This window comes from Buteo buteo, chromosome 23 (assembly GCF_964188355.1).
Source record: "Buteo buteo chromosome 23, bButBut1.hap1.1, whole genome shotgun sequence".
NCBI classification, from domain to species: Eukaryota; Metazoa; Chordata; class Aves; order Accipitriformes; family Accipitridae; genus Buteo; species Buteo buteo.
The window spans coordinates 12,640,039-12,771,662 of record NC_134193.1 but is presented as its reverse complement, the minus strand read 5'-3'; the positions used below and the strand labels follow the sequence as shown (position 1 = coordinate 12,771,662).

Sequence of the window (131,624 nt, the reverse complement as noted above, 5' to 3'; positions counted from 1 at the left end):
ATTTTCTCCATTACACTCCTGAGGCATCATCAGTCCAACTTGGAGTGAGCCAGAGGGTGAATAATGCGCCTAATGAAAGCGGCTGCGTTTATAACTCCCATGGCATGTCTCTGCAGGGAGCAGCATTGGTGCCCCTTGTGTCAAAGTGAGGGGAAGTGGTGCCAGCTCCTACATTTGGTGGAGAGTCGAAAAGCTGTGGCAGAGCTTGCTGTTACACTGTGGGAGTGCAGATCTCTGCTAGCAAGGTTATGAAAGGTCTTCTTATGGCTGCCTTGGAAAAAAATACTGAGCAGCTCTGTGTCTGCTCTGGATGAGCATGGGGATGGGGGGTCAGAAGAGTGTTCATGTTGTAGGATTGGGGAAACACAGCAAGAGGTTCCCCTTTAGGAGCATCTTTGGAATGCTGCATCTCACAGTGTGCCTTGTCCCGTAGGATGCTTCTATAGTACTTAATTAAGCTGCTCCTGGGGATGCTGCTGGGTACAGGAATGCGATCATAGGTAATGACAAACTGCCAGAACAGTCCCTGGCCTGGGTTTGGGGTATTGCATCCATCACACTCCCCAGGGACTGTTTTCAGGCAGGGAACATGGTGGGAATGTCCCAGGGGCTGCTCCCAGTACACACCTGGATGCTCTTTTCTGAGAGATTTTACCAGCAGGGATTTGTCCTGGAGCAAAGGACTCTGTGCCCAGCAGCAGGTCTGGGGGCGTCTGGGGCACCAGGAAGAGATGACCTGGGCTGAGATGGCCCAAGCAGACTTGGATAAAAAAAGAGGTTGGAGGGAAGGGTGGTATGAGGAAAGAAGGGGCTGGGGCTGTAGCATGGATCTGGAAGGCTCTGGAGTAGGCAGAGCAGGAAACTGGGAGCTCTGGGAGAGGAAGGAGTGATACACAGGCTCTGGCCCAGGGACTTCAGGTTGAGGGTGGAGGCCTCTGGGGCAACAGAGCTGAGGTGCAAGGGACCCACCTGCAGAAAAGGCAGCTACTAGCAGGAGCCACAAGCCCTGTGTGGGACTGGAAATTCAAGTGCAGGGCTGGGTCCTGGCATGTCCCAGCTACAGAGCCTGTCTGGATATGCTGCTCTGCCAACTGCGGTATAGCGCAGACATGTTATCCCTCCGGGGCACCACAGGGTTCCCAAAGCTGTCCTGCCAGGCTGCCTCATCCTCTGTGAGCTCAGCCAGAGCTGGTGCACGTGCCTCCAAACTGCCCTGGCGATGCACAGGCCTGGGAGTAGCTACAACAAGGCTGGGTGAGGGTTGGCTGGGTGACAGCACTCACAGCACCGTGCTGTGGAGCAGGGATGTGTCCTCCTAGCAGCGTCCTTCACTCCTGCCCTTGGCCAGAGCTGGTCCTGTCCATGCTACATCCTGCCAAAAGCAACTGTTGCAGCAAACAGGAACGTAACAGATAGGAGTAGGGGCTGACCATGACTGAAACACTAGACTTCATGCAACATACCGATTGTAACGGTCCTTTTTGTATTTAGCTCATTCACCGGGTCTGAAATGAATTTTCAGTGGTTGCATTGGTTTAGTCTGTCAATGTCTGGCTTGAATGTTGGCCTGTGTTACAGCTGCATTACCATATACCTCAGCTTGCTGTCCTATGCCGTATGAACAATAAAACTTCTCACCTGTAAGAGTTAGTGATGGGTGGGTTTTTTTATATTGAAGGCATGTCTGTATACATTTTGCTGAGTTATGCCCCAGCACGCTAGTTTGTTTTGATAGATTCTGTTTTCCCACCACATCAGCTCTCTGCAAGGTACTGACAGCATCCTCAGCAATTTCTTGCATATGCACCATTGCGGTTTCGTATTGGGCGTCTGAAACACTGCAGGCCACTGCCTTCTGGGTCCTGCTCAGATTCTGTCTCTGCTGCCCTCTGGTGATAACTTTGGGCTATGCTGCGCTTTGGGAAAGTCCTTGATCTCCAAGTTTACAATCAATCAACTGACAGATTTCAACACCAACGCCACCATTGTGGAAAGATCTTTTTATTGTCAAGGATCTTTACAATTCCAGAGTTTTCCAAAACTCCACATTCAGTCATTCCTTGTGATTGCATGTCTTCCCCTGCCCACACAAGGGATGTAGAGCCCCTCTGAAGGGCTTATCCTGGACCACCGCTCACAGAAGTCATATCCCAGCTGCTCCTTACTCCAGACAGTTCCCTGGCTGCACACAGACAGGTTGCTCATTTTTTTTCAGTAGAAATTAAGTAGCTAAATTCTGTTAACGATTCAGCTTTTTCAGCTACATTTTTTTTCGAGATATAAGCAAGTCTTTGTAATTGCCGCGGGCTGCAGCTCCCCGCTCTTCTCTGTTGTGGCCTGCAGTGCTGCACTTGGCTTTTCCACACCTCTTCTGCAATCACAGCATGTGCGATCCAGCTTCCTTCCATCCCTGGGTCATGTGCGGCTGCTCTAGGTCATTACGAAACATCTGAGTTCTGCGCTTATCAGAGCCTGAGGAAATAATTGCTGTTGCCGCGAAAAGACCTGCTTTCTGAGACACATTGCTCAGTGAACAGCTGTGTGAGGCACACCAGCTGACTGTCATGATGTGGCATGGAAAAGATCTGGAGTCCCAGGCAAATGTAAGAAGTTGGCCAAGGAGGTGGTAAAATCTCCACTCTTGGAAATTTTAAAAGTTGGGCTGGACACAGCCCTGAGCAACCCAGCAAAAGTTTGAAGTTGTTCTGCAGAGTGGAAGGTTGGACTGGAGACCTGAAGGGCAAAGCTGGGGGCTGCAAAAGCATAGCGTGGCCTTTTGGGACTGACCCTCATGGGGGGAGTCCTGATACATGACATACATGAGGCCAGAACACAGGCCATAGCTTGGAGAAGGTTTTCCAGGTGACCTTTCCCCAGACCTGGGCTCCCAGGCACGCTCTTCATGGAGTGCTGGGGAAATCCTGGGCAGACTTACTCAGGCTTTCCTCAGGATACCTAAATTAGGGCAGCTGAATCCCAGCCTCAGGGACTAGGTGAAAAAACAGCCCAGGAAATTCAGTAAACTCAAAATATCATCCACTGAAAATCCTGGACTCTGCATTTCCAGCAAGGAGCCATGAGTGGCTCTTTGCAATAAGCCCCATGGCTGGACAAGGAGCAAAAAGCAGGTCCTGAGCCAGATTTCTTTATTCCTAACTCGGGCAGCCTTCTTGTGTCTGGGAAGCAGCAGCCCCACTCTGAGCTGCACGTTGCTATGTAGCCCCGAGACACCATCACACATTCACTCTGTTCAAAAAAACCTACAAAAATACTGCTTTGGACCAGTGGCTAATCCCATATTTTATGCACAGAACCACAAAGTGGTGCTAAACTCCCAGTAACCCCTGATAAACACAGCAAGAGTAGAAGTGTTGGTTAGAACCGACTACTTGTGATCTCTAGTTCAGCCTCCCCCCTTGACCAACCCTCTTTCCCAGCATGTGCCCAGGTTTCTTTTAGGGGCCTCCCAGCTTTTTTCCAAGAAGATATCTTAGCCCAGTGCTGTGGCTCATGTTGTGTCCCATCCCATGCCTGACCCAGGTCTGTGAACTCTCTCCCCATGCTGGGCTCCAGCGTGTCGGTGTCCGGGTCCTGCTGTGGCTCTGACCCCACTATTCTTGCTGGTTGGACAGTTTTATTTCTCCAAGATGGTCAGCACTTTTCAGCATGCAGCAGAGCAGCAAACCTTAATTTTAAAATGTCAGATGAAACACATTGTGAAAGTCTGATCTTAGCAGTTTTATTCTTACAGTGTTACAGAGAAAGAAAAACGCACAGGACCTTTGCACTCTCTTTGGTTCGAAAGCTGAGCTACTTCTAATTTGTGAGAACTGACAGTAAATTACAACATGCAAACGGAGGCACTGAAAAAAGTTATGCAACAGTGCAGGTAGGTTAGCACAGTACAAACCCAACCCAGGAGCGTAAATCTAATTCCTTCAGCCTTTTGTTACAGTTCTTGGAAACCCAATCTCTAATCACAGTCACAAATGAATCAGCACTGTTCTTGCTGCAGCCCTGGGCTTTCTTCAATACTTCTTCTGGCCACCACGGGCCCCATGACCATCCAGAGTCCTCGCGTCCCCTCAGAGGGGTGCAGGAGTTTGCAGACCACCTCTGCTGCTGCTGATGCTCCAGCAGCTGATGTCCAAGAGCAGGAGTAGGAGGACAGCTTCTCACACACAGTTTAGCGCTCTGCATGAGAGAAACTGGTCAAGCATTGCCTGCAGAAGATGTGTGGTTGTCTCCTTGCTTGTTGTGGCACATCTGCTGTGGTTTGCCTGAGAGGCTGGTGCCCATAAGCTGATGAGAAAATGATTGCTGGGGCCTCTGAAATAGCTCTGTCTTCTCTGGAGCTGTTCCCTGCAGCCCCGAGCCGTGCAGCCGTCAGTGATGCTGGTGCACAGAGCGGCTGCTCTCTAAGGCTTTCTCCCCTATCCAGTCTCTCTTGCTCAGGATCCTCAGTTAAGACCTGCATGAGGATGATGCCAGCAAAGAAGAGCAGCCACCGCTTGACTGGGTCTTTCTCCTGACGTGGCAAGTATTTTCTCACCTGGGCTGGGTACAGCACCTTCCTGACTTTCCTGCTTCTCTTTGTTGGAAGGCCTGGAGGTCTCCTGACAGTTCGGACAGCAAACATCGGCCTGGACAGATTTTCTGAATTGTTTTTCAGCAGATCTGTGCTGGAGAAAATATTTTCTCTGGTGTAAGACAGCATGTCCTTAGCAGCCTGCCGGGGTAGCTCTGAAAGCTGTGAGAACTCTATGGAAATATCTCTGTGCTCAAAGATGGGTTTAATTCAAAAAGCAGACCGATGAAATAATATTAAGAAATATTAATAATAACGACAGGGTTTTTATTTATTCTCATTAAATGCAGCACCCCAGAGCTGAACTCTTGGAGTGATTTATGAATCTTTCTGGGAAGCTCTTTGATTTCTCTCCCTACTCCTACCTGTGCTATAAATACTTGCTTTGATGAGTGAAGTTGTGATGGGAGGAGCTCGGCTGACTCACAAACTGCTCTGGAATGTCTCTACCCCCAGCACCATGTATCTGCCCACGGGCACTCGCTGCTAACAGCAGTGTAAGAGCATGCTCCAAGTTTTCTCCTCCCCAGTTCTGGTCTCCTTTATTACAGCTGTCTATCACAAGACTTTGCCTCGAGACATTTCAGTGCTTTTGAGAGTGTATCCTTCATTAAAACTCACCTATCTGCTATAAAGAACAGAAACGGAATCTGAGGACAAGCATGCTCTCACCCTCCTCCCCTGCCTTCCCATTCCATCTGCCAGAATCTCTGACCTTAAGCTGGAGGGATGGAGGTGGGAGACCCCAGTTTCTGTTATGACACTGTGCAATCTCAGCACTATGCCCCAGAAAACGAGCAACCTCAGCACTTGCTCTGGCAAGCTCAATCTCAGATATGCCCAGAAAAGGAAAAAAAGTAACACTCACATTCAAATTCTTTGTGCCTTATGATGACTAAACAGAGCCTGAAAGGGCTGAGTGCCCACAAACCTGCTGGAGAGGTCTCCAGCTCTCTGGGATCTTTGTCATGAACTTAGAAGATTTAGCTGCAAACTTCATGTATCTTTGTGTCCTGGTTTTGGCTGGAATAGAGCTAATTTTCTTTCTAGTCGCTGGTATAGTGTTATGTTTCGGATTCAGTATGAGAAGAATGTTGATAACACACTGATGTTTTCAGTTGTTGCTAAGTCGTGTTTATACCAAGTCAAGGATTTTTCAGCTTCTCATGTCCAGCCATCAGGAAGGGTGGAGGGGCATGAGAAGTTGGGAGGGGGGACAGCTGACCCAAACTGGCCAAAGGTGTATTCCATACCAGGTGATGTCATGCCCAGTATATAAACTGGGGGGAGCTGGCCGGGGGGGTGGATGACTGCTCAGAAGCTAACTGGGCATCGGTTGGTGAGTGGTGAGCAATTGCATTGTGCATCACTTGTTTTGTATATTCCAATTCTATTGTTGTTGTTGTTGTTATTATTATTCTCTTCCTTTCTGTCCTATTAAACTGTCTTTATCTCAACCCATGAGTGTTACTTTTTTCTTCCCAGTTCTCTCCCCCATCCCACTGCAGGAGGCGGGGGGAGAGCAAGCAGCTGCTTGGTGCTTAGTTGCTGGCTGGGGTTAAACCACAACGCTTTGTCAGTATGGGGCACCAAGCAGGTGGGAATGAAAGATGGACTTCTGTAAAAAGGCCTTGGGCAACCAGCTTTGGGTGGCTAATGTAAAATCAAATCTAACTTGATCCCTCCTAAGTCTTCTCAGACAGCCTTTAGCCATCACAAAGCAGCAAAGGGCAAAAATTAAAATTTTAAAACTTTTCTTTGACATCTTCTCTTGCCCTTTGGGCTCCCTAACACTGCTTGCTTTCTGCTTCTTGGAAGAACAAAATGATGTTGGCTTTAAGTCACAAGGCATCAAACTCCTGTGCTTTCAGCATCGTAAAACCTGCTGTCATGATATGAAAACTCTCAGTCACCAGGCTTATTCCACTGGAAACTAAGTCTTGGGCAAAACCAAAACATAGCTACTAACACAGTGACTATAATACATGGAGTCCCATTTCTAGGTATGTATCACCCAGTACCTCCAAGGTCATTAATTCCATGTGGCAATTCTGCTTGTGGCTTTTGCAATCGTCCCTAATCCCCATTTAAACCAAGTGCTGGAGCCAGTGGCTCACCTCAAGACACTTGCTGCTGAAAAACACCTTCCAGGGCAGTCTCTTATGCTGCCCAGATGAGTACTTAAACCTGAGTACTAAAACCAGGGCTTGAAGACAGAACTTTAGTGGTCTTCGGTCATCTCCCACCCCCCCCCCCCAAGACAAAGTCCAGAGGGCTGGGAGACAAATTGCTGCTTCCAAAATCATATATTCATTGGCAACTCATGGCAAGGTAACTCCTAAGACGTAAGGAATTGGCTCAAGCAACCTCTTCAGTCACTCTCTCTCCTGGAAGCTGGTCAGAGTGGGGTAAAATGGCTTGTCTCTTAACTCTGCTAGCTAAAGCTGTGCTCAGGGACAGCGTCCTAGCTGCACTCCCTGCCGGGCATCCTCCTCCCACAACTGGTGCAATATTGTCAGGCAGCACCTAAATCATATAAGTGGCTTAAAAGAAGCACACGATAAGAAAATAATTCATGTGGATTTCTGCTGCTTTGCCCTGTGGTGTCTGAGCCCTCAGACCTGCCCTGGTCCCAACACGCGAATGAGTCAGGTTGGGATTAGTAATGAATCCTCCCACTCCTAGCCATGGGTTTCAGGCCGTCTCAGCTCAGTTCAGAGGAGAAAGGGCCACCAGCAGCTGCCTGAACTGGACACCAAATACAACTGAATGTTGAGTGAACAGTGGATGTTAAAGGCCAAAAATCAAACCTTCAGTATTACATTCAACTATCCCCTTTATTTCAGCCAGGATCATATCCAAGGAGAGAGACAGATCAGTTTAGTTTCTTCCAGCTGTCCCATCATATGAGCTTTGTTTATCTCAGCGCAGTTAACGGGTAGCTCCTGATGGACAGGAATGCAGCCTGTCCAGAAGTTGACTCCAGCTCTGGCACCGATGGCATCACCTGTGTTAGTCACGTAGAGGTTTCTTAATGAAGTTCCACATCTTGCACCTCTCATGTGCCTAATCCGTCTCATCAGCATTGCCCAACACCCAGCTGTAGAGAGGCAAATAATAACCCAACCTCAAAACAAGCCCCATGAAGAGGGGTGTCTACCTGTAGGGACAAATCCTGTTCTTATTGGCAATCATCATTACACATTAGCTTATTGTCATGTGAGTATTACACAGGGATGTATTTATAACTCACAGGTGAGCTTGTCCAAGCAGGTCACTGGATCTTCCTCAAGCGAGAAGAACTAAGATGAATCAGCACTGCAAGAAGCAAATCTTCTGCCCACCAGGTGCAAGGAGAGGAAAAACAATTTCTGTTGAGCTGGATCCAAAGAATTGAATTTCATCAACCCCCTTTAACCTAGAGACTTCAGTGCGTTTCACCAATGGATCACCAAAGCCAAAAACTGAGCCTTGGATGCATCAGGAACAGCTAGAGTTAGAGGTAGAGGTGCTGGATCTTTGGCATAAGGGTGCAACCTAAAAAGCCTTGGCATGGGTCATGGGAGTAAAAGAACCAGTGGCTTTTGCAGCTCAAGATGACAGAGGCCATAGCACTGGTGGAACTGAGGACACGGGGTCGCATCAGGCCAAAGTGCTCTGCAACACTCAGCACCGTGTTCTGACCTCAAGACATCCAAGAATCACAATGCTGTTTGTGCTAAAGTCTGCAGGGAGGGGCAGAAATGCTCATTACATCACCTGAAATAGTTGGAGCAAACTCAAGGCACACAAGACCTTTTTCACATTGGAGAGAGAAGCAACAACCTTGAAGCCAAGGACCAGCTTATGCTCAAAGCAAAAGCTCAGAACTGACTTCCCAAGGCCCCTGCAGCACCCAGAGAGATGGCAGGACCTCACTGAAGGCAAAGCAAGCCTGTGACTCAGAAACTTTGATCCCACAGGGGGAATATATGAACTCATCTCAGGAAGAACTGGGCTGCTTGCTGTGATATATCGGAAACAGTGCGCGATAGTAATGCCAAATTGTGCCAGCTAAGAGGGATACATACCTCTTCAGTTGCAGCCTTGGAAAAGCTACCGGAAAACTGAGAGCCGTGTTGTGAAAGTGTGGAAGCTGGGGAGGGCTGGGTGGGAACACAGCACCAGATTCCCTGATTTCAGTCATGCCTGCAACTCATAGAATAGAATCATAGACTCCTTTAGGTTGGAAAAGACCTTCAAGATCATCGAGTCCAACCATCAACCATGCCCACTAAACCATGTCCTGAAGTACCCCGTCTACTCGCTTTTTGAATACCTCCAGGGATGGTGACTCAACCACTTCCCTGGGCAGCCTTTTCCAATGTCTGACAAACTCCTTTTGTACCTGCACACAGCTTGTGGGCAGCTCAGAGAGTTTAAAGGGAAATCATAAGTTCTGGGAATATCTTTCTCCAGGATTTTGAAATAATATTTTTTTTTTCCTTGGAAGAAGATGCAAGATACCACATGGGTCTGGTTTGAGTGAGAGCATTTGGATAGTGCAGCACATTATAGAAGGAGGAGAGCAGCAAAGGCACAGGTGAAAACAGAGGTTTTGGCTGCAGTTAGTGCTTTACTTTCTTACTGGCCAGAAAAACATACACATATCTCATGGGGGTCAGCTGCTAGGATCTGATGAAGGATGAGCTCCTTGGGACTGGATCCTTTATGCCCTTCTGGGGAAGCTGGGGCTGATGCCAAAACTTAACAAAAACCACAGGGAGCTGGTGAGGTGCTCCAGGGTGGAGCATCTAGGCTGGGAACTGGGAATGGGGACAACATGGTGGTCCCTCCTGGCACATTCCCAGGGTAAAGCCCCAGCAGGGAGATGCACCATTAGCAATAAAAGCCAAGCAAGATACACCCACAAAGATGGCCTGTAGCTCAGGGCAGCAGAGTGATTGCTTCCACAGCTGTAGTAGCAAACTAAGCAGCATCTGGCCCACAACCGCTGCTTAGCATGAGTTTGGCCTGCAGGAACTCACCCTGTCCTAGATGGAAGATGTTGGGTGAGGTTGGCTGGGTAGCCAGGGGTGGGATGCAGTGGGGGTAACTTCCATCAGCAGCATGCTGTTGCATCAAGGAGTACAGAGCTGCAATGGGCTGGAATAATCTGGGGGCTGCATGGGCACCACATGGCCTTGGGTGTCCGATCCTGCCCATGGAGCCCAGAGCATGAGCTGTGGCTCAGGGAAGGTTTTCCAGGTGGCCTTTTCCCAGGCCTGGATTCCTGGGCAGACTCTTTCCAGGAAGCAGGGATGGGGAAATCCCAGGCAGATTTACTCAGACTTCCTCAAGATGCCGAAATTCAGGCAGCTGAATCCCAGCCCGAGGGATCAGTTGATAAAACAGCACAGGAAGCACAGCGTCAGTAAACTCAAAATAGCATCCACAGAAGATCCTGGACTGTGTATATCCTGCACAGAGCCATGAGTAGCTCTTTGCAGTGATTTCCACAGCTGGAGGCAGAGCAGGAGCCAATGCCAAGTCCCATGCTGCAGAGCTCTGCTCCTGCACAGTGACACAGGGAGCCACTGACCAGCTCCACATCTGTAAACAGAGAATATCAAACCCTGCTGGGGAGGTCTGCCCCTTCTGCAGGTGCTTCCCGGAGATGGCTGCAAGTCCTTTGAGGTAGCTCTAGATGAAGACCCTAAAATCATCTCTAATATCTATTAATAAACTGAATCGATAAGGGAAAAGTGTCAAGGAGAAGTAAACAGGATTCTAGATTAGTTTAGTTATATGATTAACTGTTCTGCATACTCTAGTTTCAATGCTGGCTGATTCCCTTGTCCTTCTAACTCATCCCACCTGGGAAATCATAGAATGGTTGGGGTTGGAAGGGACTTTAAAGACCATCTAGTTCCAACCCCCCTGCCATGGGCAGGGACACCTTCCACCAAATCAGGTTGCTCAAAGCCCCATTCAACTTGGCCTTGAACGCTTCCAGGGATGGGGCACCCACAACCTCTCTGGGCAACCTGTTCCGGTGCCTCAATACCCTATCAATCAATCTGTTTGGTGAGTTACTTGCTGATCTCACCACACTTCTCCAGGCTGACAGTTTTCAGGTGCAGGTGCCTGAAAATTTTGCACCTAAATCTAGGTATTTTAGTAACTAAACAAATCCATTACAGAGGAGTAATGTTAAATTGGTGTGATATCTGTGAAGTCTAAGCACTGCAAGTAAGACCAGCTGTGTGCTGGGCAGGAGAAAGTTACAGCTGAACCTGTGACAGGGACCAAGGGGTGACAGAAAACAGGCAAAGTGGGACCTCGTGAGACCACTGAGGGAGAGTCCTGCAGCTCTGGCTAAACCATCCTCCTCTGTCCCAAGGTTCAGTGGCAGCAATTCTGCAGCCACTATAATCAATCCATTTTGGTGCTTCACTTCTGCAGCTACAGCAATTTTCTTTAAGTTTAACCTAAATCTCACCCTCTGGAGCCAACTCCACACCCTGGCCAAGGAGGACTAGGTAAACCAAGCACCGCTGCCTCCTTTCTGCCAGTCTTTTGCATATTTGAAACTTCTTATCATGCTTCACCTGAAACTTTTCCCCGGGCTGCATCAACTCCCTCGCTCGCTCCCCTCCTGCAGCTCAGTTTTGCAGGAGGGATGGCTGGTGCAGCACAGCGCTGAGGGCTCCCTCCCCAGGAGGGTGCCCAAATATGGCCACAGCGCTCCAGCGAGGCACCGTGCGTGGCCCCGCATTACTTCATCCCTTGTATATGCAACACACCTATTTATACTTTTTAATGGGATGTTTGCCTTTCTCGCAACCCCTGTGGTATTATTCCTCGTGTGGAGCGTGATCTCTGCGATCCCCCCCAGGCTATTTTTCCTTCCAGCCCTTGCCCTCCCCCTCCTGGAACGTGCATTTGCTCATTCCCACCCTCCTCTGCAGCACATTCTTTCAGATCTTTCCTCCAATTTACACTTTTCATCCCAAGTCTGCCTTCTTGCATGCCTCTCGGGTCCCCATCCCGTCCAAATTCAATGGGCAGACAAACTCCCACCTCTGTCCTCCCCACCGTTTGGGGAATATTGAAATTCTCCAGCTCTGGAAAACTCTTTCCAGTTCATCCCAGTAACTGTTAACAGCTATTCTTTGAATATTCTGTCAGAAAAGGAAATTAGACTCCATGGTCACAACTTAGCTTGGAAAATGTTGGATGTTATTTCTCCCATCTCTTCTCTATGCTCACAGGTAATGCATTTGCTCTCCTATCTGCCTGTGCCTTCCTCCTCCTTCTCAAGGAGAGGGGGTGCTTGTCCTCCCTCCACCTTTTGGAGACTCAGCCCATCGCTGTGCAGTCTCAAAAGCCATTGCAGACAGTTCCCTCTGCAGCCTCGAATGAATTGCATCATTCACAGCTATTGGGAAAGCTCTAACTTGGCTGAGCTGTCCTTGCTTTTTTCTCCCCTGCTGCAGCCTGCGATCTTCCCCTGCCATCACTGATGTTAAGCTTTGCTTTCTTAGTTGCAGCTCATCTGTTTAGCGAAGACCACAGCAAGTTGGAAAGAAAGTAGCAAAGCACTTAACCTTCTAGGGATCATCAGTAGCTTTTCCTTGCCCTGTGTGTAAGGGCATATCATTAGTGTATGTGATGGGCTTACTGTCACCCCCCGCAAGTGGTACCTCGATTTGCATCTATTTGCAAACATCGTTCAGGTGCCCTTAGCCAACATCATGCATCTTCTACGGGTCTTGGTAGGGCAGACATGGCCAGAGGCACTGGCCAGTGAGGACAAGGTCCTGCCGGGTGGGCACACTGCAGTAGGAGCAGCTCCAGCAGCTCAGGGACCAGGAAAGCCCAGCAAGGCTGGCACGATGCTGTGGTGCGTAACAGAGCAGCTCTGGTCCAGTACTGTGCCATCACCGGACCACCTTCCCATGGTGGAAAGAAGTCCCAGGGAGGACTCAGCCTCGCAGCCAGGCTGGCCACATCAGCCAGCATCCACCTCTGGAGGTGGCTTTAGACAGGCTTGCTTGACAGCTCCTTTTTAGGAACATTTAAATACAAACCTCTTTTCCTGGAGGCAGCTGAAGTTAGTCAGAGCTCATGTAGAACATGTGCATGCACCTGCCTTCCTCTGACTGGAGCCAGGCCATGTCCACGGAGAAACACAGGGCACCTCTCATTCATACTCTCACAGCCCCAGACCACGCAGAGGAGGCAGCCACATCCCTGGTACAGGAGTTCCCTGGCAACCCCAGCCACAGCATTCTTGCCTGGAGTGCTCCAAGCCCACAAGCTTGGTGAAAGCAGTTCATTACCTCTGTTTGTATAAAAGAAAACCTCCCAACTCACATGTAGGAACAATTTGAGGGTCAACTGGTCTCCAGCTTTCAGCCCTTTCTCAGGAACAACTAAGGATCCTCCTGCAACTGGAAAATGGGAGACCCTGGCTGGGAGACTGTCCCTGATGACGCTCCTACAGGCAACCAGGGCTGTAGGCACCAAGCGGAGCCAGGACACTGCCCCAGCAGCTGACTGCAAAATGATGGAGTCCTGCAGCTGAGCAGGGACTTGGGCAACACCCATGGGCGTCCAGAGAGACACCAGCAAAGGCATCGTGTGCATCACTGCCAATCCCAGCAGGGAGGAGTTTGCTGTTTCTGTATCTCGGCAGCCTGCACTTCGTCCAGGCATCAGGGTTCCCGCACATGGCATCCGACCTCAGCACCTTCAGGCATGATCCCCCAGTGCCACCCACTGCCAGTTGATGTGGTAGGGACAAGCACCTGCCTGGTGCTCCCTGGGGCTGGGTAGGAGGGAGCAGCTTCAGTCCATGCATGGGCACAAAGTGCAGTGGTGGTTTATCTGTCAGGAACCATGCATGGCTCAGGGCAGGGGGGATCTCCAAGACCAGCGTGGAAAAGAGATGACATTGGGATAGATCATGGGCCAGGCAGCCGGGGATGGGTCTGCAGCGGCATGCTGGGGTGCACACCCACCCCAGGGTACACCACAGGTGACACCTTCGCCATCCAGGTTGCTCACATATTGCACCACCCCAGGCTGCTCCCTTCCCTGGGCAGCCCCAGCAACTTGTCCTGCAACCCAAAGCAAAGCTTCTTTGGCAGGGAAGGGCGTACAGATATTGGGAACCAGTCTTCTCCCAGCTCAGGGGGCTCTTCTGATGCCATAGGGGGGTTCTACCAACATGGGTCACACCCCGGACACAGCTGGCACCAAAAGGCGATATGTCACCTCCCACTCTAGCTTTAGGCACCCATAGGGAGAAGGTAATTTGTGCCTTGGCCACAAGGCCCCCTTCAGTGTTCCCCACCAGCTGCACACTTGGCCTCATGGCCTTTCCTGGTCCCCCACCCCAAGGTGTCCCCATATCAGGGGGCAGCAAGAGCAGGGCTGCTCCCTCAGGGAGGAGGGAGTAAGTGGGACCCCAGGTCCAGCAGGGCACATCCCACAGTACCTGCATGGCAGACTGGGGCAGGTCTGAGACAGCGCCTAGGTCCAACCAAGAGTCCAAAGCAACCCAAAAGTCCAGATCCAGCAACACCATGGTGATGAGATGGGCCAGCGTGAAGCCAGGAAGACAAGCCACAGATCAGGGCCAGGTCCAGCAATGGCCAGGCAAGTCCATGGTAATGGCACAAGACAAAATGTCAGGCTTACAGGCTGAGGTCTTGGATCAGCAGAGCCCGTAGTCCAGGCACAGATGGAGCTAAGCTGGATACCAGCACTCCTCCAACACAGCTCCCACAGGGAGTGGTGGCTCCAGCTGAGCTTAAATAGGGTTCCTGAGCATGCTTAGAAAATTCTTCCCATGCAGGGAAGGCTTCTGGCTGTGGGGTGCTGTCAGGTAAGGCTGCTATGGGGAAGACTAATTAGCGCCTTCAGAGCTGGCACTAATTGGTGTGTCTTCTGTATTGGGAGGTGCTCCTCGAGGTGGCACAGCTGCTCTGTCAAGGTCTGACAGCACCGCATGTGATGGGAATGCAGCTCATGCCCATGGGCCCTCTGACCTGAGCCTGGCCCTGGGAAAGCCGTCAGCACAAACTATACCAGTGTGACCACAATCTCCATCCTGTGCAAGACACACACTATTTCATACTTACTCTTACCCTCCTTTATAATTGCTATGCTCTCGTGGGCAGTAACAGCAGCTGTTCCCACATCCTTACTGTAGACCTCTTTGGAATCACTCTGCACCTTCCCCAGGGTAAATGCAAAAGGAATTTGACCCAAACACCACTCTGACTTTGGGATGCAGTTGCAGGGTACAGAGTACCTGCTGGTCTCCCCATGAGCCCCCGCCACTCCGTGATGGGGAATGGTCATCCGAGTGCTGCTTTAATTACTGAACCAGCCATGTGTTGCTCGAGGCCAAAGGCAGTGCCACACCTGCAGCGGCGTGGGAGCTGCTTTCCATAAATCACTGCTCCAAGCACAACAGGAAGGTGTGCCTGACAGGAAGAGCTCTTGCCAACCAAGAAAGCCTTCCCAGTGCCACCTACAGCCATCACTATAGCAGATATATGTGACAACTCCTGCACGTCAGGCAGCCCCTATTCACCTGGGGGATCCAGAGGAGCTGAATAAAGGCACAGGACAGACGTGCAGCCACAGCAATTCTTTTTACCCCTAGCAATACCTCCTACAAAGTCATATTTCCAGATCTGTTGATTACAGAGAAGCTATTAAGAGTAAAGAAGGGCTGAAGAGGTCCCTTATAGATGGATGAGGCTATGGACAACACAGCATGGTACCCCTCTGCAGTCCCCCTACTCTGTCAGGTGTTGTACCCACTCCTGAGTGCATGGTGCATTAGGAAGCAAGAGCTGGGAACAGGACGGTGACCCACCCTCATGACTTGGACCCGTGGGACCAGGTGTCCCAGCATCCTGTGACACCCATGGCCCAGCACTACTGGAAGAAAATGAGCCCTTCACCGGGTGAAGGGAGCTGACAGCGCAGGGGAGGCGTGTGGGATGCTTTCAAAGTGAGGGTGTCTGGGCTGTCTACCAGCCCTTCAATTCACAGCTCAGCTGTGCAGGAGAAGAACCAGATCACCAGTTCAAGTGCCCCAGCCCTGGGGTTTCTCTCTATCCTTCAGCTTCAGTCCCATCCCTCCAGCTCGACCAGCATTTTCCCTGGAAAATGCAATTGGATAAAGAAATCCATGTCAGGCTAAGGAGGACAAAGTCTATGGTGAAAGCACATCACCACGCACCTGGCATCTCAGTCATACCCATTGGGTAAAAGCTCTCCAGGAGAGCCTTGAGTCCCATGCCACTGTGCTCTTTGTGCTTTGGTCCCCACATTCCAGCCTTGGATGTGCTGCAGGAGGAGCTGTTTACATCTCAAGCCAGGCTCATCACCCCAGCACTTCAGCAGGCGTGCCACGGTGTGGCCTTGGCCAGGGATGTGTGGGAGTAGCTATGATGATGAGCAACTCCTTGGAGAGGTTCTCCTGGCTCTGAGGCAGTATAAGATTTCTCCTGTGCCGAGCAAAGGTGGAGAACCTCAGCAGTCCTGGCACAGCCATTATGGGAGACTCTGATGTTTAAGTCTCTTTAGCTGTTCCTTTCCCGTAGACTAGCTTCCTTTGCACACAGCATTGAGAAATGAGCCAGTGGGCTCCTGGTGCTCGGCACTGTGGATCGCCCATGTGCCAGCTTCACTGCCTTAAAAGTGCCTGGCAGGGCTGGTGGCTTGGCAGAGGATCTCAGGGCGGCCTGGGGCCAGGGACAGTATGGACAGATGCCTAAGCTGGGATCTTGGGGGAGACTGGGGTTGGGGACAATCTGAAGAGCCATTTGAGCTGGGACCTGAGTCCTGGGGGCAAGTTGGGACTGGGGACAACCTGGCGAGACATCCTTATCTTCTGGCGGGGAAAGTCCTCTCTGTGGCCTGGAGGTTCCTGTGCTTTCTGATGAAGGTCTGCAGAGGTACCAGCTGCTGTGCAGGCTGGGAGCATGTGGAGGCCTGGCACATATGCAGGCAGCACTGGCCAGATTGTCACGTCCAGCACTGGCCAAGGGATGAGGTGGTCTTCATGCAGCAGAAGGCTGAGCCCCACTTCTTAGCACTGAGAGGAGCTCTGTGGGAGGCAAAGACCTTGACAGGTCTTCATGGAGCACAGGGCACCTGCGCACCCCATGCCTTTTGTAAAATAGTCAGGACAGCTTTGCTTTGGGAGGAAGTTGATGTGCAGAAATTAGGTGAGAGAGAGGGGGAGGCAAGACAGCACAATGTGTTCCCAATCATCCTGAGCAGAGGCATGAGGGGCCCCACGCTGCTGAGCCTAAGGGTGCTGAGCTGCTCCCAGTGAGCCCAGAGCCACCAAGCATGCAGCTCGTGGGGGATACAAAGGCATGGGCTGGTGCCTCAGCAAAACTCAGGCAGCTCACTTGGGGCAGGGTTGGGACCCCTGGTTTAGGGCAGGTGAATCTTAGAGGGATGAAAAGAAGCTCTGCAGATGCTCAGCTCCACTCAAAGTCACCCTCCTCTCTCACATGGGGCGATGGTTTGTGCAGAGGCACCCAGGGACCTCTGGCACAACTAAACACCCTGTGGGTGGACTGCAAGTGCAGACATCCAAAACTAAGTCTAAATCCCCTCCAAAACAACTCAGGCATCCCCACAGTACCTACAGCCCCTTGCATAGTCCTTGGAAGCCTGAATTCCTCCCTTGTGAAGGCAGCACTGCCATCAGCGCTGCTGCCTGTCCTGATGCCACGACAAAAGCCATCTGCAGTCCAACACCCGTGGGTGCCTGCTTTGGCAGCACCCCTGCAGCCCAGCACTATAGACCCTGATGGCATTTTCAGCTTCCAAGCCAGGGCAGTGTGGGTGATGCTTACCTCTCCTGTCATGCTCTTGGGCTTTGAACTCCTCTCCCAGGCACAAGAGACCTTGGTAGAAGAAACCAGAAATAGCCTCTGTCCCTCTGCCAGCTGGAAGAGGAGTGGAATCCTGGTTCCTGAGTTGTTTCTGTTTCTTATCCAGGATAAAAACATATTAACTGTCCTGGTAGTAAAGTCTCACTAAGTTATGGAAACCAGCTCACACATGTCACTTTTTGTGGACGCTTGCATCTAGAAGGTAGCTTAGCTTCATTCAGAGCCCTTCCCCTAAGCCACGCAAGCAGCCCTTCCTGCTCTCTGCCCAGCTGCTCTCACGCTGCAGGGCTATTCTGCAGGAGAAAAAGGCTCCTCCACTGGATAATTTCAAGAGGAGAAACCATGGACAGGCAGTCCAGCCCAGCACCATCTCAGCCAAGGCCACACTTCCCCAATCGCCAGCCTAGGCCCCCCAGGCAGCTCTGGGGGATGGAGAAGCTGTACAACTCACAGCTTTTGGCACTGCTGCACTGTGTGGGGTTTGGATCTGGCTTACCATGAGTGTACCTCAAAGAGCTGTGCACACAAGCTGCGTCGAGGTGGTCTGCAAAAAACATGCAGCAAAACTGTAGCCCTTGCTCCCAATCCGAGTCACCGGGAAGCACAGGCATGGCAGTGCAGCTACATCGGTCCAGAAAAGAAATCTGGGAGGAAAACCACATTTCAGTCAAAGGAAGGAAATGTACTTTGAATGATTTTATTCAGGATAGTTTGGATTTATTCCTGACAATAGCTCTGGAAGCAGGAGTTTGTGATGGAAGTCTTTGGAGACCAACAATTAGAAAGAGGAAATCAAACAACCAGTGCAAACATCCACAGGATTATGTGTATGATAATTCACAGCAAATTGTAGAAGGGGATTTAGGCACAAAACCAAAACAGCAATGTCATAAATACCTGCTCAGTTTGCCTGCTCAAAACAAGGACATGTGCTTTTCCTGAGGTGCTTCCAGGCAGCATGCTCTCTCCAGGGTCTCAATGGCAAAGAACCTCTCCTTGGCCTCGCAGGACTGGGAACAAGCTGAGGACTCCCACTGCACTCGGCCCAGCCAGCCTAAACTGCCTTTGCCAGTGTGTGTTGCTTAATATATGCCAGCTGCTATTTTGTGCTGTCTAGATAATGAGTGTGGTGAAGTGTACCCAGAAGCAAAAAGCAGAAGAGCTCGCAGGAGGAGTTGCCACCACCAGACCTGAAACAATCCAGCGGTTATTTCTGCACTGGCTGGCACAGCTGAGCAGTCTTCAAGACGAGCCCAAACAGACTTGCAGGGCAGAAATCTCACTGGAGGTGCCAAAGGTGAGCTCAGGTATGAGCTCAGAAGAGCAAGAACTCAGGAATGGGTCCAAAAAGCAGTCTCCAGAGCGCGTGGTCACGTAGGAGATGGAGAAGTCGGAGTTCTGACTGCCCGTGCATTTGGGGGATGAGGAGCCACAAATTCTCTCAATTCTCCCAGGCGTCCAGCATGGCTTCTGCTCTGCACATCACCAGCCAGGACCAAGAAAAGCAAAGAGTTGAAGACTGCAAAGAGTGAGCCTGAAGAAAGAGTGAGACATGGCTACGTGTACTGCAGGGACAGTAACCCAATAACTATTTCTCCTCTTGTTTATATCCCGCAGCGTCTGTCCTCATCTCACAACTCCTTAATGACAAAGTATCCCAAATGAGCATGTGAGGAACAAAGCATCTCACAATTAATGGCTGGTTGCTTGGGCTTTGTTGCCTGCGCCTTATTCACAGAACATTAGGAACATGTGAAGCATCTGGAGGAGAACAGAGACCATGTTGCAGAGCAGCCCCAGCTGCCATCCCTCCACCTTGACTAGGACAGAGTAAGTGCAGGCCTGAGAAAGAACACCTTGACCACAGCCTGCTGTAACGTACTCCTCCATAAGCCCAGAATTTTGCAAATCCTGAAAGCAGGAATTGGCCTCTGCAGTAAGTCACTACAGCAGGTTGACTTTGGCCACAACCTGCTTGCAGCCCATCCTGGAGTACTGCTTGTCGCCTGTAGTGTAGTAACTGAGCTGACTTGCTAAATTTTCAATATGCTTCTGGTCAGGATACAGCCCTTCCCTCCTCATCTCCTCTAGGAAGCAGTTTATGACGTGACTTTTCTCCAGAAGAACAAATGGGATGATGTCCGCAGATTTCCAGAGGGGGTGGACATCAATCAGTACAGGCTGGATGATGCTCAGCAGTTCTTCAAGTCCCCTTTGCTGATGCAGAAGCTCAGCAGATGCATTCTGGATAACAAACTTGGTTATTTCACCACCTCCTATGTTGCTTATTAAAATGTAGATAGCGTTGAGGAACTCGTTGGTTTGATTGGGTTCAAAGAATCGGCTGAGAGTATCCAGCAGGACTGGAGACATGAGTTCAACCTCATCCAGAATAAACAATGGTATCTTCTCTTCTATTTCAGCTCTTGTAACCATGTCAGAAATCTTCTTAGACAAATCTATTTCACAAGTAAGAGGAGCCACCTCGTTGGGGCAGTGATGCATAACAAAGTACTGAAGCACAAAGTCGTTGTCCATGACGGAACGAAAATGTTTAGCCAGCAGCCAGCCAACATGACTCTTCCCAACTCCTGTCGGGCCATTTAAAGAGATTACTAGAGGCTTGTTGTGTATGTGGGTAGCCAGATAGTCTTTCAGTAATTCCATAATACTTTCCACAGCAACCTTCTGCCCAAATACTTCCCGGTGCATTGTTTTCTCCAAACCATCTAGGTCATATTTTTGGAGGTTATCATCCAGGTTCTCTATTGCATTGAGAATCTGAAAGAAGATAATGACAATGAGCAAGAGGAGGCAGCGTTTTGCTTTGCTCTTCTCCTCTGTTGGAAGGTATCTTTTTGTTTTGTCTGGATACAGGACTATCCTAGATTTCCTTCGATTCTTTTTCCGCCTGCATTTTTTCATAGAACACTGCTCCACAGATGTGTCAAAGGTGAAGTACTGTGAAGTTTCAAAGCTGGTCTGATTAAAGAAGGACATGGAAGGGCCATACAGGCTAGTTCGGTTCAGGGAAAGCTGCCTTTGAAGCAGCCTTCTATGGACAAGCTCTGAAGACTTTTCTCGAGGGACCTCTAAATGCAGGCGGCTTTTCTTTTGCACCCGGTATTGTCGTCGCAGGCGGATGATTGCCCTCAACGGAGAAGAAATAGAAGACATTTTCTTTGAAACAGCAGGGATTTCAGTATCTGGTACTTCTTCCCCATCACTCTCATAGCAAGATGCCTCTCCTTTTGTGTCACTCTCAGCACAGGGCATTTCCCCTTCCTCATCGCTGTCAGTGCCGGGCATGTCTCCTTCCACGCTGCTCTCAGCACAAGGTGCCTCTTCTTTTGTGTTGGTCTCCGCACAGGGCACCTCTCCTCCCAGATCTTCTGTGGCAGAGGACACTTCTCCATCCACCTCAGTGCAGGGCAGCTCTCCATCCATCTCGTCTGGTTCTTACAACCCATTCACATCATCTTCTTTCTAAAAAGAAAAAGAATAATGTAAAAGCAATCTTTGTAAGATCAGGAAGTGACTAATAACAGTCAAATTATTAGACAGATATCCCACTTTCTAATGGGCAGAACGGTTACCTGTAGCAATCAGCAATGGCAAGGTGGCAGAGAGACTTTTGGACCTAAACTAACTTTCTGGAAGATGCTCTAGACATGCAAAACTACAGATGAAATTCAGTGTAAATAAATGCAAATCGATGCTATCATAAAACCAACCCTGCCTTCACATACAGAAGGAAAGCTTGAAGCTGGCTGGAGCCAAAGCCAGGGGCTCTACTACGTGCTGTCACGAGCAAGAGATGGGGCACTGGGCATACAGATCCGTGCTGTGGACCAGAGCTGTCCCGTCCTATTTCCTTACAGCTGCTAAATTTAAGCAAGACACAAAACCACACCTCTGCACCAGCATACGCACACACACACATACACACCCCTATAGGAAAGAGTCACTCGTACAACCACAGAGACCTTCCGGGGTGTGGGAGCGTGCACGGGAGCAAATTGCTGTGGAAAGGCTCTTGCCACTCAGGTTGTGGTGGCACAGCATCTCCCTGGGGGAGGATTTTTCCTGGCTGTGCCGACGGGTATGCCAGGCAGCGCTGGTCACTGCCGGCAGGGAGAAGAGGTGAAGGTGGCATCCAGCCAGCACTCAGCCCTCGGCCCACAGCTCCCCGGGCTGCCCCTGCATGGGGAGGACTCAGGTTGCAGAGAACTGATGTGGTTGTGACTAAGCCTGCTAGCAGCACGTGGCTATGGGGAGGGGAGAGGAGCGGGGCTGCCCCACAGCACCCCAACCCCTCGGTCCTTCCCTGCCCCGTCTGCCCACACACTTGCACCCCCGGACATGTGGCGGCCACTGTGTCCTTCCCACACGAGTCCCTGGAGCTGCGCAGGAGAGCATCCCTGGGAATAACCGTCTGCGGGGGGATGCATAGACAAGCCTTGGTCAGCGAACAAGGAGGAAGAGGAGAGGCCGTGCTCCGGCTGCAGGACGTGATGACAAGAGGCACGGACCTGATGGGGAAGCCCCAGGGAAAAAACAGCTCTCCAGGCCTGGATGCAGCCATGCGGCACAGGACCCCGTGCACACACGGCCACCTCCACGTGCTGCAGCACCAGGCATGGCTCTGTCCCTGCCCGGCATGAAGCCGGTGGCGGCAGAAGCTGTGTCACGGTGGGAGGGCATTTCCCTGCTGCCTCTGGACCGCAGCAGCAGTGACGCAAGGGACGGTTTGCCGCTGTGATATTACCAACCCTGAGAGCAGGAAGCTGGTACAGGCAGGCTGAGGAAAGCCGCTTTCATCAGCCACCCAGAAAAATCTTCCCTAGGTCTTGCCAAAAGCATCACTTCTTTGGAGAGGAGGAGGAGGTCCCTGAAGGGTTTGTTATTAACTCACTTCAGCTCAGCAGGAAGTTATCAACCTGCAAAATGTCACGGTCTGGCGAAGGTTTTACTTCCCTCACCATGAGGCTGACGCAGGCGGGCGCCCGCCGGCATGCAGCGAGCAAAAGGGTGGCTGGGGAAATGCTCTCGTCCGCCTCCTCGCTTCATCCCGCTCCTTTCCCAGCTCCTTGGAAATGCCAGGACATGCCGAGCGAAGGCTTCACCCCCGCCCCAGGGACAAGTTGATTTCTGGACCATGTGCCAGCAGCCGGCTCATTGTGGGAACCAAGCCTGAGCAAGCGGCTCCCCCAATACTAATCACTGGACGAGCTATTGCTGTGCAGCAATTAGCCCCGAGTGCTAATTGCTGACCATGTGCAGGATTTGGCCGTGCCCACAGCAAAACCAGCCAGAGGAGGTTGCTGCAAGCAGGTGCAGAGGCGGAATCAGGCAGGAGGGCTGGGGACCACTGCCACCTGGGATGCCACCACCAGGGATGCCACTGGGAATCCTGGGCTGTCCCCATGCCACCCTGGGGTCACAACCTTACTTCTCTCCATCTTGCACATTTTGCCTTGCTCACACAGCGCCTGAAGGTCCCCAAAGGGACAGCCGTCCCCACAGCTGCTGGCAAGCAGCCCCTGTGGCACAGACCAGCACAGGCCATGGTCCCCAGGGAGCGGGGACACCGCAGAGCTCAGCCTGGGGCCAGAACAACCCTCCGGGCCATAACACACATCAACACAAACACAAAGTGAAGCTTTCTCAGCCCCAAACCCATGCAGGTGTAGAGGGGATTGATTAAATGCCAGGGGAGAGCTGTAGGACTTTATGGGAAAAGGTTTAGGGAGCAGAAGGATGCTGGCAGGGAAACATGAGACATCCCAAACACTCCCCACGGATGCTGCTGGGTGCCCACCCCACCCTGCCCCTGCCCATAGCCCCAGCCGAAGCATGAAGCGGTTTGGCTCCTCGCAGCCTGGAGCCAACTCTCCTACCACTGCTGTGTCCACGCGGGGAGCCCTAGGCCAATGTGAGGACGATGGAAAACAGCGAGGACTGAGTGCTCACTAGCCGGGAGATGCTCAGGACCCTCTTTCCCAAAAGCTGAGAGCCCAAACAGCACATCCATCCCAGCAGCATAGGATGCCCAACCCTCCAGATGAGCCGAGTGAGGCAGGGTGGAGGGACCAAATCCCATCCTCAGCAAGAAATCTGTCCAGTCACGCATATAATAATCCTATTAATACCATGACTCAGTCCCTAATACCTGCTGGTATTTACATAGGACTCGAATTTTGTAAGAGCAGCCCCCGCATGCTCAACATCAGATCAGCGCCGGGGCAGGTGGCTGTGCCAGCCCAGCAGTGCTGCCAACCTGCAAAGATGCACTTTTGGCAGCTTAATTAGATGTTTGGTGAAAACTATAGGAAAAAGAACCTGGCAATTAGGTCCACAGAATCACAAGTGCTCATGTAAACACTGTTAGCCACTGCTCTGCACCGAGTCCAGCCGCACCGCGGGAAGACTTGCATTTAGCTCTTGGAAATGCTCCTGAGAAACCTCCAGCTTTCCTCCTTTAACTCTTCCCCTAACATCTGCATTCGTGTGTCACCCTGCTCCTGCCAGAACAAGGTTTCCACAACAGAGGAGCCTGCGTGGGCAGACAGAAGCAGTCAGGCCAGGAGCAGGATGGGGGCAGCCTCCGGGCAGATGGCATTAGCGGGTAGAAAGTGCCTGGTTTGCAGGAGACATCAGCCCAATGCCAGCCGGAGAAACGTGTCCCCGGTTAAAGTGCCGGCTGCTGAATCCTGAGGACAGCATTGGAGAGGAGAGAGCTGCACCCCAGACTTGGGCCCTTTGGCTTAGCCAAAGCTGCTAGGAAAAGGGAATGGCTAGAAAATGAGCAAAATGGCCCCTTGCAGTGCGGGCTGCAGATTAAAGGGCGTCAGTGGCCGGGAGTGGAATTCCTGGATGCTGGCAGAGGCCAGCATGGCTCCGGCACAGGGCACAGCCCCAGCACCCAACTTGCAGCTCCCTGGGGGCACCACTTGGAAATAAGCTGAGAAACATGGTTTGCTTTGTGGCTCAATCCTGGGGCATGCAGGCACTCACCCTCCCCAAAAACACAGCACGAGGGTGATGTACAATGCAAAACCCACCCATACCGCCCCAAAAGCCTGCTTGCCACCAAATCCCACCAGCCCCGCTCCCAGCCCAAATTTTTTGCCAAGCCCCAAAGACAGAGACCAACGGGAAGGGCAGCAAGCGGAGGGGAAGAGCTCAGAGCATCCGAAACCAGCGGGAACAGGAGGGTCCCTGCAAAACTGGGGCGGTTTTTGGTGGAAAGGGGCCATTGGGGATGAGCAGGAGGCAGTGGTGGGGACAGAGCTCAAAGTGGCCGAGGCCAAGGGGTGCCCCGGTGACCCTCTGTGGGGTGGGGAGCGGGACAGGGAAGCCGAACCAAGCGCAGTTACCGGCAGCGTCTCCCTCGGGGCCAGCCGCCGGTGCTCCACTTCGGCCGCTGAGCCCAGCCTCTGGCCTCGGACGGGCCGGCTGCTCCTCTGCCCCCCCTTCTCTCATCCGTATAAAAAACCCCGACTGTAGAGAGGAAATGGCGAGGAGGAGTGGCCCGTGGCTGCACTTCCTTCTCCCCATGGCGTGGGACGGCTGATGGTGGCCGGTTTTCTCTCCCTCCTCTTGCTTAAAGCCCTCCTCAGCGGCTGCCGTCAGACGGCATCGTGCGAAGAAACACGAATCCTGGGCAGCCGCGGCGGGACTGGGTTGGGGCAGCGGGATGAGCTCATCATCCATGCAGCCTTGAAAACCCCAGGTTTGGGCAAAACATCCCCACCCTATGGGGTGTAATTAGCCCTGAGCCTGTCACCGGTGAAGGTCAAAGCGATGATGCTGCAAGGAGAGGTTATTGGGGCTAACCCAGCACCGTTGTAGCTCAGGGACGAGGTTTCATGCCAAGCAGGGAAAACAGGGAGGGCAGAAAATAGAGCGAATCTGGGAAAAAAAAATAGTGAGTCCATAAAAAAATAGTGAGTCTGGAAAAAAATAGCAAGTCTAGAGTAGTTGAATTGTCTGTCCCGGGGCAGGCTCCTGCACCACAGCAGCTCCTGCTCTGCTGTCCCCAGCCACCCCGACCTGCTGAGGCTTTTGGCCCCCTTGCAGCCCCCAGCCCCATGGCAGAGGGACGGGGGGACAGCCAGGCCAGGCTGCATGGCCGCTGCAGAACTGACCTCTGGAAGAGATGGTGTGGGCACTCCAAGCCCTCGCTGCACAAAAACTCCCTGGGGAAGAACCGCTTCCTCCACCAGCTGCATTAAGAGAGAGAAGAAGGAAACAGTGGGGGTTTTTTCCATAGCCAGCAGTGCAAAAGCTCATCACAGAAGTTCCTCCTCACCTCCACCTGCAGCTCAACTTTCCTTTAGCCCTAACCAACCTGCTCCAACCCCTGCCCCACCTCTCACCTGCACTTGCACAACCTGGCCAAGGCTTTTCCCCAAAAAACAAGCCCGTTTGGCAAAGCCAGAGCAGCCCCAGTGTGACCCCTTGCCGGTCTTTCAAGCTCCTATTTTTGGATCAGCTCCCAGCTGGAACCTGCTCCCTGTGAGAGTGGCTGCCCAGGACCAAAAACAGGGGAAAAAAACCCCCAATTTGAAGTGTTTTGGAGCATCACAGCACAGATCCCACCCTGGCTGCAATGCACATGAAGGACCCCGCATCTCCATGGGGTGGGGATGCTCTGAGCAGGGTCCCCCAGCCCAGACCTGCAAAGTCTCCCCAGCTCCGTGCCAGACGCCCAGACATGCCTCTGCTGTGGCCTGGGCGGGATTTGCCTAACAAATCCTTGCAAATGTGGGGATTTCTGTGTCACGAAGGTGCAGGAGCTCAGCTGGAGGACAGCCACTGGCATGGAGTGGCTGGGAGCTGCTCTCCAGGTCAGGAATCCCGGCAGGGCTGACCCCAAGCTGGAGATCCCCTCTGGAGAAGCTCAGGCAGACATTTCAGGAACAGCCATGAAAAGCGATGTTTTTCTGGCTAATTTAGATTTTTGCAAAGGAAGAGCTTCTCCCAAGCAATATAGTTGAAAACCATTAAAAATAAAAAAGCAATGCTCCCCCCAAACCCTAAAAGAAGTAATTAGAGGAGCAAGAGGCTCCCAGCCACCACCTGAGGGCTGTTAGCATACCTCAATAGCCCAGAAAAAAATGTATTGCTGTAAGTGGGAAGGAGTATGAGCTGTCCCCAGTGCCCTGTGGGCAGCCGGGGGGGTGTGGGGGGCAGGAAGCCTCCAAAAAGCAGCAGGAAACCAAGGGAAGGTGGAAGCAGGGCTTGAAGCGCACTTGTGAGGGATGCTTGCCCGGCCGGGACACCAGGAGATGCTGGGGCCATGGCCAGAGCAGCGGGTGATGAGCTCCCTGTTATGGTGAGGACATGGGACCAACCTGCGTGGGACCCCCACGGTGCTGGAGGAGCTCGATGGTGCGTGGGGACGGGGACCCAAGCGGGGCAGCATGGCCACCACCGGCCCATGCCCGAGCTGGGGGGCCCAAGCATGGCCGTGGGGTGCCCATGCAGGTGACGTGGTGATGCACGCAGGGTGATGCAGGGCTGGCCCTTGCAGGTGGGGACACGGTCCCAGTGTCGATGCCAACCAGCCTCCAAAATCATCGGCTCAGTCTGGGGCGGCTACCAAAAAAAGCCAGGGGAATGCCTTGGGGGGAGCAGGAGGACGGGGCAGGGGCATCGCTGGCACCAAGAGGTGTCCCACGTGGGGACGTCCCTCCGGCGTGGCCCATCGGGCAGGTGGGGACAAGGGGACAGGACCGTGGAAAATGGTCCCTGCTCATGTTCACAGCTGAAATACCACCTCATGCTGCTGCTGCCCCTGCCACGGCCCCGGGGTGGGGACTGCGTCACCCCTGTGGGCCTTTAGGGACCTCCAGCACCCCAAAGTGGGGGGAGCAAGCTGCCATGCTGCTGGGTGCCATGGGGAGGGGACATCGGGGGGGGGGCACATGCAGGCAGTGGGGCAATGCAACTGGGGCGAGCTGTTTGTGGGGGGCAATGCAATAGGGTGGGGGCTGCGGGGGGGGCAGAGCAATGGGGGGCTGCTTGCAGGCCGGGGGGGCAGTGCGTTGGGGGGCCCCCATGTGCAATGGGGTGGGCTGTGTACACGGGGGGGCTGTGCAATGGGGGGGCACGCGTGGGCATTGGGGCAGTGCAATGGAGAGGGGGAGACACTGCATTGGGGGGACCCTGTGTGAGCAGGGCAGCTGTGGGCAGGGGGGCAGTGCAGCTGCGGGGGGGCCATGCCTGTGCATTGGGCCAGTGCACCAGGGGTGCTGTACGCATGCAATGGGGCAGTGCAATGGGATGGGGGCCATATGCACGCGGGGGGAGGGGGTGTCTAATGAAGGGGTAGGAGGGGTGTGCATTGGGGCCAGCCGTCTCTCCCCCCAAACCCCAGTTCCCCCACTCACCTGGGGCCCACGAGCCCTGTGCCCTGTGTCCCTGCCGGTGCTGAGGCCGGGCCCCCCCCAGCCGGGCCCCAAGTGAGGAGGAAGCGGCGGCTGGAGCGGGACTGGGGACAAGCAGCCGTGGGTGCCACGGCCCTTCCTGCAGAGCCACAAATGCAAATCCTGTGCAAACACGGCCTCTCCCACAGCTCTGCCCGGCCGTGGGGCACTCCAGCAGAAAAGGGGCAAGAAAGCCCTGGGGAAAGGGAGACGGCGACCTCCGAGCCAAGATATTGGTACCAGTCACTGACCAGTACCCACTGGTTTGGGTACCTGCAGGTGATGGGCAGCCCCTGACTTTGGTACTCACCAGAAACCATCGTTGGAGGTCAGGGCAGCCGCACGGCCCCCTGCTGCTGGGCACCAATTTATATGACAATTTTAGGTTTTTCCTCCATTTTTTGGCATGTCGCCTGTTTACCCCAAATACCTCCAGGGCTGATTAGCAGCAGCTGCATCCAGACATGTGCAAATGCCCCGGCCTCTCTGCTCCCCCAGAACACCAGAATAAGGTGAATGAATCCCCCAGGGCCAGTGGGTCCCTTTGGGAGGGCTGTGGGTGCCCAGAGCCCAGAACGGGTCCAGGACGGAAGGTCCCATACCCACAGCACTGGGCTTACCTGGAAAAACTCTGCAAAAAAGGAGGAAATCTGTCAAAAAAGAAGCTGAAGGCAGCTGAAAAGGTCATGGGCTTGAAGTCACCAGGAAAATGGATGTAGAGATCAGAAATATGCCCCACAGATGCAAAGCTTGGAGCAGGCAGGGAGCCCCGAAACTGAGAGCCTGCAAGTGGAGAAGGGGAAATGGTGCCCGGGGGGGGTTCTACAGAAACCCTCCAGCAGCCCTGCCGGCCCCAACCTCAGAGCCAGCCCCTCCTGCTGCCCCAAAAAGGGAAGAATAGAAGTATATAATAAAATAATCCGATCCATGGTAGGCAGCAGCTTCCCTGGCGTGGGACTGCCCAAGCAGATGGGCGGGAGCAGCCCCTGACAGGCATCGCATGCAGGATCCAGCCCCGCGGGGTCATTTCCAGACCCAGAGGACTTTTTTCCGAGCATCGAGCTGCCCTTTTTGCAGTGTGACCACCCACTCTCCAGCTCCATGGCCACAGTAGCGATGGCTTGGGCTATTGGGTGGGGTTTTTTTTCCTTTCATACCACCCACCTTGTGTTGATCTGCCCTGAATTTCTGCTGCTGCTCCAGCCCCTCACTTCCATGGGGTCCCTCTGCACCGTCAGCCCTCCTGCATCCTAAACTTGGTGTATCAGCAAGAAGCAGAACAGCAGCAAGCTTGGTGCAAAACCAGCAGCAGATCAGCGATTCCCCAGGCGGGATGCAGTCCCAGGGCCATTGAGCCAGACCCCACACTCTTCCCAATCTCACTCTTAGCAAAAATTTCCAACCTTTGTAAGCAGCCCTGCTTTAACACACCCTAAATAACCCAAACAGTTTATCTGTGGGCCGGGGAACATCCCCTGTAAGGACACCACATCCTGCTTGGATTATCATGGCCCTTCTAAACAGTTTATAAATAGACCAAGGTAAATGAGGGCAGTCGCTCTTTTTGAAGGAAAGTGAAGACTTTTATCCAATTTCTTTTTGTAAAGCCATTCAGGGAGCACTGGTCCAGATGACCACTTCTAAACCCCAATTTTAATACGCTGCTTCTTTCTCCTCCAGCTGAGCTCCATCCCTGACTCACTAAACAATAAAAAAAAAAAAGAAAAAAAACAAAGAAAAAAGGGTTTGGCAGCTTCACCCCCTCACGCGCTGGCCTCAGCGGCGTCGCGGGGCTGCCGGGAAGGTCGTGGTTGCGCCGTGAGGCGCCGGCTGGGCTCGGCACCAGGGCGGCAATGGGGTGGGTGCTGGGGCCAGCAATGGGAGAGGGCAGGGACCTGCGGGATGCTTCAGGGTCACACTGCTTTTTACTTTGGAAAAAAAGCAGAAAATTGGGGTGAAAAATGGAAAATTTGGGAAATAATTTGGAGAAGATGGAGAGCAGCGAGTGTCCACAGCCGCTCCTCCTGCAGCAGGTGGGACAGTCACCTACACAGTGTCCTGCCGTCAGCATCCCCCAATTCCAAAAATATCAACTAATTTCACAAGGAGTGATCAGAGAAAATGATCTTAACGCTTTCCTGTGTAAATGTCTGTTCACAGAAAGGGGTTATGTTGTGCAACAAGGGCATCTGTAAAACACTCTGCAGGAACTGAACCCATTTCCAAGAATCTAAGGAGTGAAGAAATTGTATTTTACGTGCATTTCTGAGCTATAAATACTTTTTCTTTCCTCTAAAAGTGGAAGCAATTTGCAAAAGCAAGGGACCTGGGACAGGGCTTCACCTTGGCCAGCAGATGCAGCTCCAGCCTGAAGCAACGTGGCTGCATGGCAAACGGCGCAGGGAAGAGCCCGTAGCTCTTTTTTTTTTTTTTCCCAGCTTCCTCCATTCAGGCTGAAAAATTGCATTTCCAGCTGGTTTCAATTAATTTTAAGACTTTTACATTCCACAAAAGCTGAAGCGCTCATTAAACCAGAGTTTTTCCTATTGTAACACTTTGAAACGACCACACTACAACTCAGACGGTGGCTCAGGCTCAGCCGCGCCAGGACCTCCCGCGGGGAGAGAAGCAGCTCTGGGTCCCATCAGTGGCAGCAACACTCACCTTCCGGCTCAGGATGGACAAACTCATCGCACCCCATGGGTCCATCCCATGGGGCAGCATCAGGGCAGCTGGGAAAAGGCAGGGCAGGAAAGATGCTTGTCCCGTGCCCTTCCGCGACCTGACATCGCGGCACTGCCACAGCTTTGGGCATGGCAGGGAGGGCAAGATGTGCCCCTCATCTCATCACGGGGGGGCTGGGAGCGCTGCTGGGAATGGGGTACGGCTAGGGCATGCTCACTGCCCTGCAGCACCCTGCCTCGGGGGGTGAGGAAGCACCGCAGGAAGAATATATCCACTTGCACCCATACATAAATCGTAGAATCATAGAATGGTTTGGGTTGGAAGGGACCTTAAAGATCACCTACTTCCAACACCCCCCCACTGTGGGCAGGGACACCTTCCACTAGACCAGGTTGCTCAAAGCCCCATCCAACCTGGCCCTGAACACTGCCAGGGATGGGGCACCCACAACTTCTCCGGGCAGCCTGTTCCAGTGCCTCACCACCCTCACAGTGAAGAACTTCCTTACATCTCATCTAAATCTACTCTCTTTCAGTTTAAAGCCATTACCCCTTCTCCTATTTTTGCACCTCTAAGCAAAGCAGAACCAGCCAGGGCCCTGCAGTCACTCACAGCCACGCTCCTTGCCCCAGCAGCCGGCCCTGGCTCCATCGGTGGCCGCTGACAGACCTGGCTGCCAGCAGCCCCACTGCAAAGCTGATGGTTTCTTTGATCTCGAAAGATCAAAAAGAGACGTTTCCCCGCCCTGTCGCAGCCACAGCGTGCCCAGACATTTGTCAGTCAGCCACGAAGCGCGGAGCAGGACGTGGCAGCTCCAGCTCCCACGGCCGGCAGACACTGAGCCTGCCGTCCCGCGGCTGCCTGCCTTTCCAGATGCTTCTATGTGCTCAAACAGTTTTCCTTCCTGAGAAAACAAAACAAAACAAAACAAGAGAAGCTGTGAAACGCAGCAGGAAAGAGGTATCCTCTAGGGATGTCTGCACAACCTGCCCACATGTTGCTCCCTCTCGCCCTCCCAGGGCATGTAGGTTTTGGATGGAGCCCAGGCACCTGTGGGCTGCTTTGGTTTATTCAGTGGTGGGCGAACATCTAAGCAAGAGCTGAGCAAGGGCACGCGGAGCTGAGCAGCCTTTGAGGGAATGTGGAGAAGTCCCCAGGAGTTGTTTTCTGCAAGGAAAAAACCCACCAGGACCTGCTGCAGGAGCACCGAGCGGGCAGCAGAGACCTCTGCCTGGGGTTAAATGAGTTGCAGTTCGACAAGATTTTGTGTCTTGTGCCCTCGACACGTGGGTCCCAGGTGTGGGTCCCAGGCATGTCCCCAGTCACATCCCATGCTGGGCACAGCGACGACAAGTCCAGCGCCGTGTCTTGGCCAGCCCATCCAACCTCAAACAACCGATCCAGCTGGGTATCCTACCAGGGTCTGGTGGGGCTCCTCACACGTTCAGGCATAGATTTCCCTCCCCTGCCTGCTGTGTTTTGGGATTAGCCACTGTTCATCTTCCTTGGCTTTACCTGGAGTAATATCCTACACGTTCACAGACTGGGGTTTATTTAGTTATTGCCAGAGCCCCTACAGCACAAGGAATATTTTAAGCTTCACAATAGGACACACCAACCAGTTCTAGTGCCACACCACCACCAGCTTTGAGCAAAGCGCTGCAAGAAAACAAGAACATATGCTCTCATACACAGAGGAAAAAACGTAAATTTGCCCAAGGGGAAGATAAGTGCCGTACCCCACTGCCTGTGGCTGCACAAGGGATGCCCACAGTGTGGGACCTGCAGGCCTTTAGGCACTGAAAAACAAGGTTAAATGTTAAATACAGGTTGGTTTCTATGTTCCACATGCCTCTCATGCACCTGGATGCACAGCAGCACAGCCAGGGTTACCGGCTGCTCCAGTGTTTTGAGCGTGGCCCTTTGGTATCTCAGTTCCAGCTGCTGCAGTGCCCACAGGCTGGGACAGAATACTCAGCAGAGGAGGGGAAAGACTCCTTAGGCTGTGGAAACTCATTCCTTGCTTCACAGAAAGCAAATTTTTAGTAAAAGCCTGATTTCCCCAGCATATTCCTCTTGATGAGCAAAACCCACCCAGAAAGCAGGACTAAGGCACCCTGAATGCAGAATACAATCCTGAAACCCATTGCTCGATACCCAGGTTGGGGGGCATGATGTTTAACCAACAGAGTTCAGGGATTATCCCATCCAACTGCCTCGTTGATCTCAGTGGTGCCAATAACTCCAAAGCACACCAAGACGATGCACCCTCGAGGGCAGCCACCGTGGTGTCGGGAGATGTGTATTTGTGCCATAGTAAAGCAATCCTACCAGTGCCTGGTTAATCCACTTATCCTGCAGGACTAAACAACTTGCCTTGAAGAACTGCTACATCTCATCCATCTAAAGCATTCTTCATCCCACAATAAAATTATTCCACAAAATTTAAGAGTCCCAAACAAGGGCAAGCAGACCCTGGAGTCTTCCTCCCACATAAGCCAAAGGAGACAGTGTGAACACTTGCTTTTGTGTAGGGTCTTGCTCATCACAGCCAGCTGCAAGACGCTGCTTTAGCCACAAAAAGAGACCCAGACAGCAACTGGAGCCAACAGTCCCCCTCCCAAAACCTCCCAGGGCTACAGATGGAGACCCAAGAAAAGGGAGCCAGTGCCTGGCAGACTGGGGAGTTTCCTGCCTGCCCTTTCAGCATAGGAAAGCTGATGCCAACAGTGCTCTGCCAAGAGGAAACAAAGGAGTTGGTACCATCTGAAAAAGGAGACTGCTGCTTTTTATTAAACAGTGAAGTGGGCCCAGACACTCACGTATGGGAGGAAAAGCAATGTGGGGAGCAGGCCCAGACCCAGCAGTTGTGGGGTGCATGGCCCAGGCTGCTGATGAGCTGTCTCCATGTGGAAAAGGACACCCTTTTGGGGAAGAGGGCACAGCAAACCCCCAGAGCAGAGAACTACCCAGCAGGATGCAGAGAGCTGGGCAGCACCTTGGAGCTGAGCACAGGCATGGAGAAGTGACAAAGAGGGGAAAGCAGGGACACTAGCAGACTAGTTGCAGTTCTTGGGCAGGCGATAGACACCTCCAGAGTAGATGAGTTGCTGGTCCCGGACTTTTTTCTGGAGAAAACCCTGCAGCTCTTGTATATCGATTTCTGTAACCACTGGGCCTGTCATCACAAACATCTTCAGCATGCTGTGAATCCTCTCCAAGGACAGGCTCTCCAGGTTTGTCAGCATAGCCTGGATGTATGTCCAGAACAGCTGCAGAGGGGGACACACAAGCAACAGTAAACCATACTGACATCTAGACCATGAAGAAAAAGGGCACTTTAGCATCCTGTATCCCAAAAGCAGAGCAAGGCTGTGGCTGGCAGTAAGTTCTGCTCTCAGCCATGAGCATGTAGTCTTTAAACAGGAAATACCCAAGAACAGCACCAGGTGTTGGGAAACACAGCTAGAAAGCAGGATTTGACATGCAGTACGTGCATGACCCTCAGTGGATAAACACCAGTATGACACCTCCGTGTTGCACAGTAGCACAACACACACACACAACATGACAAATGGGTAGAAAAAGCACTGGAAGTATCCAGGAACCACAACACAGGGAAGGCAAAAGTCCAGCTGTAAGTGCTAGGTAAGCCTTTTTGGCAGTCTAGAGTGCCAAAAAGCACTGCTTGGGTGAATCCAAATAAGTTATGACTATTTTCAAACATGAAATCATGTCTCAGACTTTTTCTTTTTTAAAACTGAAAAAACACATTTAAGAGATGTCCAAATGGTTGCCTGGCTCAGCAGTCGGGCACTTTTCTGGAGGAAAGGCTGCAATCCAGCACCTGCACCAGTGAGCATTAATCAAGAGATACCCGTTTCAAAAAACTCTCATGCTGGACTTAGCCACTTGCAGTGGAAAACGCAAATCCAAAATGCAAATTGAATCCATCATCTTAATCAGATTCCCCAAAACCAACAGCATGGGATGTTTGCACCATCCTGCTGGCTTCACAAGCAGCAGAGACACACAGATGGGTACCTGCAGCTCTTCCTCTTTCTGGTCAGCCTGTGACGCCATGGCGGAGTCTCCCTCCTCATCGCTGTCTATCAGAACGACCTTCTCCACCTGGTCCTTCTGCTCCTCCTCAATCACAGTGAAGGTGCCTTGGGGCTCTTCACGCAGGACACCCTGCTGCAGCCACAGCGTCATCTTACGCTTCAGTGATGTCACCGGCACCTTGAGCACTTCACTTAGCTCTGTCAGTGTCCACGTACCTGCGGAGACCATGGATATGGGAGAAGAGAACAGGATACCTGCCCACCTCCCAGCATGCCAGGACTTAGTAAGAGGATGGGGAAGGCTGGGGAGCAAGCCAGGAGCAAGCAGCTGCGTGCAGTGACTGCCTGAAAGCAGACCGGGTGCTGAGCTGTGGCCCTGCTGGGTGCTGACTCCTACGAGAGCTGGAGACCTGGCTGAGTCCTGTGGTAGATCCAAGCCCACGAACCAGGTCTTGGTCCTGCTGCCAGAGCTCTCAGAGCCTTCAGCCACCTGAGTAACACAGCCTTCCCACTCACCCACGGGAAGCACAAAGACATGGGTGGTAACACTGAGTCTCTGCCACAGCACTCACTCTTGGTCTGGAAGTGCAGGATGATGGCGGCATGCACAGGAGAGACGGACAGGGAGAGGGTGCGATCTGCCAGCTCCACGTCCAAGCTCACCAGGCCCAGGTGGTACTTCCAGTTCAGGGTCCTCATGGCCTGGAAAAGGGAGAAGCAGCCACTCGCAGCAGATCTTCTAATGGGAACTATGAAGCACTGCGTTATTGCAAATGTCCCTCTACCACCAGGGCCAGCTGCACTCCATACCCCTCTGCCAGACATGAAAGCTGCTCCCCTCCTCATGAGTCAACCAGCACTGCCACCACCCAGCCATCCCCTACCCCCTCATGGGAAACATCCTCCTCAGCACAAGTTGTTGTTCAGCCCTTGCCCAAGACCAATACCTAAAAAGTCACTCAGCTCTCTGGTAGGGTAAGCATAGGTTGAGGAAGACCAGCTGAGCCACTCAGGACAAACTCCTACCGGAAAATAAATACTCATCTGGGGCAGGATTTCCTCAGAAGAGAAGCAATTTCTTCTGATACTGATGTGAAAAGAACACTGCTTGCTTTGAAGGCTGAGGATGCTCAAGGAGGCTGCTTCCTCCTTGCATCTCCTCCTGCATCCTCCCCTAACTAATTTTTTGCAGGCACAGAAATCAGGTGGCACCCACATCTGGTACGTAGCTACAGCAGAAAAGACAGGATCTAGAAGTATGAGCTTCCCAGCCTCATGGCATGTATCACCTGGTGTATAATAACAAGTTCAAGAAAGGATAAGAAAACCAAGCCTGAAGTGGAGTCAGAGCACAAGTGGACAGGCAAAGGGGAACATTTGCATGAGACACCAAGTTGCATTCAGGTTGGCTGCAAGGAACCATCTGTGTGCACACAGACACTACACTGGCATGACAGCTAGATCTGACTCATCCATGCTCCAGATGTGTGCTCTACACTATACCAGGTAAGAAGATGCAAGATGAGAAAGCCAAGACCACAGCTCTGGATGTCACCTAGATCTCTCCTTGACTTCCAGACAGGTGCTCCTGCTTCCAACTTGTTCTGCATGTGCAGAGCAAGATGCACCTCAGCCTTCTCTATTTGACTAATTGCCATGATCAAGTGCCTGGAGAACAGAAGAATACTGCATGGTTGGTTACATTTGCTCTGTATGCCTCTCCTCCACCCTTCTATGCTGTTTAAAAAGGCATGGATTCAGACTTTGTCTGAGCCACAATCAAACTGACCAAAAATGCTTGCACCTAAACTGTCTTAACACAGAGTTCAGGTGTTATAGTAACCCGCAGAATTAACTCATAAGATTGGCAAAACTTAACAAATTTTTAAATAGTTGGTAAGAAGAAATACATTACCTTGGAGACACTGCTAGGTGATCATGTAAACTTAAGATAAACAGAGTTAGAATATGTGCAGTATATATAACCAAGAACATATTATTCATTAGGCACAGATAAAGGCAGATTAGTCAATGCTGGATGGGAATCAAGTAAAAGACTCTGTCCTTGCCTTACCTTGCTTAATTTTAATACTAAAATCAACACCCACTTGTGCATAATGAGTATGTAAATGTGAGACCACCTCAGTATAATGAGCTGGACAAGAGCATGACGTGCTCAAAAGATCTTTTCATTGTATAAGTTTGTGTAGCCTATCACAATTTTTATTGTATGTGTCTCCTTGTAACAAAATTGTATAAAAACCTCAACATTTCTTTCTAAAGGTGTGCAGGTATTTGGAGACCTGGCACCCTATACTGCAGTATAACAATAAAGACAAGTATCTCAACTCGATGTGTTGATTGGCTTACAGCACACTGGGTGAAAAAACAACAGATTTTGAGACAACACAGGGACCCTCCAGAAGTGAACGAAACAATCCAGGAGAGGCCACAGACAGAAGAGGAAGCAACATTCACCTAACTCTAGACTAACGGTGAACCTTAAAATGAGACCATGTTAAAAGAGCTTCTTTTCAAGAGGACAAACAGGGGAGGAGAGTGCCAGGGTCCTGAAGAGAGGCCCAACAAGGACAGGATGTCACTTACTACTATAGAACTTAGGCCAACAACCTTAGACCAGACTTAAGATGCCTAAAAACTTCCACCTCAGTATCCATTTAACTAACAAACAATGGCATATTTTAGAAAAGTCTCTTCCTTAACTGTCATCACTATAACAACTCAGACACCCCATAAAGAGATAAACCCTTCTTTTGGCAATAGCTAAGCTAGCGCAGCTTCTAACCCCAATTCAAAGCTGAAGGACTTTAGGATTCCACCGTAACAGCGTGGGTGTCCTAGCAGCTAAAATTTAAGGGATGTTAAAAACCATGCTATGTAACAAAGTCTGAACAGCACACAGCTTTTTTGAGGAGCATTAAGGTTGCCTCACCTTTAATTTCTCATATTTCTTGGAATAGGCTTCCATGGCTTCCTTGACCTGCTCTGGAAGCTCTAGCTTCTCCTCTTTCAGCGGTGGCCAGAACTCACTTGACAGGATAACGGCAACAAGGCTGAATGGTGGCCTCTCCTCTTCTGGGAGCTTTTCTTCCTCATCACGAATGTTAGCATTAATGCGTCGCGAGTCAGCCATATCCTGGAAAAGGCAGAGGAAGCTAAGGCAGCTCCTTCTCTTCCAAGTCAGTGCTAACCCTTAGTAAAGGAGACGATTAAACAAGGTGACTAGCATTGTCTCCAAATGATGATAGGGACATTGGAAAGAACATGATCATGTGTATCTACTAGAAAGTCTGCTATGTACTCAGAAACATTTGTGGGGAGGTTGAGGAAGGGCTTACAGCTCAACGCTAGCCTACACTGCAGTCCCTCCAGACCTGTGTTTGTCGTAGTTTAACCCCAGCCAGCAACTAAGAACTACGCAGCTGCTCGCTCTCCTCCCGCCCCGTGCCGTGGGATGCTGGACAAAATCGGGAAAAGAACTAAAACTTGTGGGTCGAGATAAGAATGGTTTAATAGAACAGAAAAGAAGAAACTAATAATGATAATGATTACACTAATAAAACGACAACAGTAATAATAAAAGAATTGGAATGTACAAGTGATGCACAGTGCAATTGCTCACCACCTGCTGATTGATGCCCAGTTAATCCCCGAGCAGCAATCCCCTGCCCCTACTCCTCCCAGTTTATATACTAGACATGATGTCCCATGGTATGGAATACCCCGTTGGCCACTTTGGGTCAGCTGCCCTGGCTGTGTCCCATCCCAACTTCTTGTGTCCCTCCAGCTTTCTCACTGACTGAGCACTAGAAGCTGAAAAATCCTTGACTTTAGACTAAACATTACTTAGCAACAACTGAAAACATCAGTGTGTTACCAACATTCTTCTCACACTATACTCAAAACATAGCACTGTACCAGCTACTAGGAAGACAATTAACTCTCTCCCAGCTGAAACCAGGACAGTGTTCTTCCCACAGTGCTCAAAGTGAATTAAACTCCAGAGTCCCAACCCTAGAGGAGCTGGAAGAGCCCAGCTCTTCAACGCCAGACTACTGTACTGCAGGAAGGGCAGGAGCGACAACAGCACCAGAGCAACCATCTCCCAGAGTTGATAACCTGACCCACAGGACTTAAAAAACAGAGATGATTTTGAATGCACTTCTGCCTGTCACAAATCAGCCCCCTCACTGGGATTTTGGGAAGCCCACTTTCCTAAAAGACCCTTTTTGGGTCGCTCCTCAAGTCTCTCCCCTTCCCCAATGAGCTCAAACAACCAGGACTTGAATTTAAAGAAAAAAAAACCCAAAAGTTACTTTTAACATGACTTCACAATAGTGCATCTGAGCTTCACCAAACCGCAGCTTCAGCAGCTCCACATTGCGGATTTCCCTGGTAAGAGAAACAATAGATCAGACACAGGTCCCTCAGACAGATGAGCCTGGCTCGGCCTCCACCCCTTGCAACACAGCCAAGAATGCAGTCCCTGGCACAAGGGTGATCTTCCTAGGAAGCCTCGCAAAGCACATTAGCTGAACAGGATGCCTCCTAGCATCTAAGTGAGGAACGGTCACTTTCTCTGTAGGCCAGCAGCTTTTTGAAGACCTTCCCATCCCTTTCACCTGGACGAGCACAGCACCTAGCCACCCCCCTTAACAATACAGTGCAACCTCAGCATTTGGCAAGCCACTTGCCTGAGACTGCCTATCCCAGCCGTGGTCGCACTAGCTGCATTTCACAGAAGGGAAAACCACTGCAACTGTTGAATCAAGAGACATAGTTGGGTTGCAACTGAGGTTTCCTGACAGTTCATCCCTTTTTCTTACTTTGACACTTCCTGCTGACCCTAAGCAACCTGTGCAGGTTGTGAGGGCCACCAGAACATGTGGGATGGAGCTAAGAGGGTGTCAGTGCCTCCAATTTCCTACCTGCTGCCCTACTAGTGCAAGCCAAGGGAAGGACTGAGCAGGAAGCAGCTGAGACGAGGTGAGTGCATGAAATTCTAGATGCAAACCCAAAGCTGCAGAGGAAATGGCCAAAGACATTCCTGACTCCAGAAACAGCTGTTTATAGGACTGAGTCTGAAGCACACCTTTATCAGGTGATTTTACCATGGAAAGCCCTGGAGTTGGGCACTTGGACCTCACCTCTCAGCACTGTAGTTGAACTGATGTAGCAGCCGGTCAGCCAGAAGCGTGCGGTATTCGTTGATAAACAGGTCCTTGCTGCCATAGATGCTCACCAGCAGGCTGATGATGTCCGAGGACCGACGCTTGGAACTTGATTTTCCTAGTGAAATCCAGCAGACAACAGCACGAGATTAACAGAGACCTGCCCCAGCCCAGCTCAGCTCTAGAGGACTAGCAGATGAGCTGCTCAAGACTACAGCCCACTGGGGAAAACAGCGGGCTGTCAGGACTTCTGGTCTTGGGATCTAACCTGGATCTGCATCAACCGGGTCAGGAACCCAGTCCCCTGGTTCTGAGATGTCATCGTCACTCTCCTGGCCGTTCTCCAGGGTCACCGGGTCAGCTTTCGAGAGCTCGTTTGCAAGATCACCAGAGCCCTCAGCATCCCCCGTGAGACCAGCCACAATCTGCCGCACCGTGTCTTCCCGAGTCCTGCCAACAGGGAAGAGAAACAGAGCAAGTGAAAGGGAAGCGAGGGAAAGGGGATGTGTAAGACTGCCCTGAAAGCCTCTTACCTCAGATACTTCCTGATGGGTTCACAGGCGACCTCGAGGATAACCATGGAAGGGTCAAGCTCCCGCAAGGCCTTGATGGCCGAGATATACAGAGTGATGATATCAGATGTGTTGACTCCTACAGGAGAGGGGTAGAGGGAGTCAAGAGTCCCAGAGCACAGACTAATGGCTTGGACACAAGGAACTTGGATGCTCTAAGCCCCCTGTTCGATCCATGGAGTCGGAGGCGAAGGGCTTGCTGCCCTACTGCCCCAGCCAAAGGGAGAGATCGGATCCGTATGTCTGAGAAACCAGTTCCAATCATGAACACAGGCTCAGAGACTACTACAAACCAGATGAGCCCAGATTGTGCATTAGGAGCTCAGACCACACTCAGCAGAGAAGACTTTACCCACCTGGACCAAAGCTAAACTTCTAGCTCAGGTCCTCACCATACTGCAGAAATGAGGCAAGAAGGGGCTGGGATATAATCAGCTACTGCTGCCCATGCACACTCAAACACAGGGAGCACGCGATGGGCACAGCCTGGCTGCCTCTCACTCATCAAACACAAAATCAGATGATGGTTCCCAGTAGATCCCCACTCATGCCCAGGCTCCTTACAGTGTTACGATATATGAGGGGATGTAAAACCCACCAGGATGCAGAAGTCGCATTTCCAGAGCACTTTTCAGGGAGCTGAGCAGCTGCTGCCTCTGATTAGTTCTTTCCAGGCAGAACTTGAGGTCCTCCACAGCAGGCTTTGACTCCGGGAAATCTACAAACTAAGCAGTGATTAGAAACAATGCCATGCTCTTGTGGGAAGGCAAGAGGAGACAGCATGGCACATCAGGAGATGAAGACAGATCTACCATTCATCCAAACCAAGTCCAATGCACACTGAATGGGTCCCACCTACCTCGAATAATGCTGAAGAGCTCTTCAATGCGCATGCTGGCATAGATGCGGTAGAAGAACCTTTGGACGTGGCACCGCCAGCGCCTCAAGGTGCTGCTAGCTTCTGGAGAGGAGCGTGCCAAGGGACCATCTTGCAGAAAAACCCTGCTGAGCCAGCCAATCACTTTCTCAATCCACTGCGAAAGGAGAGGGGGGGTACAGAGATGGTGAATACCACAGCTGGATGCACAACCACATCCCACACTTACCCCATCACCAGGGCAGCTACCACAGCAAGCAGAAATGAGCAGCTAGCCAAGGACAGCATTACCTCCAGCTGCTCTCCAAATGCACCCTGGCCTGGGTTATAGCCAGGGAAAGCCTAGCTGAAAGAATGTGAACTCTAACTAAAGATAAAGGATATGGACTATGCAGATGTGTATGAGAAGATAAAGGGTGACTGAGGACTGTGCATACGTGCTGGGCTCCAAAAAGGATAGGGTATATTAAAAAACTTGCAGACTATTCTATTTTTGCAGAATTCCGTTCCATTCTATACTTGCAGAACTATTCTCTTTATGAGAATATGAGCAAATTGCTCATCACATCATCCTTGGCCCAAAATTTCTATGACTCCTGAAATCAATGAAGAGCAAGCAAGCCATCCCAAGGACTCACAGACATACTCTTACCAACCAAACTCAGGCACTTGAAACCAAGACCTCAACCACCAGCCTAGTCACTGAATAATAAAATAAAAACCTGAACAGAGAGCATCAGAGGGTAATTTTCTATATTTGAGATCTAGTTTTCTACAGAGAAATGTGTAATTGTCAAATTTCAAATGTACTCAACTACAATATCCAGATATTAAAAAGAAATGCTTTTTTTAAATTTTATTTTTACTTTAAGGTGGCAAATGTGTAGCACTTCCTGGGATAATATCTGAGTATTAATAGCTAGTAAATATTAATCTTTTTTGATAACTGGATTTGGACAGCCTGAAACAAAAATGCTAAGTTCAGATCTGGTTTGATTATGTTAATTTTTAATTACCTACTCAACTGAGGAAACACTGAAGGAATGCATGAGTTCTGCTAATTACAAAGCAGGACAAACCTGAGAACTACAGAACATCTGGGCAAAACTGTGGAAAAGCTGATAAAGAATTCTCCTAAAGAACAAAAGGAAAGGACTAACTGATGCAAAGCAACTCAATTTTAAGGAATACAATTATTATCAAACCAACCCATTTTTCCCCACGGGTTTATCTTCTCCGAGTGCTCCTGCTATAGCCTGATTAGCGGCTGATGCTCCAGACTGCTGCTGATGTGTCTGAAAAGGGGGTTTGCTGTCAGCCCTTTGTACTTTCAGGAAGCTGTTTCTCAGACTTCTATTTTACCTCTAGCTTGCCAGGCTTGTGCTTTTTGTCTTTTTTTGAAATAGCTTCCCAATTTGGATACACTTCTAATGTTGGTGTTTTTTTTTTTTAAATCGTCTCTTCCTACTTCTGACATGCTCCAATATTCTGCAGCCAAACACGCTGGCCTTTCTGAAGCAGTGGGAGCAAGAGGACCTTCTGCAACGTCTGACAAACAGAATGCAGTTGCATTTTCTCTGGTGCCCTTAAAATGTCCTTAAACAATCTCCAGGTCATCCAGAAGCATTTCACACTAAGTCCAATAAAGTGTTGCACAGCAACTAAAGGGAAGTAAATATAAAATGACTGCTGATATTTGCGGACAAAAAAAACGGCCGGCACGGCAAACAGCAAGGCAACTAGGGCAACCATAGAGAGCAGTCTGGTTTGCATGGCAACCTCACTTCACGCATTGTTCTTCAACACAGGAAAAGGCAAGGTCATGCATCAAGGAACAAAGAGCGCAAGGCAAGCCTGCAGAGCCAGGACTGTACCCTGGAAAAGCCATAACCCAGAGAAGAATTTTATTTTAAGGTCACACTGGGTAAACAGCCCTACGCAAACTCGGTTTAAGGTAGCAGGAAAACAACGGGTAGGTGCAAGGAAGGACTTTAATTCTGTATGTGGCCCACTGGTGAGATCAATGCCAGAGCATCACCTCCCAGCTTCGCTTCCTATTTTAAAGGGATGCTGAAAAATTGAGAAGAAGAAACAAAACAACCACACAAATTCAAATTATGACCCCACCTACACAGAGGGAGGGTTCTCTGCAGGCTAGGTGGCACTACATGTTCTTGTAGTTTGCAAAACAGAACACAGAAATTCCCTCATTACTAGGGACATCACCAGGTGAAATATAATGGTCCATTATGCACAGGTCAGAGCAAACCTTCCGCTCCAGCATTAAATCAAAATCACCCCTTTTGCTAGGGATGGTGGGAGTCATAGCTCTGAACCAGGTGTTTTTGTGGAATCCACTTTTAGCCTGAGCTGCTAAAGCAGTAAAAGACCAGCTGCGTATCTCCAAAGGAAGGGCCCTCACTGCCCGCATGCCTTCCTTACCTCCTGGAACTCATTCAGGAAGGAGTGCTCGTACTCCCCCCTGCACCTTTGCTCCATCCTCTCCTCTATCATCCTGTGCAAGATGGTCGTGACGGCATCGGCGCTCACTCTCTCCAGCAAATTCAGCCGGCGGCTACAGACACAGACAGCGACCCGATTCAGAGCATATGGAAGCAAAGGTACAAGCAAATAAAGAAAAATCTAACTACCTGAAGGCACCTTCCTCCCTGTAAGCTCCACAGATGCAGGCCTAGCTCTTAGTTTAAATGCTCTGATAGCCCGCACAGATGCACTACATATATAACACATGACACTACTGCTATCCCATTTTCCTTAGAAACATTATTTTCTAGCCATCAAAAGCTTTTTCATTTAGAAGAATTCGCTTCCTTGTGGACAGAAGGCCTTAGAGCAAGAGGAAGATATTCTCATATCCACGGAGATGAACTTTCTGTCTAAAAAGCTGCTCTAGTTCAACCACCACATGGCAACCGGTTGCAGAAACCCTGTGTCAAGTTCTCTACCCAGTACCATGATACAGCCTGACCTCACACGTAACTCCTACTGTTTTCAGGTATCAAGCAAACCTGCTGGTGCTCCCCATCCAGACCATCTGCTTGTTCTGAGTGACAGCCACCACCCCGAAACCTACGTACAGAATGTCATTGAGCTGCTGAAACTGCTCCATGGCTTTGGGGCACCAGCACTGCTCTCTCTTGGTGCTGCAGCCTGCACACAGCAGGCTCTCTGCTCCACCCTCCTCCGTATCACTCTCCTGCTCGGTCTCACTCATGCTGCTCTCACACTCGTTCGATCCATCTTCTCCTTTCTTCCACTGCCGCATATATATCCTAAAAGTGCGGCTGTAGAACTGCTGGATCATTTCCTGGAAGGATTTGGTAGTGGAGAAGAAAAGGATAGCTTTGAACATGGTGTAGACCTTTTCTTGCAGCATCTGAGCACCTGTCCCCAGGAGCAAGCCGGCCTTGGTCCACCTCTCCAGAAGTTCCAGACTGTTAAGGTAGGGGTCCAGGCGGCACTTGAGAAGACAAAACGCGTCCAGAAGGAGCGAGGAGCACTGGGGCTCGTCAGCCGTGTTTTCATACTGGCCGATGCAGTTCCAGAACTCAGGAGCTATATTTGCCTGAAGGTCGGTCTGCAGCACCTCGATGAACCACTCCTCCACGATCGAGTGCAAGTCGTAACACCGCAGCACGTCCAGGGCTGCCCGCAGGTCGGCATCCTTCAGCGGCCCCACAGCATCGGACCTCGGTGCTGCCTGAAAAGCGGAGGGGATACCGACTTAAGCGTGCATAAAGACTTCTCCCGGAGGATCTGTGGCAGAAGAGACCGCTCATCTCAAAGAGCGGGGACCAAATGCACACGGACTCTGCTGTCAGACAGCACCAGGCGGGTGCCGATCCTCCGTGGACCCCTGCTGGGGTCTCAGCCCGCTGCCTGCAGCCAAGTGCCCACCTCCCAGGCCTGACACCCAACGCCCTCCATCGCGGTCCCTGTCGGCGGCTGCTGCAGGACACATGTGCTGGCCGGAGTGCCGCGACCCACCCTCGGGTCCCCGAAAAGCCGGGCTCTGGGGCAAAACCTCCCGTGGCCGACCTCAGCTCGCTCGGGGAGCAGAGCCGCAGCGCGGACGGGGGAAGCAGCACCTCTCTTTGGCATGGCCGCTTTCCTGGCCGGCGCGATGGGGGAAGCGGGGTTCGGCCGGGCCCCCGCGGCCTTTCCCCGACAGCCCCCCGAACAAATACAAGCCGCCGCACCGCCGGATCCCCCCTTCCCCTCTTCCCAAGCCGGCAGCTCCAGCCGTTCCTCCCCCCAGCTCCCACCTGCCCGGCGGCAGCACCGAAAACCGGACCCAGGAGTGGAGGGGACCGGCTGGGGCCACCTCAGCCACCCCGGGGGGGCGGCGGAGCGGCAGACCGGCGGGCTCGGGGCCTGCCCTGGGCCCCACAGGGCCCGGAGACCCGCGGGCGGCGGCGTGAGGCGAGCGGGGAGCGCCGCGTCCTCCCCCGGGCCCGGGCCCGGGCCCGGGCCCGGGCCCCCGCCCGCCCCCGCGGCGGGCCCAGCGTGGCCGCAGCCCCCCCCTCCCCGCGCCTCCCGGCCCGGCCGCCGCCGCTCACCAGCCCCAGGGCGGCGGGCGGCACCAGGGCGGTGCTGAGCGTGTGCCAGGCGGCCGAGAGCTCCGCGCCCGCCGGCGGCTCCATGCGGGCCGCGCCGCAGGAAGAGGCGGAGCGCGGCGGGACGTTGGGCAGGGCCGGGCCGGGGCGATGAGCGGGCCGGCGGCCGCGCTGCGGGGGTACAACGCGGAGCTGCGGGAGGGTGAGCGGCGCCGGAGCCGGGGCCGGAGCCGGGGCCGGGGCCGGAACCGGGGCTGACGGGTCCGTGCCGCGCAGGGCTGGCGGAGCTGCGCGCCCGGCGGGAGGAGCTGAGCGGGCGGATCCGGGAGGAGGAGGCGGAGCGGAGCCGGCTGCAGGGCCGGATCGGGGCGCTGACCGAGCGGCTGGCCCGCACCAGCGAGAGCCTGGCGCGGCACCTGGCCGCCCGCGGCGAGCTCGACAGGACCATCGCCGAGACCGAGGCGGCCTACGGCAAGGTACCCGCCGCCCGGGGCTCCCCGCCCGGCCCCGGGGCGACGCGTCCTGCCGCTGCCCGGGGCCGGGCGGGACGGAGCTCCCGGCACAGGCGGTCCCCCTTAACGGGGAGGCTGGGGTTGGGCTGGGTGCCGCGCTGCTGGAGCTCGGGGAAGCGACGCCCGACGGTGCCGAAGGGCGCGGGCATCGCCTTCAGCTGCCCCCGAGGGCCCACCGCAGACGGTGGCAGAGGGAGGCGCACCAGGGCCTTAGAGCTGGGGGAGCAAAACTGGAGGTTAAGCTAAAGTGTATTGTCAAAATACGTCAAAATGTTCCTTGGAATGGGCCCCCCCAAAAAGAGCACCTCACGAACCATCACTGGGGTGACGGGGAAGGAGGAAACCAGAGACCAGACACTGACCCAGAAGGCCGTGAATTCACACAGGTAACAACAAACCGGCGACAGAGCTGTTGGCCTACTAGACGCTTTTTGCCCAACTCTTCCTGTAATTTCCCCCATCTTTAATGGAGTAATATGACGATAACATCATTAAAGAAAGAAGTAGAAATGTTGGATCAGTAAAGGAGTAGGAAGGAGGGGAATAGTGCAAGGGCTGTTATTTCAGTTACTGGGATGGCTCAGCCCCTTCACCTTTCCTCTATTTTAAACTCTGCCAGGCAGGGACAGCTTCATCTTGCATATAGGAGAACAGCTGAATTCACTTTTGAATTACACACCACTCAGCTTTTTAAAAAAATAAAAGGATCTTTCCAGCCCACTTTCTGATAAGTAATAATCTTCCCTCTATTGGTAACAAGGAGCTGTTCAGTTCAAGAGCACCCCTTCCCCTACTAGCTGCTGTCTACATTCTCCTTTTCCCATTTGTTTTTTTTTAATGTGGTCACTACTCTGTATCAGACCCTCCTCATCTCCCAAAGTCAGTACTTTCTGGTGACAACTATTTTTCAGATGAGGCTGGAGCCGTTTTCTAAGCCTACTTCAAGAAGTGATGGTTTGGGGTAAAGGGGAGAACTTGCATAAAGAGTTAACAACTTTGAAACTGTGTTGTAAAGCTACATGAACAAACAGCACCTTTTAAAAGAAACTTTCCCTGAGATACAAGTCACAACCCCCCAGCCTACAAATGAATTCACGTTTATTGAAATTAAAAGGCAGTCACGGTAAGTAAAAAGCAGAGGTGGTTAGGAGAGGAAATGCAGACAGGCTGTGAACAGAAACCAGTAACAAAGTTCCTTTCCTGTGGATGTATGTCTCTTGTCTGTAATCGCACTCCTTGCCTTTCCCCAGCCCATGACAGTTGCAGGACTCCACCTTCTTCCACAGACAAGATGGCAAGATCCCACCAACATGTTCTACCGGTGTCTCATCCTGCAGGGCACCTACCTTCATCTCTTCTCTGACCACTTAGTGATTTCCACAGGTTCACAGGAACATAAATCATCTTTGGGACTACAACCCTGCCATCATATTGTTGCAATTGTCCATCATGTTAAAAGTTTAAAATGGCAAGATAGACAGGCAGCAAGATCTCCTAAACCTGTTGTAGCCTTGCTTCCTAGAGCATAATAAAAGGGAATGTTATGTTACACACAATATAAGCTAAAAATGGGAGAAAATGAATAAGAGGAAAGATTTAGTCTGACTTAAGGTCATTGTGGAGTTGAATTAGTCTTGGAGCAAGGAACCTAAAGCATGCAGTTTTAACAGTGGAAGACAGTTGAAACTGGGTCAGCTGAGCACAATTTAATACTGATCTAAAAAGCCCAGGTATCAACATCTCCCTTAAAAAAAAAAAAAAACAAACAAAAACCAAACAAACAAAACCCCACAACCCAAAAGTTCACCCCACAGCCTGCTTCAGGAAGTTCTCTGCCTCGTGCTCCAAGACAGATAAATTGGTTAAGCTGTTTCATATTCAGAATATGGGCACGAACCAGAGAAATTCCTCCACAGATATTCCTGCAGTGAGATAGGACAATACATCACCAAGAATTAGATATTGTAAGCGCTGGAGAACCCCTCTTGCTGCAAGGTAGATCAGCTGAATTTGAAGGGAACTCATAAGAGAAACAGTTAGTTTATGTAAAAATAAGCTATTTTTATTTATTTATTTCCCAGATACTGGAGAGTTCTCAGACATTGCTAGATGTCCTGAAGGGAGAAATCGGGAATGCTGGTAAAGCCAGTGAGCCACAAAGTACTTCAAAGGAGAAAGAAAAACAAGTACATGGACAAAAGCATTCCTAAACTTGTTCTTCAACCTGGAAAGTCCTGTTGGTCTGGGACAGCTGCTGTTCTGGTACAAGGATGCTGCATTTAATAAAAGTCTTTGTCTTGCAAAAGTAAATTTTCCTTTCAGATGCACTTTGGTATTAGAGGTCTACTAAAGTTAATCCTCAAATGCTAGAAATTAGGGTAGACATCTACAAAAAAAAAAAAACCACCTTTATTTTGAGCACAGTGATATGGAAGCATATCCCAGGAGATGACTTACCAGCTAATGCTTCTGCCCTCGAAACAGCTTTCACCTTCCTCTGCCAAAAGCAAGCTAAGAGTGCATCCGGTACAGACAGGTATTAAGAGTACAAAGCTAGGAAGTACAAAGGCAGCACCCAGGGAGGTGCAAATCACAGCTACAAGGTAGAGCAGGCAAACTGGAAAAAGTCAGCAGTACACCAAGGCAGCACCTGCTCCTCTTGAGAAGCACACTCTGCACTCCCACACCTCCACTGAGCCTGTCCTAAGTTGTAGGCACAGAGCTAATTCACTGAGAACAGCACGCAGAATACCAGAGCAGCATTTCAGCTGGCTGAAGTCAGTGGAACAACCTGCAGGATATTGTTGGCTTTAGCATTCCTCACTGATCCACAGCAGAACAAAGTCAGGACTAGTTCAGACACCTTGTCCCTAAGTTTAATTGCAAGCAGCTTTTGCTTCACCACCTGCAGTTTTTTTAAGTTGCAAATCTAGAGATAGAGCTGCCTTAAACTGGCCTAAGCTTTTCCACAGTGCAACGTGCTCACTGAGACCTTTTCTGCTAGAAAACCTGTGCATAACCTTTTCTTCAAACACAGTCCCTGATCTCCTTTGGCTGTGTGCACAGCTATGTTTAACTCCACATATCTGATAACTTACTCATCCCTTAAATCTAGCAGTTACTAGCAGGCCTGCATTTTTCATCATTCTACCCCAGTCTCAGCATCTTGTCCTGAAGTATTTCATTAATGGGAGAAGCCTCAGCACATGGGATTCACTGCTCTTTCCACTGGACTTCTGTCATGTCACAGGCAGATGTACTGCCAGCCACACACTGCTCCTGGGAGGTCACACAGGGAGATCTCAAGTTAGCTTGAAAAGGACAAGCCTTAGATGTACAAGGAGGTGGAAAGTCTTCCTTTGTGGCCTCTCCAGCCAACATCTAACAAGCTGCTGAGCATGGTTTGGTTTTTTTTTTGCATTATCTTTCCAGAAATATTTAGGCACCCAGGGCAGAAGATGAGGACAACTAGAAGAAGGTATGTCCTAACATTTAGTCCTGACCATATTTTTCAGCAGAACAACCTTCCTCCTGCTACTACAGTGTACGCCAAAACAAGTGCAAGGTATGCAGAGCATTTTCAGTTCATAGACCAGTGTCAACCTGACTAGACATTCATCATCTATATATAACAGACAAACCAGTAAAAGTATCACATTTAATCAAAGATACCAGCCTGTTCCTTTGGATAGAGCCACACACTGGGCTACCACTCATTTCATAAAGCCCAAAGAGGCTGTATCTATTCCAACTGCATCTGTTTTAATCCCAGAAGTACAAATCACATTAGCAGCAGTATTCCATCTTTTCCAGAGTGCAATTTTGACCCTGAGTTTACAGTAGTAGAAAACTTAAAATGGAAGAGTCTAGCAGATTCCTTTGCATATTGGCTGCATTAAACAATTACAATAGAACTATAAAAAAATCCTAGAAAAAAATACCATATTCCTTGTTCAAGTTCTGCAGAAGAAAGGAGTGAAATTGCCCTCCTGTGCTTTGCATTAGAGGAGCAGGGCAAGCATGGCTAGAAAGAAGCCTTCCTGCCAACCAAGACAGATAAATCTTGGGCCTGGCCCCATTAGATGCTAGAACAAAGCAACAAGAGGAACTGGCAAAATGAAGCACAATTAGCAGTTAGGAGAGACTGGACCCCAGAGCTGGGTATGGACAGATCAAAGCTATGGCCAATGTTTGGGAATCTTTAAGAGGCTCAAGCCAGTCTGGACACTTCTTTACAGATCAGTGCAAAAATGACACAAGCATTTATTCCCCTTCCCATCCCTCACACTGTGTTCAGCTTCTTTCACAACAACATAACTGGCACATTAATTCCACGATGGTTCAGTGAAGCTACACCCAGAAACATGCTGAGAACTGACACCCAATCTAGCTGTCAAATCACAACCACTTCTGTGAATCCAGCTAACTGCCCAGATACTCCCAGTGCTCCAACTCCAGAACCGCTCTTCACTGGGGCCTCTGATGGGACAAGTGTTACAAAAGCTGCCCAGGCCCCATACAGTACCTGGATGTGTGGACTCAGATAAGCACTGAGAGAATCTACATCCATCCCGGGATTACAGATCTTAAGATGCTTGCCTTATCGGCAGCTGATCTTGAACAAGGAATACGCAAGGCCACAGGTAAAATAAATCATACGCCCTAAAAGTAGTAGTTAGGTCCCACAATCCAGTGCAAATATTCTCCGAAGATGCCCGATAGCATCTAGCCCACCCTTGGCATCAGGCTCCAACGAAAACTGTGGTGAGGGAGGGACCCAGAAGCTCATTTCCGTGGTGCTTGCATGGACATTCGGAAGGTGCACTGACACGTTTTGACCAGCAGCCGCTGCTGCAGGCTAGAAGATGAAGCAATCAAAAATACAGAGCAGGCTCGCTGCTGAAATCGGAGAGTCCGCCCTTCTCTGCTGGGGTGAGCTGTGGAGAAAGCAGAGTTGACATGGAAGTGTCATCAAATCCAAAGCAAATGAGTACCCACACCTTTAGACGGTGAAGGCTGCATTGGCACCTTGCCCGGGGCTAACGAGCACATTTAATTCCCCCCTCCAAACATGCCCTGGAGTACAAAGTGTGCCAGCTGCCTAAAGTCTCCTTTACACATTTACAGGGAGTCTCCTTTACAGGGAGAGTCAGGTCTGCTAGTGGCAGTGGGACCTTGTGTTGATCCCTTTGTGAGCGGTGGCACGCCTCCCTGGGCAGGAAACACACACAGGCGTTCAGTGGAAGCCACATCCCGTCCCATCCACTGTCCAGACCAATCCGAGCACCGGATAAGAGCACAGCAGGACAAAGCCAAGATTTGCTTATTTAAAGTCTCACCATGACTTGATTCCCATGGGAATCAGCTTCCTTCGGGAGGGGTCCCTCTGCAGCAGGCATCTCCTCATACTTCTGCTCCTGCCACTCACTGAACTTCACAGAGTGCTTTGGGGTGTAGCTGGATAAATCTGCTGGAAGGACAAAGCTGACGTAAATATTTCTCACCACCCCAAAAGGAAGTGGGATCAGGATCCTGGCAGGGACAGCATGGAAGCTGCCCATCTGCAGTTCCCTGTTCTAGCTCAAGCCCTGTCGCCACTAAGCTCCGATTCTGCCATCAGCTGGCAGAAGTCATCTCCATTAGCATTTCTACCTGTGTGGAGCCCCACAAGGGTCTGTAGGAAACATGGACGCTATCAGGTACCACCAGTAACCCCACAGTGCCAATACAGTGCCTCACTCACCTGAGTTAGGTGTATTGGGATGCAAAGTGCTATTTGGGCGTGGAATGTAAAAGGTGCGAGATTTGTCCTCCTCTGTTTCAGAAGCATGTCCTTCCTCTTCCTCCTCCTCTTCTGCCAGTGAGCTCTCTGATGGGTACTCAAACATAGTCTGCAAACTTGTCTCATTGAAAGAGATCTTCATCTAGACAACAGCAAAGGAGAATTATTAGAAAGCAGCACAAGAAACCATAGATCCCAACACATGCTCTGACAAAGGCCACCTCCCACACCAGGCCTTCACCCTAGTGTAAAGGAGCCATTGCATATCCCCCCACCTTTCCCCACGTGCCTTGCCAAATCTCTTACCACACTGAGAGAAACCACAAAGGCAGATAGCCAAACAAACGGGTTGGAGGCAGGTGGCTGAGAGGTCCAGAGTACCTCTGGCTTTTTGCCCTGGCACAGAATTTGCCATCACCTAACACTGATGTGCAGCAGCCAGGAGGAGCTGCTGGCGTGTCCCTCGAGGGATTGGTGTTGCCAAGGAGGAAAGGAAAGCATCCATATGTTGAAAAGGCGACACTGCTAATGCCAGCCAACTCGTTTGTGTACTCATACTCTAGACAACAGAAACATCAGTGATCAGGACTACATTTTTGGGAGGACATTCCGGCAAAAAGCTATTTAAGCTAGGTTAAAAACAGGGCTTAATACCAAACATGAGGAGATAGAAGCAGCTAAAGGAAAGACATTAACAGGTGGTAGTAGAGGGGGAAAATACTGGACAAGTGGGAGGCCCTTTAAAGGTTCTGTTTTGAAACCAATTTTATTTAATATTCTCACTAATGACTTTTGCACAAAAACGGCAAGACTGAGAAATTAAGATGACTCAAACATGGGAGTTCATCAAGGGAAAACCAGAATTTTATGGGTCATGAAGAAAACTGGAGAGCAAGAACACTAGAAATGGGATGATGTTTAAGACCGACCCTTGCTCTAAGAGAAGTTCAGCACCTGTGAATAACTGAGAAAGAACATTTTAGATTGGCTACAGGACTGTAACTACCATTAGGATGCTGCTTAAATAAACTGGAAATAAGGACTGCCTGGCTCCATCCTCCCTGTAACACCCAGCAGGTAGTGGAAGGCAGCAATTGGACTTCCCCCTTCTCTCCTGTAGGCTGAACAAACCAGCCCCCTCAGCTTCTCCTCATATGCCATTTTTTCCAGCCCCAGGAGTACCTTGGTAGCCTCTGCTGGACTTGCTCCAGTTTTTCTGCATCCATACTGCAGCAGGACGCACAAATCCAGATACAGTAACTCCAGATGTCCTCTTCCAAGTTGAAAGGAAAAGCTGAGCGAAGGGATTGTTCCCCTGCAGCCTTACATGTCCTAATCATTATCTACCATTCTGCTTAGAAGATCTGGTTACAAGTCATCTCAACAGGTGGAGAGGAGATTCAGCCTGCTCACACTAGCAAAAACGAAGGTTGAGAAAAAGCATAACAGCTCTTTGTAAGTACACCAAGAAAATAAACACCAAGGAGCAGAGAAGAACTGCTGATGCCAGCATACAACAGACAAACAAGGAGGATAAGCTTGCCAGGAATAAATTCATGCCAAAAGTAGGGAAGTATCTAGCCAATGCGGATCAAGGTTCAGGAGCAGCTGCCTAAGAGGGTGTTGTGATCCCTTTACTTCTAACTACAATTAAAATTGAGCTAATAGGGTTATGAACAGAATTAAAAGGACGTGGTTGCTTGTGACAGGCAGTAGGAGCTGGGTGGTTCAAGAGAGCTCTTCTGATGCTGTGTAATAACTTGCAAGAAGAAAGCACAGCACATTTGCCCCATGTGCCATATTTGCAGTTTCCCTCATAAACAAAAAACCCCACAGGCTGAGAAACGGCACGTGGCCCCAAAGCAGCTATCAAGCAACCACACGTGCTGCCCAGATGCATGTATTTCTTGCAACAGCAGCAGCCGCCTCTCTGCATCTCTCCTGCACATGGAGCCCTGGTGCGATGCTGCTGCTGCTGCCAACAGGGTCTGCTGAAGCCGAACCTACAGCTGCACAGGGGCCAGAGCCTGCAAACCAGCAGTGAGCTGGAGCCAGCCTGCTACTGTGTTATCCTGCGCTGCCCACAGACAGATATGGTGGAGCTATGTGGGTGATAAGGGTTTTTAAGGCAAGACAGTAAGCATTTCATTGCTGCTTTTCAGAAAAGCAATGAGGGGAGCTTAAATCAAATCTGGGTAACAGAGTGAGTACCTAATGCCTCCTCTGCGCTGCAAATACACACGTCAGAGCTGTGTGCTACTCTGCCTGAGTCTGAGATGTACCTCAGACACAGGCTGGCTCCCTTCCCCATGCTCCCAGAAGGCAGGATGGAAATAGCAGAGAGGGCAACCAGCTGCCTTTCCCCATTCCCTGCCCCAGCCCTGGCCAAAGCCCTCTGACCTTCTCCAGATAACACATGAGGAGAGGAGTGATTATATTTCAGAGAAAAGGGGTTAGAATAAAATGGCCCTGAAGATCAGAGCATCCCAGTTGCTGTTCCCTGAATTTCTCACCCCTGCTACTGACCTAGATGCTCCCTGATCCGAGCCAGGCAGCAGAGTGGGCAGTGACTGCTCACAATGTGGCGTCTGTACTGCGGGGACGAGCCACACTGCCAGGCACAAAGGCCACAAGGGTGGAGGTGCCCAGGGCTTCTGGAAACTCAGAAGCTATCCCAGAACCAGACACTGCACGCAGGCCGCTTACCAGTGCTGGCAACTGCGCCGAAGGGCAAGAAGTACTTGACTAAACATGGAAAATAAAGGGGACAGGAGAGATGTGCCTTGGGTTTAGAATTTAAGTTTGGGAGATGGAACTAAGTTTTCCTGGGTTTCTGCTATCAGGAGGAAATCTCTAAGAAAAACTACTTTGAGTCCAATTTGGACCAAAGCTGCATGTAGTGCAGGAGGAGAAAACAGCCCCACCAGAGAGTAAAACCAAAGAGTAGAAAGCAGCAGAAATGACCAGGAGTCAACCCCCATGCAGTGCCCAGAAGCAACACACCAACAGCTCAGCCTAATCCCTGAACTAAAGCAGCTCCCACTTGCCCACAGCCAATTTGACTCGGGCCATGCTCGCTCCCTGGAGTCAGGCTGGGTGTCCTGCGGAACGCTCTGCCACCAGGGTCTCTCGGGTACCTGCTGCAGAGAGGCCACAACGCTGTAGGAGTCAATGTTGAAGCTATTCAGAAAGAGCAATTATTAACAGCAGTACCAGCCCCACACACCCAGGGCCCCAGCCTGGGGGAGAGCTCATAACAAGATAATTTGCTGCTTCAGCAACACCGCCAGCTGGGCCAGTGCAGCCTACGCAAAGGCTGACACCAGGCTGTCTTGCTTGGCCTGAGTGCACCCCGGCACAAGGCCCCCCCCTCCTAAAACTGTGTTGACTTTGTCTTTGGTAGCATCCCACTGCCCCACACCCAGTGCACTGCTACCAAGAAGCAGGAAGAGCCCTACAAAACAACTGTGCTCTGCAATAAAGCACCCCAACGCACCCAGGCAAAGCAAACACTGGAGGAACAACCAGGCACTGGCACAGGGTTGGACTCCGGCAAACAGGCTCTGCGCAAGCGGCCACCTTCCCTGCACCTGCACACCCCCCTGGGGCACTCTGTCGACCTTGCCCATATAGAGCAAAAGCCCCAAAACTCAAAGAGATAAACCTGCTGTGGCATCACCTGCGTTCCCCCTGCAAGCTCCCCTCCCCAAGCATGAGGTGGTTTCAAGGGAAGCACAAAGCAGCTCTGCTTGATCCAACAGAATACGAAGGACAACTTATTCAGGCAAAACTAGGGAACACATGGGTCAGCATAGCTGCATTAAGAAACCCCCCGAGCAGCTAATGAGCAGAACTGAGCACTGCACGCAGGAAACACAGGCAGATTCCGTCCCAGGAACCATCTAAAAAAGAAAAATCAAGAGCCCAGTAATGGCACAGACAATAGGTTTGCACAGCCAGCAGCCCCTTGCCAGACCATCTAGACTTTTATGGAAACACAAAAGGCGACAGGGGTCATTTTCTTCAGAAGAAAAACATATCCCAGAAGAGCCAAGCACACTCAAGCCCAGCCAGAGAACTCTGCTCATCTTGTCTCAGCAGCGGTTACCCCATTTCTGCCTCAGCAGCAGCTGCCAGTTGTGGAAAGGAAGAATTCTGCACCCTTCAGCTGTGGATGTTTGCAGGGATTTGTCACTATTTGCCCAGCTGAATACTTCATCCGGAACTGTGTCACAAAACCAGGGTCAAACCCAAACTCATATATCTCTATATTAATACTCTGCCCAGCAATCAGAGTCACACTAGGAAGAATAAGGCAGGCTTTTTGTGGAATATTGTGCTGTTCAGCCACCAGATTCTTGTTGCCATAGCAAAAATCATGTATTTATTTGCTAGAATTTGAACAGTAATGAGCAATGGAGTACCCAGGAAAGAGAAGCCAGGGTAAACATTGCCCAACAAGCCTAGATCTGAGCAGTCATACAGGGCTCACTTAGAAAAGAAAAAAGTCAACCTTGTTCCAGGAGATGCAGGCTGTCAGGACTCAGTCTGCACTCAGACCAACAATGAAAGAGCCCCCATGTACAGAGACATATTAGAAATAAAAATAACCAGTTTAGAGAAACCAGCCTGTGACATAAACAACGAAAGTCAGCAGACACCTCACCTCCAAAAGCTGAGGTGGGAAAGTCTGTAAGACTCTGGGGTTAATGGAAGAGCAAACACTCAATGGCTTCTCACAAACCATGGGTATCTCTGTAAGTCTCAGGAGAAAACCATGGGGTTAACCTGCATCAACTCCAGAAGCAATCTCTTTAGTGTGGCTTTTCTCTTCACCCATTATCACGTTTGCTTCTTGGCAGATGTGGCAAAGCCAAAGTGATAATGTAGGGCACGGTGTTTTACACCTTTTGAACAGAAACCCTCTTTGGCAATCCAAATCCTCACTTTATAATAGTAAGGGGAAAAAAAATTGTTCTAGGCATTAAAAGAAAAAAAAGAGAAAAAAATCACCCTTTAACTATATTCCAGCAAGGAGAGTCAGAGTCAGCATATTGATCCCCATTGTAGCAGCCTACAATGGGACTGGAAACAACTGAGCCCATTTCCCCTTCCCCACAGAGCAATTGCTGTCTCCCAAACCAGTGGCTCTTGCAGGAGGCTGCAAGGGGCACTGCTGCCATCCCTGCTCAGTATGCAGAGAAGCCAGATGGGATGACAAGTCGTGAAGCACAAGCTGGAGTTTATTCCTGCCCCCGATAGCATCACACAGTACCTCCAGCATGTCCAAACACACCGCACTGCTGTTGCAGACTAGATGAGAAGGCAATGGCTGCTGCATGGCGAAAAGAGGGACATAGCAATTTTTCAGTAAAGTGGTTATGCCACCCAAGTACTTCACAAGATCCAAACAGCTGAGCAGCACTAGGGATCAAGGTTTGCCCTTTTCAGGTACTAGTTTTCCTCTAATCATCCTCTCTCCCCAAGGAATATAATCCTGAAGTGACAAAATCAGGCACTGCACTGACTCCCTAGGATATGCATGGGCTGCTGGGTGTGATTTAAAGCAGCTTTTCACACCTGGTCAATCAAATGCCGCCTCCTTTCTCAGCAACAGCAGCAGGAGGGTTTTGGCTGATAATCTGCAGGAAGGGTGGACAACAATTCAACATGAATACAATAGCTCAGGAGCCCTGTGAAGAAGTGGGTCTCAACACAGAGCAACCTCCCACCTCACAGCCCCACGCTGCCATGGGGTGAAAGGAAAGGTCCCTGCACAAACAAATCACTGCTTATGGGACTGGGAACAGAGGGCAGATGCAGGTATTTTATGGTGGACAAAGATCCCCAAAGGGTTTACCTGGTCCTTCCATCTGACCCAGTCTGACCATTCTCACAGATCAGCAGATTTAGTAAAAGGAGGTGGAGGAGCCGTTCATAAACTGCATACCTCTGAGGGACCTTCACTTTTTCCATCTGCAGTCAATGATCTAGAAAACTCCCTGCGATGCAGTTTTCTCTGAAACCTTTAGGTAAAGGATTTTTGGGAAAATGAGCCATTTCATAGGAGTTAGCAATGAGCTTATCTACATGCCTGTACTTGTCCTGAAAACATGGTCACGTGTCAGCCCAAATTATTGAATAACTCCAGGCACAGTCTCTATGTGTCGCAGGCTGGAATAGTACCCTGGAGGCTGCAGTAGCATCAGCATATTACCAAGGCATTTGCTATCATCTGGGAGAAGATAAGGAGCTTTTGTACCTCTAAAGCCCTTCCTTGACACAGGAAGAAAGGGGTTTTCCCTGACAGGTATCCCTAGGAATGGAGAGGACTTGAGGCTTGGTTCCTGTATCATATTAACCCCGAACTGCTACGGCTGAAGCAGCCTAAGTGTGTCCAGAAGACTGCAGATGGCACTTCAGAAATGTACTTTTCTGTCATTCTGTACAAAAACAAGAGTTTTGGGGCACAGGAGCTGGCTGCTCCACCATAGGCTCACTTGATCATGCTTTTCCAAGAAGCATTTTTCCCAAGAGTAACACTGAGTTTTGCTCAACTATTAACTGCATCACAGAGTTAGTTACTGAATAGAGCTAGCGGCACTAAAGATTTACAGTAGTAGCATGTCAAGGAAGCACTACGTTGCTGGCAAAGGAGACGTTGCCTCCAGGATCACATCCCAGCTCCCAAGCCACAAGGCAAAACAAGAAAGTCTCCATTTACAAGGCAACCCACAAAGCCAGCTCTGTGTAATCAATATGCTGAAGCACATGGTAGATAGGAGCAATGCATGGAGATTCGAAATATTAAACTCCTTGTACAAGACACGGGGAAGTTTCAAATTCCTGATGAGAAGTGACAGGCTAGGGACAGTGCAGGAGAGCATTGCAGGGCAGGCAGCTTTGTTAACTCTTCCCTTGACTGTGTTGGACAAGAAGAGAGTCCAGCGCACAACCAACCACAGGGCAACTGGAGTCCCAGTCTAACACGGTACAAAGCAGCTATTCACCCAAGGATCCCTTCATTCCTTCACACATCTGCAGACAGAGGAGCCAGAGCCTTCCACAGCTTAACAAGCAATTCAAATATTACTTACTTGGCCCATAAGAATTGGACAAATCTCCTTACATACATGAAACAAATCTCATCTGAATACACAAAGAGAGTAGGCATAAACAAGACACAATTAGTGTCAAGACTTGGTATCTTCATTAACAACACACAAAACTCCCAAACAGCAGAGGATTCTGCTTTACAGGCAACTCTGAGCATACAATTTGTAGCTAGAACACAGTGCAGCGCTGGGACATGCCACCCACAAACATTTCTGTGCAACTGAGGCTGACCAAAGCAGTCCAAACAAATACCTCGGTTTGGTGCAAGTGAACAGTCTCCAGCTGGAATGGGACGGATGGGAGCATCATTTCCTGGGAAATATGAGGAGGCTGGGAACAGAATTACTTCCCACCCTGGCAAGGAACTCATTCTAGACTACAGGACAAAAAGGCTTCAGTGATGTGAACAGTATTAGGTGCACAACAGAGTTCACGTTTCTCTTGCCCCTTTTCTGTACTACTAATATGCAAAAGAGACTTCCTCGAAGAGAGGTGACTAAGTGCAGCACGTTCACCATGAGGCTTACAGATATGCCCTCAGACCTGCATTTTCACTAGCTGTAAGCTATACAACTTCCCTAAGCACGCAAGTGTTTTGCTCTCGTAATGTCTGAGATATTTTCTTCAGCTTGCCTATAGTCCTTCAAATGCCTACAAAACAGCAGCTCCATCCTGCCAAGTTCCCAAGATCACCTGAAGGGCACTTCTCAGAAAACATCAGCACCAAGTTCCTTCAGTCCAGATCTTCCCAGGATGTTTGTGAAGTTTCTCTGTGTGATGCAGATGCTTCACGTGACTCTTCCTACACAAACTGTCCAAACAGTGATATTGTTAGAGCTTCACAGCATACCCACATCCCGCTGCAGTCACTAGGAAGAGTCTGGATTTGTAAATAGGTTTTAAATTGCCCAGGTTTCACTCAGGAGGGAGTAAGCACAACCCCAGAGGTGAAGGAGATGCTGCTGCAGCAGCTTTTACCGAGATGTCCTTTACTGCCACTGAACCCGGAAACTAAACATTTTAATTTTTCCTACTGTTGCCAACATACAACACAGACAAGCATGACTTCTGCCCTAGCCAGCCTGAGTGTGTACTTCCTCAGCTCTTCTCAGGAACACCGTGACTGTGTACTGGAAAAAGCAGAGTGGGGAAGAAAACCCAAACCCAAGACAAACTGAATACTTGAGATGGAGGGAAATTATAAACCAACTCCAATCTGGTCCATAGATTAAGGAAACCGATTAAGATAATGTTAACTGTAATCCGCGTGATCAGAATTCAAGAGCACAAAGCACTCCAAATCTCATCTCAAGCTCTGGGGCGGGCTGAGCCCTGGGCACGTTCTAACCAGCTTCAAAGCTAGGCTCGTCTCATATTTGCGTAAGAGTTTCTATTTTAGCTCTTCTGTCCCGTTCCCCGTGCTGCTGACAGTGGCAGGCAAGCAGGGGAAGGGAGGAAGAGAACCCAGGGGGAATTTGGGAGCAGCTCAGACTGTTGCTACAGCACGAGGCGAAGCATGGGAGTGGCAAGGCCATGGAGAATCTCCGTCACAGAAAATTTCCCGCTACAGAGATGAGATAAATATGACGCATCTGCTCTGCCAGGGGTTTAGTACAACAAAGTACCAGCACTTCAAGGAGCTGGCAGACAGCAGAGAAACAAAACACAACCTACTTCCCCACCGATAGCCTCAGGTGCGGCTTATGAGGTGGTTTAAAAACTACAACCACAACAAAACCCTGATTTCGAGTCTTCAGCCATCAACATCACAGGCTAAACATCAGCAGAATTAGAAAAGGGCAGGGAAATTGCCCTGTCTGGGTGAAACAGCCTGCTCACACCTGACAGATAGTGGAAATCACCTCCACAGGGGAGGGACCACACCAGATCATCCAAGACACCTATTTTCTGAGTAGGACTTGTCACTGCTGATGTCATCTACCAAAAATTCAGTACATCCATGTCAGATATGTACTACAGCCCCTCCTTAAATGTGGCAGATGTATTTGCCCAAGCAGAGCACAGCCACAAGACAGAACATAGAACAGGAACACGCACCTCTCTGAGAGCTAAATAACACAAATCTTTGTGCTGACCCCTCCAAAACAGACGAGGGAATCTAATCTTTGCAGAGAGATTTCTGGTTCCCCCACCAGGTTAATTTACTTATGTTAAACGTTGCAAAAAAAATACTTCAGGCAGTCACTGGAATTTAGATTCCACACTGTGCAGACTTGCTCCAAACAGGTCTGGGCAATAGTTGGAAGTGTTCATCCCTGCCAACAACTCGAGCCTACACCCGGTTCTCACAGGAGACCATCTCCAGCAGAACTGAACAGATGGAAAGCTACAGAGCAAGAAGTTCAGCAGGTTAGACCAACAAAACTGCTGCCCAATCCTGCCCATGATGAAAAGCCAAGGGATGTTTAGAATAATTTTTTAACAGACATTTAAGTGGGCATTTGGAAGCCATATTCAGGCATTATGCAGCTCAAAATGTTAGAAAACGGACCACGCTTAAGTCCATGCAGGATGGAACTTTTTGAAGTTCAGCTGAAGCTGAACATCTTTGAAGACAGTTTTGCAAAGAAGCAGGAAAGCATCAGATTGCAACTGTTTGGATCCCACCAACCTTGTTCTTGTAAGCCCTGTTCACACAAGGCTGCAGCTCACCTTCTAGCACTTGGCAAACTGCCAACTGTGACAAGCCAAAAAAACCATTAAAACTATCAACAATCTGATGTCTGTTGGCTCTCAAGTTGTATTATTTGCAGGACTTTGGGTGGCCTGGCCAGAAGTCCCCTTTCCTGCAGGATCCCCAAGAAGTACCAGGTCCTGGAGAGGACAAACATACCGTGACTTGGGACAAACCGCAGGATTGACAAGACATAAGGAAGGAGCACAGTCGGGGCAAATTCTGTACGCACAGGACCTTCATGGCAGAGTCCAGCCTCCAACAAGATGAGAACATGAAGCCTAAAGACAGACAACTACTTCTCAGGACCCCAGCTGTCTCAGCAGTCTGCAGTCCTTTCCAATCACTCGCTCCAACATGCCAGTCACATGTTTTACAGAAACCTAGATTTCTATCTTGCTGACAACTTTATTGTACGTTATTCTGGCAGGTAACCAAAGCAAGATTGATTCTTGTCAGCTGAGCCAAGCTAGATATTATCCTCTGAGATCCCAAAGATCCACATCCCACAGCAAAGCCTTCCCTTCCTCCTGGGGCTGCTATGAGGCTGAAGTGTCTTTACCTCTTCTGTAATAACAAAGTACAAATATGAACACTGAACAGAGGTCATCAACGGTGCTCTGCATCCTCTCCCCCACTCCCTGTTTAGAATAAAGGTCAGTAGGTCTCCTTCCACTCCTGCACACATATCCTGTCCTCACCGTCAGAGCTGACAGCTCAGCCAGTCTCTTCCAGCAGCTGCCCAGAGCTCCGCTTGAAACACAGCACGTCCGTTCAAAGCTGCAAACGTTCACTTCATTTTCAAAGTGAAGTCACACCCCCACCACTTTATCTGAACTAGCTGTGATACTGCTTGGAGAGGTCTCAAAACAGCCATGGAGTAGATGAACAGTCCTGAAGGGCATCTTAACACCTGTAGGAGGACAGGAGCTCAAACTGCCTGCCCACACAGGCAGCCTGGTCCCCAGGATGAGCACGGCTAGTGCTCTGCCCTCCACCTGCAGATCTTGATTGTGTCCCATCATACACAACCCCATGTTCACCTTCACAGCCCTGGGTGAATGACAACTGTCCCACCGCAGCAGCTCTAGTTGCACAAGAGAGCTGGGAACCCATTTTCTATTCTGACACAGGAACAGCATTTCCCTCTCTCTCCCTCATCAGCTCAAGATCCAGCTTCAACCCCAAAACAAACAGCTGCTTCACATATTTGAAGTGTCTGGAAGGAGCAATAAACCTATTTTTCCTGAGAGGCCTTGAACACCAGCAGGCCATAACAAAGTCACAAGTATAACTTGATCCTGCAGCTGCGCAGCTGTGAGCAGGGGGTTGGAGGTCCCTCCACGCAGACCACGGCAGCGCTGGAACCCGCTGCCACCCTGTCCCAGCCACCCTCCCACTCCAAAAAGCTACAGAGGATGTGGACCGGAGGATGTGGACCAAGTCGGCTCCATTTTGCTGGCATCTCTGCCATAGTCAGGCAACTAGTGACCAGACACTGAACAGAAAAGGGAGGACAAATTTCTGCATTTGAAGAAAAACACAATTTGCATCTCACAGAACAATCAGTCTAACTGCCACAACCACCTCTCTCCCTCCTAATAAATCATTAGCCCTGATTGTAAGCACAGACACCTGCCGATCCACAGGAACACACCACTTCCAGGCTGTGCTAGACCTGCTGTTTACCTCACCCAGATTCCTGCTGGGCATCAGCAATCAGATGAAGTTTTCAAAGTCATCGGTTTCACTAAATACCACTTCCTTGAGCCTGGTTCGTACTTAAAGAACCTTCAGCAAATCCAAGGCAAGGTTTGGAAAGGAAGACACTCAGCAGGAGGTGGGCTCATCCAGCACATCCGCCTCAAGAGAATCACCCCAAAAGACCTGGGTAGCTGCCCACTGAAACCAGCATCAGGTTTGATTTTGATACCCCAAAAGAGAAAGGGACACTGGTTTTACCAAAGAACTGCAGCTTCCAGCTCACAGGAAATGTCTGCTTCTGCCCAATTCAGGCCAAAATCAAGTTTCTGAAAACCCCGACATATCTACAAAACAGAACCCTTGTTTTTGACTGGTTGCCTTGGTGACACACAGTGATCTCTTGGGAAGAAACCAAGGAATGTGTCCTAATACTAGCTCCTTCCTTTTTGGGCATCAACACTCAGCCTTATTACCCAGAATAAAAGCCACAAACATCCTCTAGGTTAAGAGTAAACAGAATTTTTTCCATTTGCTACAGCATCAGCATCTTCTAAACCCTGGCAACAAAGTCAAACTCCATGCTTGCCACTCCGAGCAGGAAGGGACCTGAAAGAAAACCTGGTGTTTCTGTCACTACATCACCACATTTAATTTTACCCAGAAACTTGTGTCTCTATTTCTGCTTAAGCTGGATCTTATTTTCCAAAGGTTCCCCATTTGTTTCAGCCTCCTGAGCCCTGCAATGTAACAGGCAGGTCCTCCTTTGGCTTTTAATATCTCTCTTCTCAGAAACTAGATCTTTATGGATGGAAGTTCTCATGCAGGATATCCCCCACGTGTAATTCTTAGCAAACACCATTACAGTTGTATATGCATCCTGCAGTATTTAGCACGCTTCCATCTTCAGAATGCCTGCAGAGTGGGATAGTTAATGCTCTTAAGCTGATAAGAACACAGGCACAGAAGCTACATGACCTGCCCAACATCACAATCCAACACTGAACAGACAAAACAGTTGTTAACCGATTTCAAAGAATCTGGATATTTTACGTTGGGAAAGGACCTCTGGAGGTCTCTAGCCCAAACTCCTGCTCCAAGCAGGTCTGAGCTTCTCAGTTGCCCAAGGCTCTCCCCAGTCAAGTTTCAAATAGCTCCAAGAATGGAGATGCAACTACTTCTCTGGGTTCCTGTTTGTGTTTGATCAACGTTAAACAATGCAGTCACTGCACTAGCCTTGTCCTCATCTCCCTCCCTCCTTTTTGTATGGTTAAGAAAGGCTTCCACTGCACACCATGTATTTGGTTTTGCTTACTTGAGGCTTTATTCTTTTACCAGCAAGGCTGCTGCCCCAACAGTGCCACCCTGCCCAGAGAAATCAGCTCCTCTGGCAGCATCAGAAGCCAGGCTTATTTAAGAGTGTCTGTCCCACAAGGTTTCCTCTGTATTTTCTGCTCCATCCTAAGAGTACTGGGAACCATAACATGTTGTTTTGACATTTTCACCATTTATACCACATACCTGATTTGGTGTAAATTCAGTTAATACCGCAAACTGAACTGAGCAGAGCCAAGGAAACAGCTGGAATGAGTGCAAGCCAGCAGGTATTTAAGCAGCAGAATAATTCCAGTCTGATCAAGCATTTCCCCATAGGAGGACAAGGAAAAACCACAGGAGCACTGAGTGAGAATCAACACTCCTGTTAATTTGCTTATGCTGGATCTCATGGCACTCAGGTTCCAGACCTACTACCTGCATTGGTCACGATCAAATTAGTAGAGACTGCATGCTCTTAAGAAGGGATTTAACAATGTCAAGCCATGAGAAACAGCACTCCCTTCTAAATGAGATGCACCCTATTCAAAGGATTTCCTCAAATTATAATGCTCAGTGCCTCAGGCACCCACACGGATTCAGTCCATCAAATATTTAGTCGAATTTAGGTAACGGAACGTCAAACCACTCTTCCCGCTATGGAAAAACATGTCACGTCGCAGACCTAGAAATCAAGATTTGTCACCTTGGCGTGCTGCTTTCAGAGCCAAACGATTTGTGCCTGCTTCTCTGGTGCAGCAAAATAAGCCGCTCTTTCAGCATGACTGTGTCTTTATCACATCCAGATGCATTTCACCAAGCCATACAAAGATTAATTCTGAATTTAAGGCTTACAAGGACCTAAGTTAGATCCCAAGCAGTGAGAACACCTGGCTTTTGCTCCAAAGACACTTGGAGCAATTGACATCTTGTGGATCTTCAGAGATGTAGCTGCACATCCAGAACAAGTCGCCAGGTGGTATAATCCTATCAAGGGGAGTTAAGTTGTTGATCTCTTTCTGCCTAATAGAGACCTAATTCTTGAGCCTCTATCAATAGATCACTAATGCGGGGAAGACGCCAATGGCATGCTGCCCACTGTACTGTGGTCACTGCTGGGCTTGTGACACGAGAAGCTCAACACGTCCATTACCCACCAGACACAGCAAGCAGAGCTAGCGAGGAGGCAAGTCCGCAGCCGTTCAAACCACGCGACTCACCTCGATTTTCTAAATACCTCAAATATTTTACTTTCCGTTATCATACCTCCAAGAAGCGACTGTGGGAGAGGCCCTGCAGTTATCACAGCTCATATCCCACCCTCATCTACTTGGTGGAACACCACCCAATGCCCCCTCCCCCTGAAGGCAAGCCTCTGGTTCTCAAAAGGACCAGAAAAACACTGCCCATCTTCCCACCCAGTGCCTCATGAAAAGACAACCCAAAAGTAGTAGCCTGGCTTTTCAGTGCCGAGACACCCCAGGCAGTTACCTTCTTGCGGCGGGAGCCTGTCTTGCTCATGCAGGACCTCTCCAGGGACAGGTAGCCCCCAATCACTTCGATCTCATTCACCGTGGGGTAGCGCTTTTTATGGGACATCCCCACTTGGGGCCCATCAGCACTGTCCACGGCTTTGCCTTTTCCTTTGCTCTCCTCCTCCTCCTCCTCCTCTTCTTCCCGCTGTGGCCTTCCGCTGGCATCAGTGAGACTCTGCAGCCCTGAGGCAACGGGCTTCCTTTTGGGCACGACAGTGAAGGTGCTGCCTCCCCTCTGGTGAGGGGCAGAGTGCGGTCTGTAGAGGGGCATGGAGGAAAACTCCATCTCCAGGTCTCCAGCACCTCCAGGCTGATCTGCCAAGCTCCCCGTCCTCACAGCCAAGCCAGCCCTGGGAGAAAGCTCCCCACTGTCTGGCTCCACAATGTCATCAATGTAAGTCACAGGTACCAACGGATCCAGAGGCGCTGGTGGGGAAGCGACAGGCTCTTCCTGCTCCGGGGCGGAAGCCCTCAGGGGCTCCTTCGGTGCCTTCTCCTCCGAGGACGGCGGCTGCGGCTCCGGCCTGGCACTCTGCGCCGGGGGCAGAGCCGGGCCACCCTCCCGGCGGGGCACGAAGAGGAAGGAATTGCGCGAATTCAGGCGCAGCTTGGCCAAGGCCTGGGCCTGCAGGTCATGGGCTGGGATGGCGGCCAAGTCAGGCTTGGGGGCCGGGTGGATTTCGAAGGAGCCCCCGGCCCGGGGGGCAGAGGCAGAGAGCGGCTGGGTGGAGCCGGTGGCACTGGGGGCCAGACTGGCACTGGGCAGGGGCGACTCGGCCGCTTCGGCCTCCTCCGGCTTTGGCCTCCTGGCGTTGGCTCTGGCACGGGAAGCGCTGGCGGATGGCACTGGCGGCCCCTTGGGTGGCGCGGGACGGCCCGCGGGGACAGTGCCGGGCTCAGGGACGCGGCTACCGGGGGGCAGGCCCCGGGGGGTGACGGTGAAGGAGTTGGAGCCGATCTTGTGGAGAAAGCAGTTGGCCTGGGGGGCTGCGGCCTTGGGGGCGGTTGGGACCGCCTGGGGGGCTGCGGCCCGGGGGGGAGCCGGGGCTGCCTGGGGGGCCGTGGGTTGGGGGGTGACAGCCCGGGGGGGCGCCGGGAGCGGCTGAGGGGCCGCGGGCTGAGGGGGGGCAGCCCGGGGAGGAGCCGGCTGCGGGACAGCAGCCTGGGGGGCGGCCGGCACCGCCGGGGGGGTGGCAGCCCGGGGGGGAGCCGGCAGCGGCTGGGGGGAGGCCGGCCCCGCCTGCGGAAATCCCGGTGCAGCCTTGGGGGCCGAGGCCCGGGGGGAGCCGGGTCCCCTCTGGGGGGGCGCCGAGGCCCGGGGGGAGCCGGGTACCACCGGCGAAGGGGGCGGCCCGGCTCGGGGGGAGCCCGGCGCCGCCGGAGGTGCAGCCGGCGCGGCCCGGGGGGAGCCCGGTCCCACCTGCGGAGGAGCAGCCGCCCCGCCTGGCACGGCGCCGGGCCCGGGCCCGGTCGGCGCCTCCCCGCCGCGGCGTCGGCGGCCCCGCGGCCGCTGCCCGAACTTCTCCAGGAGGCGGCTGACGGTGCCCGGCTCGGCCGCCTCGGGCGGCTCCGGCGGCTCGGCCGCCTCGTAGATGACGACCTGGTCAGCGCGGATCTCGGCGAGGGCGGCGCCCCGGCGGGCCAGCAGCTCCCGCAGCGGGTCGGGGCGCCGCGGCGGGGAGGAGGCGGCGGCGGCGGCGGCGGCAGGGTCCCGGCGGCGGCCGGGCAGCGCGTCCCCCTCGGCGAAGCAGGCGGCGGCGTCGGGCTGGGACTCGATGATGAGGATGTTGTCGGCGCGGATGGTGCGGATGCCGGGCACGGCGCTGTACAGCTCCAGCAGCTGCTGCAGCGGCCGCGCCGCCCCGGGGCCGTGCCCGGGCAGCCCCTGCCGCAGCCGCCGCCGCTCGCTCTCCAGCCGCATGAAGGGGTTCTCCCGGAGCGGGCCCAGGCTCTCCGCCACCACCAGCCGCTCCCCCGCCGGGGGCTCCGGCTCGCCGCCGGCCGCCCCGGCCAGCTTGGCCCGCTTCCGCTCCAGGATCTCCCGCTTCCAGGCGGGCTGAGCCCGCGGCCCGGCCCCGAGCGGCGGCTCCGCGCTGCTCATGGCGGCGGCGCAGGGGGCACTGCTCTGCCTCAGCCGCCGCCGCCGCCTCCTCCTCCTCCTCCCGCCGCACCTGAGCGAGGCCCCGCCGCCGGCCCCGGTACCGCCCCCGGGCCGCCCCCCACCTCCCCCGGCGGGGCGGGGCGGGCGCCATGACAGGGCCGGCGGCCGAGGGCGCCCTGTCGCTGGCAGGCGGCTGCCTGAGGTGCTGGCCGGGGCCGAGAGGCCGCCCCGCTGCCCGTGCGGCTGCGGGGCCGGTGCCGAAGAGATCCGCCCCTGCGGGGCCGTGGCAGACGCCGTCCGGCGGGGAGAGGCCCTCGGGGGCCGCCTGGGAGCAGCTGGGCTTCGGCACGGGCCGCGTTACCTGACATGGCGTTCAGGGACGTGGCTAGCCCTGTCGCCGGGGTCCCTGCTGCCCGCACCGCCCGCCCCTCGCACACGGGAGCCCCCCCACCCCGGCGCTGGGAGGCGGCTGGGGGCAGGCCCTGCGGGGTCTCCAGCCTGCCAGGAGACGCGGTGACCCACCCTACCCAAAAAAACCCTCGTCTGGCTCTTTCCCCCCATCCCGGACTGGGCCCGCGTGGTGCCAGCTGAGGAGGAAGGGAGCGAAAAGCGCCTTTCGGGGCCGCCCAGCGCTAGCTCAGCCTCCGTCTGAGGAAGAGCAGGTGTCTGGGCGTGAGCAGCCATGGTGGGCAAAGAACAAGCTGCTGGCACCGGAGGAGTGTCGGATCGGGCCCGCCAGAGGAGCGTTTTAGGGAGGGCTCTGGAGGAGACAAGCGGGGGTTTCCACAGCACAGGGCAGCAGAGCGAGAAAGCGTTTTTCCTGCCGGCTTCACTCTTCAGCAGCGACTGCTTGTTGGGCACAAAATCACAGGGAAAAGTGCCCGTTATCAGCCACCAGCAGGTTTCTTTGGGAAGTCTGTGTGATCAGGAAACGATCGCATGACAGCTCAGGGCTTTCCACACCTCCAATAATGCTGTGTGCCAAAATCCTCAGCCCGGGAGGCGAAGGGGACATGGCACGCCGTGACATAAATAACCTTTGGCCAGAACTTGCCGCAGTCCCAGCCTGGCAGGGAGCTGCGGAGCCGCACCCCGGCGTGCCAAGCCGCTTCGACATGAGCGACTTCATCCCGCTCCAGCCGGGCTGCTGAAAACACAGGTGTGTTTACAGAAAGGAGCACTATATCCTGCTGATAAGGCTCTTACCTTTGCACTCCTGAGCCAGGACAGAGCAATTGCACCTTCTTCAAATGATACCTGGAAGCGCTACTACTGAAAATAGTATTTTGTTGCCAAAGCTGCCCACGTGCCGGGAGCTGTGCGATGCCCAGCTGTACTGTGTGCTCCGAGGAGCTGCTCTGCTGCAAGCTGGCAAACCAGAACTAAATGGAAGGAGGCAGCTCTTTGCAATTCAGCTTAAATAACACAAGGGTGATTTAAGGTTTATACATGAGCTGCTGTACATGGCTGAAGCACAGGTCCATGACGTACCGTCCCGATCGTGGCCCTCGCCAGGGCCCACAGTGGGTGCCAGGGTTGAGGGTAAAGACTAGGCAAGCGGGTAGTGACATTTCCCCGCCTCTGGTGACTCATGGCTCAGGCATGTATAGAGCCAACAATGTGCCTTTGTACTCGGGAGATCTCAATGGATTTCTCTTTCGTGGTCTTGTCTGGTTGGCTTTTGAGCCCATGTAAAGCCCATAAATCCTCAAATAATGAATCCCACAGTTTATCTGCACCTGGTGCAAAGAAAACGCCTCCGTTTGTGGGGATTGAACCTGACATCTGGTAATTTTGCTGCATGCCCGCCTGCCTTTATAACAAAAAAATAAATCCAGCCAGTATTCATCTCCTCCCCTGCCAGTCAAGATTTGAGAGCCTTCTATTGCTTCTGTTAACTGTTTCTTTTCTAGGCTGAGTCAGTGAAACAGCGTTAAGGACTGGACACTGAAACTTGGCTGGCAAGCAAGTGCTTTGGAGCTAATCCCCTGCGTCACTATTTACACCCATGGTTAACCCTGGAGGAGTGCCTGAGTGCTGTTACTAGGAGGCTCTCGGGAATGCTGCTCAGCACTCTCATTTTGGCACAAAAACGAATGCTCAATTACAAAACCCAGGTGTGACAATGACAGGGGACAGGACCCGGAGGGTGTGATGGCAGAGTGCCACGGTGTAGCACAGGCAGGAGTTCCCGGTTTTGCAGCAGTGCCAGGGCACAGCTGATGTGGCTGCGCAGCCGGCAATGGGATGCGGCATGTACAACACATCGGTACCAGACGTGGCACATACTGCTTTTGAGGGAGGTAGGGCTGGCAACAGTAGGATCTGCTGGGACAAGCCCAAGTACAGCCAGGTGACAAGGAAACAGGGAAAGAACAGGTCCCAGGAGGACTCGGAGCCGCATGATTTGACCTTAAACCCCCACAAGACATCTCAGTTCCTCACCCTTTTACAGGGCAGAGCGAAACTCCACCTGCACAGCTCCCACTCTGGGTTTGTGTCCATCACCACCACGTGTAACAGAGCACAAAGGGAGAGGGAAGAAAAATGATAGGTAAAAATAATCTGTTGTAACTGGGCTTCTGCAGCAAATTTGACTTTGTACCCTACAACACTGATTTAAAAACAGGACAGTGCCAACATGGAAGGGTTCCAGGATAAAGAATAAAGACTGTCTTTCTGGCCACCAGGTACTCTGGGCACCAATGATGCTGCAAAGGCCTTAGGGAGAACAGTGGCCAGGTCTCTGGCCAGAAGCTTGCTGTGCAGTTGGTGGTAAGGGATTAAAAGTGATTTCTGTCATCTGTCACACTGCTGAGATGGATACAGCATGTCCCACCCTGCTGTGGTGGTGGCACATGGAGAAGAATGTCTCCAAATGGGGAGGATGCACAAACAAAGGCTGAGAGATCCCAGCACTGAAGAAAAATGCCTTATGTGACAGAGTTGCTCAGCCCATTTATCTTTGCCCCTGCTCAGAGGGGCTGCAGTTACCACATTTAATGGAAGATGAACATGCAGGTGACTGTCAGCACTGGAGATAAAGGGGAAGATTGCAGCTGGGAATTCAAGCCAGACCTGCTCACCTTGGCAATTAAGTCAGACCGACCTGTGACAAAGAAAGTGGTTTATCGGAATTCGATGCCTTCCTGCAGATGTGCTTTATTTTGGAGCTGGTCTGTTTTCCTCAGAGGGATTATCAGGCCTTTAGCCTCCCTTGAATTTCTCCAGGGCTCTGTTTCTCAGTGTCTAGGATGGTACTCAGAGATTGGCCTTCCTCCCAGGAAAAGGCACAATGCTTAATGCTCTGCAAGTTCCTTAGCAATCCAGTCCATGCTCATTAAGCCACAGATACTGCTGGAACCATGAATCACTGTGTACTATCCCCATCACTGGATCTGCACCTCTTGGACGGTACTTTGTTTAAAGCATCAGGAGTTTTTACCTTCCTCCCCTTTTAACTGCATCTGGGCCTCTTGCACCTCTGGAGTTCTGCTCTTGAGTTTTTAGCATTTCCCCTGCTGCTGCTGTTCAGGGATGCGCAGTGCCTGTATTTCCCTCACCTGACAGCACAGCAAAACACCTGCCAAGTGGCATTTCTTGGGTCTATAAGCTCAGCCAGAGAACAACAGAAAAAAAAAGAGAGAAAACCTGCTTTCCCAGAAACATCTCTTTTTATTAAATCACATCTTAAAACCTAGAAACATTCATGTATTTGAAACCCAGTTATACACGAAGCAGCAGATAGTCTCAGAGAAACATGTTAACGGAGGCAGCAGAGATGGCAGATATCTTCTGGGTCATGGACAGGTTTGTCCCGTGCCTGGGCAGCAGGCAGCCAGCCAGAAACCACCTTGAAAACCAGAGAAAGTGCTTTGCAGTAACTTTCTTCTGACTTTTCCAAGGACCCAACCTGCTAGTCCAGGGCCCACCAAGACCTTGGAGCTTACAATCTTTGTTTTCAAAACCCTCCGTTAAGACAGGTTTGGCCCCAAACCAGCATGTCTCAGGTTGAGCTCTCTAACCCAGAGGCTCTCTTGGGGCCAAAGTTTCAAGTTCCTTGTGCATCTGTTCTGCCTTCAGCTTCCTGCTGAGATGGGATGAGCGGAAGAGGGACACAAGGACACACTGCAGGCCGATACGTGTGGACCCAGCCTCACCTGAGCAGCACAGATGGATGCAGCCATGCTACCCTGCACTTGAGCTTGATTTTGAAAGGAGCAGGATGCTGTCAACTCTGAACTCAGCTGAGAGCAGAGGCAGAATCAGACCACAGAGTGCTTTATCTTCACATGGTTGGTCAAATGGTCGATTACTGTTCACACTTGGGTGGTTTGGGTTTTTTCCCCCCCCTCGTTATTTTGACAACTATGCTTCTTTCTTCCTTTTTGTCATTTGGATGAAAGTAACTTTCTCAAACATCTCAGAGTTTAGGAGCATTACCAGATATAACCTATCCTTCTCCACATTACAAGATCCATTTTCAAAGCCTGCACCGTTACCTTTTCCACTTGTTAACTCACACGTTTGGTTTTCTTTTTCAGAAAACCGATGATGCCCCCCTCACTAGCAGCTCTGCGGTAGCAAAGGGAGGGCTCACAGCTGAGCAAAGGAGCTGGAAATGAAAACTGGTGCCTGAATGCCAAGGGGAAACAGTAAAGATCCCAAATGTGCATTGACTCCTAGCCCTGCGAGAGCTCAGTTTTTGCTGTTGCTTGGTATCACAACTGAAGTCACCCCAGTTCCAGGAATAGCGTTGTGAAAGAACAACAGGAAACATGCAGCAGAAAAACTACAGCCCCTTCTTGCTCATGACTCCAGCCTGGTTTCCTGGGATGGGGAACACCAAACTCACTCTGTTTCTTCAGTCATCCCCATCTTAACACCTAACAAAATAGTGTCTCATTTAGCATAGAGGGCATAGCAAGCGCAGGGGAGCAGGATCCATGCTCAAAGGGCCTTGCTTCACTGTACTTATTTGCGATGTTTTTAGGGCATTTCAAAGGTAAGGGCAAAGATACCTGTCCTTGAATTCCCAGCTCTGCTCCAGCTCTGAGTTAACAGGACCTTGTAGTGGGGACTATATTGCTACAACTGAGTTTTAGCCCAAAAAAAAAAAAAAAAAAAAATAAAATCTAATAACCCCACACTTTCTACTGAAGCTTTTTGAATACCACTGACATGCATCTGTGCTGGTCCTGAGCCAGAGGCCAGGGTGACCATGGCAGTGACCAGTCCCTGACCAGCTGCCGCAGTCTCCTCAGCACTCCTGCAGTTCAGTCTTCCCAGGTAAGAAATGTTCCCCAAGTACAACTCAACATGTCCCCTGCAAAACCATGGGAGGAAAACGCCACTCAAACACACAGAAACCCCACGGACACCAGGGAGCAGGGCAGAGGCTGTGCCTGTAGGTTATTGCTGTACCTGCTTGGTGAATCACAGGAGGGGCCACCCCATGACAGGGGATGAAAACTTGGCTCCATTGGCTGCTTGAGGGTCTCTGCAAATGCCTTCCCTTTGCTCAAGGCTTAGCAATGCAGGTGGAGAGGCTCCTCTTGCTAAAGATTTATAGGGCCACTACTGCTGTGATAAATCACCAATTCATTTGGATGCTGAGAAAAGGAAGAAAGAGTGGTGTGCCCAGTTAACTAAATACAGCCTGGCTCCCCACTATCGTAATGTAAGATAACCCTAGATGGGTCTTATCTGTCCTTATGTAAGTCAATTTTAAGGATACTCTAAAAGCAATACAATAATGTGAAAAATTATTAGGTTGTATTAGCTCTTTAAAATTTACTAAACATTTATGGAAAAATGCAATTTAGCCTCCCTTCAGATGGATTCTTTACATTTAATGTCCACAACATTTATTCCTTCCAGTCTTTAAGTTTTTCACACTGATTGGCAGTATGTTGGGCTGAATTTATTTCTGAATCAAAGCAGCTACCAGTTCCTATCACTCTTCGGCAGCTCGTGCACAACCTCGGCAAGAGATTGCGTGCTGGCATTTTAGGCAGAGACAGCAAACTCTGGTATCTTACTATTAATTCTGCCAATTACACAGCAGGGTTACCTGGGACCAACAATGATCACAGTCAGGTTCCCAGCCATTAAACCACCCCTCTACTCACTCAAGTATATGATATTATTAGCAGGCTGACTTGCCATCAAGACAGTCTCCAGTTGATTTGGCTTGTGTTTCCACAACTGAGAATTAAAAACCAATCCCATGGAAGACGCAGAAAGCCATGGATACTCTGTGATCAGTGGGACAATATACAGGACCACAAACACCTTTTTACAGATGGTGCGGAAAATGATATTGCTGCTTGATATCCCTTGGGAAGATATCTGCATGGCATCCTTCAAGGAAGAGCTGTCCGTATCATCAGCTCCAGGGATTATCATGGCAAAACCCAGAGTACAGAGTGATTCAGCTTTATGTGTACCTGCAAATCTGTGTCCTGGTACTCACTGTGTGGCCCGATTGCTCGAGGAAGGATGACAACCCAGCACATCCTCTGATGCATGGTTCCAGCAACGCATGCCAATTGCCAAGGGCCCTGGAAGGATTTTTTTTTTAATCATACAGTAACATACCTTATCCTGGACCAATATATTAATAATATATGTGTGACTCTTAAACTGGGTTTTGATGGGTTGAATGTTTACACTTACACCAAGAGAGCAGAGAGAGCCTGTCGTTCCACCTCCTGTCTGGGCTGGCATTAAGGATACACTCCCATTTCCAGATCCCACCAGGCTGGCTATTTAAAATCAGCATTTTCCATTCTTTCAACTAACCCCACTTATGTTGCCCGAAGGTGACGAAACAGTGTTTGCAGTCACTGCCAACAGAGCCTTGGGAACAGGAATTCCCAGCCACAGGTCACTAACACAGTCATGTCCCAAACCAGCAGCAGCTATCTGTGAAACGGATGTGTGCCAGGAGCCCGAGAGACGCTCACACAGCATGGATGACAACGATAACGCTGCCTCATGCTTTACTGCACATGGCAAAACAAGCGGGAGCAATCGAGGGGGAGCATCTCCCCCAGACCACAGGAAAGAGCCTATGTGTGAAGAGACGACATGGACACACATACGCGCATACTCCAACAGCTCCTGGAGTGGGAAACGTGCTGAGCTCCAGGCAACAAGTCCAGGCTGAGAAACGAAGAACAAATTCATTTCCAGAGTCCCCTCCGCAGACGCAGAGCGGAGCCCCCCACGGGCTGTGGCTCCAGAGGCACTCGGAGGCAGAAGCGGGTGGGATCCCACAGGTGTGCACAGCAGAGTCCTCGCACGGGGCAGGATGAGTTGGCTGGTTGCCTTTTGCAGTCAGATGTTTTGCTACAGCTAAAAGGATTTTTCTGGGTTTTGGTTTTTTTTTAATGCAGGAAGGGATCATCTGCTAACTCATCTGTTTCCCACCCCAGGCCTGGAGGTCAGCTGCAAAGGGAAGTTGGTGGCTGCAGCATGAGGAGAGGTGCAAAAAGCTGTATCTTGATTTTCTACCTATTTCTACATCCCTCGGGTAATTTGAATTTTCTTCTTCCCTTTCCTTCCCAGCCAAACAAAAGGAAAAGAGAAAAGCCTCTCTGGAAAACCCTGTATAAGACAAAGGCCACATCCAAGACGACAACCCCCTCCAAGCCGCTACAGCTGAGTGAATATTCTCTGCAGGCACCAGACAATATGGTCAGGGGCTGTTTCCAGCGCATGAGCTGTGCTGAGCAGCAGCAGACTGGACAGCTGATGTACTTGCTGCCCACCCTTCTCCTCTCCTGAAGGTGACAATCCCAGCCCAGACCATAATGCAATCAGCAGACTCTCTGCTGATGTTCATCAGGTCAGGCAAGGAGTTGGAGGTCACATCCAGTATTGCTTCATAGCAAGAGCAGGAGGAACTCCCACACATGGCTGGGGTGAACAACCAGGGTTAGCACCCAATTCAGCTATCCCAGTTTAATCTGCTTCCCTCCAGGGTTAACCAGGTGTCCCTGTTTCTCCTGCCCTTGCTAAAAGCAAATCCAGACCACACAGGAGCTGCAGTAGCAGTTTCCTGTGGTGGGGCTGAGTATAACAGTGTGAAAGGGCTGCTGATCCTCTAACAGAGCAGGCAGGGACAGGAGCTCAACTGCACCGTAAACTGCTCACTCCAATTACCCTTATGAGAGGTGAGTTCCACCAAGCCAATTCAGACAGCAATTACGGACCCTGCGTGAACAAACTGGTTTCAGGGCTTCAGACAGACACACCCCAAGAGCAGGTAGCTGACAGCTGAAGAAGCAGGTAGAAGTGAAATGACAAATTGTCCTGTGCACTGAGCAGCCACAGCTCCCCCAGGCAGAGCGCCCTGCAGGCGAGCTGTGCCCCGCAGGCACTGCCCAGGCCTGTTCCTCAACATGCCCCGGAGAAGATGCTGCAGAGGTGCTCGGGGTGTGAGGAACCTCGCAGAGGGGACATCCTGGCTGTGAGCATGCTGCACGCTGGCGGTGAGCACACGCCCAGAGGTCATCCTTTATAGGCTGGTCCAACTGAGGAAGTCACAAGCTCTATTTTTAACTCTAAAGTTTAAATAATTACAATTTTTTTTTTTTGCATCCTATCCTCTGCTGATCCCTTCCTCTGCCAGCAGCCACTTGAAAAATTCAACCAGTTAAAAAGGGGAAGAAATTTGTTTTCCTCTTTCAGAAATGGTTAACTTCAATGACGCTATTCGCACAAAGGACTTTAAACATCAAAACTCTATTGTTTTTCCAGTCACAGCTTTTAGAGTATTTCATCTCTTTAGTCAAATGAACGCTACAAAGGAAATAATATGCTCATGTCATAAACATCACAAACTATGAGGAATATAGATCTTTGGAAAAGAGAGAAATGCATTCATTGTTTGTCATTATACTATACTATAGTCAACTGCACCAGTAAAACAGTCCATAATGTTCATTCAAACATACATCTTCCTATAGAAGTTACGCACCTGTACAATCTACCTTTCTACTTTGCACCCCTAGTTCTACAAGTGGTCAATGAGGATAGATATACAGTAGTTCTACAGAGAAATCACTGAAGTGGATACATAAGTGGGCCCTTTCGGAGTTAATTAAGATTTTCAATAGTTCCACAATGCTACATTCATGCTACCAAGTTCACTGAATTGGGATTTTACTTTAGGAAAGAGAAAGGAAGAACAGTTTGTCTGTCTCCAGTTAAGAGCATAACCATAGGAGGTAAAAGGGTCAGAAAGGGAGAGAGTTTTGTGTCAGCATTTGAATCCTGCCACTACCATTTCCTTCTCCAAATAACACATGACTTTGTGCTTTCATCACACCTACAGCTCCAACCTCTCACAAGCACAGCTGGCGGAAGCTACCATGCTAAATAATAGATAATTGGCATAAGTTTTGTTTTCCTTTTTATATCTGGCATTTTCTTGCAAAAGCTACAGACCGGTGCCTACTATCCCCTTCGCTACAAGTCTGGAAAACATGACTGAGTCAAGAGGAGAGGAGTCCAGCCAGGGATGAAACGTAGCCACCAAACCTCCTGAGGTCAGGCCAGGTCAGCATGGCAGCTTCCCAACAGCTCCAAACCAGAGGGGGAGGCAACAGCCCACACCTATTTGGTTCAATATGTTGCTTTCAGTGACTTTAAACCATCTCTCTCCACTGATTCCTCTCCTTACTTACTATATGTACATTATTTCTTCAAAAGTTTTGCTATAAAACTGCTATAAATGTACAGGGTTCAGCAGTTCTAGCCAGAGGCCTGCTCCCCAAAATTACAACCACAAATATGTCACGGGGGAAGGAGTACTCTACACATCAGAACAACTAGTTCTTTTTGTAAGTATTTAAAAGATTTGTACATATATTTTCCTTCACTTCACAATCAACTAATTTTAGATACCAGGAATCTGGCAACTAAGGTAATCCTTCCCTGTTACTTCTCCAGTATTTTTTACTTAAAAAAGAAATAACTTGTATCATCTCCCAGAATTGTCAGAGTGACCTAGGCAGACTGTAAGTAGTATTTATTCTCTGAACAGGAAAGTAGATGATGAAAAAAAACCTTCCCAAAACAAAAAGCAACCCCCCCGACCTAAACAAACAAAAAGTAAGTATATTCCAAAATATCCTCAAATATCAAGTACAAATCTGGGTTCTTAAACCACAGCTGCTGACAAAGCTCTGGGTTTACTCTGTCCTACACAGGAAGGGATGTGAGCAGCTCAGATGGATAAACAGGTCTTTTTAGCATTGGAAAAGAGGTGGTTTATGCACAAACAACTGGCAATCAAGTGAGCATAGGGAAGATTCAAACTCATGCTACAAACCTGTGCTGTACTCCTCCAGAAGCATTTCTTCCAAATGCCTCAGTGAACAGTCTCCTTGGAGGGTTTCTGATGGTCATGTAACTGCGCTGCCCCACACAGCAGACTAGAAAGAGAACTTGTCTCTCAACACATAGCAAAACACTGTCATGAACAAGTAATTACCATGGCTATTAATTTCTAATTCATTTTTATACCATAGTGAACCTGACAGAGATTTCTCAGCCAGGTACCATATTTCTAACCTAAAGTATTTCAGCAAAACTAAAGTCCCATAGTTTTGCAAGCAGCAAAATAGAAAGTAACAAAGTTGTGTCTAATTGGAGGAGAAATATACATTTGTGAGAGCACATACAATTAGTGCAACACAGCTACTCTGAAAGTAACGAACCAAACCAGATTAATCAATGCAGCAGACATGCAGGGTCTGCTAAGTTATGTTAAAACCATGTTTGCTGGTGATTAAATATGTCTACAGAAGATATATTACCATTTTGAATATATTTTCAAGCAGACCAAAAATACCTCATCTATTGGTTACTGGTGTGTTATTTTTAACTAATTAAATATTGGGAGGGATTTTACCCCTCTCACTATAAAAATTGCACTTATTTGCTATTAAACAAAACAAAACAAAAAGTTAGATTTCAATTCTATATTCCAGTATATATTCACATCAAAACTGGATCATCTGATCTAAGCTTGCAGGAGTAGGTGTAGCAGTCCTTGCTCTCCAAGATCCCAGCACAGAAGGTCCCATCAGTACAAACCCCTCCTTCCTCTGTGCTCTGGTCACTTCTTCATTGTAGTGCATGGGTAATTGATTTTATTTTTTGTTAAGAAAACCTGAGCTTCAAAAGTCTTTAAAAGGACCTGGAATCAAATCTGGCCCATTCTGACCCAAAACAGCTCAGTTCTGCAAGGAACTCCATCCTGTCCTTGTTTCACACAGCTCCTCCTGAGACACCACGGCTCTGACCTGAGGCGAGTGAGGTGTCAAACCCTTTCCCTCCAGTCTCTCTTGACCCAGGAGACTTTCCTCCCGACACTCTTCCGAGGGCTCCTTCTTCCCTCCCTTTAGCACTGCTGCCTCCTATAGGGCTGTGAAGGGCTCCCTGTGCCAATAAAAAAGTCTCTCTGCGGTAAGCATGACTTCTTGGACACTGGTGATCAAATTCCTCTTGCAAAGTCTTCTCCAGCTCATAAAATATCATCGTAATCCAATAGTTTAGAGTGCTGGCGGGTCTTCCAGAGGCGGTAAAGGCGGAAGTCAAAGTAAGTCTCAATCATTTGCTTACCTAGGAAAAGTGAAATGAAGCACAGGGGTTACGCCCTGCAGCACACAGGAGAGATGCGAGAGGCCACAGCAGCAAATGACCCCAACCCACACACAAGCAGGGGCACAGGAGAACCTGTCCATATGCCTCATTTGGAAAATACCGACATTCAGCCAGGGCACATGAAGGTGCTCATGAGAAGCAAATGTCTTTTTAGATCTCCTTAAACCATGAAAGGCTCCTTGTAATCCCCTGGCAGGGTTTGTCCATGGGGGCAGGAATTGAGCACGTCTGTCTCCAGACTTCAACCTCTTTGCACTGACTGCAGAAGGGGGGGCCGGGAGCTGTAGTGTATCAGACAACAGCTCCAACAGCCTGCACAAGGCAACCTGGCACGGGGACTTCAGAAAATTACAAATCAAGGTTAAACTCATTGTAAAGATTTGTGGAAAACATTAAAAATAATTAACATTGAAAATTAAATTTTATTTTATTTTTTAAATTAACGTTAACAGGCTGTCTCTGTCCTGCAGAGCTATCTCTTCTCACAGCCATGAGCTCAACAGGACACACTAATGCAAGTTCTGCACCACTGGCACCTCCGATTGAAGGTTGGGGGGTTGTCTCACAAGGTGGTCACAGACTGAAAGCCAGGCACAGGGCTGGTGCTAGAAGCAGGGAGTGCATTTGAAAACACAGGGGCAAATAACCCTGGAGTCTGAGCCAGGACTCAAGGAAGGGATTTTTCACTTTTGAGGCCTGATTAAGATTAGTTTCAGATGACTTTGCAAAGGATTAGAGAGGGTACACTATTAGCACATCCCAGATTGATCAAGGGGATAAATTCAGACATATTCTTCAGCCCAGCCTCCTGAAAGATCAGCTGCTTAAATGCATGTGCACAGAACCCACTGCCTTGCCTGCCAAGCTGCATATAAACCCAGGAATTTCCCTGCAAGTTGCTTCTTGGCATACATGTAGAGCACGTTTCGCTGTGGGATCTGTGCAAGCACCATATAAAGCTGAGTCCAAACCTTGACAGGACATGCACAGAGAGCTCTGCACAGCACGAATGTGCTCAACTCCCATACATTCCTATGACAGTAAGTGGGAGTTAAGAATAACCCATGAGTGCTGATGCCAGCTGTGAGCAGCAGAGGAAGTATCCACAGTGCTTATAGCCTAATGCTGCATGTTTTTATCTTCCAAGAGAACAAAGTACCAAGAACTACAGCTAAGATAAAATAACAAGGGCAAATTCAGAATATGTCGCTTATGAAACTGCACCCATAACTATTTACATTGACCAAAGAACAGGAAAAATTCTATAGCCCCTTGAATTATCTTGAGCTACAGGGAAAAAAGCAAAAAAAAAGCAGACCGAGATGTAGAATGGCTCTAATAGGCTATATCCCAGTCACTTGATGATGCAACTCACTCGGTACCAGTGGTTTGAGTCCTGGAGATGAGACCCCTGCACACTCGGTTACAGAGAAGGTTCTGCTCCTATGTGCATTTCTCCCACAGACTTCACATGCCCTAGTAATATGATGAATCTCCTAAACTCAGCCTGGAAAGCTGCCTATTTAGGCTACTCGGCCAGTGCCAGTAGCCTGGGCAAGGGCTCTCTGCAGCTTCAGGGACAACAAACGGGATAGATGAAATGTGAACATGGAGGAATTGCAAAGGGAAAACCAGGTTCAGCCACTAACTACACAAGGTGGTTACAAGCAAAATGAAGACACTGACAGGAATTAAGGGAGCTCAAAATTGCTTTTTCAGGAAGATGCCCACTGAAGGAGGCAGGCTCATTAGGAAGGTGTGTATCTTTGTACAGAAAATAAATTACCTTGAGCTGATAGTTCAAGTGGAGACTCAAAGGCAACCCTATAAGGATTCATTAAGTTTTTCAGATTCTGAAATAGCTGAAAGGAAAACATATCGAGAGTTAGCATCTGAAAACAAAAATGAACTCCAGGGCACCCAGAATTGCATATCCTTGTTCCCTAACTCTAGAAAACCTTCCACATTAAACATCTAGCTCATCAGTAAATAAATAAAACGCTTTGAATGACTGTTCTCCTCAAAAGCTTCAATATTTGTCCTGCATGTCACTTATCACTCCTCCCCTGCCCTCTGGGGAAGGCACAATCCATACGGTTCACCCATTCACAGCCATGTGACAGGATGGCAGCACGTTCCCACACAGCAGAAGAGGAAAGTTTAGACTTCACAGTGTGACTATTGTCTCCCTGGGCTTGGTGCTACTCAGAAGACATTCCCAGAGAGGCGAACCAGGAAGCTCTTACCTTCTCCCCATTGGGGTTTCCAAGAACATAGCAGCCCATGATGTGAATGATATTTGGTTCAGGATTGACTTTACTCATTAGCCGGCTCAACCTCTTCCAGAAGCTGGAAGAAACAGGAAAAAACAGAATATGTAATTTAAAAAAAAAAAAAAAAAAAAAAATCTATCTCCTCATATGCATGAGTAATCATAAAGATGTGTGTGCACACTGCTCAGAAGGGGCCTGAGGCTTGTAGCCTGAGGAGGAAGCTGCTCAGGAAGAGCCACTGGTTCTTAGACAAGGAAGAGCAGGGGCAGAGCAAAGGCCTGAGAAGCAGGTCCAAGTCATGTAGTAGAGAAGGAGGAGTGGCCCATCAAACCAAGGAAGCTCCAAGATGAAGAGAAGGGAGCAAAGTCCACCAGGAGTGCTTTTAGACTGACAGTTTTACTAAGCATCTTCTTGTAGCAGTTCCCTCCAATTTCCTCTCTCTCATTTCTATCAACAATTGCACTTTCTAAATGTAAGTGTTATCAGTGCACCGGTTCATTTCCAGGGCATGAAATCAGCAGAGAACAGCTGGAGAGGTTGTTCTTCTACATAGCTAGAGAGACAACACCAAACCAGGCTGGTTTATGTTAGCTAGTGCTTGGTGCTGCTCACCAGTCAGACCCGCTTTACATTTTGTGACTACTAACCAAGCACGCTGTGCCTAAGGGACATGAAATACAACCACCTCGCCTGTGCAGTGGGTTAGAGTAGACTTCTGGTGGGCCCTAAAGCCCAGCAGTTCCTCTGTGGGGTCTGCAATCAGACTGCAGCCTAAGCTTTTCTCAGGACTGCCTCTCAGGGTCATACAGGTTGGATAGAGACATTCACTTCCAAGCATCCAAGTTTTCAGCTGCGTGTTCACAGCTTTCTGAAGGTCCCTGAATTACCAGTTCTGGACCAGCTATGCCTGGAATGTGTTCAGAAGCATGTACGCACACATGTACTAAAGAATTTTATTGACAGTGTTTGTGCCAGAGCACGAGAGCGCTGAACAGATGTTGATTTTAATACTCAGTTCTCATGCCAACAAAAAGTTGTGCAGGAACAGGTTGGTATACATCCTCTCCCCCACAACAAAGCACTGTTAGCCACGTAAGTTTGAGCCAGCACAAGCAATCAGGCAGCAAAACAGCCAAACTTAACTCTCTGCAAGGAGAAGCAAAATTGCCTCAGCAACCCCAGCTGACAGGCTGGCATGCTAGTGAAAATCCTCCTCAGTAACGTGCTGGACTTTGAGCAGGCTTTGCAGAGGCAAATTCCATTTCTCCATGCAATCAGGAGGGCAGTTACCGGAGACAGCTGTGGTGGGAACAGTTTGGATTTCTGCCACTAGTCGCCTGCTTCGAAATGCTATCTCAGTCACTTCTGAGCAACAGAGGCATGAGGTGTGTGTTCAGGTTTCTGGTCAGCAAAGCCTTTGTTAGGACAGGAAGTATCTTTTTCCCTCTTTTGACAGTCTCTAGTCCAAACAGACACTAACAGCAGATAAAAGCATAAATCTTCTGGTGACCTGTCCCAGAGCTGCACCAGCCCAGGGACAAGCTCGGCTCTGTCATCTTTGCAACTCCCCCTGAAGGAGCTGTAAGCTGCTATCAGGTCCCCCCCTCAGCCTCCGCTTCCCCTGACCAAGCCACGCCAACTCCCTTCACCTCTCGTGCTAGGCCATGTGCTATAAACATTGAGCAAACCAAGCAGAAAAATATTATGCAAGTCCAGAACATAACGCAGCCACTCACAGGATCATATCTTCCTCCTTCTCCACTTTGGCGAACGTGGCAACTTTGTTCTTTAACAAGTACAAGTGACCAGGACCGCCCTGCAAGAGACATAGACAGATGCAAACCACTTTGCACAGGCCCTGAAGAAACAAACTCCGGACACGTTTCTTGTCCTGCACAGCGATACCCAGAAGTGCCACAAGGGAGCAGAGCAGACACGCCAGGCTGGTGTGGCTACTACAACCTCCATGGCAGACACAGCAGGCACTTGCCCAGGAGATACTCACATATGGGGAGTGTGTTGGGGGTTGGATTCTCCGGTTTTTACTGTTACATGCCCACCTCACTCTAGAACGGCACAATAATAGACAAAAATCTTCATTGTGGGTGGCTGGAGAGTAATAGGGAAGACAAGAAAGTCCCTTTCATTTGGGGATACTAAGGGGCTTGCCGTGGTAGACAGACGAGAAGCTGAGCAGAGCAGGGATGAGCAGGCAAGATGTCACCATAGAAGAACTAGACTTTGGCAGTAGCAGGCATAAAAAGATTGAGCACAACATCAGCAAAATTAAGAGTCGCAATCTCCAGGTCAGTGTGCTGCAAACCCTCTTATTTTGCAGCATTAGGCATGTGGGAGGGAGTTCAAGTTAGGTTACTTTCCTAACTTCTCATTTCAAGCTTCCTTGCACAGCTGCCGGGGAAGTCCAAAGCTGACCATGCTGAGGAACAAGAGACTTGGGAAAGAAATCCCCAGCAAGCCCCAGATCCAGCAGGGCCTGAATATGTTCCACCCACAGCTCTGCAAACCTGTACCCTGACCCCTCTGCCAGCTCCGAGCTGTGCCATCTGCCGGTCTGATCCACAACATGCCCCACTGACACTGTCATACTGAAGCTGTACAAAACCTGTAACCATCACATTGCAAATGCTTGTTCCTTTCTCTGGAATCCTCCTTATGAGATCTGTGCTAATGCTGGTTTGCCTGGGTTTCCTTGAAAGCAGCTGAGAAGCAGCCCAGCTCTGAACTTGGCCACAGTAAATCAGATTTTATTTCCTGCTGTCACAGCAACTTGAGGCTGCTCAGTGTCTGAGGAAATGAGAAGTGAAAGCCGTATACATGCAGTTACTTTAACAGAACTTGACTTTGGAATATTGGTTCCTCTGTGTAATTTTCCCTGTAGAAAAAGGCAAATTTGTAACAAACCACCCAAGTGCTTAACAACTTTAATGTACCTGGCAAAATATCAGCATCTTCCAGATTTTGCAGCCTTTCCGATAAATGTTAAGCTTCTTCTCTATTTCTTCTGCAAAAAACATGTTGGAAAAGATGAACCATGGAGGAAGTTAAAAATGAATCTTACTTCTTCTCACTTTAGTCCTGAAGGTAGGAGGCTGAGCTGTGAGAGGTGCTCAGCACCTATGTTCCCACTGATACCAAAGCAAACCTTTTGCTTTCATGCCATGGAAAGCAGGAAACCCCAGCATATCACAGGGCAGAGAAGGTACGGTGAAGCACCAGACACTGCTCTATAGTGACCACAGCACTGTACCAGAACCTGCCATCCTGACCCTGTGTTAATGCTCCTACTCACCTACAAGGATACAATGAATAGGTATCTTCGCTGCTCTGCGCCTCAGCTTCCCTTTCATAAACTGGGAGCTTGGCATAGAAAATGGGCCACAGAAGTGAAGTTTTACTACTGCAGCACATCCAACAGCAGCTGACTGACTGTCAGGTGTCACTGGGGTGATAAAAACACCTTTATGAGTGGCAGCTGAGGCACGGGGCAGTGGAGTGACTAACATATTGATCAGTTAATTTGCAATGGGCAGGAGTTAAGAAAAGGAAATAACACTCACATACCTAGGATGTCATCAAAGGTGGCATGTTCATGGTCCTGGAAACCAAGAGAGAAGACATATCAAGGTTCACTGTCACTACACAAGCTCCCACGACATTATTATAGTCTCTAATATTGCACACAATCCCATTTCCACAGAAATCGATGCTCTAAGAGCACAATTATACCAACAGATGACTTCTAGTCACATCACAGCAATTACCACCCCAAAATACGTCTCAGCAGCAAAGAAGCTGAAGACTGAATGGTCCGTGAAGACCAAGTCCATCCAAAGGCTTGAAGATGAATCCTGCAGACAAGTCCAAAGCACATACCATCCATCAGATGTGGTCACATCACCAATGTGTGTTTGGCTCTTGGCCCATGTTTTGTAGTCACTCTCTGGCTTTACATGTGTCCAAGCTGGCTGACAAACAGCCACGTTCCCAACACATCTACCTCTAGCATAGCAGGGTCATCAGGACAACCATACAGCTCTCAAAGGAAGAGAGAGGCAGCAAAGCTAAACCCCGCAGCATCGCTGCCTGCTGCACATGGAGACTGAGTTTTCTGGAATATCAGTCCCACTCTTCCCTTTCAAATTAAGTGAATATAAAGTGATTAGGAAAAACAGACCCATGACTCCTTGCTGGTGTTTCAGGCAGGACTCCTAGTGAAAAATCAAGGTTAAATTAATGACTGACAGGGATGTGCCATCGTACATAGGGTGATGGGGTTCACAGTCCACTGCAGAGCTCTGAGGTCCTGCTCATCCTGTCTAAGGATGAGCATAAGGAGGAGCCCTAAGACTGGCAACACACAGCTCTGCTTGTGTGCTCAGGCCTGCCCTGCCTTCCCTTGTTAATCTTCCCATGCTGCATGGCGGCCTGCATAGTCTGGCAGCCCACATGTGCAATTTTCACTCCACCTTATTCTTCCACCTAGACCCAAGCCCCCACAAAGCTACCCCAGACCCCAAATCTGCGTTCAGCACACTCCCAGCCATTTCCTGATAGCTTTTCAGAATCATCGTAACAGAAACTAGGGATAGAGACCAAAAAAAAAAAAAAAAATTCTCTGTATGAAGCCTGCTCCCACACATCCAGACATAGCAGAAGTGATATACTTACATAGAGAATGGGGATGATAGAGGGATCGTCCCTGCGGATAATTGTCGGGACATACTCTGCTTTGGGCACCTTGGAAGAAATGAGCTGGAAGGGGAAAAAAGAAGTGCAACAGCATGAGGAGAAGCCAGTAGGGTCTGGACAGAAGCACAAAGGCCATGGTAACAGTGGCCTGTTCAGGCACTCTCAGGTGTTACCCAAAATAGCAGCTAATCCAGGCTATCTGCATCCCTGTGAAGGTCCTCCCAAGTTTTTGGTCCACTACAGAGCACCCCCAGGCCTGCCAAGTACCCCGATGTGTCATAGTCTCCTCAACCCCCAACAGATGAGCACACAGCTCTGCCTAAAAGGCAGGACTGAGTCCGAGATAACAGTTTGTAAAGGGGAGACCAGTGTGTGCAGAGGATGAAGAAGCTTGTGTGTCACCATAAATGGCTGTATCCCAGTAAAGATCACTTCTGTACAGCCTTCCTCTGTGCGAGGGTCTGTGCTTCTGGCCGTAGAGGATTGTTCAAACTGGCACACGTAGCTAGCTGGTGGTGGGACATCTGCATGCCCAAACAGGAACCAGCCAAGGGATGAAATGGCATCAGGCAGAGGTAGGCACACAGCTGTAGGATGTCAGGCAGATGCAGGTTGCCTGTCAACTCTGGCTGAAGCTTCAGCTGGCTCCATCAGCATGACAGCCCAAGAGGATAGGCCTGCCACCAGCACAAGCCAAAAGACTATAGGAACATGGGCAACTTGACTGTGCTGTAATTTCAAGCACCTCTGTTCATCCCTGTGAGAGTGGAGCAGGCAGCAGTGCTGGTGGTCTTGTAAGTGCAGCCTGGGTTCCAGCTTGGGCTGGCTTCAAAGCCCTCCCTCCTAGCAGGCAGCACATCACTGCTTTGGCCACAAGGGAGTTAATGTAAAGTTTCTGAAGAGGCACAATATACAGAGTCCAGGGATGGACACTCATCACATACACCACCTGAGGAGACACAGTGGAGGTGTCAAGGGCTGAACAAACCCAAGTGTTGGGTTCCTATTGTTTGGGTCTCACCTGGTCACTTTGCCCCGAGGGCTGAGTCTGCACAGACAGCATGGGAACACATACAACACCAGACTGTCTCCATGTCCTTCACTCTTCCCAAGTCGTGGCAGGACCCATTCAAACACAGTACTGCTGTGCTGGACTGGCAATGCTGCCCCTAGAACAAGCTGGAAGCTTGAGACCCCATTTTGCCTGAGTACTTGTGCATATGGCCGAAGAAGGGATGTGTCAGAACCTGGTCCTGTCTGCCAAACCCCACAGAGCAGAGCAGGGGAAAGCCTAGCATCAAGGAATGACAAAAGAGCAGAAAGCATCTCAAAGGATGACATACAGCTCCAAAGCAAATCAGGCAAGTAATAACAGGAGGAAAGGACTGCTGGGACTGGGGACTCAGGTCTCTGTTGTCAGGGTTATCGAGACTCAGGCTAACTCGATTCAGTGTTAGTGACAGTGCTGCTCTGATTTGGGGATGGACTACAGGTCCTTCCACTTCTAGTTTTCTTTCAACACATTATCCCCACCAGTAACAAATGCTGAATACCACGTCATGTCTTGGCTGATCTCTGAGTGACCCTCATACACACCTGAAGAGGTGCCTATACAAAAGACTTGCCTGTTCCCATGAAGATCCTAAACTGAGCAGCTCTGAAAGGACAGACAGAGCCTGAGTAGATAGGGGTAGCTGAGTTGGAAACCCTCACCATTATTTTTGGTGGAATAAAGTCTTCTCCGTCACATGCCATGGCTTCAAGTTCCTTTTCTGCTTCCCAGTTCAAGTCAAAGTCACCATCCAAAGTGCCACAGGAATCCTGAAGGTCATGGCCTGCCAGAACACAGTGTGCATTACAAAGGTAGAACAGCTTGCCTTCCCCACTCGATCTTGTCTGGCAGCTACTTCACAAGAGGTACCACAAGCCGTGAGACTTGTGCCCTCCTTTATTCCACAGAGTGACAGACACCACACTTTGGGGCTGGTGTCTCTAAACAGACAAATACTTAATGAATGAAGAGTGCACACACAGAGCCCGATACCACATATCACATCACTTTTCATCACTCTCACAGTCACCAAGTTTAGCTTTCAAATGCTAATTCCCAACAGTCACTCTGTCATTTCCAAAATGGAGAAGGAGACAGAACACAGACAGACTCTCTACACTTTAACATTACCAAGCTGATGAACAAAAGTCCAAAGACTTCAAAGCTGGTCTCCTTGTAATAATTACTACTCTGACTACATCTTCTGAGTCATTATAAAGAAACTCTGCCTTGCTGGTCAAACTGATCCTGGCAGAGAAGTCGCAGAGCATGAGGACAGCTATAGCAAACACAGTAGTATTGCAACAATATACTTGAGTTTGCTCTCCAGATTGACCTTACCTGTTGGCCTTCAATGCCTCCTGGGGAAAAAAACATCTGGAAGGAATATAATTGACCATTAAAGGTTAAAAATAGAGATGGTTCCCTGAAGCCAGGGACTGAGGAAAGAGAACGGAGATGCCTTTATTTGTGCCTTTTGGGATGTCCGAGTGTCACTGGGCAGTGCCTGGAGCCTGTCTTTTCCATTCGCCTCTGAGTTAGCTGAGGGAGCGGGGAGGAATCAGACTGCAAAGGAACAATCGGGTCATGTTTTGAACCTGGCCTTTCATACATTTCCCCCTACAACCTCGTACAGTGTCTTCTACAGCTAGGAGGGCTGGAACTTGTGCTTACCTGGTAGGTCAGTTCATTTCACTAGTGACATTCATTTACAATACAACCCATTTCAACATGGGCAAACTCATATCCACCAAGTCTCTTGCCTACAGGATTTCAATCAAATCTGGGTAAAACAGCCATTCCCTTTATAAAAAGACAGTGGGAAGATGCTGGCATTTCCTCCTGTAAATTAACACAACAGCATCTCAGTGCCCACAAGTAGAACATTGCAGCATTTCCGGGGACTCCCAGAGGAATTCCTGGCAGCCCAAACAAAGATCAGATTGCCCCAAACTATCCTCTGTGCAGCCAGCATGGCCAGGAAATCAAAGCTACATCTCTCGGAGCACTGCAGCTGTGCTCTTGAGCTATTCTAGCCTAGGAAAGAGCTCAGAAGGGGCTCTTGCATGGGAAGCCAGGCAGGTTAGCCCCACTCTGATGAATGTAGCCTCAAACTGGTGTGCTTCCAGGTAGGTTGTTTTGGTCCCAAGCGAATAAGGGATGATGGAAACAGAGGGCTGCAAGAGAGCTGTACCACCGGGTATCCTTTGGCAACTGCACAGTAACATGAGGTTAGATGCGCTGTGCTCTACAAATAAATATAGGTACACACAGATGAACAGGTGCATATACCTGGAGTGTTATTTGCTGAGATGTCACAAAACTAAAAGGATCACAGGTGGGACAAAAGGGCACAGAGAAGTTACTCCAGTGGGACTCCAGTCAGCACCTCAGCTGGAGGATTTGGCCACAGGAGGAAGCTCAAAGGACTCAGAACTCACTTTCTCGAGAGTCATGGAAGGAATCAGCTTTGATGGGAGTCGGGTCACTCCAGGACCTGCTGAAGCTCCTCTCACGCCGTTCGGCAAATGCTAGGATAAAACCAAAGCACGACATTAACAGACTCCAAAGCCACCTCTGTTGCTGCCAGCAAAACAAAACATCCAGTAGATTTCCACCAAAGCCACACATCATGGACTCCCCTGGGCTTGTTCTTCCACTTGCCAAATGCGAGTCCCTTCCACACAGCAAACAAGAGTCTATCTTCTAGACAGCACAAGACAAAGTGCCCACTTTCTGAGCAGGAACATCATGGGGTATGTAACACAGAAAAAGGAGGACACTTGATGGTCTCCTTAAACGCACACAGCTCAAACCTCAATTTAATCAAGGCTATTCTAGTGTCCCAGTGTAAATGCTCTGACTCAAAGGCCTCACACAAAGATGTACTCAACAGCTAATGACACATACGTGACCAGAAGGCGGCAGTAGTTCTCCAGTCAGTTCTCCCTTCATGTTCTAGTGACATCCCAATCAGTGCTGGTCCAAACAGATGGGGGTAGTCTGGAAAGCTCATGCTTTCTAAATTTTGTCGCAAGAGGAAATCCTTCAGTTTTTGCTTGCCTGCACTATTGTGAGCGCTCCCCCCTTAGCCTTTTTTTTTTTTTTTCTTTTCCAAGGGGCATGATATTGTTTGCACTGGCATTTCCTAAGTGGAATCCAGGGAGCTTGGCCCAGCTGGCTGCACCACAGGCAAATTCCTGGGAACGGCCAACCACAATGTCTGACTTGGCAAGCCCATGTGAGAGCCATTATGCCTATATTAACAGCCACTTATAGCCACTAATACCTATTTCTGGTAGCAGACAGAGCAAGTTTGCTGCAGCATATCTAGTAACAGCATCTCATGTCAGCAGCACAGGAATTCATCTGCAGTACAAGAGCTGAGAAGCAACCTGTCCATTGGTGCAGTGTGTCCAAGTGTGGGTGTCCAGGGAGACAAATCACATAGTAAGTTCTTCAGGTGATCTCCATCCTCAGCTTTCATTTAAAACCAGGCATTTAGCTATTGTGCACATGAAGAAAGTTTTGAAAACATGACCCGAGAGTTACCATAGCAGAGAGGCATGCCTGAACTTCCAGACAGCTCTAGGGGAAGGTGAGCCCTGTTCATTTCAGGCAGTGCTAACTCAGATGCCAATAAAGACACTTTAAAGGGCAATGCTCTTTGCTGTTCGCTTCCCACAGCATATGAGAAAGGAGAGGAGAGGAAAGAATGCAAATTCAACTAAGCAACACTTTGCTGTGGGCAGTCTGTACATGATGCCTGGCCAAGGGGTGGGAAGAACAAGCTGTTTCCTCTTCTGGAGCAATCCTCAGCTCTCAGGAGCCAGTTACACCATTCTCAGACCATTTCACAGCGATAAGGGAGCTGGCCCAACCAAGTTATGGAGGAGTGTTGCCTTCCTCAGGGAAAGGGAACTGCCATTTCCCAGGCCTAAGAGGTGATTTCTTCCCCAGTGCGGCATAACACTCCCCCCTTGCTCCAATCTCTTCCCTGTTCCTCTTCTTTCTCCCTTCCGCCGTCCTCTCAGCTCCCACCAGGCAGCTTTCCCCCAGGTCCTGCTGCGGAGATGGTGGTGGGACAGTGGAGGAGAAAAGAGAAAGCCACCAGTCCACATGGCACATAAAGCACCGACTGTCCCCAGGGAGCCACAGCTGGTCCGCACCTTCAGTAAGAGGCCAGGCAGCCCTCGCCAGCTCTGCTGAACTCTCAGCTCTGGTTCTCCTCACAAGCGTTTATGCCGGTGATCAACGAAAACCACACGCACATAGGACAAGAACACTGCAGCTCTCCTTCCGCTCCTTGCACTGAGGCCACCGAGATCTCCCATGGCCAAAGCAGAGGGGGTCCTTGGAAATAGCTTACAGGCTGCTTGCAGACATCCATGTGTCCTGGAGACTTGCAACAACCTGGCCTTCTTTTTTGTAAGGTATAATGGTACCAGCAGGTCAAATCCTTTCTCCGCCCCAATGCTAGGTCCTTTCTACCTGCATCTGCACGCAACATAGGGTTCCCTGTGTCCCACCATAACAAACCCCAACTCCTCACGGCCACATGTTACAGGTGCTCACTTACTTTGTGCTTTAACCCTTCGGCTCCCCACCATGCGGAGGTGCTTCCGAAAATTCCTGAAAGAAAGGCCAAACACAACCTCTGAGAAAGGTAATACAAAGCAAAACCTGGCCCCAGCAGGACTGAAAAAACAGGGAGGAAAAAAAATAAAATTGAGAAGACAGCATATTTCCTTCTGGCCATTCAAGAGCTGGAGACCAGGTTCCCAGTCTGCAGCTATTCAGCGCTGGGGAGTTATGTTTGTCAAGACTGTGGCTGTTTCTTTGAACTCCCTGCACTGGTAGTATGGGACAAGTGAGGTCCTACATGGCAGTCCTCTTCTCATGGCCTGCTTTCACTTTCCTATGACTAAGGCATACCTGTACTGTAACTTTGCTGAAGACACAGCTACTGCCCATGCTGGCAATGCTCCCTCTTTTCCTGGTAAAGAGCAGTAACTGCTCCCCTCTCTCCTTACTTCCACACACACTTCAGCAGGAAAGTGGGGTGCCCAGGCTCTGCCCTGCTAGGCAGCATGCACACACCATGCTCATGGCTGTGCTCATTCCCAAACGCATTCACAGCAGCTGCTAAAATCCCACCCATGCTGTTAGCAACCATGCAGCCCGTACTGCTCTCCACGGCAAAGAGCTGGGAAAGACTGACACAGCTTCTTCCTTCTCAGACAGCACTGTTCAGCAAGCCTGACTGTCCTCATGGGCTTGCTCTCCGCTAATGCTGCCTGCCTAATCACATGCTTCCCTGCCCAGGACTCACAGGCAGAGTTCGGTGGGGCTGCAGAGTACACAGCTCCAGGGTAAAGTCCACCACAGGGTAAGCCTTGGGGAGCAGCTACACCCCATCATCAGGTCTGTGTAAAACAGACCGACCTGGCCACTCCTGAGAGACCATGGCAAAGGCACTCCTCATCCAACCCCTCCGAGGGCCAGGGACCTGTTTCCCTTAGTTTCTCATCACTCGCCTAGACAGGAACCAAACAGGACAGGAACTAAACAGGACACCAGAAGAGACACAGGGAAGAAGCAGCACATGACTATCAAGAAAAGTGTCACCTCTCCGTGAACCCTACTTAGCCAGGGTGACTTCACTCTGCAGTGCAGCCCCCATGGCCCCCAGGGATGTCAGCGAGCCCATGTACCAGCAGCCTGCACAGAGAGGGGGAGCCTTCCTAGATTCACTTCTGCCCCATCAACATACACTGCAGACATCAAGCAAGAGACTACTGCTGGTGAAACGGGTAAAAAGACAAGTCGTCTAGCTCACACACAGGTTAGTGGGATGAGTAAGGACATGATACAACCATGCAGATGCTTTAGCAAACTAATTGGACTAGAAGACACTTCCAGGACCGACATGAAGTTGTTCAGAGAAAGTCAGATCCGTCTGCTCCTATATAGAGAGATCAACACAAACGCAGCCCTCATGGGAGAGTACTTAACCCATGCCACCTTCTGCACTGTCCCCCACTTTGGCTTTGGATCCCATGTTGTCATCAGGATCCAAATTCAGCAGCTCAGGAAGGAAAACTAGCAGCTGGGTAGTGAAGCTTGGGAGCAACATTATTCCATGACAAATTTCCATCTGCACTTGAGCTATTAATGTTATTTTACAAAGATTTATTTTAGCTCTACTTGCATGTGTGAAGATTCACTGCTGTGGATCAGAAAACTGCCCCCTTTAGACAAGTAACTAAACCAATTCGCTTCACTAACACATGCTGGACTGGCTCTATGTACAAAGCCTTCTGGGGTGTGTGATGACTGATAACATGGGCTGTCTTATGGTGCGTTAGATTCAAATCCAAATAAATACAATATTTTAAGGGAACCAGGGTCAGTCTTTACACAGAAAGGTCTTAGACATATGTTGTAACTCATCAGAATGAAAATCTTTATGGTGCATTGTGAGACCAAGATCATACCAGACACTGAGCACCAACGTTAATTGCCAAGGCCACTGTTAGATCATTTGGGCTTTTGGCATTTTGGAGTAAAATCCATTTTTCTGTTAAATGCTCAGTTGTCCTCCCCGTAGAGGAGCTTCTTCAGACCCTGGGGGGAGAAAGGGTAAAGCAGTCTTTGCCATAGAAGAGTGCTGCCCCCAGCTGCCTAGACAGCTTGGTCTCTCCCATGAGTGTGGGTTGAGGGCAGCTGTCTAGATACCTCTCCTAAATACTGCTGAGAGCAACTCCAGGTGGAATCCAGCTGCTCAAGGTTAACCATTGCATAAATGCTCGGAGAATGGACAAAGGCCTTTATTTCCTTCTCATCTCTTCTAGAAAAAAAAGCACTTTGGAAAGGAGGTGCAAGCCTGGGACTGCCTCTTAATGTGGGCATCCTCTGGTCATCTAGATCCTTCTGAGGGCTTTTTACAGCTGTATTGGCCCTCAGGCCCCTCTGTGCTTGCATGTTAAGCATAAATGGACTGGCACAGCACCCCTGGGGGAGCCACAATCTGCTCTGTGAGCAGTGGGGCTACATAAACCTGCCCAGTCTTCCTGCCTGGCTCCTGCAATTGCACCCAGAAAAGCCAGTGTTATTTGATTACCTGCAAGATCTCTTCACCCATCGAAATTCAACAAGCATCCCTCAAGTTACAGTGATAAAATCTCCCTATTACTCCCTTTCCTGAACAGTCCTCCTCCTGACAGGCTCCAGCTTGCCATGTGGTCTGCACGACCCTATGTCACCTCCACAGTATCTATCCCAGCCAAAAGGTCTCCAAGACACAGCAGCCCTACTCCACACACTCTGCAACTCTGCCTGCAGTGGTTCATTTGCACTCTTCAGAGAAGCTTTTTCGTTACCCAGAGGTCAACGACAGAATTACTGACATACTTCAATGCCCTGCAAAACTCCTGACAGCACCTCTCACATTCTCTTCCCCAGCTCCCCCTTGCAGCAATCACAAGGTTCAGCAAACCACTGGGCATCACTCGCTCTCAAGGCAGCATCCATTGAGTGCCATGCCACCCAAACCAGCCTCCCTGTGCACCAGACACACAGGGCCAAGCACTGAAGGGGCTGTGCAATAACAACTGAACTTCTGAAACACCTGAGGCCATGAAGGGCTGCACAACAAGCATTCAAACTGTGGTTGGGCTGCGGTCCTCCTCAATCCCTGGAGAAGAGAGCTGAACGCTAACTACCAGCAGTCCTTACTGCTGGCCAGGGTCTGCTTGCATGACACAGCCAAAAATCCATCATTGCTATCCTATCTCCTCTCTTCTGACAAGGTAAATGCAGATGGGTTCCAGCTATACAATTCTGCCTAGACCTTCAGTGTCCACAGGAGGTGAAGGGACATGCTGGCCACTCAACACAATGATGACATGACTCCGTCCTCTATCCTGACCACACCGAGGTATTTGACTCCTACTCCTGTACTCGCAAGCCACACAAACAAGCCATTTTCTAACAAAGACTTGCCTCTTTCTAACAAATTCTGAGAAATCTCTTTCTTTTTAAAGACACACTGTCTATTTATTTATAGTGTCTTAAGTTTTGGTTCTTATTTCTCTTCATTATTGATGAAAAAAACCACCACCCTTAAGTTGAAAAAAAAAAAAAAATCTTCCTGGCAATTTCCCAGTTAAGAAAACCTGATGTTTTTCTCCCGCGGTGTTTTGAACAGTGCTGAAGTCATCATGGCAGTTTTTAACCAATGACACAAATGCTGTGTTATCCTTCTTAGTAGGCTGCCAAAATACACGAGCCTTGGCACATTTAAAAAACCAGAACAGTTCTGATTACCACAGTGGCTAAGTGATGTGCCCTGTGAAGCCAGCAGGGCCCTTCTGTAATAGCCAGATGGGTCCCAATAGCCAGATGGGGAATCAGTCCCCATTGCCTTTTCTTTTCTTTTTAAAAAAAGATTTTAAAAATGGACTTCTGGTCACTAGAGATGTTAATTTTGCCTAGGTCTCAGACTTTTGAGGTGCATTTGTAGATGCAGTAACAGCACATGAAAAGTATTCAGCTAACCTCAAACAAATTCCAAGTATTTGGGAGAGGGCTGGGGAAATTGCATCTTTAATTTTTTTTATATATATTATATATTTTTCTGCCTAAGACACAGATCCTGTATATTATATTTGGAAGCTTAAAAGAAACTTGACAGTGTTCCTTTAAGAAGATGGAGATCAGCGATCTTGAGCACTGCAGCATCATTCACCTCCACATTTCCAACACAGCCACTGCTAGTGTCCCTACGAACACCAACACAGACAGGGACAACCACGTTCAACGTCATCAAGCGTCAATAATGACACCCGAAGGGCCCATGCAACACCAGGCAAGGTTACAGCTATGGGAGAAAACGGGCCCTACCTCTGTATAACAGCTGCAGAATCATTCTCTCGTTTCCGTCTCTTCCTCTCTGCGTAGCCCCTGAATGCCCTGGGAAACCATTTTAAGCCATTAACCAACTACACAGCTTTGAACTGGAGAGGACATGAAACACAGACAGGAAAGCTCTCACCAGACAACAAAGAGAGATTAGGCTGACCGAGGAAGTCAGCCAGCCTTGCAGGACTGCGTGCGAGTCAGGGGCCAGGCAAAAGACTCACCAAACCAAAGGTCCTCACTCACTAGGGTAGGTGGCTGGACAAGCAGTTGTTCCTAAAGCAAACATGAGTGGCCAGAGCACAGCCCAAAGAACGGAGGTGAGCAGCCATCATCCCTGCTACGGAGGAATAGACCTAGGAGACTGCAGACACAAAACCTCTGTACACCAGGATCAAGAGGGACAAAAGCATGCTAGCAACTGTAGTCTCCATTTCGAAGATGAGGATGGTTGCAGTGTGATCCATGTAGGCCTATGAAGTGTAGCCATCTAACCTCTTGCCAGCTAACAACCCTAGCATAGGGAAAGCATGAGTGAATATGATGGACAGGAGAGTAGAGGAGAGAAGAGGAGAGTTTATCCAGGACACCAACAGACAAGGAAATAAAAAAACAAAGATTATACTTACGAGATGCTAGAGATTCCAGGAGATGCAGGGAAAAAGAAAGAAAAGATGAATTCATTAGTGCTCAGCCCTGGCCAGCGTTCTGAGGGAATTCTCACTCCAGAAGGAATATTTCTTGTTAGGTGGAAGGAAATTGCTTTTTAAATTAAACATTTCTTAGTGGTGAGACTCCTATCTGACCAAACTAAATCCTCCCTGGGGCAGCATTGGCATGTGGCTTAGATGCAAATTAAGCTCCATGTAGACCCAGAGAACATGCAGATGCACAACTGGCAGCTGAACGTGCCCTGTCAGGCTACAATGGGAGCTCAACATCATGGGCTTCTGGAGCAGGGAGACCTTCTCCCACAGTGATAAGGACTTGTGAAGTCAGCTCATGCTGTCTGGTCTATGAAGGAAGCAAGCACAGTGGGCTGAAAACGCTAGAGCAGAGGCCAGGAGGACAGGGACACATGGGGGAACCAGCCCAGCCAGCTTTAGGGAGGTGCCCTGAACTTTTGGAGATGTTTCTATGCAATTTCTAGAGGCAGCACAGATTCTCCAGAAACATTAACCAAGGAGCTATGTTAACCAGGGGAGCTGTGCTCCTCAAGGGTTTCCTTAGGGCACTGTTCCCCAAACCAACCTTGCTTTGGCCTTCAAGCCCCATAAGCCCTGCACGGGCCATCATCCTGCAACAAACCTTGTGGCCGGCAAAGATGGCTTCAGATAGCAAAGAATATGCCGAAAGGCAAAGGAAACGTGCTGATTTTGTGCATGGTTTGATGTATCAGATCAGAACTGTAAAATACCATTCACTGTTACCAGCCAACGTTTTTAAAGAGCAAAGCAAGTATCTGTCAAATTGCCCTTGGGCTGCCCACAGGCCCTGTCAGCCTGGTGCCCAGGAGCGTTAACCAGCTGGGATGCCACCAGATTTACAGTCCCTGAAAAGGAGGCAGGGGGACATAGGGAGTCAAGTAAGAAAAGCAGCACTAGGACAACACAGAGAGAGCAGAAGCCCATGGAGGCTCCTCACTTCCACTGTCAGGGTGGGATTAGCACCCCACCACCACACATCAGATTCTGCAGACTGGCACCAGGCATATGCCTCCCCAGTGCTGTTCCCCATGCCAGGAGGGTGGGTCACACCTCCAGCTGAGCTGGAGGGGAAGGGCATGAAGATAAGCGTTTTTTTCTGGGGGATGCAGATCCTTTCCAACATCTCAGCAGCAAACCCTCTCCCCAACTCCAGATCCAGCCCTCCCTGCATCAGTCCCTACAGGTCTGATCCAGTCTGGGTTATGCCAAGATCAACAGTCAGCCTCTTTTCAGGATTTGGGAAGGGAAAGGTACAAGGGAAAGAAGAAACAGTAGAGAAATGGATTACAAAAATGGACACCAGATTAGACAAGGAGAAATAAAGAGAGCAGTAGAGCTAAGGGTGACACAGACATTGGAAGAAGGACACAGGAAAAAGGTGACAAGGCTGGAGAAGGGCCTTAGAAGGTCGAACAGTGTCTCATTTCCCTCATTGCTTGCCTTGGCTTTCCAGACAGGTAGGAAATACTTAATCGGGAATACAGCATTTCCTGACAACCTGGGTACAATCTGAAAACGAGGCTTCCCTTATTCTCTTCAGTCCTTTGAGAACTGCCTCCTCCCAACATACAGCAACCAGAGGCACCAAAACCTGTGTGGAGTGTGGAAGGAAACACTGTTCCTAACTCAGATCTGTTCACACTTTGCAGAGATTTTACTGACACCTTCTTCAAATGACCAGACCAGCACAGAAGCTGTAGGGCTACATCTCATCCTATAGAGATGCACTCCTCTGGAGTGATGGATGCAGGGCAAGCCTAGAGTAACAGTCCCTCAGGGCAGTGGCTGCAGCAGAAGCAAGTGGTGGAGGGTCTCAGCTGGTGGTCCCACAGGATCCTCGCTCTGCAGAGGCAGCCAGTGACAGGGCATAGTATCACAGAGAAAATAAGGGAAGCAGAGAAGAGCTGGGTAGCCCAAGGAGTAAAAGAAGGTAAAACCAAACAAGTCAGAGTAGTAGGAAAGAGAACTCATAAGTGCAAAAGAGTTATTAATACAAGACAAGGTTCTCTCTCTCTCAGCCCCAGACTGTGGTGCCAAACCAATTGCTCCAGGCTCTGAGATATAGCTTTGAGTGGGCCGCAAACTTTAAGATACACAACAAAAGCTACAGCAGTAGTTTCACTTACGCTTGCATAGTTGTAGTAGCAGTTTGAAAACTGAAGAGGTTCTCTTTTGGGAACCAGGTTCGTATGGGGACATCATCTGGAAGAGAGAGAGCAAAACCTGAGAATCCAGTGGGCAGAGATATCGTTCAGACAGCAAGACTTTCCAAGCTCTTGCAGTACTTTTCTTTAGCATCCTGCCCTGTACTAAACAGGAGAGTCTCATCCTCCTTATATATATGCACACTACCACCAAGTGTTTTGTAAATTTACGCTAAGCCTGTCTATCAGGCTACTAAATGAAGAATGAAAGCCCTATCCTAAGTGTAGAAGATTAGAATAATCCAGGAATTACAGAAGGCACATTCAAACAAGAAAAAAAAAAAATGGGGAAAGAAACATTTTTCATTAAAAGCATTTTCCAGCCTCTGCCTTTTCCTTAGTACCATTGATTTGAAATGTCCCATTCATCCAGTTCTTTGACACAGACTCCTGTGGAAGACAAAAAGCATTCACCTTCCTCTCTTCAGAAATGTAAACCTGAGAAATACTCTTTTTCCACCACTGAAGTTTCACTAAACCCCTCACACACCTGCTCCTGATGACCTGGCCTTCATCAGTTTTTCTGGTTTTAGAAGTCAAACTGCACATCAGCGATACAATCTGCATATTAAGACTGTGCTTATTTGGTCCCCTACATTTGTAAACTGCCCTGCCTGAACCAACGTGGATTATTTCCTAATTCCGTTGCATTAGGACACCGCATCATCTTCACGTAATGATGTATTGGTTTTATGTGGCAAGGTTTTGGTAGCGGGGGGGGGGGTTACAGGGGTGGCTTCTGTAAGAAGCTGCTGGAAGCTTCCCCTGTGTTCGAGAGAGAGAGAGACCATATTAGTCGGCTCTAAGACGGACCCGCCGCCAGCCAAGGCCGAGCCAATCAGTGATAGTGGTAACGCCTCTGTGATAACATTTTTAAGAAGGAAAAAAAAGTTGGGAGACTGAGAAACAGCCGCTGGAGAGAGGAGTGAGAACATGTAAGAGAAACAAGCCTGCGGACACCAAGGTCAGTGAAGAAGGAGGGGGAGGAGATGCTCCAGGCGCCGGAGCGAAGATTCCCCTGCAGCCCGTGGTGAAGACCCTGGTGAGGCAGGCTGTCCCCCTGCAGTCCAGGGAGGTCCACGGTGGAGCAGATCTCTACCTGCAGCCCGTGGAGGACCCCACGCCGGAGCAGGTGGGTTCCCGAAGGAGGCTGTGACCCCGTGGGAACCCTGCGCTGGAGCAGGTTCCTGGCAGGACCTGCGGATCTGTGGAGAGAGGAGTCCACGGAGCAGGTTTTCTGGCAGGACTTGTGACCCCGTGGGGGACCCGCACTGGAGCAGTGTGCCCCTGAAAGACTGCACGCCGTGGAAAGGACCCATGCTGGAGCAGTTCGTGAAGAGCTGCAGCCCATGGGAATGGCCCATGTTGGAGAAGTTCGTGGAGGACTGTCTCCCGTGGGTGGGACCCCATGCTGGAGCGGGGAAAGTGTGATGAGCCCTCGCCCTGAGGAGGTGAAGCGGCAGAAAATAACGTGTGATGACCATAAACCCCATCCCTGTCCCCCTTGTGCCGCTGGGGGGGCTTGGTGGAGAAATCCGGGAGTGAAGTTGTGCCCGGGAAGAAGGGAGGGGTGGTGGGAAGGTGTTCTGAGATCTCGTTTTATTTCTCATTACCTTACTGTGGCTGATTTGTAATTAATTGAGCTAATTTTCCCTAAGCTGAGTCTGTTTTGCCCATGACGGTAATTAGTGAATGATCTCTCCTGTCCTTATCTCGACCCGCAAGCTTTTGTTATATTTTTCTCTCCCCTGTCCAGCTGAGGATGGGGGAGTGATAGAACGGCTTTGGTGGGCACCCGGCGTTCAGCCAGGGTCAACCCATCACAAATGACCACTAAGACAAAAAGCAGACAGCAAAGTAAGTCACTAATTATGCGTGTGGGATGGTGGTGACCAGGAGGAATCTGACCAAGTAGCAGCTCCTACTGAGAACTCTCAGGCTGAACTTGGTCAGGCAGGGAATCAGAAGTGTATTAAAATCCATGGACACAAGACATGCAAGATCTGAGTGGATTGGATCCCTGTGATTTTGGGCTACCTGATTTTTCACCTTGCTTCACTTCCAGTTTGTGGCTTCCTTGCTTAATGCCTTGCCACATGTTGCTGATCATGTGTCTTGCTTTATTCATTCAAGTTTTAAGATCATTAGCAACTATGGTATCTTAGACATTAATATTCTGGCATTGTCAAGAGAATTTTTTATTCACTTTCATTGGCCAAAACCCAATCAAACCCTGCATGCGTACTGCAGACATAATTACTACAGACCAGATATCTTACCAAATGTTCTGTACAGATCATTATCTACTACAGACTGATCCTGCCGTTTCCTGAAAGTACATAAAGTGGCTGCAATTACAGATGCAAAAAATGCTAAATACAACTGGGAAGGCTTCCTTTGAAGTGAAGCTTCCAAGAAATCATATAGAAAGCTGTAACAGACACTCTTTCTCAGCTAACAGTTTAGGTCAAGCCTTCTATAAAGGCACCCTAAGGAAATACATATGTTAAATGGAAACTGCATTCTAGTATGCTAAATACTTATTATGAAGTTCCTATGTCTGCTTTCCTCCAAAAAACAGATAGAAAAGAAATGCAAAACAGCTCAAACTGTAAATGAATTACTTGTTTGAAGTCTCAAACCCACAAATGTGGTAAAGGAGGAGAAGTCATACAAATTCCTTTTTAGCCAACAATTCTGTACAGACTTGTCAGGGACTATGCATCTCAAAAGACTGACAATCTCTTAATATATTTTACAGCTTTTAAGCCACTAGCTTCGATTCAAAGCAGAGCTTATGAACAACAGCTAATACCCTTATGAGGTTTTGCCTGGACAATAGCTGGAAGCCTCCCCTCCTTTTCTGATAAACAGGAGTCAACACAGGAAAGATATCACTCCCCTACCCATAGCACTCAATGGAGAATAAAGGATTTGTGACCCTTCAGAGGGGCCTCTTTACCAGCCAGAGGTAGAAGAGTAGCAGAGAAGCACACAGCTGGGGACTAGGGAGCACAGCTCAGACCCAGAGCTATCCAGCTAATTAAAATTCAGATTATAAGTATGACTGTTTTGTTTCCAGGAGCAGGTAGCTTGCTCCTTTTTGGCCAGGCAGAGCACCTTGTTCTCCTTTCTTGGTACCATCAACTGTGATGAAATAGTCAAGGAACCATAGGCCTGGGTAAGACTGAAGGAACACCACCACCACATTTCGCATCTCCAGCCTCTTGCCAGGCTGCATGAAAATCTCAGCAACTCTGCCCATGAGTGGATATGTTTGTATCAGATGCTGGGAGCAGCACAGGAGAAAACAGCTTGTGCTTCCCTGGAATGGTGTTAGGCATCATAAACTCAGCATAAAAATCCATATTAAACTATGCCAATCTGGCCTAACTGCCATGAGTGTTGGTTTGCAGCAATAATGTATCATGTAAATCCAGAGAAAGCAGCACTGTAAAGTGAACCTCTGGGGAAATTAGTCTCTCTCTCGTCTCCATTCATCTCTGCTCCATTTTCTCTGCTAGCCATGCATGAAGGACATTCCAAGAAATACCTCTTGCAACCTGTGACAGTTGTGCCATTCAATTCTCATTTTTTCTCTGAGTAACAATGCTTGGATAGAGAACGCAAACGAGACCAAGTTGAGAAAACTTTCATTCCGTGATGCCAGTGCTATGATGGTATTTGGTCTTAGAGGCACAGTGCTGCCTGTGCAGCCACACGTGCAAGCATTCAGAAGCTTGAGGCAAGCACCAAGGGTAGCTGCTGCCTGCTTGTATGAGACACGAAATACTCATGGAGGCATCTGCAGGTTCAGTGCTGTCCGCTTTGTTCCCACTTAAGTAACTATTCCGATATATTTTCAGAAAGGCAAATCTCCATTTCACACTGATAACTGGCCCTAACAAAAAAAATGCTGCCTAGTTGAAAACAGATATTATAAATCCCAAGGCCCAGAAATGGAACGTGGCATCCCTCTATAGCATTTGCTAGGACATGTTTTCCAGCAGAGGCGTTTAGCTCCAGCTACGAGGAGTTAAACTCTTCCATTAGTGATCTGGAGCTTCCTTTGGTTCTGTATCAAGTAACCTGCTTCAGTCCCACAGTGCATAGTACAATTTTGATTTGTTCAGGAAAGTTTTCAACATAAATCCATCAGCACTAGAACAGGAAATCTTCACTTTCTTAATTCAGTACTTATCATGAGGCTGCAACCGATTCAACTCAGCACCCTGATCTCCAGAAGACCAAGCCCCTGGGGTTGTGATCTCCTTTCCTGAAATGGCTTTCTTTTTCTATCCTCACACAAGCTTTCTGGCTGTGCTGTCATTTGCACGGCCATCTTTTAACAGCTAAACCACATGTGATCATAAAACCATAAAAGGTTTCCATACAGGAAAACTCTTCTCACTCCTTTTCTTGCACTTAGGCAATAAAAATAATAAAGTCTAAACTTGCACATGTAGTGAAGCCCAAAAATCACAGGGAACAAACAGAGGAACAATGCTTAAAAACTACACACAGGAGTTAGTGGGACTGTAGGTGTTCTGCACATTTGATAATCAGTTCTTCTTTTTATTATTATTCAGTATTAGGCCATGTATTAATTTAGTCACATAATTTCAAGCATCTAGGTATGAAAATATGGTCCAGAACCCAAACTTTCAGTGATTTTACCTGCAGTAAATATCACTATGATATTTACCAGGAAACTATGAACCCAGGAAAGATGTACACTTTGATCTCCACAGTCCTTAATCTCTTTCCAAGGAGAAAACCTTGACCTTTCTTGGCTGGACACTCCACTCTAAAAGCCTTGATGTGTGTTTACAAATAAAAAAAATCAGACAAATTAGGTCAGACTCTTTGCCAGCCACATACAGAGCTGACAGGCAAGGATCAACTGCCTCCTAGCTTATAATTCAAAGCACATAGATTGTGACATATATTTGATTAATGGTTAAGTTTTTAAAGACAGTCAGGGATTTTTTTCATGCAGTTGAATAAATTACAAGCCCTGTTCCCTGAGAACACTGAACAAATGGATAGTGAGTGGGTTATTTGCTAGTATTTATTGAAATCCCATGAGGTGGCACTACTAGAGGGACCCTGCTAAACTGCTTCCAGCCATGCAGATGAGCATTTTGGGGACACACCGAAGTACAGAAGACCATACCTGAGCTGAGCTGAGGCTCCTGCTAAGCACCCTGGCACATTCAGCCCCAGAATGAGGCAGAGGAGAGAGGGTCCTCCTTTGAACTGCCTCCTGGATGAGTATAAATGTACGTGCATTGACACAGTCCCTCCTCTCTTGCTCTTCCTTCAACAGAAAGGGAGCCCACAGAGATCACCCTCACTAAGCTACACGAAGCTGTCACAAAAACCAGGTCATCTGCTGCTTACAAGCTAGAAGCAGACACAATGGAGCTTGGATGAGCTGGCCTCAAACTGAGCTTAGCTTATTTCAAACTCCTCCTTTGACAATTCCTTTCCACGAATGCTGGTGCAAGGTACCAGTAAGGTGCTGCAGGAGAAACACTACAGGGCCCAACTTGAGGCACATGGCAATGAAATCTCCATGCTGGGATGAGGCGGATGTCACCCTTCACCTCTATCTCGATAAGTCCCTTTGTGTCCTCCCAGCACCCAGCATTCACCCTTACTTACCAGACACTCGATCAACACTATACATCCTCTCCAGCCTTTTTCTGTGCCACCCGGTCTCACTGGATTGCTGCTGCTCCAGGTCAAAGGAATGTTGGGAAGGGGCAGCCAGCCGGGTGCAGTTTGGGCACTCCTTGGAGCCCTGCCGGCTGCCTGGCCAGCCCTTGCAATGCCTGCTAACACCGTGAGAACCGTCAGTGCTGTGCACTTGGTGGCCATGGTGGCATTCCTCTTGGGCAGCCCCCTTCATCACCACCAGTTCCATACTTTCATTCTCATGGTCTGACAGCATCGGCCTCTCGCCGGAGATCGTGTAGACTCGTGGCTTCGGTCCCTCGCTTGGCATCTTCTCTGCCTGCTCCTCAGAGAAGCTCCTCTCAAACTTGCCGTCTGAGATGACGGAGAGCCTGCGCTTGTTCTGTGCTGCCTGCTGCATCTCAGGGGAGTCCTCCTGTCCGATGTAGGAGTCTGCTAACAGGTGATCTGAAACAAAGGGCACACTTTCCTTAAAACCAAAGCACCCCAAACGCTGACAAATTCAGGAGGATCTTTGTTACTGTTGCAGAAAGCCGAAGTGGGGAAAGAGATATGGTAGGTTACCCCAGGAATCTTTTCAGATCAGCATGTGCCCATAGCCTTCTAAATCTCCAGAGCTGGTACTGAAATCAGAGACATTTCTCACAAATACACCCAATATTTTAAGCGTGCGTGGCCACCAAAAAAGGCTAGAAGCAAATGCAGGTCTCATTGCACAGCCTGAAAATGCTTATGTACAAAACAGCCCCTGTTCAGCTGCGCAGTCCTGTCTGCTTCAGCAGGTTTAGCCACACAAGGGCTACCAAGCTGGTGAAAGTTTGCAGAGCAAGGACCAGCACCAACTTCTCTAAGAAGTGACAAACTCTGAGTGTTTTGTGCACCAAGTTACTATTTTTTTAGAACTAAAGGAAAGGGGCAAACCATCAGGGTTTCGTCCGTCCCGTCCCCCCCAATTTTCTGCCAATTGTTTTGACATGAAAGAAAGACAAAAAGACTTCAGCCGACAGCTGCAACACAGCGTCCCGCTCTCTGCAGCGCCCCTGGTTAGCAGGCCTCATCGTGTGTGCAGATGGCGACAGCACAGCCTGAGGAAGCTGTCCTGAAGGAAAATACAGCCGCTCCCTTTGTAGGGAAGGAAGATCGAAAGGAGAGAGGCCCATAAGTGCAACTATCTTTGGAGCCCACACACTGGATGAAGTGCCAGGAAATCTCAGCATTTCCATGGCAATTCCATGCATGAACCCAACAGTAGCTCCCACCCACCTGCTAATCCTTTTTTCAAGCGGCTGTTAATTACCTCTTACACTTCCCTTCAGATGGGAAGCAGCTAGGGGACTGTTAAAAAGGCTCAGCAGGGAATGCATTATTCATGTGACTACTACCCCAGAAAAAATAAAATCATTAGTGTCCAGCACAGACAGCAGCCTTTTAAACAGAGGCAGAAAGCAAACCCAAGCCTTTACTTCATTAGATATTTAACGAACATCTTTCCTTTAGCTACTGAGTCATGAACTGGAAGAACTTGGCAAGAATGTGAGGCTTGGCTACCTTGTAGCTGGCCATGAAGGGATGAAGGAGGAAGAGACCTATCTCAGGACGAGCCTGATGTTGTATGTGTGCAACATGGACCTTTTACTACTGCCACATTCTGCCTCCTATGAAGTGCTCTTGTGTCACTCTGAAAAGAGCCCTCCCAAGCTGAGGATGTACACTTGCACCTTTTGAATCCAAACATCACCCTGGACTGTGCTTATGTTGCCCAGGGCCTCTCCCCCTGCTCTGAGACTGAACTGAATTGAGTGGGTACTGATAAAGCATGTCACCCTTAGCTCATTTTTCTGCTTGAGATACAGCTTCCTCCAGCACCACTAGGAGATAAATACATCTCTGGCCACTCTGCTCAAGAGCTGACTGTCAGGACCATTTAGGGTGACACAAGTCAGGTTCATTTCATTTGTCTCCTAGTGAGGCCTCACAATCTCTGGATACTGTAGCTGGCAGCTGTGTGACTCCTTGAGCTGACCAAGAGGAGCTGCCCGCAGGAGTCCTAAAGAAAGAGCTATGCCTCTTGAATCTATAGCTGATGCTGTCTTTCCAGACTTCACATGAAGTCCAAAACATGTGCCTAGGTGTAGTGAGGAGTCATGCACCTCACTGATACTGTCCAGGTAAAATGTGAAAGGCAGGCAGTGGTCTAGTTCACCCACAGTCTCCTGCACAGAGACAGCGTGGACATGTGCACCTCTTCCAGGAGGAAAGCCTGATGGACAACACCAGCCATCACCAGAACAACTACAAGCAATTCAAGTGGAAGAAGCTGCTCCACCAGCTGTCATTCAACAGCTTGTCCCCCAAGTCCTACCAGCTGCAGGATACAGTGTCATGGACCACCCAGTGCAGAAACTGTTCACAGGCGCCAAAGTCTCTCCAACCACTTGTCACCCCTCAGGAGGCAGCAGGCCACCACATTTGCTTTCCAGCAACTCAGACTCTCTCCAGTTCCAAGACTAACTGTGCTCTAGAGTGGGCATGTCTTGGGAAAACACCACCAAATGACTCTTCAAGACCTGCCAAGATCTGTGCTGGCTAATAGTGCCAAGCACACCATTTTTTAAATTAAAACCAAAGGGCAGTTCTAAGCACTTGTCTCAACTTGTCAAACTTACCAAGCTGTGTGGGCACAATGATGCTACATATTTCTTAAGACACCACAAAATAGTGGCTGATGGCTGCCCCTGTTCCTCCTGAAATGAATACTTCTATGGAAGACGTATAGCCTCATTAGAGCAAACACACAGGATTGTGCACCTTTCCTCACACGCTGACAATGCCACAATTCAAAGATCTGAGAATTTCTGAACTCTGGTATCTGTGGGTAAATGGAAAAATGAAATGCCCAAAGTATAGTATGTCTGAAAATGCTGATAAACACAAGTGCAGAGAGACCAATTCTGGTCTCTGTTTTATAAGCACTGAGGTCTATTCAGCCCCATAAAATGTACAGACATGTAAGTGGGACATCACTGGTTTCAAGTAATAGTCAATTTTTTACTGAAATCATGGCAGGGTTACAATTCTTGCCTGGATATATTTGACATAAACTACCTGTCTGATATAGCATGCAAAATGCAAGGATAATCCTTTCTTCCTATCTTACTTGTCCCTTACTCAAGGTGTTTTCACTTGTACTTATCTAGGAGTTTTCATGGTCTACACTACAAAGGTCTGCCACCACACCAATATGCTTTCTCTTTGTCAAAGAATTGGATAATTCTTTCTTTTCATTCAATATATCACTGTCAGTAACTACACAGTCGAGAAGCAACTTCATATGCAAAGGGAATGTGAAGCTTTATTCAAGATTTCTGGTTAATAAAGAATTTAAATACAGAAAAAAAATAGTATGGAACGAAAAGAGATTCAGCCATCCATCATAATGAATTACTGGCTCCAAAAACGATCTTGCACCATTTCAGGGAACAAGTCTGCGCTAGCATTCACACACATCTGCGTTCACGTACACCAGCAGCCCTGAGACGTTACCAGTGACCAGTTCCCTTGTCTGTGCTCGCAGTGAACTAGATTCAGGTGCCAAAGCACCGCACCTGCTTCCACTGTGGCATTTTACGTTAATAGTTTGCTTCTGCTAGGAGAGAAGTCAAGCTGGTCCAGAAATCAATGCTGAATTAAGTCTGAGCCACAGGGACATTCAGTGAAGAGAACCGAGAAACAGTAACAGGGGACTTCAGCAATAACTGGAATTGCCTTCTAAGAGTCAGCTGAAGCAGACTGCTGTTAACACCCTCTGCCTGGTTACTGCTGCTCCATTTCTATTCATTTTCACATTGCTCTTGCCATCTCTCCCACAACCAGCTGCTCCATCAAATTGCCACGCCAGCCCAGGACAGCGTGACTTGGGAAGCCTGGCACAGTGTCCTCCTCTCCAGCCACTCCAATGAAGCTGACCTGGTAATAACTCTGCTCTCCCACTTGCTTCCACCAGCAACACCTTTGTCTCACACAGCTGCAAAGCCACCTTGGAGCAGACAAATCAGGTTCCTCAGATTTCTTTTCCTCTAGGTTTGTGCTCTACATGGATTTATGGTGCCTGAGATACTTAACAGCAAGATGAAGGGAAGAGGACCAATGTACTTGATCTGCAGATCATGTGTCTATTGGTAACAGAAACATCCAATTTTCATCACTTCCCTGTCTACCTGGGCTAAGTCTAACAACCTGTCCAGAACCTGGGGGCTTGACAGTCTAGTCCCGAGGGCCAATCCACTTCTCGCCCCCCCTTGTTATTTACTTGAACACGTCTCTTTGGCTTCACTTGCTCCTCTGATATTTCTTTCTTCACCTTCCATGCAGCACTGCTCAACACAGTCGTTAGGGCATGCATATCACCAAAGACATGACCACCAACAGCAATAGTAATCTGTACTGGTTAATTTGCGGTATCTTGGGAAAGAAAGAATCCACAATCTTGGTACATGTAGTTCCTGATAATAAGGCATTTCTTACTATTAGGTACTTACAATACCACCTTTCTCATTCAGTAACTCTAACTTGAGCACCTCCTTTGACCCAGGTAACTAACTGTGAAAGGACTTCCACATTTTCTTTCACTGTCACAACAGTTTCTCTAGAGGAGGCAACATGCTGGGATAAGCCTCAGCTGACTGATGCCCATTCACAATAGTGGAGGGACTCATTGAGCCAAACTTGTATCTGATGCAGACTGCCTTGTAACCCCATGGGATGAGAAGTTTATAAATCAAGGCAGAATATAGCCACAAGGCATAGACAGAAGCTTAAAAAAAAAAAAGTCCCAAATTTATTACTGTATTTAGCAGCAAAACTGATGATTAAAGCACCTTAGATTTAAAACCTCAGCTCCAGCATCAGAAGCAAAGTGGCAAAGGGGAATCCAGATAAACCCTATTAAAAAAACATCTGTCATCTCAAAAAAATAAATTTCAGAAAAAGAATTCTCTCTTCCTTGCTCCAGTTCAGCTGGACCTCTCTGGACCTGATGTTTATAGTACCAACTTTAAAAGAAAGAACTGTCTTGGCCACTGAAGATGAATGGGAAGATTTTAGGTTTACAGCATATGGACTTGCAGCATTGTTCGTAGCAGTAGAAATGAAGCTAATGCTTTTTTTATTTTACATCAGTAGGAGTCCAGGTGATATCCTCAATGAGGAGAGCGGACAGCTGTACTGGCTAGAGCCCAGGGCATTGCAAAAACAGTAACATCTTTTCAAACAGCACAGCTGAGCAGTTTCTCTTGCAAGTTCAATTCTGAGACCTCCTGTATGCCTGCCACTGCCCCTCAGGTGTACTAAGAGGCTGTCAGGTCCTGTTCTCCTCTGCTCCCTCTCTGAGCATGCGTCAGAGCCACAGTGCAAAGCTCCCTACCACGTCAGCTCTGTCCTTCCCAACGCTAATGTACTGCAACGTGACCCCACCAGCACAGGGCTCCTGCCTTCAGAGACAGGCTGGCAGCCGACCTCACTGGTCTGCAGGGTTGAAACATAGTCAAGAAATAGGCATAGTAAAAACCAGGACATTTGTTCAAAATATTGAAGCATGAGGCAGGGATATAAAAACAGGGATACAGCAATTAAAAAAAGGTCACAGTGGCATTTCAGCTGCGCAGTAGCTTCAGAGTCAAGTGAGCAAACGACATGCACAATGTTCGCTATGGGGTTACCCAAAGCCTGACCAAGTGAGCCCTGCTGTGACTTTATCGGGTGCCTGACCCTACCGCTCCCAAGGATGGAATGTCAGACACTTCTCTGCAAAGGCACAGAGAAAAGACAAGGGCTGCTTCAGTAAGGGACCTGCTCTGAGAAAACAGAAGGTCACTTAACTATGACAAAATGGTTCCAATTAGTCATCTGTGCTGAAATGGGCCTAGGAAACAAACAAACTGAAGATGCTGTTGACATTGTGCCTCATAGATGAGTAACCTTTTAGTCTGGCCTGTAACGTTAATGTGAATAGATGAAATTGTTATTGTGAGACAAGACCCAAAGGAGCAAGTGGCAGCTCCACCACCGGCCTTAACATTTCCATGGTAACACTGTGACCTACGTTTTTATTCACTTTATAAGCAAACATCATATTCCACCACAAGTTTTATGATACACCCACACCATACCTGTGCTGGCCGAACATGGAAGCAGCCTGAAACCCTCAGAGATGAGATTTCACATCCCTGCTCTGCCCTGAACTCAAGCTGCCTACAAACCCTTCTGGAGCATGGGCTGTCTCTAGAAAGTCCACCTCCATTGCTCAAGGCCAGCCACACCACGTCAGCACAAGATACACTGACAGAGCTGGGCCAGTGTGACAGTACACCCCCTGCTCCCACACCAGGTGCGCTGCTGGGGTCCATCCTGGGGACAGAGGAACATCATCTAGAGAAAAAGGCAGACTCGGTGCTTACCCTGAATCAGGCTCCACTGGCAGCTCCACAGTCTGAACACCGGCAAATTGAAGGTCCCTTTTAAAGCACTGTATAGCTGCAGCCTTACTTCATGGCTTCATAAAAAACACAGTTCATGGGTCACTTGCTTGGACTGAAGCACCTGCAAAGTCTCAGGCTGGAGTTTCTCAAGCCCCATGTCAGTTCCTGGCAGTGTTAGGAATCTCCTCTGTTGCACGGCTGCTGCCCTCCACACACACACCTCCTCTTCTGAAGCAGCAGAAGCCACTACTGCCACTACTACCCATTGCTATTTGGCTTGGGGAAGCTCACAGGTGCCCTCTTGTCCTTATGAACTCAGTGTTTTCGCTGACAGCTGAAACATCATGCAACAACAAAGGAAAGAAGCGAAGACGACTTCTTTTGAGCTTAAAAAGAAGCTTCTTCCACTTTCAGGTAACTATCCCCTTTAGTTTGTACTGATGCAAACCAGTCAGAGTAGCCATGCTGTTTCTGCAATATCCACAGCGAATTTGGGTCAAAACCAGCTAGGCAGTTCTGGTCCAAGGCCCACCAACTCTGCAGCACCAAGCACACCTTATACTTGCTGGGATCTTTCCCTCTCTCTTGCTCCCAGAGGCTTTCATGTGCAGCTTCCCCAGAGCAGCCAGCCTGCAGCAGGCAGACCAGTGCTGCATCCTACAGGGCTCCAGCGGCAGCAGCAGCTGCCCTCCAAATAACCCAACTGAGCAAAACAGAAACTGCCTGATAAAGAAGTATCAGGAAAAAAACCAGCATAACCCCCTTCCTTTCCTCAGCAAACGATCCTTGTGTCTGAATCCCATCTCACCAGGGTGTACCACTGCTCCCTGAGAGAAGAGGAAATTTCTCAAATGCTCCACTTGGTGTCATTTTTAATTTCACTGCCCCATGCCCTCGGTATCTTTTTTCCTCTCATAGTTCCAGTACATGGAGATAAAGAAATCTAAAGCAGTATCTCAGTGTGGGGCCTCTGACATCTAAGCTGGGAGAAGGGGACTCTGGGAATGTCCAAAACTCTTTATTCCACAAACACTGGTGAGACTCTGAGTGATTATTTTTTCTGCATTTTGCTCTCTGCAGCCTTTTTACACTTCCCTTTCACAACATTTCAATCCTTTTCCCTATCTTTCTTCTAGATCTGTCCCAAGTGACACCCACTCCTACACTAAAAGCATGCCACAGACAAGACAAAGTCTTTGGAAGGTACCAGAAAGCTACGAGTGTCAGCAAGGACTCTGGCAACAGCCTTGCAGTCAGAATGAATGCTGAACCTGGGAGAGTGCTCTTCTTGGGAATCTTCCCAGACCTTCAGCATGCATGAATATGCCAGCAATGAACAGAGGCAGGAAGAGAGCAGGAGACATATTACCATCTCAGCACCAGATCCCTTCACAGATCTACATCCTATCAGCTGCAGCAGAGTCCAACCCTCCCTTTTTTCTAATTCCTCAGAATATCTTCTAGATCAGGAGAAAAAAAAAAAAATATCTGAGTGATTCCAAGGGGACAATCCCTTCATCTCCTGCCAACAACTTATACCCCATCACCAGGCAGCTTCCCTGTTCCAAAAGGGAAACAAAGAGAAGAAAAATCTGTATTGCCATCATCCCTGCTGTAACCTCACAGGACATGGTCAGAGCACTCCAAGACAAGCAATAGAGGAGAGTACCTCCCAAGTCACCCGGAAAAACCTCCTCCAGAATAAGACCTCGAAGAGTTGCATAGGAATAGTCACACAGTATTTCTGAGCCATGAAATTCTCAGGCCTCGCATCAGGAAGAATCAAAGGTGTAACCAATAACAAATACCCTCCCTCCCTCACCTCACCTTCTTCTTGCTATGTATACACCCTGCAGTACTCTGCAATCCTCTTCACCTCCTGGCAATGTTCAATTCCATACCCACTGCCCTAGTGAAGGAAGCAGAGCATGGATAGACTGCAATTTTATTGAAACAGAAGGTAAACAAAGCCTTGCAAATAACTCACCCCTCATTAAAATGCTCGGACATGGCAGCTGGCCCATCCTGATGATATACAATCCCTCTGTAGTTCATTACCACTCCCCAATTTCTTAAAGCCATTCTGCCACACACATACACACAAGCTCTCCAGAGAAGCCACCAGAAATAGATTCTGGTGTGTGAAAGCTACCACCAAAGAATAAGCTCTTTGATCAGTTGTGGCATGTGAAATAAGAGGTGGGATGCAAAAGCAGTCATACCACCTCCTTTCCTTGGAGTCGAGGGACTCTTAAAGATAAAAAAAGTCAAACCAAAATCAGAAGTCAAACAATCCTCAGAGAACAAGTGCAGCAGAAATTGAGTAAGTTGGGGCAGTCTCTGCACATTTGGCAACTCCATCCAGATGGTGGTTCTCCTGTGTCTGCCTGGGGAGTTACAGAGCTCCACCCTTCTGCAGAGGAGTTGAATTACCAGGTAAAGCAGCAAAAGAACTGGCATCCCAAAGATTCACACCCACCTAATTTTCTGCATGAGGATTGTCCTCTGCAGGGAGAGAGGAGGGCTCTAGCTCCTGGATATGCAGAAGAGGAGGATCGTCCCCTTCCCTCCTCCATTTAGGCCTCCACTGTCCTACTGATGGCTCCGCCACCTTCCTGCTCTTCAAAGACAACTACCCTTTCCCCTCACTGCATTCATTAATGACTTTAAACCTTTCTTAAACCTTTTTTTTCTGGACTATAAACTACTGAAGTCAAGGCCTGCCTCCTTCCACTCACATTTAGGCTAGAGTCTTAATTCCAGCTGCAGTCTGCTGGCAGTGCAGGGAGCATCCACATATACAGTTAGTGTTATTACAGTGGAAAGCAGGCCTATCCCACCACGTAAAGACACTCATGTGAAAGCCCAGAGTGCTACGAACAGAGACATATATACACCGAGGACTCAACTCTTCAGTGTGCTGAGCTTTCTGGACCTTGGCCACCAACACACGCAAGTTGGAATTTAACTACAGGATGCTGGTGGGCTTGTACCATAACACTGGCCATAACACTGCCTCTCCCTGCTCTTTTCAGCCAAGCTGATGAGTTGGAGCAGATTCAGGTACTTCTATATATGCTACATCTTCAACTTATGTAGAAGAGGCCCATCCTTTGTTTTGCTGGAGTCACTGAATGAAAGCTAACCATACAGCTTAAGTGCTCTGCTGAGCCAAAGGTGAAGCATTCAGAAACTTGCAAAAGCGATACTGAGATATACAGAATTTCTGCAGGAAGGAAAGACTTGACTTCTCTGTTATTGGACTACTGGGACAAACAAAAGGGAGCCAAATTTTGTACTCTCAACATTTTTGTAGGACAGCAACCTTCCTACCATGGTTATTTATAAAGAAATGTTATGTACTGTGTTAAATTATACACTGCAGAATTTCAAAAGATGGCTTAAAAAATGATGATTCTTTTTTTTCCTCTTCTATAAACATTTAGAGTCATTTCTAGGGATCTTTCATTATTTCCAAGTCAATACTTAAGAATCCCATAATGATTGTGCACCTCTCGCTGCTTGATTCTTATCTGTGCCAACGAAATTCACTTGGGTTCAAATACAGTCTCAAGCCTGATACACCAAGGGGGCAATGGGTATGAGAAGGCTTCCCTGGAGAGCTTACAGATACGTCACAAGCACAGAGAGGGTTTAAGTGCTGGTCTGGGGAGCCCGACAGCAGGGCATTATCCAGGAGTCACATTAGCTCCATTTCCACATTCTCATCTACAGTCAGAGAGGAACGAGCAACTAGAAACACCCATAAGGCTGAGTAAAACAACAGCTTTGTAAGTGTGCCTCATAGAGGCTTTGACCAGGGTTCCCCAGGTCTCAGACACCTGAGCAGATCTGCCGTTTCCCCTCATTACCATCAGAGATTCTCTATCTGGCCTGAATGGGACCCCACAGGTACTATGAGGGCACTACAAAGTGAGCAGGAGACAACACTTCTCCCTGTTGGAAACTGGGGTGGGGGACTGGAGAAAAGGACCAGCAAAGACTCCAGCTGACAGAAGCAGCTGCAAAAATGGCCATGATAAAGGATGCTTTTGCCATTCTAGGAAGCCTCCTCAGACCTGCCCGGCCTATCTCTGCACTGTCTGTCCAACCCTTTCCTTCCCTCTGCCTCACAGATGCTTCATCTCAGCTGCATTAAACTCCAGCCTTTTTCTACCCTTTCCTTCCTACCACCAAGTATTGTAAGTAATGTGTCACTGGAGTTTCTCATGCCTGAAAAAAAAAAAAAATCAAAGAAAACTGCAGTATATTGTTTTAAAGCCCTCCCATTCACAAAGTTAGCACAATTCAGCCAAGGACAACTTGAAGGTCATTAGAACAGATCCAAGAAAAAAAGGCAGGGACTCATTCAACTGGCTGTCAAAGACTAGTGTAACTGGGCTTGCTCTTTTAGCAAGAGGCATTCCCTGCCTGTAGAGGTTTAAACACACACACTCACAATTTACATAAAATGATAACTTCACTCTATATTATGTTCTACTAGCTAGCACATGCTGGTGTCCTCAACTAGACAAGGCAAATCTCATTTTAACCCCCTTTGAAGCAAACCCTGGGAATAAATCCAGATGTTACCTTTGCCAGCAAAGACAGATTGCTGCACGTAGACTAAGCACATCAGTTAACACACTATAATTCACCCTTTTTTATTCCCCAATGAAAGCAAGACGTAGGAGTGACAAACCAGTGCAGAAGCCTTGTGCAGTGCAGTCTTTCACTTCCCAGTTGAAACATCTTTCAGGGACATCAGCTCTAGGGGTGAATTTATGACAGGGCACTTGTCCACTAAACTGAACTTCTTCCCACAGCCCACCCAACCCTCGAGTCACCAAACTGCCTTTTCTCCTCAAGGGCTTCACAGACCTAGAGGGTGACTCCTCCTGCCTCTCTGCTGCAGAGATCTCACACTAACCCTTTATGATAAATACACTTTCATTTTAAGGCCTATTAATAAATAGGTGCATGCACATATGCATATAAACAAGGCATGTCAATTCTCTTACCTGAGCCGTTTCTGCCTTCAGGATGGTTTTGTGAAAGATATTCTCCAAAAGCCCTTGCCGCTCTGCATATCCAAGCATCACAGAAAGCAGCAAAGGAGAGAAAGAAAGAGATGGGCAATGGTTAAAGGCCAAGGAAAGAAGGAACAGTTCAATATCAATATACTGCTGTTTTCCTGCAGCTGCCTTTCCCTCAACTTCAGGTGACACCAATTTAAACATGCTGCAATAGCAGTGGGCTTTTCTTGGTTAACACACCTCAGTTTTCCCCTGGCCAAAGGGGAAAACAGAGTTGGACTACAAGCCCAGGACTGTCTTAGTCTTTAGCTTCTCTGTAAAAACGAAAAAAAAAATAAAAAAAAAATTGAAATGCACCTGCATTAAACTTGGCCTTTTTTCTGTGATGCACGTAGGAACTGGACCACTGTCTCTAACCACCCTAAGTTAAACCCTTTCTGGCAGCCCAGGGAAGAAGGTATTTCCAACTCAGTCCCAACTATCACTGCAGCCTTCTACTTTGGTTCTAAATACTCCTATCTGTGAGCAACCACAGCTTAGACGTTAATGCTAATACCCATTTTACCTACCTTAACCCTAAGTTCTCAAGCACCAGCTGTGTCAGTATTTGGATTACTGGACAACCTTATTTGAGACCCCCATGACGCCCCACAAAAGCAGTTCCCGGTTCTCTGATGGATTCAGGTCCCAGGGATGACTGAAATATATTAAGAATCAACCAGGCAGGGTGAGCTCAACCCTTATCACACATCAAGGCCTACATAAGAGAGCAAACCTATGAATATTCCAACCAGGGAAAAGCTTTCTGCTTGCAACCCACACAGGAAAGGAATCCTTGGTCAAGTCATGCATTCCCTGGTATATAGTAAATACAGTCTCCAGTATCCTATTGCCAGGACATTTGTAACATCCTGCTGGTGTGCTTGTTCTCCTGTACCCAACAGACCTGTGACTCGAGAGAGTTAATACGTTTTTCCCCAGCCATCCATTTTCCCCAGGTTTGTAGAACAATCTTTTCCAGGTCTGCAGCATCACAATCAGGCTGATATTTGCCAATGGACAGTCCAGGGCGGAGGTTCGCAAACAGTGAGACAAAACAGCCACCCACCCACCACCTTGGCAAGCCAAGCCAACAAAACCCAGCACCCAAGCACTCTCAGCGTGCAAGTACACCAGCATGTCTTGGGGGAGGACACAAAGACTTGCTGCAACAGGGAAGACTCTCCATACCAAGGCATCATGTCCGCTGCCCTCCTTCAGAGGTGCTCAACCTCAGAACATCCCTCTCCAGCTCAAGCTGCCACAAAAGGCTACACTCATAACAGCCATTAAAAACCTAAGTGGAAAATGGCTTTGACCTCCAAAACAACCTTCCACTTTGCTACCCCATGCAGCAGCACATCGCAACTTGTGTAGCCAGGATTTTCCCCCACTGCTTTTACACACCTCCTCCCAAAGGGGAAAAGATTAGCAAAGCTACAATGTACCTCCCAGAGCGACTGGAGCTGGAAGGAGTGAGAAGTCCATTTGTCATCCACAGCCAGCAACAGGGGATCGATATGAATGATGAACAAAGAGTAATTTAATCTCCCTGGGACTAAATTTCAGCACAGTCAAATGCAAAATGCTTTGGAGCAGCGCAGCTGGAACTGTGCAAGAACCAAGGTTTAACCTTCTGCATCATTACAGGCTAACATACAGTCCTGAGGTTTTTTCCGTTTCCAGATTCTTGCCTGTCTAGTACCAGACTGTACCTGTAGACACTAGCCTAGGGTGGCAGTTGCCAAAACTGTCTTCCTCAATGCCTAAGCACCCCCAGAGATGGTCAGGCAGACCACCTGTACATGAACATGACAATTGTACATGTCATATGTACAATTAGCATGCAATCCCCACTACAAAGAACAAAGGGATGGCCATCATGGTTCATCCATACAGGAGGGCAAGCGCCTCATGAATGTTCCTTGCACCCACTAACTTTCTGTCTGAGCAAAAAAGCAGGACTTGGTCCTGTGGCAACACACAAATGTAAAGTTGGGAGCTGGACTGTGACAACTTCAGGGAAGTGGTTGAGTCACCATCCCTGGAGGTATTTAAAAGACATGTAAATGCAGCACTTAGGAACATGGTTTAGTGGTAGACTTGGCAGTATTAGGTTTATAGTTGGACTCGATGACCTTAAATGGGTCTCTTCCAACCTAAATGACTCTATGATTCTAACATCAGGCTATGCAGCTGCAAGAGCACCACTGAGCTACTCCTGCACTCCATCTTAGAGGTGGTTAAGGCTCAGCCAAAGCTATGGCCAATCTCACGTAGCACTGGCGACAGCCCTGCTTTGAGCAGATGACTGGGCTTAAGACTTCCAAGATCTCTTCTACCAAGAATTCTGGGACTCCAAGGCTTCCCATGAAAACGCCTGTCCTTGCAAGGCATCATCATCAACACTGTTCACAAACAGGGCACTTAGACCCTTGGGAAAGACTCTGAAGCTTCTCTTGTGCATCAGCAGTCATTCCATGTAGAAAAAAATAACAAGCAGCAAGTTCTCAGGTAAATTATCAGTGAGAGAACATGGTGATTTACACAAAAAATGCTTAAATATGATGATAAAATTCAGTCTGTAACTAGTTTAAAAGCTTCAAGAGCATGTTAGCGCATCTCATTCTCTCCATTCATATCTCTGCCAATGCCCGAAGCTGATCTGTCTGCCCTAAAATCTGAACCAATCCTTCATCCTTAGCTTGCAAACCACAGGCTCAAAAAATCAGTACCAAGCACTTCCTAAGTCCCACACTGCAAATGGCTAACATGGAGCTAGAGAGAAGCACTGCCACCCTCCATCCCACCTTGTTCCGTGGAGAAAATACTGTCACTCAGAATAAAAGCCTGAGTTTAAAGGTGCTGCAGTGTCTCTAGCCTCACTCTCCTGTTTCCCCAAGCAAATGAGGTAGGAGGGTAAAATCCCAAGTGCTGGAGCTCCCAGAGAACAGGCGATACCCAAACCTCTCCTTGGAGGTCAGAAGCACAGTCGAGGAGCACAGAGCTACTCAAAAACTTTGCTGCCCAGCCCAGGCTGAACCTGCAGTTCTGTCACTAACATTCCACTTTCACTGCTCTCAGATGCTGCAGGCCAAGCTAAGAGCAAATGAATGTGGCTGCTTGATCACAGTTATCTAGCGACAGCTAATAAGGCAATGACGCCTGCACAGCACAATGTGCGACGGGGGTTTTCCAGCCAATTACACTGCAAACTTCAGACTAATTTTTTTGCCTATTATCTCAGTGGTTCCCTTCTACATTCCTGCTTCCCAAGTGCCATCGGCTTTCTCCTTGGCTGTGCCTCAGCTGATCTCCCACAGATGTCTGCATGTGCCCTTTGCCAAGGGGACTCTGCTGGCCATGCTAGTTCCTTATGCCTAGTCTCCCCTTGCCAAGCCTTTTATGTTCCTTCTCTGCCCTCACTGTGCTCACAGTCACCCCAGTTTACCAGCATCTGCCTGTATCGTTAACGTGCCGTTTACCCCCTCTTCCTGGCTACCTGCTGACTTGATCAAAATAAAGTCAGAGCAAAATTCAAACATGGTAGCTGCTTTATTCATCCCATTCTTTTCTATTTCTTTTATCAACGCACTGTATTAATACAAGTCACACAATCGTACTTTTCTCTCAGCTCAGTTTTGCCTCCACTATCACAGCCAATGTAGTTCAAGTCCCATCAAGCTGCCTGATGACACTGGACAGAAAACCCTTCAACTGGGCTCAGAGCAGAGACACCTCAGGATAATTTAATAACTAGCAAGAGATAAAAAAGAAAACTTGTTTCACATAAATGAGATGAAGTACAAGGTGCTTTACAGATACACAGGCCGATGAGCTATAACCCTGAGTGTATGACACCACAAAAGCTGCGTACAAATGAACAGGTAGTACTGAGAGGTAATCAGCTAATGACATGACAAGTTTAGCCCTGACTCATCTAGAGAGAGGTTTTCATTTTAGTGGCAGATCAGACCTGCAAGTTACACAGTCAGCACAGCTTGATTTAACAAAAGGACATCAACCAGGGACCATAGCCTTGGTACGCTGCACTACTGAGTCTAACCAGTAAAGACAAGACTGCCATTGCCTCAGAGAAAACACCACCGTCTTCTCTGGCAGCTTCTCCATCAGAATGACTTCAAGAGTGCAGAGGGTGAGATGGGGTAGCATAATACAGGCAGCAAAGGCAGCCACTCTTCTGAGGGCATTTTTCAGTACTCACCATGCATTAGATGTCAAAGCTGGACTCAGGTCTGGAAGAGAAACTGAGATTTTGCGAAGAAGCATAGACGGTCTAGACGTACATTTGCTACAAGGAGGAAAGTCGCCAAATAACGAAGATCTCAATTACAACGCGATGAGCATGGAATAGCCTTCACGTCTCTGAAATAATCACATCAACAGGATAAAATGGGCCTTGATATACACTAGCAGCTATGAGAAATTGATGCACACAAATTTATGCAATCCACCAAACTCACACTGAATTGAGTGAAGAAATGTGTATTGAAACACTCAGAGATACATGAAAGACCTGAGATAACTCCATTTAAAGCATAGCAACAAGCTAAGCAAAACCTGGACTATTCAGGAGTGTTACATAGAAAAATAAAGAACACCCACCACCTTCTTGTGTTCCTTCAGAAGTACTGCCCAGAGGAGTTGCAGCAGGAATCTGTTGTGACAGCACATGACAGTGCTGCATCTCAGGAAAACAGGAGAAGAGACCTCCTGCATCATCAGGACCTAGGTCCTCCTACAGCAGCAATCCTACTCTTGTCACCAAGCAGAGAGGGGAACACCTCCAGCATATCCGTACTTAACAGCTCAGTCATTAAAGACTGTTGACACCTACGTTGTTGAAACCTAATAGTAACAATACCCTGACAAAAATTAGTTTTCTGAAATATCTATATAGGGAGATGGTAGCTGGAAAATTTTAATTTTACATCTTAAAGTTCTAAATTCTCACTCTCAAGAAAGGGAAATCGGATGTCAGCAATGGGTCTTAAAATCAAAGACCCCCCAGTCTTGTAGGAATTTATAGTCACAAAACTTGGACAGGAGGAGAGAAGACAGAGCAGGAAAAAGATAAAAGAACAAGGTAATCAAAGCATGACAGAGTTCATACCACTCACAGGAAAATTCACAAGCAGAAAAAAGGAATCTAGACTCCATGAAGAACCCTAATCTAAGCCAAAAATTGCTCACGCAGTAATAAACCTGGGATAATGAACACACTCAAGTACCTCAGCATTTTGTCAGTGCAACATTTACCCTTTCGCAGCAATTAATGCTTTGTGGCCTCGTTTAAGCCCACTCTCTAGCCCTCTCTAGTCAGTAGAGAGGGAGCAAGACCAAATTCTTCTCTCTCTGTGGGGTATTTTGGACTAGATGCCAAAGTCCTGAAATTGAGTAAGATGAACTACACTCTAGACTCAAATATTTCTTGTGCTAACTATAGTAAGGAGAGATGGTTCTGGAACACCCAAAAGTCTCATGTCTGTTTGCTCACACTATCACACGCTCCCAAAGAAAAGCTGTATGCCAGAATAATACAAAGCAGAGCTGCAGGAAAAAACTTACTTTATTTCCACATTTGGGGTGCCAGTATTGTTCTGTAGGTGTCACGGCAGCAAGGACAAAGAGAGCCCATTTCTAAAGGCTTTGGTTCATCTATGCCCTTGAAAGTATACTAAGGAAGCCAAGGAGCGTGTGTCAGACACCATACAGGCCAGGACCCCGAAAAGAACCTGCACAAGCCCAAACCGCAGCAGCCTAGGAGCTGTCAGCAGAGGGGCAGCACCAAGGTCATGACTCAAGGACAACTGCACCATCCCTGCCTTCAGCACTTGTGCCCCAGGAGCTGCAAGGCAAAAAAGCGCACACAGGAAGGAAACACAGTATGACAGCGAGTTCTCGCATACAAGCATTTCAGATTTGATCAAAGCAACAGCACTGAGCCACAGTCACTTCCCAGGTGCCGTACACAGAATCAGCGTACAGTTCACTGCAACTCTCTCAGGAGAAGACAAGACTACAGAGACCAAAGTTGGCAGCATCGTGGATGCTCTCAACAATGCTAGCACAGGCCAACTATGCCATTATTTTGTAAGAAGCTATTTAAAAGACCTAGCACACAACAAACTGCATGGAGCTTAATTAATTCTCCTGGGACAGGAGACTCCCCTGAGTCGCTCTGCAGAGATTTTAATTTAAGAATCTAGGGAGCTTGCACCTTCTGCTTAGATCACATTACTCACGACAACAAGCAAATGATGCTCCCTGCTCAGTAAGACAGTCAAATGCACACACACATACTCCAGACACATATAATACATATACATCAGTGGCCACTTGGACTTGCAGCGAATTTGAGGAGATAATTTTTCTCTCAAAAAGAAAAGTCAGGAGAAATACGAACAGGGCAGAGCTCAGGAGGTGCAGAGAAACAATCCCAGGGCATCTCCTCCTGCAGCAGGAGAACAGGATCCCACAGCTGCCTACACGAAACCACAGGGGACCTGATCATTGCAGCAGTGCTACCCACACAGGTGATCCAAGTCCCCACCTGCCTTGGGAAGGTCAAAATAGTCTATCTCTGTAGCCTTATCTACTGTCCTGCAGCATCCTCACTGTAGATAAGGAAGATAAGGACATGTGGGACACATGGAGGATGACCCAGGGCAGAGCAGAGGAGCTGTGTGTGACGTGGTCTGAGGAAACCTTTCGGCAGGTGGGTCATCACTGCTGTAGAAATTCTAAGGGTGGCAGAGACTACACGAGGCAGGGACTGAGATGAGCTTGGATTGGCAGGATGGAGGCTTGTCCCCACCAGCACCTTCTCCATGCAAAGAGGCAATGCAGGGAGTTCCTTAACAAGTTCTCTGTCCTCCCCAAAGACTTTTTCGATTAGGCATTTCTAGCACAGGGCATGAACAGCAAGACACATAAGAGCACCTGTCCTGTGCCATGGTCTATGTGACTAGACACTCTTCAAGGACTTTATGTTCCCCAGCCCAAGTCCACTCAGCTAACTTTTCTGGTCAAACCACCACAATTCACACCGCCAAGGGACACCTCAGAGCTCGACATTAGTCGCTCCCAAACACCCACACTACCATTTGAAATCCTACCGACTACTGAATATGTTGTTTGTGTGACTCGCTGTCTAATCCTACTCCCAGAACCCCATTACAACAGTTATGGTGCATTTTGTGTCATTTCTGTGTAACCACCTGGCTGACATCTGCCAGAAAGAATCCCACTTCCAGGTCTTTGAACACCATCGAGAGCGCTCATGTTTTCGTTACTGGTTATGAACAGGGAGCATCATAATGCGGGGAAAAGTTCCAGGCTCTGCCCGGACAGCTTTCTCCAGAGGCACTGCAGACTTTGAAGGATGAATTTCTTTACAACGTAAACAGACAGCAATATATAGACATCTTTGGATCTCTTCACTTCAAACCGTAAGACTACCTTTCCTCCCAGCACAGCAGAGATGCCGTAATGCTGAGTTACAGTCACAGAGAGGTGACTGAGATCTCTCAGCAGCACGGATCGAGTCCTACACATGACTCCAGGTTATTCTAATGCAATTTTGTCTAACACAAAGGAAGCATTATATAATGCAGCTGAAAAGTTTATTTCTTCCCATTTTTTTCAGCAGCAAAGAGCTAGTCTAGATGTGGCAGAGACACTGACAGACCTACCCCTTTACACAACCGTGCTGTAAGAGCCCCTAAAAAGCTGCGCCAATGCCCCCAAATAGTCACCGGACGATTGCCATGACACTTGCACTGCAGCGTGGGAGAAGGGTTGTTCCCATCTCTCTGGGCAAAGGGCACTGTAGCAAAGCTCATCTGCAATAGCTTTTTAAACCTAAGTACAACCACGCAGCAAATACATTTTCTAGGATCTCCCATGTTTGATACTAATAAGCACTGAGACGAGACAGTAAGTGAAATGCTGCACTGTAGGACAAGCAATATAAAAACATGACAGGCACAATATGGAACCCAAACCTTTTAACTGGTCAAGGTAGCAGCTTGGGACACTGCCAGAGAGGGCAGATGTGGTGGGGCCAGATTTCCACGCAGTAGGTTTTCCATTCAAAGGAGCGATACCCGTTAAAGAAAGCTGCTGACTTTGCCCTCAGACACACAGATGGCATTTCAGCTGATAAGAAACCAGCGAGCAAACTGCCCGCACCTCCAGTTCTCGAAGATTAGAAAGATCCAGCCCTGACAAATCCACTTCTGACCCGCTCCTTGCCTCCCCAGCAAATAAAACCTGCGGATGATATTAGCCGGGCCGGCAGCAAGAAGCGGGGACACCTTTGGAGACAAATCACCTCTCCAAAGGCTGAGGGTCCACTGTGTGCGAGGGGGGGGAGCACGGTGCCCCTCAGCCACCAGCCGGCTGCAAGCGGGTGGCTGCTTCTGGGGGGCACCGCAGCAGCCAGCGAGGGGGACTCACCGGCGGTGTCCTGTGGGTGCGTGCCAGGGCCCCTCCAAGCCCTCCTACCCCAGGCTGCCATTCCTGAGCCCCGGGGGGGGGGAAGAGCACCCCGCCCCGACGGCCCTGCACGGCCGCCGCTCCGGCCCTGGGTGACAAGCCCGGGGGTCCTGCCCGCAGCCGGCCGCCTTGGCTCGTCCCGAGGGGCTCGGGGCCTTCCCCCCCAGCTCGGCGCCCCGCGGGCAGGGTCCCCAGCACCGCGGGGGCTCCCTGAGGCGCCGCCGGCGGGGCCCGCTCCCCCGGCACCCACCTCACTTTGGCCGCCACCGACGACATGGCCTCGTTCCTCAGCGTCTTCCTTTTGGACACGGCTGTGCCCATATTCGCGCGGGGGGGAGCCGCCGGGGGAGCGCTCATCGCACGACCCCGCGGCTGCCCATGCCGCGGCGGGGCCGGGTGCCGGGGCGCGCCGCCGCCCCTCGCTGCCGCGCTCCCTCAGCGCCCCGCCATGCCGCCGCCGCGGCGCCCCCCGCCCCGCCCCGCCGCGCTGCCCCCGGCGAGTGCGGCGCTCCGCCGCGGCCGCTGCCTCCTCATTGACTGCGGCAGGAGGGAGGGCCCGGGCGCGGCCCGCCGCCCAGGAAGCGCCGCTATATTTGGCCGGCGGCTCCCTCCTCCGCCCCCGCCTCCTCTCGGCTGACATCATGGCGGGCCGGCCGGGCGGGGGGCGGCCGGCCCCGCCTGAGGGGCCGAGGCGGGCCGGAGGGGGTCGTCTCGGCCCGGCGACCCCGGGGAAGGAAGGGCAGTTGTCCCCCGCCCCTGCGGCGACGTCCCGCGTTCGCCGCGGTCCTGCCCACACCTGAGGCGAATGTACAGCCGCCTGCCGGCAGACACGGCCGGGGGCGAGGGGAGGCCCGGGGAGATGCGCTCTCCGGACTCCCGTCAGGAAACAGACCTGCAGCCTGCAAAAAAAGCAGTCGTTTTGACATAGAACGATAGCCTGCCTTTGACGGAACCCCTGAAAGGTTTTACGCATGGTTTATTTTCCACAGCTGGGGGCTCTCTTGACGGCAGGGCGATGGGTGGGTGCACCGGGGTCCCGCTGCTGGCGGGGTGGGCGCGGTCACGAAGGTCAGGCCGTCAGGTTTTGAACGAGATGTCTCTGAAGGATAGATGCAAATGTCCACTCTCCTCCACTGGCTTTGTCCCCTCAGCCCGTCACAGTCCACCACCATCGTCCCAGAGCAGGCCCCAGGGGAGTTCCCGGAGGCAACTGGAGGCAGCAGAGCCACGAGGCAGAGCTGGGCGTCTGGACACCTCCTCGTCCCCAGTGTCACCTGCCAGAGAAAACACTGTCCTCGAGGTCATGGAACGCTTGAAAACAAACCCAGCACGAGAAGCTGATCGGCTGCTCGGTCAGCCAAGTCTCAGAGGATTTTCAGTTCATAGAATCACAGAACTGCTTGGGTTGGAAGGGACCTTCAAAGATCACCTAGTTCCAACCCCCTGCCATGGGGGTTCAACAAGGCCAAGTGCCGGGTCCTGCTCTTCAGTCATGGCAACCCCATGCAGCGCTACAGGCTTGGGGAAGAGTGGCTGGAAAGCTGCCAGGCAGAAAAGGACCTGGGGGTGCTGGTTGACATCCAGCTGAAGATGAGCCAGCAGTGTGCCCAGGTGGCCAAGAAGGCCAACAGCATCCTGGCCTGCATCAGAAATAGTGTGGCCAGCAGGAGCAGGGAGGTGATCGTCCCCCTGTATTCGGCACTGGTGAGGCCGCACCTTGAGTCCTGTGTTCAGTTTTGGACCCCTCACTACAGGAAAGACATTGAGGTGCTGGAGCGTGTCCAGAGAAGGGCAACCAAGTTGGTGAGGGGCCTGGAGCACAAGTCTTATGAGGAGCAGCTGAGGGAGCTGGGGCTGTTTAGTCTGGAGAAGAGGAGGCTGAGGGGAGACCTTATCGCTCTCTACAACTACCTGAAGGGGGGTTGTAGTGAGGTGGGTGCTGGTCTCTTCTGTCAGGTGGCTGGAGATAGGCCGAGAGGAAATGGTCTCAAGTTGCGGCAAGGGAGATTTAGGTTGAATATTAGGAAAAATTTCTTTACTGAGAGGGTTGTCAGACATTGGAATAGGCTGCGCAGGGAAGTGGTTGAGTCACCATCCCTGGAGATATTCAAAAAGCGAGTGGACAGGGTACTTCAGGACATGGTTTAGTGGGCATGGTTAATGGTTGGACTCGATGATCTTGAAGGTCTTTTCCAACCTAAATGAGTCTATGATTCTATGTTGCACTAGATCAGGTTGCTCCAAGCACCATCCAACCTGGCCCTGAACACATCCAATGACAGGACATCCACAACTTCTCTGGGAATCCTGTTCCAGGGTCTCACCACACTCATCGTAAAAAATTTCTTCCTTATCTGCAATCTACCCTCTTCCAGTTTAAAACCATTGCCCCTTGTCACTACAGGCCCTGGTAAAAAAGTCTTTCTCCATCTTTCTTATAAGCCCCTGTTATGTATTGAAAGGCTGCAAGAAGGTCTCCCTGGAGCCTTCTCTTCTCCACCTGAACCATCCCAACTCCTTCAGCCTTTCTTCACAGCACAGGTTTTGATCCCTAGGAAGGTCTGGAAAAGTGCTTTTCCTCAAGAAAGTATTTTATAAATCTGCTTTCAGGGTACCTGGGTGGGGGCAGCAAGTTTTAAAATATTATTCACTTGCACTTGGGTGATGCCCCTGGCTCTGCAAGCGAGTGCACGAATCCCAGGAATTCAGAGCCAACTCATTCAACAATATTTGACAGAGGTATAGAAGTTTTATAGATAATTAAACTTCCTACAAGCTTTGTGAAAAGGGGCAGCCAAAGGAGGGAGTGACACACAGACACACCTTGTCTTGTCTTTACCTGGGGAAGGCTGCAGCATAAGTTTCACTGTCCTTCAGAGACCCTGCATGGAAGAGACCGAAAGTTTGGCAAAAGCTTCAATCCTCTCTTTATAGACTCTGAAGTCAATCTGCAAGAAAATATATGAGGATTTGAATAAATTAAGTCTAACTATTTGGACTATTAATCTACAAATTGAAAACTGAAGTAATTCATGCAGAGAGCAGAAAAAAAAGTGAATAAGGTACCCAACTACCCTAGTGTGTGTGGACACAAGGAGCAGGATATAAATACCTCATCAGCTGGAATTTTATCATACACTTGGGAATTCACTGTGAATAACAAACTTTCAGAAATGTGTCTTTGCTTAGACCCAAGCTGTGAGCGGAAAAAGTGCCATGTGTGCAAAGACATCACCCTGCTTTTTAGCTTAGAGCAACTGACCAAAGGAGAGGAGCTAAGAGACATCATCTGCTTCATCACTGCCACCGAGTGAGATGACCTCCATGTCCCACTCGCTCTGCAGAACTGCTCTTGCAGATGAGAGTTGCTTCTCTTCCCATGGGGTTTTGTATCTCAGGCAGGATGAACACAGCTCTGCTGTTACACAGCACTGAGCTGAGTGGTAAGACTTTAAACATTACGGTCTTCATCCCATGTGCTATTATTGGTGAAAACGTTTTAAGGCAGGTATGCCCCAGTCCTGTGTGTTGAAAGCAACTGTGGTAGAGCTGATGCATGCTCATCTAATTCGATGCCTAGCCTTGCTTCATCCCACTAGAAACAGAGACACAGATATCTGAAGGTGCACACAGTCAAAAGAAGGAAAAAGGAGAAATACATGGGGATACTTTAAAAATAAAGTCAGCCTAAGCCTTTTGACTGTGCCCCCCCCCTTTTTTTTTCCTGTATAATGAGAGGGGGAAAATGCTCTTTATTTCTATGTTTAAATATTTTGTCAGTTGTGGCAAATGCTATTCTTTAAAAACACAAACAAAAAACCCCTCAAAACTAACAGACAGGTCTACTCTATCCCTGACATAATCCCCACCAGATCTACCTGGAAATACCCCGAAGTTGCTCACAGTGACATTTTTTCAGGTACAAAACAAAACCCAGCATCAGTGCATTTGATTTCTTCCCACAGAAGATGACTCCCATTAAACTTCTACTCATGACTATCCCCCCACCCCCACCCCGTTTTTTGTTGCACAGTCATGTCACCAAAGAGTTTCTACAACAGAAAATGAGAGAAAATCCATCTGTTTTTAGGGAACACCTTAAAAAAACTGTAGAGAACTTGAGCCATGCAAGCAGTTACTGTCTCAGTAAAACAGTGTCTAGTACTGTCAATTCCCAAAATTAAAAAGCAGGGATGCCTCCAACTTCATCCTGTTTTCAGGCCACTCTGTCACATTTGTGCCTCTTGGAGCTGTCTCAAACTCTCCCTTGTCCATTCCCCAGCAAGGTCTTGGTCTTCGAGGCTGGGGAGGGTCCAGCCCAGTGCAGGGCTCACTTCAAAGGCACATTGGCTGCTCAGGGCTTGGCCAGATGGGTTTTGCAGACCTACAAGGATGGAGACGCCATCACCACTCCAGTTCATGTCCCAGGCCTGCACCACTCTCCCAGCGAAAGATTTTTTCTGTATGTCTAATGGGAATTTCCCTTGTTGCAGCAGGTGCCCACTGTCTGTTGTTCTGTGTGCCCTTGAGAAGCACCCAGTTCCGTCAATCTGTAGTGTGCCCTGTGAGCACTGGCCCATCTCCCTGCAGTTTCCCCTCTTGCTCTCTGCTCCTTCCCTACCTTCATTTAGGGTTTCCTCCCTGCCTTTGGGTTTCTCCCAGGTATTTGGTGGTCTGGGTTACCCCAGTGTGGCACAGAAGAGGAGGCAGCGGGCCTCCGACTCATTACAGCTGGAGAGATGCCTTTGCTTCGTGCTAGGAAAAAAGTCAGGCGAGCCAAGCAGACTGTTCCCCATTGCTTCTCCATGGCAACAGGCCTTCCAGACATACGCACATAGGCAAACAGGCCGAGGAGGAGGCAGGGAGCACCACGGTCCCTCTGCCTGAGCCCCAAACCTCCACTCATTGGGCTCTCTCTGCTGAGCTCACATCATCCTAGGGGATCAAACCCCAAAACAGCTTCCAAAATAATCATAGCCAGTCAGAGAAATGCTTCCCTCCTTCCACCAGTGAAGGTGCAATATCCTGAAGCCCAAGCTGGGCAAAATTTATCCTGGCCAGTCATGATTTTTGTCCATAAATGTATCACACTTGAAAAATCTGGCATCTCAGCATCCTGTCAAACAAAAGAGCACATCTTCGTCTAGTGGGAAACCCAGAGCCTCAAACCTGGTTAGATCTAGGTCTTAGATCAGGCTGAGATGAGATGGCCTGATGATTCTCAGACTTTAAGGATCCAGCCTTTTTATGTTTAGAAAAGCCATTTTTGTCTAAACAAGCAAAAAATATGTATCCTGATAATTTAAATGCAAAAAGGAGAAATAAGGCAAGCCAAAAAGAGTCACAGAAACAACCTGCAAAAGGCAAAGGCAAACAATAATAAATACTTCTTCAAGCACAACAAGCACAGGAAGCCTGTTGGAGAGTCAGAAGTTGGCCACAGTGCCAGAGAACCATTCGTAGGAGATAAGGTCAGAACAGAAAAACAATGAATATTTTGCATCTGTAGTCAGTGAGGAAAAGCTCAGAGATGTTCCTGTGCCAAAAGTCATCTTTATATGGACACGGCATTGGATTTGGCTCATATTCAAGCGTCAGCAGAAGAAGTTGAAGAATAAATAGTCAAACCAAAGAGTGCAAATTCACCAG

General features: G+C 49.5%; 4 protein-coding genes across 12 annotated transcripts; all 4 read right to left on the bottom strand.

Moving 5' to 3' along the window:
* Positions 1 to 18,196: 18,196 nt before the first annotated feature.
* Positions 18,197 to 27,936, bottom strand: TOR4A (torsin family 4 member A). Of its 2 annotated transcripts, XM_075055400.1 has the most exons (3): positions 27,903 to 27,936; positions 25,656 to 25,733; positions 18,197 to 20,991 (listed from the first exon to the last, which is right to left on the bottom strand). In XM_075055400.1, the coding sequence occupies exon 3, from the start codon at positions 20,950 to 20,952 to the stop codon at positions 19,450 to 19,452; it is 1,503 nt and encodes a 500-aa protein (XP_074911501.1). In that variant the 5' UTR covers positions 20,953 to 20,991; positions 25,656 to 25,733; positions 27,903 to 27,936; the 3' UTR covers positions 18,197 to 19,449. The 2 variants fall into 2 exon arrangements, with proteins under 2 accessions (XP_074911501.1, XP_074911499.1); XM_075055398.1 differs by lacking the exons at positions 25,656 to 25,733; positions 27,903 to 27,936 and adding an exon at positions 24,885 to 25,160.
* Positions 27,937 to 33,390: 5,454 nt separating this feature from the next.
* ANAPC2 (anaphase promoting complex subunit 2) lies at positions 33,391 to 46,379 on the bottom strand. The gene is given in 14 exon segments (XM_075056010.1): positions 33,391 to 33,895; positions 34,668 to 34,903; positions 35,260 to 35,389; positions 37,641 to 37,844; positions 39,025 to 39,100; positions 39,856 to 39,997; positions 40,148 to 40,329; positions 40,413 to 40,530; positions 41,050 to 41,169; positions 41,311 to 41,485; positions 43,771 to 43,903; positions 44,427 to 45,049; positions 45,909 to 46,046; positions 46,048 to 46,379. Coding segments are annotated over 14 exon segments (2,796 nt in total). The 5' UTR covers positions 46,354 to 46,379; the 3' UTR covers positions 33,391 to 33,682.
* A 2,425-nt stretch (positions 46,380 to 48,804) lies between these two features.
* Positions 48,805 to 68,711, bottom strand: LOC142044034 (taperin-like). Of its 3 annotated transcripts, none has more exons than XM_075056011.1 (4): positions 66,517 to 68,711; positions 52,161 to 52,341; positions 51,757 to 51,887; positions 48,805 to 51,354 (listed from the first exon to the last, which is right to left on the bottom strand). In XM_075056011.1, exons 1-4 carry the CDS (start codon positions 68,659 to 68,661, stop codon positions 51,292 to 51,294), a joined length of 2,520 nt encoding a protein of 839 aa, XP_074912112.1. In that variant the 5' UTR covers positions 68,662 to 68,711; the 3' UTR covers positions 48,805 to 51,291. The 3 variants fall into 3 exon arrangements, 2 of the variants coding, with proteins under 2 accessions (XP_074912112.1, XP_074912113.1); XM_075056012.1 differs by having other exon boundaries at positions 51,757 to 51,884; XR_012654188.1 differs by lacking the exons at positions 48,805 to 51,354; positions 51,757 to 51,887 and adding an exon at positions 53,382 to 53,613 and having other exon boundaries at positions 52,235 to 52,341.
* Positions 68,712 to 72,316: 3,605 nt separating this feature from the next.
* On the bottom strand, positions 72,317 to 126,492 carry NSMF (NMDA receptor synaptonuclear signaling and neuronal migration factor). Of its 6 annotated transcripts, XM_075056171.1 has the most exons (16): positions 126,226 to 126,269; positions 121,681 to 121,841; positions 117,402 to 117,463; positions 105,872 to 106,351; positions 100,127 to 100,202; positions 97,279 to 97,347; positions 92,954 to 93,006; positions 90,816 to 90,905; positions 89,037 to 89,158; positions 87,303 to 87,386; positions 86,196 to 86,229; positions 85,565 to 85,635; positions 84,350 to 84,429; positions 82,587 to 82,689; positions 82,127 to 82,202; positions 72,317 to 80,298 (listed from the first exon to the last, which is right to left on the bottom strand). In XM_075056171.1, exons 4-16 carry the CDS (start codon positions 106,302 to 106,304, stop codon positions 80,201 to 80,203), a joined length of 1,389 nt encoding a protein of 462 aa, XP_074912272.1. In that variant the 5' UTR covers positions 106,305 to 106,351; positions 117,402 to 117,463; positions 121,681 to 121,841; positions 126,226 to 126,269; the 3' UTR covers positions 72,317 to 80,200. The 6 variants fall into 6 exon arrangements, with proteins under 6 accessions (XP_074912272.1, XP_074912268.1, XP_074912270.1 ...); XM_075056167.1 differs by lacking the exon at positions 121,681 to 121,841 and having other exon boundaries at positions 126,226 to 126,492; XM_075056169.1 differs by lacking the exons at positions 90,816 to 90,905; positions 121,681 to 121,841 and having other exon boundaries at positions 126,226 to 126,492.
* Between the last annotated feature and the right edge of the window lie 5,132 nt (positions 126,493 to 131,624).

Coding starts and splice junctions, on each gene's coding strand:
- LOC142044034 (XM_075056011.1), bottom strand. CDS start 68,661: ATGAGCAGCGCGGAGCCGCCGCTCGGGGCCGGGCCGCGGGCTCAGCCC. Junction 52,342..66,516: donor CAGGCTCCCGCCGCAAGAAG/GTAACTGCCTGG, acceptor GCTGTTGTCTAG/ATGAAGATCTCTTTCAATGA. Junction 51,888..52,160: donor TCCCAATACACCTAACTCAG/GTGAGTGAGGCA, acceptor TTGTCCTTCCAG/CAGATTTATCCAGCTACACC.
- TOR4A (XM_075055400.1), bottom strand. CDS start 20,952: ATGGATGGAGAGCTGCCCTGCACTGAGGTGGATGGAGAAGTGTCCTCT.
- NSMF (XM_075056167.1), bottom strand. CDS start 126,332: ATGAGCGCTCCCCCGGCGGCTCCCCCCCGCGCGAATATGGGCACAGCC. Junction 106,352..117,401: donor TGAAGGCAGAAACGGCTCAG/GTAAGAGAATTG, acceptor CCTTTGTTTCAG/ATCACCTGTTAGCAGACTCC. Junction 97,348..100,126: donor GCTACTACAACTATGCAAGC/GTAAGTGAAACT, acceptor ATGGTTTCCCAG/GGCATTCAGGGGCTACGCAG.